This window comes from Megalopta genalis, chromosome 11 (assembly GCF_051020955.1).
Source record: "Megalopta genalis isolate 19385.01 chromosome 11, iyMegGena1_principal, whole genome shotgun sequence".
Lineage (NCBI taxonomy): Eukaryota > Metazoa > Arthropoda > Insecta > Hymenoptera > Halictidae > Megalopta > Megalopta genalis.
The window spans coordinates 14,586,043-14,730,221 of record NC_135023.1 but is presented as its reverse complement, the minus strand read 5'-3'; the positions used below and the strand labels follow the sequence as shown (position 1 = coordinate 14,730,221).

Here is a 144,179-nt window from a genome sequence, read left to right as displayed (position 1 = left end):
GAAGATGGCGTGCCGTGTACTCGAACATTTACATTTCCCATTCTTCCGTGTCCTCTGTATTACTTATAGTCCGGTTTCTAATTTGTTATCTTGTGTTTAAAGTATGCCGCGTTTTATCTTAATTTTTACAAGCTTCCTTCACTTTCTGCAACCTTTTCGTGCTGATCGTAGATTCAACGTGTACCGAATATAATCAGCAGACTGTGGATTTTGATGGATTTGTGACAAAAATGTGTAGATCGAATTGAAAATATTAAAAGCTTTTAAACAATTTTTAGATGCTAATGTATCATTGTGTTCGACACATCGAAGTTATTGGGAAAAGAAATAGATGTCTATATGTATAGTCTTGCAGTTAACGCAGACAATTTTATTTTTTATTAAAACCTGCGGTCTAGCGATCAGTATTGTTATAAAGATGAATCATGATTTGTAAAGTGATCTGTCACGGCTTTAAATATTTAAGAAAAATTGCTAGGCGTCGAGAAATGTTTGTCGTCTAATTTTCCATGGTTTGCGTTCGTTTTCGAGAATGTAATGCCACGTTTTAAAAGGACATTATTTTGTAAGAAGATCTGATTGTTAGCAGCGTTGTTAACTTAATAATAGTTCGTTTGGGACAAGCATCGAAGAGAATTAAAAAATGATGCAACGAATAAATTGAAAGAAATGAGAAAACTTGCCGAAGAAGCCACTGCGAACGCATAACGTGCTGTTAAATGATTCTTAAAATTTTAGTTACGCATCTCTGACCACTCTGGGTGAGTTTTCAGGATAAAGTTCACCGGAGAAGGCGTAAGTGTGGTAACTTCGGGAAATTGGATAAAAACTTTTTATTAGATATGAAAAGGAAACTTCTCCGAGCATGTTACTATTTTATGGAAGTTCAATTGCACTTTTCTTTCTCGGTACACAACACGCCCCGCGAAGGTAAGTCACTATTTTGAAAAATATTGTACTCGTTGTTTATTAATAAAGAATATTCCTACGAATTTAATTTGCACATTTTCTTGATTCGTGTAACAATGCTTTAAGACACTTACGTAAGCAAAATTGACGAAGAATTTCTTAATAACGATGGTAGAAGAGGAAACTTTTTCAATAAAGAGATCGAAGTATGGAGTATACAGGGTGTCCAGAAAGATTCCGGCCATTAAAATGGGAGATAAATTAATACAATCGATTTCTTCACAAATAAACAGTAGATAACAGCACCTATATCAAACAAAATATCAAAAACGATAAAACAATACGTATAAAGAAGATTAAATAAAATAATTAAATATTAATATTAATTTTCTGTTACTAAATTATAATAAAAATTATAAAAATGGTATTGTTATCTTTTACAGCTAATTTGCAAAATCCTTATTTATCTAAATTTTAAGGTTAATGAATTTACGCTGATTGCTCTCTGTTATAAAAAAAATAATGGCATCTTCAAATTCGAACGATAACTTGCAAAATAATTTTCATAATGCAGATCCAAGTAATAGATTTGGACTGTCAGAGTATCATGCTGTGAAAGTTCACGAATCTTAAACTCGCAACTTCCAGAATAAAAGGGAGTTAGCGATATCAATGAGCAGAATACAGTTATATAACCATAATTAGTGATTAAAATAATATCGTGGTATAAGTGTCTAATGAAATAAGTTCTAAATGGAGCATGAATTCAGCCTGCCACGAAGAAGATTCTCCGAACTGTAATTGCATGAGTCCCTGAGAAGAACTCCTTTAAAGCCGAATAGATTTAAAGCAAATTAGAAAACGTACCGCTTTCCAAGATGGAAATTCTTCCCTTCGTGTAATTCCTTTGCTCAAGTTTTCTGTTCTATCAACGTGTACACTCGGACGTCAAATATTGGTCTGATCTTTCTTCGTGTATTACAATTATTATGATAAATACTAGTTTCCGTTCTATTATCCAAGATTTGTCTACGTCTCTTGATACAATATATTTTAACGCATTGTATTTTTCTTCTTAATTTGATATTGCGCACTTATGTCCGAGAATCATTAACAATAAAATTTGAATTACAAATAAGTGACATAAAATATATATATATATATATATATATATATATATATATATATATATATTAATATTAATATTATTAATATTAATTTTTCAACATCGAATTATTTAATAATTCTATATAATAATATTGATATTTATTTTAATATTATGTTTATTTATAATATATATAATATATATATTGTATATATAAAAGCTATTAAATATTATATAAAATGTTATATGATACTAATATTCATATTTACTTTATGAATCATATTAATAATATCCACATTTTATTTTATTAATCATACCAATAACATTAGTATTATATTTAATTATTCACATTGATAATATTAACATTATTAGCATCATATAATATAATTTATTACTAGTACTTAATATAATATAATTTAATAAATAAATAATATTTTCAATATTAATTAACATAAAAATAAATACTAATATGAACGTTAAGATTATCAACAATATTATTAAAAAGAACTTTTAATTATCTAGTAGATAATTGACACGACACTGATACATTGCATCGATCATCGGTGACACAACACTAACGCGACATCTAAACAAAACCGACAAGAATACTGGCAAAATATTTGAAAACCCGGTGACGAGAACAACACAGTTTTCAAGAAATACTTGTTCCGAGCGTAGGGATAGTTATTCACGCGGGTAATTCTCGCATCCACGAAACGCCCACGACTCGTGCAGACTCGCACACACCCTACGACTTCGCACCCACATCGGTCTTGGCGCTCTAATTCGGTCCAGCCAGCAGTAGCAACATCAGTAGCCGTGGCAGTAGCAGTAGCAGTAGCAGTAGCAGTAGCAGTAGCAGCAGCGGTGCGAAGTTCTGGATCTCCCCGACCAACCCGTTCCACGTACCTTCTCACTTTTTAGCATCGACCCCGCCCGTTGGTTTCCCTCTTTCCTCAGTTTCCCTCTGTAACACTCTTCTTCCGGTGGCACCGGCAGCCGTCTCACTCCCCGGGCTCGCTTCATGCCCGTTGCACTTTGTCCTTGGAACCGGAACCCATCCCATTCTGGAGGTGGGCGGGGTGCACGCCCACAGATACGATAGCCTCCAGAAAGGCAGGGAGATGGGGAGGCAGACAGAGATAGAAAGCGATAGAGATGGAGATAAAGACAGATAGATGGATTGATAGATAGATGGACAGATAGATAGATAGAGATAGAGAGATAGAAATAGAGATATAGAGGATATGTAGGATGTAGAGGATATTGAGGATATAGCGGACATGGAGAATATCGAGGATATGGAGGATATAGAGGATGTAGAAAATATAGAGGATATAGAGGATATAGAGGATATAGAGACATAGAGACATAGAGGCACAGAGACATGGAGACATGGAAATATAGAGATATAGAGATATAGAGACATAGAGACATAGAGATATAGAAATATAGAGATATAGTGATATAGAAATAAAGAGATATAGAAATATAGAGATATAGAGATATAGAGACATAGAGATATAGAAATATAGAAATATAGAGATATAGAAATATAGAGATATAGAGATGTAGAGATATAGAGATGTAGAGATATAGAGATATAGAGATATAGAGATATAGAGATATAGAGATATAGAGATATAGAGATATAGAGATATAGAGATATAGAGATATAGTGATATAGAAATATAGAGATATAGAGATATAGAGATATAGAGATATAGAGATATAGAAATATAGAAATATAGAGACATAGTGATATAGAGACATAGAGATATAGAGATATAGAGATGTAGAGATATAGTGATATAGAGATATAGAGATATAGAAATGTAGAGACATAGTGATATGGAGACATAGAGACATAGAGATATAGAGATATAGAGATATAGTGATATAGAAATATAGAGATATAGAAATATAGAGATATAGAGATATAGAGATATAGAGATATAGAGATATAGAGATATAGAGATATAGAGATATAGAAATATAGAAATATAGAGACATAGTGATATAGAGACATAGAGATGTAGAGATGTAGAGATATAGTGATATAGAAATATAGAGATATAGAGATGTAGAGATATAGTGATATAGTAACATAGAAATATAGAGATATAGAGATAGAGTGGTAGATAGAAATACAAAGAGAGAGTGGTAGAGATGGATGGAGAGAGAGAGAGAGAGAGAGAGAGAGAGAGAGAGAGAGATTAACGTAAAGATAGACGGAAAGGTATAGAGACAGTGAGACAGGGAGACAAAGAGACATAGAGACAGAGAGACATAGAGACAGAGAGATGCGGAGATAGAGAGACAGAGACAGAGAGAGAGAAAGAGAGAGAGAGAAGGGAGCGTGTCTAGCCTGCATCGGGCACGTTCGCCGAATCCTTTCGACTTGTCGTATTAGGCGCCGAAAACGGGCTTCTGTGATTAAAGAAAATTATGGAGTACCGGCCAGAGGATAATTACAGGCGAGCGACGACTGTTGTGCGGGCCGAGAGCCCCGGGAACCGGGTCACAGGACATCGGCGAAGGACCAGACGCGAGGGTCCGACGCGCGCGGAGGAACCACAAAATTCTCCCGCCTCACGGTTAGCCACAGCAACATCCAGCACGTCCTCGACTGTCACCCAGAGGAGAAAGCTGAGCTCGTCGGGGAACGCTGTTTGGAAAACTTCGGCCGACATGCTGCCTCGGATAACACTGTTGCATCCTCCGAGAACATGGAACCACGGAGCGGTTCGCGGGCAACGAATAAGTCCGTTTAAACGCGATCCCTAGACACGGACGGGCGGATGACGGCTGCCGGCCCAGCTGGACTTTAAGGACTCGCGAAATCGGTGGCACATTTTTATCGGGGTCATTGCTAGGATAAGTGTATCAATCACTGTGCCCGTTAAAGTGACGTTCGGTGTTTCCGACAAATTAGTTTTTTCTTACTTATATAGCAATTCTTAAAACATTTCAGCTATATGTTGATGTTTCACGTTGAAATATCTTTAATTTAATAATGCTGTTTTTAAATGTAGATAAAATTATTGTGAGGACACAGTAATCGGGGGGAGTACAATAATTGACTCACTTAGCCTAACTATACAAGCATCAGAGAATGATCGATAGACTACGAACTTTATGTACTTCATGATAAAAGTTATCACGAGAAATAAAATAAAAATAAAACATTCTTCCTCAATTTATTCGAATTATTCAGGAAAAAGTACGTTTCTTGTTAACTTACATTTAATACAATTTATTCGATTTCGTTATGCATGAAGATCTGAAGTCGACAGGTTAAAGCATATTCTATGGTTCAGTGACAATAAAGTGTACTCTTCCTTTTGTTCTTTTCATATAGATACAGGAGTCGGAGATAGCTTTATATGTTCGTACTGGCGTTTTGTTTAAGAAATAAATTAATAATAAAATTCGCTTGAAATCGGCGGATGTTGTTGTGGGCTGTTAATATTTCAGGTTCGTGAAAATTGCAGTTTTTCAACCAAAAACATTTTTGCGTTTTTCAGTGGTTGTGACCTGACTATACGTCGACCGATTTCGATGAAATTTTCAGCATGCATGTAAATTATTCGAGGTTTACGAAACGCATTTTTAAATTTTCGCTGTAGGCTCAGTCCAAAAAGATGAAAAATGGTAATTTTTGAGTTCTCTTTTGTTATTCCAAGTGACAGCAAAATTAAAAACAAATATTTTGCCCTTATAGAGTAACTTCTAACTGTCCTTAGAGTCTCTCTAACACCTCTAAAAATTTTAAACCATTTAATTCAGCTTTAAAAATGCTATATCGTTCGAAAAAATTTCCGAATACTTTTTATGCCCACTGCATAATTGAATACAGAATCGATTGTACAATGTTGAAAGCAAATAGCTAACTACTAATTGCAAATTTAAGGGCAGAGGACTATTTACTAAATTATGTTCGCATCTTACGCATTACTCCACAGAATTCTGGTACATACCAAATCACGGGTCCGGAATTTGTGGCATCCTCTTATCCAATGAGCCAACGAAGATATCGTACACTCTGCACGTCGGAACACACAAAACGTTGCTGTCAAACTTCGCCTTAACTATTTCGGGCGTAGTTAATTAATAATAATTATTCGCATAATTTGTTTGTCCTTAGTATCTGCGAGAGCAACGAGAATCCTTTAGATTGTACTTTTTCTTGCATGTGCATTATGCGATTAATTAATTTACCATTCGAATTGCTGTGTCTAAATACCGTCAATTTGTTCTCCCGGTTATTTCTGCACCAAGTACATTGCAAGCATATGGAAAATTTGGACACATTATCATAATTGTACGGTAATTTTACGTTATTACCTTCATTATACGTTTGTACAGTTTTGTATGCGATAATTTGGATTGTATTTCATCTTGCGTATTATAGTCTTCGTTTTTATGTGCAATCAAGTTAATTAGTTAGTTACGCTGTTGAAAATTTATACATTCGACGGAAACATTCTTGAATACTACAGGGCACACTTTAATGCACCGAATCTGTATCGATCGAACGTATGCTGTAAACATCTGGGCACGAATTCTCGTTTTCGATTATTAAAATATACGAAATCATTCTAACCGAGCAACCTTTGTGTGTATTCTATCAAATCTACGTTGTTATCATTATTATTGTAAGAAACACAATTGTACTATAAATATGTTGTTGTACACTCAATGAAATATTGCTTTCGTTGGGAGAGAAATCTGAAAGGATTTTTAATTTTGGCACTATAAAATACAATGAATTATTAAATTATTAACGTTATACGACTTCTTTACAACATTATTCAGATTTGTAACAGTTTTATAGTTTGTTTAATATTGCATCGATGTACTCTATAATAATAGATAAATGTGTTACCGAAAACCGAGAAATTTTTTATTGAGGAAAATAAAAATATAAAGTATTACTTATAACTTTGAGTAGAGTGACTGAAATTATGAAAATTACAGAAACGAGATTATTTAATATAGCTTCTCAAAAACTTGGTGAGCAGATAAATTATTAATTATTAATTATTTAATAAATTACTTAATATTTAATGAAAACTAATACCATATGTATATATGTATATACCATTTTTGGAGTAGAACGAAGTTCTAATAATAAGAAATTATTTTGCAATTCATATGAATTATTCATTATCATCAGATTCTCTAAATATCAATGAAATTCTTTGTAGCGTCTTCGATGATCGATAAACGCTAAATACATGAACCCTGTGAACAAATCATTAAAAATACTATAATTATTATTTCATGCAAAGTGATAAGTAATTTCTCCTATGTTGTATCATAACAAGTTGTTTAACGTATCACGCGAACAATTAACGGCGAAGTACAAGTAAAAAGAGAATTCGAAATTGATCGAAAGGTAAAACGAAAACGCAGGGAAGTATGATTAATGTGGCGTAAATAATTTTTCGCTGTGAAGATTGATTAGGCCAGGAAAATTAGTTTGGGATTATCTAGCACAGGTGAAAAAGGTAAAAAATAATCCATCCCCGCGTTTGTGCAACTAAGCGACTGGTGGATCCGACTAATGAATGACTATTTAAAGTATCTTGACCACGCGTCTTTGCGTAATGGAAGTTTTCGGCTGGTCTAATTTTAATTTGATCCGTCCGGTACTGACGGTTCCGGATGCAAATTAATTGGTACGATGAGCATCGATTTGCTCCGAGATACGAAAGAGGGAAAGGCCGCGCGCTCAATGCATTTCCCGGAGAAATTTAAGCAGCGCCATTAAACCGGACGAAAATTTGGAAATGTAACCGGATAATTGAGATAGACGCGGCCTGACGGTGACATAATTACTGTCACTGCTCGATTTACCAGGATAATTTCGTGATACGTGCTCCGGCTCGGATAATTTCATAATGCCCAGCTCTCTGAATAACGCAAACCGGAAAAATGTAGATGAACCAGACAGTGATTAAAGAATGAGACGATAATGAGCCGTCATGAATTATTTAAATTACGCCGTCGCGTCTACGCGGTTTATACATATTGTCTAACTTTGTAAATAAGCGTCGAGCAAACAATTAATATTCGCTCGTTTAACAATAATGATATTTTTTAATCCTCGTTCTGCTCTTCGCATTCGTAAATGCTAATGAAACGATCAATTTTAATTTCATTTAATGTAATCTAATTTAGAGTTTATTTAGCATGAGACGTCCTATTAATTGTTCGACACGAAATTCAATAACAATAACCATTCAATTCAATTCAATAACAATAATAGTAATAGCAGAGGATAGTGGAATAATAATAGTGAAACCGAATACGAAAATGGAAACAATATCTTGAAAAACTTATATCTTTTCAATAAAGCATTTTCGGATATAAGTTTATACGAACATTTTTCATCTGGTTCCAACCTTTCTGGACACCCTGTTTATACCATTTCTATTGAGAACACTACTATTCCTACGGATTCGCATTAGGATTGATCAGTATTATTATTCGATTAATCAGGATTCTTACAGTTGTTGACGATCGGTAAATAAAAAAAAAACGAGCTGCAAAGCTCGAACAATCGTACATCCTCTTCCAAATTGTCCCGTATTTTGTCTACAATCTGAGCGTCGATTACGGAGAATTTATTGTAATTAGACCGAGTCGGTCCGGTGAAAACCGCTAAAAATAAAACTAATTGTGAATGATCGACGGCAGAGTCGCGTCGACGATCAACGTCACCGATGTATACGAAATCGAACGAAACGAAACGAAACGGTGTCAGCGATCGGGATGGTAGTTTGCGCGAGTGCGATTCTGTATGGAGATATACCAGGCCGAGCCGGAACTTTGCGAGTGCCCCCTTAAACCGGGAAATCGGACTACTTTGTCCATAATTTAGTTAAGAGCGTCATGCGTGTGACGTGCACGGTATAGAATAGATCGGAACAACCGAAGCGCGAATAGAACTGGCGTGCAGCCAACCTCCTGGTCCAGGATTCGTGTAAGTGACTTATTATCCGCCGTTTATATGTGCGCCCTCTATTAGAATACGGTGTGTAGAACCGGTCCTGCGGAGGCTCACGCCTAATTCTTCTTCGTAATGGCGCCTATCATTAAAGGTTGCGTGTAATTACGCTCATTCGTGACTGTATACGAGTCACTGTGTACCGTCTCTCACGCGGACTATTCTCTCTGTCACCTGGCGTTGCACGCCGCGCCTCGTTCAACGGTATGTCACTGTCCGTTTCACGGTGATCATGGATGCGGATTGATGCCCGCCGGCCGCGGACGCTGTTTTTCACCAGGAATGGACAAGATTTTATTTCCAGCGAGAAAGATGGTGATTTAAAGATGCACCGGAAATACCGCGGTAACGTCGCGCTCCCGTACGTTCGGAACGTTTTTTACACGGCGATCTATCTTGTGATTTTTGTTCGAACGATTATTAGTAGGAGGATTTGTCAGTAATTTTATACGCTTCGGGGACTTTTGAGACGGATTTTCTCGGTGTTTTCTCGATCACGGGACTTTCAGTGAAATAACCTTTTTTTCGCATCAATTTCAAGGGACATTACAAGTTCAGTGAGAGGCAAATGAAATGCTCTTCGTTTAATCGTTTTATAGCGAAACTGATGTGGTACTGATACTCGTGTTTGTTAGAGATACATAATATATCGCTAATAATATAAATAATATAAATGATAGAAATTATATAAATGATATAAATGATAGAAATGATAGAAATTATATAAATGATATAAATAATATAAATAATATAAATAATACATTATTAACAGTAATATAACTAATATATCGCTAATGATATAAACAATTTAAATAATGTATTTTTATAAATGATAGAAATGATAGAAATGATAGAAATAATATAAATAATATAAATAATATAAATAATATATTATTAACACAGTAATACAACTAATATATTGCTAATGATATAAACAATTTAAATAATGTATTTCTATAAATGATATAAATGATATAAATGATATAAATGATATAAATGATATAAATGATATAAATGATATAAATGATATAAATGATATAAATGATATAAATGATATAAATGATATAAATGATATAAATGATATAAATGATATAAATGATATAAATGATATAAATGATATAAATGTTATAAATGATATAAATGATATAAATGATATAAATGATATAAATAATATAAATAATATATTATTAACAGTAATATAACTAATATATCGCTAATGATGTAAACAATTTAAATAATGTATTTCTAGACTGAAGATTTTACGTATTTCCGACAAGCACGAGTAGGTGAAATTTGCACGATTGATTGGTTCCGTAGTTCTAACGTTAAATGTTATTACCATCATGAACAAAATTGACATTTTATTTTCATCAGAGATAACATCCTTGCTCCGATCTCTTCTATTGCTGTTTGTTCCAACAGCTTTAATATCAATTCGTGCGCCGTGTTTCAGTGAATACGATTCAGTAATGCATAATTTAATTTTGCTTGTACTGTAACGCAGTTACACAATGACGTTTATTACAAAGTTATCATTCGTTTAGGAATTTTATTGCGAACTTCATTATTTGTCTAATGTAAAATGTTAATTTTTATATGTTTCAGATAATTAAGACGAGAACAATTTCATTTTATGCAGCCTGTACATAGAAAATAAGATTCACGTATTTATCAGAGAAAAACATGTGATAACAAATTTGATTGGCTTGAAACAATCAAAGAAATCAAGGACGATACGAAGCACAATAACGAACATTTTTCGTATGGATTCTCGTACGAAGAAATTCTTATTCGAAGAAAATTTGATTCGGCTAAACATTGATCTAGATAAATTTTGATTCGATTGAATATCATCTCTTATCGGTCATCCGAATAAAATTGCGCCCAATACTGGACGGGACGATCATCCTAAAAAAATATTTTATTGATCACGACGCCAATATACAGCGAGCACATAGCAACTGTGCCGTACATCGAGTGCACAGTGATAGAACCGTGGAACTTTGCCTCCTTTAAATTTCAAATTTTTTCATCGTAAAAGGTTGACCAATTACCGAGTGGCGTTCCAGACAGCGAAACGAAAACAGGAAAACACAGTCACGGACCAAGGAGAACGCGTTGCAGTTACGGAACCATTACCGCAGCGAGCTCTATTGTATTGTTATACCTTTCCGTGTAATAAAGTCGAAAAACTTTCTAAAACTCGGCACATAGTGGCAGCGCCGCACAGGCCGCATCAAAAGTTCACGTGGCAAATAATGAAACATCCCGAGGTATTCTAAGCAGGTGACAGCGGGTTCACAAAACGCGACGATACACGAACCGTTCATCCCCAATAGAGCGGCAAGAAATGACAACAGGGGCGTATGGGGCGCGACTATGCGAAAGATTTCCTCTGGCCGCCAACAGAAACTTTTCCGGGACTTCCCGCGAACTTTCCGCGTTTCACTGTACGCGTAGACTGGCAAACTTTTTTACACGTCTACTTGCCATTCGTCCCCGCAACGAGTCTTTCCTTTTTTCTTATCGCTCGGACCTTTCCTCTGCCGTGCACCCCGAGTGTCTTAAAGGGAGGTATTCAGGCGAAAATCAACTACCGGTAATTTTCCACATTCGTAAATATGCAGCTTTTTTCATACGCTGGTCCGAGTCGCGTGCAAATTATTTTCCCAACCATCTTCTTTTTTCATGGTGAACAAATTTTTTTGTACGAATAAATTGTCGAATTGAGAAATCCATAACCAATTCTGTTCAGCATCGCGTGCAGAAGCAGCGGTGAAAAGTCCAGTTCGAAAACTTTATTATTGTTCGAGTTATTTCAATTTTTCTGATAGTTATTACAGATGGACGAAAATAAAAGTTTACTCGACGCTATCGAATAAACATCGAATGAAGTCATTTTAATCGAATATTTTATTCAAATAACGATCAAAATTCGTCATGAATCATTCTATCTGTTTATAATAATAGATAGATAATTCTTTATTCGGCTTTTATGAAATCGAGTTTATGAGAAAATATTGCTATAAATTACTCGAATGTACAGGGTGTCTCGATTTTTTCCGCAAAATTTTATCCACACTATTTTTGTCTTATTTTTACTTGTAGAATATGCTGGGGAAGTTATGCGAGAAAACACTGGGTCACCTTGTATATTCAAGAAGATCAGAAAATAAGTTTTATCAACTTCGATCGGAATAAATGATTTAATATTCGACTAATAGAGTCAAATACACCACTGAGAAACGATCGGAAAAGAGGAACCAAGTATCCGGCGTATTTTCTCCATAGCGTGCCACATTCCGTGCAGCCCAGGATATATACATATATACATATATTGGAACCATGGTTTTGTTTTAGCAAAATTTCTCACGTTCCCAGTTCTATGTAGACGCGTGAACCGCCGAGCGTGCATTAGAATGCGACGCAGATGCGACACGGACGCACCTCGTGCGAATTAGAAACGATTCCTTTTGGCAAAAATTTCGAACGCTCCCGCTGTTCGAACCAGGGTGAATCCTCTCGGCCGAATTTTACATGCGAATGAAACGGTGGCCGGAACAAAACGGCGGTTTCATGGCGGAAAGATTGAAAAGCGACGTTTGTGAACCGATCAACTGAAAAGAGGAAAAGTGGTCCACACAGGGTTCGCACACAAAAAAAAGAACTTTCAAGTTACAACTTCGCGATATCAGGAAAATGATCTTTGAAACGGGAAAAACTGCTCCCGTGCGAAGTTGGGCAAAAAATTAATCGACTATTGACTATTGAGATAGTATTGTTAATTGTTCGTTACAAATTAACGAACAAATATATAAATAAATAACCCGTAATATAATATATAAATAATAATAAACCCGTGCGAAGTTGGGCAAAAAATTAATCGACTATTGACTATTGAGATAGTATTGTTAATTGTTCGTTACAAATTAGCGAACAAATATATAAATAAATAACCCGTAATATAATATATAAATAATAATAAACCCGTGCGAAGTTGGGCAAAAAATTAATCGACTATTGACTATTGAGATAGTATTGTTAATTGTTCGTTACAAATTAACGAACAAATATATAAATAAATAACCCGTAATATAATATATAAATAATAATAAACCCGTGCGAAGTTGGGCAAAAAATTAATCGACTATTGACTATTGAGATAATATTGTTAATTGTTCGTTACAAATAAGCGAACAAATATATAAATAAATAACCCGTAATATAATATATAAATAATAATAAACCCGTGCGAAGTTGGGCAAAAAATTAATCGACTATTGACTATTGAGATAGTATTGTTAATTGTTCGTTACAAATTAACGAACAAATATAATGATTACAAAAATAGAATGAAATAATAAACATGATAAAGACAATTCTTAACGGATCAGAATATCCATTCAATATTATTCGATAATCAGCAATTATTAATTGTCCGTTTCAGTCGACAATTAATTTTATCGGTCGATTAATTCAATCGTCGACTTTTCGACGAATAATGCCTTTAACCGTTTTCATCAATCATTTAATCAAAGTGAACATTTCAATCGATTGCTGTATGAATTTCGTATTTCTATATGAAGAACTCTGCGTGTGTGAAAAGAAACGTGATTGATAAATAATTATAGGCACGAATTTTGATCAAAGATTTTCTTGAATTTTTTCAGTCGTGAATTTCTCTTAATGCAAATTAAATTAAATTTCTTCATGAAAATTATGCGATAATTTAAATAACGCTGGATCTATATAAATGTATGTAATAAATCAACAATGAATACATGTATTATTACGCAAAATAGTTACAAAAGGATCGATACATTTACATCTAAAGTGTAAGACTTTACATCTCGTAGTTAGAAAAAGATTCTTCCTCCTATAAGCAACTTTCGAGTTAACAGAATTCTTTGGAATAGTTATTGTGATTTATTGTGATCTATTGTGATCTATCGCGATAAGGTAAGAATTCTAGAAACTATTGAATTGTTGCGAAAGTAATTCCAGTTTTTCTTTGTAAGCTATCTATTTGGAAAACTGATATTAGTTTTGCAAAAACCGAATACATCGAGCACTACAACGTTTCAAAAACTGCATTTTAACTCTCAGTTATTTCGTGATATTGCGCTTTCATCTTCCAGAAATCAGGGCGAGCTTAAAGAAAACAATTAAAAAACGTGCTCGCCTTTAACAACTTTATAATCTCCGCAGGGAAGCCAGGGAAACTGTAGTTCTCTGTAATTGGTGTCACTGTGGAGGCTATCGCTGCCTCTGTTCAATGCATCGGTATTAACCGGGAATGCGTCTAGGCGATTACCGATATCGGAATTCTTTATTCGGCGCAACTCGGTTTACATTCGCTTCTGTTGAACCGAGGTTGACCTTATTCCTCGTCTCGCTCGTCTGCGGCGTATCGCAGTTTCCCGGCATTAATCTGTCAAAACGGGCGCATCACAGGAAATCGGATCCTCAATGTCAAGTATTCGAGGAGATCGGATAGAATAAACCAGCTGACGGCGAATAACCAACGATATTTATTCCGGTCGAGTATTTAAACGGCACTCGATCGAACTAAATAATTGCCGGATCAAACGTTAACGCGAATTGTCGAGGCTGTTGCCGCACGAACGAAACAACGATATCGATAGAAAATAACTGCGATACCGAAAGAGAAGAGCATTGTTGATCCCGCGAAATATTCGATGAGAAAATAGGGAAATCAAAATTTCTACTAAAATTTGGAATTTAAAGCTAGCGATACTAGTAATATCTCCCTAATTGACGCTCAGATTGTGCACAGAAATGGACAATTTGCGAAGAGGACATAACTATAAAGTATATATAAAATCGATAACTATAAGAACAAGCTGCAAGGCTCGAATATTTGTATCTCCTCTTCCTAAATTGTCCATTTTTGTTATACAATTTGAGCGTTAATTAGGGAGACTTTAACGTATATGTCGCTCACGATCTTAGATGTTAGCGCAACTAAAAACTAAAAAATATTTCAGTAAACATCAAATTGTCTCCTATATTTTACTAGTTACTCGATGGTATTTTGATTTTTCTCTACAAATAGTACAAGTTTCCATTAGATTGCATTAATAAATTTCTCCCTAATTGACGCTTAGATTGTGCACAGAAATGGACAATTTGCGAAGAGGACATAACTATAAAGTATATATAAAATCGATAACTATAAGAACAAGCTGCAAGGCTCGAATATTTGTATCTCCTCTTCCTAAATTGTCCATTTTTGTTATACAATTTGAGCGTTAATTAGGAAGACTTTAATGTACATGTCGCTCACGATCTTAGATGTTAGCGCAACTAAAAACTAAAAAATATTTCAGTAAACATCAAATTGTCTCTCATATTTTACTAGTTACTCGATGGTATTTTGATCTTTCTCTACAAATAGTACAAGTTTCCATTAGATTGCATTAATAAATTTCTCCCTAATTGACGCTCAGATTGTGCACAGAGATGGACAATTTGCGAAGAGGAAATAACTATAAAGTATATATAAAATCGATAACTATAAGAACAAGCTGCAAGGCTCGAATATTTGTATCTCCTCTTCCTAAATTGTCCATTTTTATTATATGATTTGAGCGTTAATTAGGAAGACTTCAATGTACATGTCGCTCACGATCTTAGATGTTAGCGCAACTAAAAACTAAAAAATATTTCAGTAAACATCAAATTGTCTCTCATATTTTACTAGTTACTCGATGGTATTTTGATCTTTCTCTACAAATAGTACAAGTTTCCATTAGATTGCATTAATAAATTTCTCCCTAATTGACGCTTAGATTGTGCACAGAAATGGACAATTTGCGAAAAGGACATAACTATAAAGTATATATAAAATCGATAACTATAAGAACAAGCTGCAAGGCTCGAATATTTGTATCTCCTCTTCCTAAATTGTCCATTTTTGTTATACGATTTGAGCGTTAATTAGGGAGACTTTAATGTACATGTCGCTCACGATCTTAGATGTTAGCGCAACTAAAAACTAAAAAATATTTCAGTAAACATCAAATTGTCTCTCATATTTTACTAGTTACTCGATGGTATTTTGATCTTTCTCTACAAATAGTACAAGTTTCCATTAGATTGCATTAATAAATTTCTCCCTAATTGACGCTCAGATTGTGCACAGAGATGGACAATTTGCGAAGAGGAAATAACTATAAAGTATATATAAAATCGATAACTATAAGAACAAGCTGCAAGGCTCGAATATTTGTATCTCCTCTTCCTAAATTGTCCATTTTTATTATATGATTTGAGCGTTAATTAGGAAGACTTCAATGTACATGTCGCTCACGATCTTAGATGTTAGCGCAACTAAAAACTAAAAAATATTTCAGTAAACATCAAATTGTCTCTCATATTTTACTAGTTACTCGATGGTATTTTGATCTTTCTCTACAAATAGTACAAGTTTCCATTAGATTGCATTAATAAATTTCTCCCTAATTGACGCTTAGATTGTGCACAGAAATGGACAATTTGCGAAAAGGACATAACTATAAAGTATATATAAAATCGATAACTATAAGAACAAGCTGCAAGGCTCGAATATTTGTATCTCCTCTTCCTAAATTGTCCATTTTTGTTATACGATTTGAGCGTTAATTAGGGAGACTTTAATGTACATGTCGCTCACGATCTTAGATGTTAGCGCAACTAAAAACTAAAAAATATTTCAGTAAACATCAAATTGTCTCTCATATTTTACTAGTTACTCGATGGTATTTTGATCTTTCTCTACAAATAGTACAAGTTTCCATTATATTGCATTAATAGATAATTTTTATGAAATATTAAATGTTCTTTTATTGCATACAAGAACATTTTTCTCTTCTTTTTACGGAAATACAGATGATTACTGCGGGGACGCAACTATGTTAATTAAATGTCTTTTACGTTAACAGATTGAAGTGTGACGATATTCTGTTGTTCAAGAGATTGAAATAAAATTGAAATGGATTTGTTTTATATCACAGACAAGATGTTCTTGTCGAGTGCTGTTTCCCGTCAAACCCATAAATCACAACCGACGGGATCACATGGAATTATGTACTTCCATATTTAATAAAGAATACGAGAGAAGCGTTTAAACGTTAAACAATGGACGTTGAAAATGGCATATCTAACGGTATTCGGAGACCATCGCATTGCGAAAATGAATTTCTTTCTCTGCAACTGTTTGCATGTTTTTGCTACTACTCGCGTACGTAACGTTCTTCTCGTTGCAAAAAACGAAGCTATTGCTTAGTTATGCGTGTATTGTTTACTGAGCAAATTTAGTGTTGAGATAATTCAGAGTTAAGTTAATTCATAGTAATGTTATATTTCACTTGTCTTGACGGGCCACTAATTTTTTAATTTACGATTATTAGATTACAAATGAGTACAAATTTTTACATTTATGACTTGTTTATTTAACATGTATATATTACTCGCGACAAATATTACAATAACACTCGTTAGCGATCAGAGTAAATGTCTAATCGTTATTTTTATAAATTAATATTTCGCGAAACTACATATTTAATATTAATACTTCGCGAAAATTTGAATTATAAAAATCGATTCAGCATAGCTTTTTGAAGAATGCATCATGATTATGTTATTAACCCGAGAAAGATAAACTACGTCGCAGAGGCGCCTGCGAAGACTGTTGATTTTTGTTAATTTTTCATAGAGGTCTAGTGATTTAAGTTTAAAATTACTTAAAATATAAAAAAATATAATATAAATGCATTTTATTTTTACAATAATGCCAAACCTTTAAAATGACTAGATTAACTTAAATAAATATCCATTGTTAGTATAAAATTGACGCCTTAGAAAAGCATGCGCCTCTGAAGCGTATGGTTATCTTTTACGTACGTTGTCATATGGTTATCTTTCTAGGGTTAACCAAATTTAGCCTGTTTATATTATGAATAAGGTATATTTAAAATTTAAGTTTCTAAAATTAATATTTTGCTGTGCAATTTTTATTCCACCGAATAAAATACTTTAATTTTATGGAAATTTCGAGATGTTTGTGCCGTGGCCGTCGATGTGTTAGCATTTCGGCATGTTTCGATTACGTTTTAATACATGCAATAGGTCAAAATTCTCGAAAATGTCACTTACGCCACTATGCGCAACGCAATAGTTAATCAAACGGACAGCAGGGAGTTTAGCTTAGCGACCGTGAAATTTCATAGAATTTCATAGAATCCGCAATCCGCCAAGGATAGGAGTCCCACTGCTCGACTATTTGTCTCCCGAATACTCGTCCGCGATCTTCGTCGACATTTATCCCGAGGAATATCGCAGCCGAGGTGAAGTATCGGCCGTCACATTTCTCGTATTGAACATCAATCGAACAAAGGAATCGCAGAAGTTCCGGTACGTTCTTCCGAAGTCGGGCTGAACATTCGTCCGTCCTGTCCCAAAACACTGAATCTCGAAGGTCATATTTAATAGAAAAATCATTTGGCTTTGGCGGCGTATATATCAGATTTTTATTTCCACTCTGTCCGTTTATGAATATTCCCCGAGTATTCGAATCACGTTCGGTCGAATTTGAAATCGGAATCCTCGATTTTTCGCGGAAAGTGTCGACATATTTTCTGTTTCTTTAAAAATAGAGCATGAGCAACTGATTTGTTTGTATTTTACGATCATTTTTAGTAAGCTATTAAATTCAATTCGCTGTGCATGCAGTTATATAACGCATGCATATTATAGTGCATTAAATTTACTATATTGACCTGCAAATCTAAGGGAAAAGTTGAAATATCTGTCGCTGAAATATTGCCGAACGTAAATGTGAAAATAAAGAAGTTTTATCAATTTCATTTGAAGTTAAATTAAACAGCATGAAATTAAACTTAAAATTAGCTATATATATTTTCAAGTAATGATTTACTACTCTCGATTTACAATGATTAAATTAGATTAACATTCATGGTTCGATTACTTTGACATCGTCAAATTAACTAATAATTCGTGTGATCGTATCATTTATAAAACAAGTATCTTTTAAGCAACGCAGTGTTTCGTTTCATTTGATTAATTCTGTCAAAATCGACGAAACGCGAATGATTGATTCGCTCATTTAATAAGCATGAAATCGAGCGAGTTTGGGGAAAAAATACGGAAAAAAGGAGAAATTCCGTTGTAACTGAACGCAAACTTCCGGTACATAAATATTGAGCAAGCACACTCTTCACCACCTGGCTTCGGCTCTATATACTTCTTATATCCCGAAACTTTCGCCGCCTTAAACACGAGTTTTGCATAACAGCAATGGAAGTTTCTTTATTTAAACATCATCGGCGTCCGTGGATTAAAATTTTTACTGAAACCTACTGCTGCTTCTCTCCCACTGCCACCCTTCAATAGGAGACAACGAGTGCCGGGCAAAATATTATATCATGTAGCGATGATAAACAGTATTTAATAAATAATCTATCTTATTACAAAAATCATACGTTTGTTGTATAATAATCGACGTTTATAAGATTTGTATTCTTTATCTTCAAATATTTTCAACCGAGTTATGTACACAAAAATAATTATTCTGAAAGAAAGAAGTAGATAAACGTTGTAATTTTTTGCATTTTATCATCTCTTTATTTGGTGCATCGGCAAGATTAAAATATTGCACATTATATTTCGAATTATCGAAACAGAAATAATTTTTGCAGAAATCTCATTTAAAACATTAATTCGTTCGAAATGGACAGCATTTAACGATTTAAATGATATTTGAAATATTCTTCTTTTGCATTTTACCAGAATTCTCTGGAAATTAGCTGCACATGAATGAACTGTTATTATTGAATCGAGAATTGAATCCGAAAAGTCTAGTAATAAAATCAATAATCTCCGATCTTTTGAATATCTATATCGAGCTCGTTTAATTTTCTGGAGAACTGGAGAAACCCGGTAAATGATGGTTTATACGGCGTCCACATTGCGAACAGAATGTTTTTAATCCCGTGAAAGTTTAAAGGGATTTAGAAGTAACAACCAGCAGAGTAAGGATTGAAAGTTTTTTTTCCGTAAACAGTACTTTTCGCCATTTATTTATTACCATGGAACTAGGTCAGTGAATTGAACACTTTTGTCACAGTGATTATGAAATGAAACAGAATGAAATCCCTTTCGATACAGGACAACAATATGGGCAGATGTAACGAATACAATGAAATTAAAAATGATTTACGTTCTGATTTTAATAATTGGTTTTTTTCGTTCCTGCATTGGTTCGTGTACGTTAACAAGCAAGCTCCATACGGAAATGGGAATTTTCAATGGAAAGTAATAACGCACGGGATAATTAACAATTTCAAATTTTCGTAAACATTTTTCCGTAAATTGTAGCACTTTTTATCGATTTTAATCAAACTTTGTAACGAGCAACACGATCGAGAATTCCGTAGAACAGTCGGCAAATGGAATATGCCGCATACACTGGCGACATACACAGATTGGTGTCGAATTCGAATATTTTGGCAGAATTGTAGACGCCATAGCTCGGTAGCAATTAAAACAACGTATTATAAAATCTGCGAATTTATCTTGCTACGTTCCGCGCAGTATCTTGCGTTCTATTTTTTTTCTCCATCGGCCGGTAACCGAGTCGATAATGCATAGCATTCTGGCAACCACCTAATCGCTCGTGGAAACGATCATTGAACGAGAGCTGCCAATAGCTTTTCCTACATAAACCACGTACAAATTTAAAAAGTTCGACAAATTTTTATTCTAACTTTTGGTACGATCTTTCACAATTTTTTCTATATTTAATTTATTTATTGTCGCATCTGCTTAACAGCAATTAACGACCACTTGTGGAATAAAATTTGTAGGATTACATGTAGTGTAATATACACAATAGTTTTGCTTTACATTTTTACATCATTTTCTTAATCTAGGTTTCTTAAGTTTCTGTATAATTTCGTTATAAACAATATGGTTCCTTCGAAGTATGACATTACTTTTGCTATTCGTTCGTAATTGTCCAAACATTTCTTGATGGTATTGGTCATTGTTACTTTTTTTCTGATATTATTGCACACTGGACATTCTATTAGGATATGCTTAATTGTAAACTCAGAGTCACAGTTGTTACAAATTGGTTTGTCTGTTTTAGAGAGTATGTAACTAATGGGTTATTTTAGTACGCCCAATTCTCAGTCGAGATAGTACAATTTGTTTCTTTCTTGTTAAATTTAAATAGCTCTCGTTGAAAGGTCATCCAGTTATTATTGGATTTATGACAGAAATCGTTGTATTGGAAGAATTGATTGTACACTGTAATATTGCTCGCAACTTACTGAAATCATTAACGAAGGAAATACATTTTTACAGAACTTCCGTTCTTAGTTCATTCGCGGTCTAGTTATTCAAAACCCCGGGACTCGATACCGCGGATAATTGTTGATATAAATTGTTAATATGAATCCTTTGAAATCGACGTGGTCCTCTTATCAATAATCACAAAAGTGAATGATGTGCGCGCAGTAAAGTGTACAGTAAAATTAAACGAAAAAATGAACGCGAGTAAATGCGTTTTCCAGAGCAGAACGCGAAAACGTTCTAATGCAGACGCGTGTTCGCGAAAAAACACGGTGGATAAATTTGGAAATCGACGATTTGGTTAAGAGCGAGCGAGCGAGCGAAACAAAACGAGGAGATTTTCAGACGGCGAAAAACTGGGACGAATTCGCGGGTCGAACGAGGTGTACCTAAAGTTCGTTTTCTTTTGTCAAATTACGTTATTTCACGGCTCGGTTCGCCCCGTCAGCCCCTGATACCGGTTACAATATCAAGTACTTACGGTTACAGAGTTAACTCGACTGGCGAGCGCGTAATTACTAACTGGAGTGGAGAATCCGCGTAATTTTCATCCGGCGAAAATTTCGCGGGGAATACGTACGCGCCATCCGTATAAGACGTTTTAACGAAGCACAAGATGTCGTCGTTCCTCACGGTCCTCTTAAGATTTACAGTCTGACTCTCCATTGCCCTGTTGACCTTGTCCTCCCCCTCCCCTCCTCTTTACCCGGAGAAGAAGGGATTTCTTTGCACGAAGAACAATGAACTGCGTTCTTCGGACTGCATTATTTAAACGATAATAATTTTGCAATGTATTAAATAACTGTTCAAAAGCTTCGAAATTGTTGGCCGTTTCTGGGAGATAATTATGTGAAAAAGATCCGCCGGTGAAATTTCACCATTTTCACTTTACATTGAAAATGATTCCATTCGTAATTTGATTTTTAAATGAATACACGAAATTACAGCGTAATTAGAGAGATACGGTTGTCGTGGAACGCGGAGCAGAATAAAAATGAATATTTGTCTGACAAATGTACGAAGGTTAATTAAGGATCCTCAAATTTGAGGAATTCTAATTCGATAATTATGATTAATTTGGGCAAAGCATAATATGTTTAAGAATGCATTATTTTGATAAGCATTTCTTCATCTTTTGTGTGGTTTTGGTTACATAACTATGAATTTTGACTATAAGTTTTTGAGGACAGGCAATTTACAGAAATTATTTTAATACAAAATTGCTGAATATGGCATTCTTAAAATATTATTGCAATTATAAATTCGAAGTTTAATTTATTGTGTTTCATAAAACTATACGTACAGTTACATACGCAATGTTTAAAACATTATATTTACATCATATGCATTAAAGGCATAACTAAACATTTAAACTAAATGCCAGAATATATATTTTGTTATAAATTTCGATTTCAAGTAACGTTTGTAAAACACCAGTATTCAACACATGCGTGTATAGCGTTTCTTTTGAAGATTTCAGATAATTAATTACCAATAATGAAATTATATATATATATATAACGTCTCACTATCTTAACATATGATTATCGTAATAAATTTACAATGTAAGCTGCCTATAAACAAAGGTAATTTTTAAGGTTCAATTTTAAGGTACGTGGTGTGTTCTCAAAAGTTTGCAAATTATGCAAAACTTTCTCGCAACAAACTGATAATTTTGTTCAAACCTGTGTTGGTTCTGATAATAAACGCAGACAATTTTGTCCACGTGGTGGCAAAAAAATTCGTGCGTTGCAGGAAACAGAATAAAATGATCCTGAATTTATGCGAGCGTGACGAAAAGCTGGAGTAAAATGAGCAAACAGGATCAAATAAAATTGGAACAGTGTTCAATAGAAGAAATAACATTTAAACCAGGAACATAATATTATACTTTAATTCATTAAAAAATTGGATCCTGCGAACAGTGCTAGTGCAAACTACAAACGAATGTTATAATGACAAATACTTTCTCAAATAAAATATGTCGCACTCAGAACGGCACATTGAAAACTTCAAAAACTGTTTCTGCTCCTGTAGAAACTCTCTTTCGATGATTCCTAATTAATTCTTGAATATTTCTTGAGATATTTAAATCCAGATTTGAGTGAATCGTAGTTAATCTCAAATTAAGTTAATAATTTCCTACCGCAACAATTTTAGTCGACACCTGTAAAAATGTTATATGATATTTCACTGATTCTGACTGTGAAAAATGCTCTCGCATTTGCAATTTATAGATCAGCCTACAGAACGTAGAACCGTAAAAAAACCGGAAAAGAAATTCGACATTTTCGACCGTCGAACCAGAAGATCCTTTAAGGAATTAATAGCCACGGAATGAGACTATCTTGACCCGCTGTCGTTGTAAATCAGTCGACGGAAATGCGAATTTGCATAAAGATTTACAGTCTATTCATTATTCTTTTTAACGACAAGCATTCCAATACTGGCGGCTTCTACGCGGCGCAGCGACCGTTCACCGGCATCCTTTCCCGATTTCCAGGTAACAAATGATTTCATTCACTCAATATGTTCCATTACAGAAACGATCGAAAGCGATTCGATAAAAGCCTTATGTAGACACAGAAAGTATTGGAACGCCTCATCGATAACCCGTCATGCAGCAAAATTATTGTTCGTCGCAGGAATTTGATACCGCGTTCCCTGAGACTGCGTTCCGACTGCGTTCAACTGCATCAAATAAAATAGTGCAATATTTTCGTAGCCTACCGGCTCGCAACGTCAATGCTGCAAGGATCCTTTCGCCGATTTCATTGCAATGGATAAATCAGAGAAATTTCCAAGAATTAACACTAATATCCAGTTTGAAAAGTAGTTAAAACTGTTCAGATTTCAGCGGAAAAATCCGAGGGTTTTCTGCCTTTTGTTCTGGGTTCGCAATTTTATAGACGGCAACCCTAATCAAAACGTATAACGATCATGGGAACCGGAAACACCGGCGAAAAGTCGCCGGGCTTTTTGTTCGCCTCCGTTCTGATATTCGAGTACATGCTCGTCGCCGTGCACGAAATAGGAATTCCATCAAACCCGTCGGATAATCGAGAATATTCGCATAGTTTTGCACGGGAACTCCGATAGGCGAATAACGTGGTTAAGGAGAGCGGAGCGGAGCACTAGCTGTCCGCAACATGTCTCTGCTTTCAAGCAACAAGATCGTTCGAAACTTTTCGCGCGTAACTTGCTATTATAATCGTCGTTATTCTCGATCGTGCTCTGTCCAAAGCGTCTCGCTGTTTACCATCAATTTTTCTCTTGTCACTTTATTATTCTTTATCATCGTCGCCGACCTCGGGCTTGTTTTATTCTTCTGGCTGACTGCGTGCAACGACTCGCATCGTATGCCAACTTGTTCCTGAATCGATTCGGTCTGAAACTGTTCGCGATACCTGCTCCGATGAGGATAATTGCGAACTGAATTTCGAGCAGTATGATTTTCAAGTAAAACAATATTTTATTTGCTCGCTGCAGTCACAGAGAAAATTATACACCGTGTACGAAAGCGTGTTTTATGGCTAAAACTATGCAGCTTTAAAATTTTCGTTAATTGGCAGCCTGAGTTGGTATTGAATACGTGGATAGAGTTTTTTAAAAGTTTTGTTAATCGGTCGGATTTATTTCTAGGAAATTAATGAGGAAACTCAACGAAATAGTTTAACATTAACTGTACGATGCTTTTCATTATGATTGCGAGTTAATAACAGTTCTCTCTCTCTCTCTCTCTCTCTCTCTCTCTCTGTATTTTCAATTCTTTTGACACTGGAATCGATGCACTTAAAGTTCTATAATAGATTTTTAATAGAAATTCATGTTGTAATTTCGCTGTTCATGTAAAATTGATTAAATCGTTTTGCAAATAAAGAACAGGACTTGCTCTGAAATGGGGATTTCAAAGCAGCAAAAAAGAAATAAGATAATGAGAGTACATCGTTGAGTAAAATTTACTTCAAATATTAACAAACGTTCTTCAGTTTTTTTTGTAAGAAACGAAATTATTTTTCGAACTATCTAATAGTTCATACATCAATGCTTGTCGTTTTGCAGTTCCCCGTATCACTAACAAACAGACTCCGCAAACAAGCAATACGAAAAAGTGAAAGTTCGTAGAGTAAAATGCACTAAACGAAACTGCATGTATCAGGTCACACACTTAAACAAACTGTTCAGAGAAAACGCACGGTTCGGAAAAATCATACGATTCGGAAAAAAAACAAAAGGTTCAGAGAGAACAAACGGAAAATGTCCGAGACACTCGGAGTGTTCGCACGAAATGATCGCGAACGCGGTACTCTGTTTTACCGTGAAAGTACTCTCAATATAGAGCATGTTATTAAAACGATGAAGCACCCCCGTATCCGCGCGTGTAACATGCGTTTTACATCGATGCAGTTCCCCGAATGAAGAGACATTTACTTTTTCGAAAGTGCGTTTCGAAATGGTGGCGCGAAGGAGCACGTAGCGAATGGTTTTGTTTGTATTAACCCCGGCGAATCGAACATTCGCGAATATTCGTGTAATTGGAGAGAAGAGGCAGCCGTACGGGAACAAATGTAGGTTAACTGGGAAAAATGAACCACGGCCAAACCACAATACGTGTAACTCGGCAGCGTCTGACCGTACGGGATCCTGTACTAACCAATAAGTTTTGTCAAGCATCGGCGACTTCTATGAGAAGTGTCGCGCCTCTTGTTCCAGAAAATTACAGAACGAAATTACAGTCTTCCGGAAACAATTGAAATATTTAGAAATAGAGCCTCGTTGAGACTCAAAATGAAGCCGAACATTATTTTTCCTAGTTCTATTTTTCCTTCTCTTTCCTTTCTCGTTTTCTTCTCGTTCGTCGAGGATTTCGGATTTTTATTTTATGCGAATACAAAGCGAAACTGTCAGCCAAATTGATCTTATTTTTTAAAAATTGATAGTATTTTTCAGTTGGTTTCAACGTAAGATAGAGATAAGTGATAAGAGATATGGGTGAGTTAAAGGTATGTGTTGAACGGATAAGGTATTAATACATGTGATAAAACAAATAAAATGGATAAAACGTTAATACACAATATAAAAGTATGTATAAAATGGATAAAATGTAATACACAATGTAAAAACGTATCTACGAAACAGATCAAATATTAATACGCAACATAAGATTAAGTATAAAATGTAAATTACTGAAAGAAATTGTTGACAAGTATTTCTTCCTTCAAAAAGAAACGTTCGAAAAATCGACGAAATTTGTGCCAAACTTTCCCAATCCTAATTTTGTGAACAGCAGGTTATTTTCAATTTCAGTTTGCACTTTTATGTATTACCTTCTACAACAGATTTGTATCTAAAATTATTTTTCACCCAAACCAACCAAGCTCCTGTCAATTTGAACAAACGTTTAACCTAACATTCTGTGATTATTCAAACACTTGTAACAAATTATTAAAAGACTAACTAACCAGAACTCCTCAGGTAAATACTTAGAAAGTACTTGCGTTCGCTAGGAAAGTTAAGGCCGTTCCGATTGTCTTAAATGGGACCGACGTGTACAATATATACAGCAATAAAGTCCGGCGACTGGAGTTATAATAGCGGTCCGAATAACAGAAACATTTTATTAGAAATATATTGTCCAATATAATCACTCTGCAGGCGTTTATGAGGTCGCTAACCTGCAAGAATGATGGAAAAGTCTGTGCAAGCGTTTCCCCTCGAACAGCTCATAATTCTCGCGTCACTCTCTCGGTTCTCATTCTTCGTTGGCTGGAAACATCGTCAAATCCTATTCTCCTTTATCGCGATCTTCTCTTCATGGAACAAGAGAAGACACTGCACATTCGATCCGCTGAATAAAGTAGACATGTAATACAGTAGCTGCTCGTTTCGTTGAAAACTGTGGAGAATATGCAGGTGTATTGTTATGGAAATTGATCTGCAATCTACAAGACAAAATCTTGTCGAATACGATTCGTTTCTTCTATTCCCGCATTCGACGTCCTCGATGTCTCAGTCCTTTGCACTCGAAGATATTTGCATCGAAGATCTCGATTTCTGTTCCATTTTCGTACGCGATATGGAACAATTAGTCGTGGCGACACTTGAATTTCCAACGATGTATTAAAAAACGAACTGCAGCGAGAAAATCGTTTCAAATCGAAGTATGGTAAATTTGATCAATGCCGCGGAGTCGCCATTCGAGTGCAATGGGTTTGACTATCTCTTGGTAATTGTGCGTAAAATTGAAACGCGGTTCGCTGTCTCGTTTATAAAAAGTTTCTATCGAGGAAGGAACAATTTACACAGTTATCGCTGACAGATCAATTAATGAACCGAATCGGAGCGCGGTATGTACAGAAAATCGCGTAATAATTACGCCGGTTCATTTGCCTGCCACTTGCTTTATTGGTTTTCAAAATGATTGAAGCAATCCGACGATTTTATTGCGCCATCGTGTACTGACTGCCAATGAAACTGACAATGAGAGCACGTTCGAAGAACTCTAATCGTGTGCCTCTTTAAACAGTGTGCTGTTGGGTCGTTCGGAAAATTGTTTCTTTTTTTCGCGAGAAAATGAAAGACAATTCCTTAACGTTTGAAATAAAACCAAAGAATTTTTTAACACTGTACCGACGCTTTTTGAAATCTTGCACTCGCAGAAGTCTTGTTTTTTATTGGCGAAACACTGAATCAAGTGCTTTTCGAACACCCTTTTTTCATATCTTTCATGGTTGAATTTACCAGGATTTAATCAGATAAATCGAATCTCTCCCAGTCGTGACAAAATGTCTGATTTCTGAAAACACAATCGATGCACCGAAACCGTCGACGATCGCGCTCGATGTATCTGCAAAAACGCATTATAAATGTTTTTACAATATCTATAAAACTGAAAGAGGTTACGTCGTAAACGACGATACAGCGTAACCAGGTAGACAAACATTTATGCGTAATAAAAATCCGACGTTTCACGTGCACGAGCCCAATACTAGCAGAACGCTTGGTCCATCAAGTATGGAGATTGAACGAGGACAGCTTGTCTGTGATGGACGTTTGATCTCCGATAGGCTGTTAGCCGGCGAACAACCGAATGAAATATACGCGATAAATACTGTTTCGAGGCGTCTGGATAATCCGGAATATTCGTATAGTTTTGCAGAAGAGGTGGCGGCGATAGGTGAATAAGGAGTGGTTTAGGCGAGGAGAGCAGAGGAGATCTGTCCGCAACACGTCTCTGCTCTCAAGTGGAGCGAGCTCGCCTCGAGGCATCCAAGTTTACTTACAACTTCACTGCCAACTTCTCAATATTCATCCCAATTATATACCGAACGTTGCGCGCAATTGCGACTGTATACAAGCGGCGCAACGCGCTGCTATCGCCACGGATGCATGTATGCACGTGCATATAAGCAGGTACTCAGTTGTCGTTCCGAGAAATGATCTCCACCCGTCTTGCCACCTCGTTACACCCGCAGATACAGTTCCCTATGTGCCGGGGATAAGTAGCATTCGAGGCTGTAATTCGTCGCGCGGCATTGTTGTCCCCGGAGTTTTCGGTGCGCACGTTCTTTTTTCTTCGTTGCATCCGATCGGACCTGCTGATAAAAAAATAACTCTTGTACGTCACTAACGGACTCCCGTTGGAAATGCAGTGAGCAACGATGATATTCAGACATCTTTTAAGCGTGGGGACATCAGCAATTTTTAGGATGAAATTCTGAAAATATGTGCTTTTACAGCATTTTTTGACGAATTCAAATATGTAGACATTAATTTTGTAAACAGAATTTCTACGTAAGGAAAAGAATTCTTTTTTCGAAATAATCGTCGGAAAATCTTTATCCTTAATCTTTCATTATTTTTGTGGAAAAATAAAGCTTTAGAGTCGAAATTTTTTTACAGTATATGTTCACGGTATTGAAAAAATAAGGCTATGTTTTTCACGCGCCGATGATCTTCTAAAAGAAAAAAGGTTACCCTCGTGCAGAAAATATATCTGCAAAATTAATTTCTACGAATTTTTGAATTTGTCGTAAGAAATGCTACAAGCAGGCATATTTTCAAAGTATTATCTTGAAGATTACTATCGTCCGAACCGTTTCGAAATGTGCAAAATAATAACGTTAGTAAATGAGAAGAGTAACGATTCAATTTGTGAATCCCAGCTGTATCATTGCGCTTGTCACGGGCGTGGACACGGGTCCGTGTCGACGAGACTTTGCTTCCTGAACGGTGTTCGCCGGTTGCGCCGATTAAACTTTTTGCGGTAAGGATTATTGGCTGAAGCTGCGCGGACCACTTGACACGAAACTTTCATTTGCACGAAAGCAGCGGCTCATTTGAATCTCAAATAAACTCGCGACATATTTATTGTCGCGGCGGGCCGAGACAGAACGAACTTGTTGCTTTCTGGCTAATATCATCTAGCTGGTAAACAAGTAGATTGGTGTAATAAGGGGTATCGAGTCGGGCCAGAAGTATCGTTTCGTTATTCTCGGTGCCACCGGTTCTCAGGAACCGCTAATCCAATAAAGTCGAAGACACAAACTTGAAACTGTATTATTGTTATCAAGTTATCAACCGTTTACTGCGAATTAGCAGGAATGAAATTTTCAGTCAGAAATCAGAAGCTATAATAGTTTCAAAAGAAACTACTAAATAACTGATTTTTAATTTTTAACAATTGTTCAATGTATTTTAAATTTTATTCTGATTATCTCTTGTTAATTATTATATTAGTATCAGTTTTGAACAATTCGTAATTTTGCGCTTAAAGTCCATTTTATTTGCTCGAGTACAAGAATCACTTGCGTTTATATTACTGCACAATATTAATATTTTCATTTAGAAGAGATTATCGAAGTGTTGTAATTAAATTGTTTGAAACAATTACTGTGATGATGTATGCATGGATTACGGCGCATAATTTTTCAAAATTCAGCACAGTTAATTTGATAATCATAAACGTTGCTTTCTGGCGCCATTCCATTAATTGTTCTTATTTGATTGCAGATTTTATATATTTATGAAAAAATGAGTGCATCGAATCTTAAACACTAGACAGATTAAGAGAATTGAAGAATGTTATATTATTTTCAAGTGAGTAAGATTGTTCAAGGAAGAAAGAAGTTTCTACCTGACAGCTGGTTGTTGCAGTTCGCAAAATACAATTTTTATTTCGCGTAAAGAACCGCAGTCCAGTTATTATCATTGTTTATTTATCGAAAGAAGCTTTTCACAATAATTGCCGACGGTTTTACGAATAGCGAGACACGCGTAAATATTGGATTAGATAATACGAAGCGGATATTTTCCGAGAACCTTTCCGGTATACATCGTTAAACCGGACGTGAAGGATTCGTTCCACGGGAAATGTTCGTTTTGATGCCGGGGAAACGTTCGCATAATCTGCCAACACATCCACCGGAATAGCGAAGAACGACTCTCATAAAACATCGAGTGCGAAATATAAAACTTTCCATTCGATTATGACCATTCATAAAGAGGCATCTTCGAGGAAGCAACAGCACCGCCTATCCCTTTGAAGCGCTTCAAATTAAATGCGTGACGTAAATCCGAATGCAATAAACGAAAATCCAACGACCACGCGATAGCGCGCTGTACCTGAATAATCAATTTTCTCATAAATTCGAAAACCTCGGGACGATTTACGAATGACGCGAATATATTTGAAAAATGTCTATCACGCGTGCCAACGTGGAAACGAATTTATTACCACCAATTCGAAAGTTTAATGAAAAAATAGATGTCCGAAGTGGGCCGAAATCAACGAAGCAAGAACTTGAAATTATGCCCGTATTAGCCGAATTAGTAACTTTAATCAAACATACCCCTTTCGTGCGCTGGTTTTGTGAAATAATCCAGGAAAAAAGGAACTTTAAAATTGTGAGCTTGCAAATTTCTTATCGACTTACCAATTTATAGCTCGCATTCTAAAATTCGATTTTTCTTTTCAACAAAAACCTTCGGCAAAATTTTTAACCTTCAATTTGATTCGCTCTCAATTTTCGTACGCGGTTTTATAAGAAAATGTTAAAATACAAGTTTCGATCGTTCACAAATTTGTTGCGATAAAACACTATTAATTTTAGTCGACATAGACGATCGCATTTAACAGATTTGCAGGTACGCGAATTCGCAGATTCGTACAGTATTAATTCCCAGCATCAAATGACGATATAAATTTTGACGTGAATTATCCATAAATCGAAATCGTCTACGCGATGGCAATAAAAATCTCGTCGCACAGATTTCGAATTGTTGAAACCTTCTGCAGCACAAGTGCGGTAGAAAAGATGCTGATACACGAAGAACACGTTGCGGTAATGTCACACATGATAAGAGTTATGCTCCGCCGGACGTTCCATCGACAAGATTAATTGCACTCCCGATAAAACCGTACAGAGAGGATAAAGTTGCTCATGAAATCGTTACCTGTTATTGACATACACGGTATCAGGACAACCCCCGGGGATCCGCCGCTACTCAGATAAATACGATTTACTCTTTATTCACTTTTAATTTACCTTCGCTGCTTTTCCGGCGAACGATATCCTGTAACGAAGTTCGACTACTTTATTAAACGTAGACGACTGACTGCTGCCTGCACGCTTGGTGACAGTTCGGTTGACAAAGGTTAACAAATTCCCAACGTTTACTACATAAAACGTCTGTCAAATATTTCGAACAGTTAAATCGTCCGTGCGTTGCAGCGTGGATTTTATTATTTGCATTTCCTTCTTTAAACAATTCCATGAATTTATATTTCACCGCAGTGAAATCACTTTTATTTTGGACGAATGTCTTCGGATTGTTTCGCGCGAATTTATTTTGTACAATCTTCAAAATTTTGTAGTATACACTACAAAAATCTATTAACATTACGTTAATAAATATTGACGTGGTACGTTATTTTTTTGTAAAATAATGATTCTCAATATAGAGAACATAGAAACAGAAAGTAATTTCAAAAATCAATTTATTTATTTATATGTATATATTTGAAATGAACGTGTCAGAAACAATACGATTAAATAAAGATTCTCGTTGATTAAATTCAACGTGCCCAATTGAACGTGTAAAACACTTATGCACATTCGTTTTGTTTTATCGGTACAACTTATTGCTAGTTTCAAACAATCAATTAATCGGTAATATTGGTTTCTACGTACCCTTGGAAAATTTGTCGCCGGAGAAGGGATTTTATACGTGCTTCAACACGTTTTGCCGAATATGGATTGCAAGTGGATAGCGAAAGTTCTGCTACAAGCGTCGAATGGTGCATTATTAGACGGCAGAGTCTCGAATACTGAACAGAATCGCTGATTTCACATAGCCCCCATTTATAGTTCGTGTAAAAGCCTGAGTAATTGTTATAGATCTAAAAGTTCCCGCGGAATACGATCAGAAGCACCGGCAAAATTATACCGATAATCCCGTTAAATCCTAATGGAGCCTTGCCACGTATCCCGGCGTCGAAAGACAACCGGATGGTGGCCATTTTTTTCCTTGTTTGCCTTTTCGTGCTCTCATTCTGCCGGGCTTTTATTTCGACCGCAGAACATTTTACGAAAAAGGAGGAATCTAAAAGTTGTAATTTTAATGTGGCTTCATAAACGCCAATACTTGTTAAATGGCACTTCGACAACCTCGCCATTTACAATATTTTTACTTTGCAAAAAGGAACAACGATTTTCATTTCACGGTACGCAGGAAACTTGGACAAAAAGTATTTGACACTAACCGTGCCGAGCGCTAAAGGTCATTGGCATTCGGTGTGTTATAAAAATTACGAGATCGAATTTACGTAGACTCTTTTGTCATTTTTTCATTTGTTGAATTTTTTACGATTTAAACATTAAGTTCTATCCTTTCATATTTCTTCATTATTCATCGAATCTGTACGATGTGATTAAAAGCTATTTTATGAAGACTTAACGTTACATTGATTTTACAGCATATCTTGAAAGGTAGTCGTGTAATATGCATAAAAATCTTTTTATATAGAAAGAAAGTTTACATTCTTCTCAACCGCTTAGAAATGATTTTGTTGTTGAATTAACGAACTTAGATAGGGTTCATTAAATTAATTTGCAAAGACAAAATATTTCATTAATTTAGTAAAAGAAATAGCTGGTGTATTTTGAAAATACTTCGTGCATATACGTTTAAATACAGCGGGAATTGTATTCAGGAGTGGAACCGAATTAAACGGCGAATATAATGCACAAAGTAAATAATACAGCGCAGTGGACATTTTCAATACATCTGAAATTCTGTTTATAAGGCTTAGAATCGTTTATCAGAATATTCGCGCAACGTCCGAAATACCTTCCTCATAGACGCATTATCCATTCCGTGCATAAATACACACAGAATAATCCATAGGTATACATATGTGTGCGTTTCGTACATTTTTGACCGTGATGAATAATTTTGCCGAACAATGTTTCAGTGACAAAACTATTTCCGCGTTCCGAATTGATTTATAATCCATTTATCTAAATGACTTTTTCAATATCATAGCACAGATTATTTCAAAGCAATTTCCCTAGCTACCAAAATGTTTAATCGTGTATTTTTAATCTGCGTCCTAATCAGTTAATTTTGATATACCGATTAAATAATATAGATCTCAATCGAGCCTTTGAGCATAATATTTTCATTTAACTCTTAACTGACTGGATAATTTACAATGCAGTCTAATCGCTTTTTTTAGGCAGTCACATTTTGAGATTTTATTCCAAACAAAAGATTCAAGTTATAATTTTATATAACTTATTATATAATTTTTTAAAGATTCGAGTTATCATTTTCTTAGTCATTCGCGCCGCGAAAAGCCTCGGAAAAGCTCAAGTCGTTTGGTCCAATTTTATAAAAGTTACTTTGTTTTTCAGAGTACACGAATAATTCTCGGTGCAAGATTACATAAGGATCTCGCATCGATTGAGATTAATGAAAAAGCTAAATGAAACTGCGATTAAGAGAAACTTAAATCCACGAAAATCAAGAGAAGTCAATATTTATTACAATTAAGAGAAACCTTCGTTCACGGCGGAGTAGCAACTTCGTGGACTTTCCCCGAAAGTTCCGTGTCTCCTTAGCAGTTCCGAGGAATCGTTATATCCAGCTGCGAGCTTATAGCTTTCCAAAACATGGATTTATGACGCATCGATGGTCATTCAAGATTATACCAAATCGGCTCTACTCCGCACGTTTGCTTGCCAAATGTTGGCCACCGGTATTTCGAATGCGCTTTCCTTAAAATTACAAATCCTTGATTGTACAGTAAATCCGTCAATAACATCGAATCCTATCGCAAGCAAAGACACTGCGATTTCATTTGTACTAAATTTAATTATATTGTTATTTGCTTAAAAATATTCCTAGCTATGGGAACACTGTACTTGATTATGGGTCGAGCAAACTAACGAGCGGTCGTTGCCCAGTTCCGCTCATTGGCTCGGCCACCTCGCGCCAGCCGAGCTCGCCTCTCATTGGTCAGTGTTTTTCATTAATAATTCGTAAACGAAGCCGCGGATCGCATTTTCGCTAAGAAAAAAATTACTTCGAGTGACCTCAAGAATCGCCCCTTACGGGACATTAACATAATTATGGGACACCCTGTATATTTGTGAATGTACTTGGGGTAATGACGATTTAATCAGAACGTTGTACGAAACCGTTGTCCATGGCAGTTCCTAAAAATGTCAAAAGACTCAAAGCGATGCTTGCTACATTTAATCTCTCCTTTTCCGAGTTTGCCATGTCGATCAAACGGCTCCGATTGCACCTACATAATTTATGTGGTCGCCGATTCCACGATGAATGAGATACGGCGACTATGAAAATCGTCACCGAAATAACCGAGAGTAACGAGCACGTCAATCGTTCCCCGTATCCAAGTGTTTCTATTCCAGTTCCGGCACTTATATTTCTTGCAGTTGCATACTGCATTACGAATGCGGGATTCTATTCTAGTTTGCTAAAATAGTCAGCGGTACGCGTATAGGTCACCGTTAAATATCATAGCGTTAAAGGAGACACATAATCGGCTTCCTAATCCGATTAATCTTGGCGTCTGAAGTTTCCAACGCAATCGGTGTTGGCTCCGAGACGCGACCGCTATTACCGCATTCGTTACAGATTACAAGGTATCGGTCTCTTATAACACCGATAATTAACACCTGCATGATCGTGTGCTATCAGGATAACATCGGGTAAGCACGTAAGTACGCGTTTAAATGCCTAAACTCAAGGAGGCTGAACATCTCAGGCTAAATCGTTTACCGAAACGGTAAATCTCTTGATGAGACACTGACTCGTCACAGAAAATTATACTTAAACCACATATCGCTCGAAAACCATGTTAATAGGCCGTGGATTTTGTTCAAAATTCGAGAAAGTAACATGAAATAAATAAATCGATAAACCACGAAAAAACGCTTTATATTCTATGATTTTTATTCGATACAATTATTTTTCATATGAATTCCAGTGCGAATGAATTATTATACAAATAACATCTTATTTGAATGAATTCTTATTCGAATACAATTTTTTATTTGAAGGCATTTTTATTCGAATAAAATCTTATTTGAATGAATTCTTATTCGAATACAATTTTATTTGTATGAATCCTTATTCGAATAAAATCTTATTTGAAAGAATTCTTATTCGAATACAATTTTATTTGTATGAATCCTTATTCGAATAAAATCTTATTTGAAAGAATTCTTATTCGAATAAAATCTTATTTGAATGAATTCTTATTCGAATAGAATTTTATTTGTATGAATTCTTATTCAAATAAAATCTTATTTGAATGAATTCTTATTCGAATACAATTTTATTTGTATGAATCCTTATTCGAATAAAATCTCATTTGAATAAATTCTTATTCGAATACAATCTTATCTGAATGCATTCTTATTCGAACAAAATTATAAATTCTTCCTTGAATAAAATCTTATTCGAATGAATCCTTATTCGATTAAAATCTTATTTCACACAGTGAATTCTTACTCGAATAAAATCTTATTTGAATGAATCCTTATTTGAATGAATTCTTATTCGAATAGAATCTTATTCGATCGAATATTTATTCAACGGTGCCGAATAAAACTTTATTCGAATAAATTTTCATGTACATAAATTTTTTATTCGACAGCGTCGAATGAAATGTTATCCGTCGGTCTTCATCTTTTATCCGTCATCCGACGAAAATTTCGCCCAGCTCTGGTTCGGGACGTGACACTAAGGATGGTACCGCGACCGTGAAGCACTGCTGCTAAAGCAGAACGAAAACAAATGAAAAACAATATCCTCCTGGGTCCCTCAGACCCAGCCCGTGCACCGGAGGGTTAAAATATCGTCGAATCGCGGTGTCGATAGATTCTCGATAGACCAGCGCGATTTGATAGCCCCGAGAAGGGACGATGCGGCACGTTGGCCCCGGGAGTAGCCGTCAAACTTTTTACTGGCGTTTATAAAAGTATGCACGGCGGCCGTGGCGGCAGCTATGAAAAAAAGTAACCGAGAAGAAAGTGGCGCCGTTTATTACACCGGTGCATTCTACTAATCCTCGAGAAGGAAAAAAGCGTCGGCGGCGGCGTCGCGCCGCGCCGCGCAGCGTCGCTTCGACGGTGGCAGCGTGCGCGCACGCGGACGATACCCTTTGAGAGTGTTCCCCGTCTTCCGCGTCGAGAGGTGTGCTGTAAAACCGCATTGATAATATAAAGATCGTTTGAAAAGCTGAGCACGTCTTCTGATGTAATGTATGCAGGGGAACTGAGTAAAACAAAACAGTTCCACTGAAATTGAATACAAATTTCCCGTAACACGTTCTACCCGGGCCTCTGCCCGGCTCTACCTTTCCCTCTCTTCGCCAACCCCGCGCAATCCGTCCTCTTTTCTCCAGCCACTTTTTCCCGTCGTCCTCATCTTCCCACCCGCGGAACGAAAACGGTGGTCTCGCCGCGCCAGAAATACGCCGTGACTTGCCCGCTTTCTCTCCCCCCCTTCCCCTCCCTCGCTACGTCGTTCCACGGGATATACGAAAAATTATGCCGGCGGTAATGACTATAAAAATGAGCAGGATACCGGGGATCGTATTTTAAAGTGTCAGTTAGAGACCGGGGAATTGAAATCTCGATAATTTCGGGGCTCGCAGACGCCGCCGTCGTACGCTACGGTTTCACGAAATTATTTTATGATGAACCACTCGATTATCGAGATAGTGGAGATACATATCTCCCTTTACCGCTGGTCCAGAAACGGAACCATTGAATACTGCAAGGATCATACTTTCGGGGCACCGCTCACGGCGCCGTCACCGTTACCGCTCGACCGAACCGAAATAGTGCGTGTGGTTGTAATTTTAACGTGGCTAGGATGTTGCGGATTTGGCACCGACCGAAATAAGCAGTTTGCGCGACAGAATCAAATATTTATTACTATTGAAATTTCGCGAAAGAGAAGTCACCGTATCACTGTTGATCACCATCGAATTGTCCTCGTAGTAATTACGCGACGTATTCCTTTTTACTACTTTTACCCTTTTACTACTTTTTACTATGCTATAGGTGCTATAGGGTGCTTCAGGATTAAACCGACGAACTTCAGCAAAACGAACCGAGTTCAACGAACCGACAAACTATTGAAACGATTCAGGGTTGTCGTGTGTATTATTGAAGAAAATTGTTGTAATTATTACTAAAGATAATTGTAATTAATAGATATGTTCCTCAATCTAAGCCTGATCTAACTCTGATCTAATCCTGATCCAAGCTTCCACTTGCAGAAAAGCATTAAAGAAGTGGCCGATTGTCATTGTACGTCTGTCATTTCAATACACGCTTGTGCTCTCTAGATAGTAATATTATTAATAACTAATTTTTCTAATTGATTAATAACTAAGTTTACTGTTTGATTGTTATTAACAAGCTCTGCCATTGAAACGTGCAATGCTTGTCTGTAATTTGCATTGAAATTAAACCATTTAATCAAATTTAATTGTTGGATTGCACCGATCGTGTTGTAACATTACCAAATAATTATATGAATAAATATTGTTTTCTTGACAATTCAAGTACACATACATACATACACGCATGTACATATATACACACACGCATTTAGCATGACGATTGAATCATAGACAAACGATGAACGCGTTGTTGCTGAGAAACCAGCATACGAGAACGCTTTGAACAATGACACGCAAACAAATTCGTAATCCCCAATAGCCCGGGTAGTCTCGGGGAAGTTTGTTTCGAAAGCAGCCGGTAATAAACCGACTAGAAACTTGGAAGTTTTCACCATAATTTAATGACGCGTCCCCGTTATGGATGACAGCGCGCTGTCAGGGCTGAGCACGGCGATATTTTGTAAAAATAAATAGCGATGACGATGTTAGTTTCTCTTAAGTTATCATTTCCGAAGGTGGCTAGGGACGAACGCGCACGCCGCCAACTTTATTCTATCTTCGAAATTAGTTCAGCCGTCTTGGCACGTCTTTGTCGGGCTGCCGGTGATAAAGTTTAGTATGCTAATTCGCAGAACAGCTGCGCAGCTTCTCCAACCCGAGCAAAATACCAAAATTATTGAATTTAAATTGCTGTAATTAAAATGTCTTACGCTCGCTGACAAATTCCCGGATTCTTGGTATTAAATGCCGACCGCTTGCTGCCTGACGCCTGACGTCTGTCGCCTCTCGCCGCGCCGGGTAGACGAGCCAGTTACTGTGGGGTAGACCAATCATCGCTGCGCCTTTCGTTCGTTTTTGGGCATACATTAAATTCTCCATAATTATCCTTCAGCTTGTAAAAGAAAATGGACAATCTGGGAAGAGGGGATACGATTATTCGAGTCTCGAGGCTCATTTTTATAGTTGCCGATCGTCGACAATTATAAAAACGAGACGCAAGCTGAATCGTATCTCCTCTTCCCAAATTGTTCATTTTTGTGCGCGATCTGAGCACGAATTAGGGAGAAATTACTGTATTCCGTACGAATGTTATCAAAATCATGATGCATAAGAAGCAATTTTGATAGCGAAGCTAGCTCCAATCTAACCCTAACCGAACTCCTGGAACACGTCGTGTCGGTCATTGAATCTCATCGGACCAATAATTAATTCTGTGAATTCGAATTCCTACGATCGCACGACTTGCGTCAAAGCACAATTACACTTCTGTTCGCATCCGTAGTGCAAGGAGCGAGGTTCCCAAGGTTTTTCTTTGAAAACTGAGGGAGAATTAGGGAGAATTTACTGTAATTCGCTTTATATTTATCGAACGAGATGTATCACATTCTATTTTCTCCTATTTTCTTTATTTGTGTATAAAAAATAATATAACATGCTTGAAAACGAGCCAAAGGCACAGAAATTGGTCAGTCGCAGTAACCGGCACCCCTGTCCAATGCGTGCACGATAAGAAAGAACGCAGGAAACTTTTTATTACGTCGAGTCCATAAATAACATCCGATTGTTGATCTGACATTTATATATTTTTTGTTTCCTTTTTATTTATCTTTCCCGTCTTTTGATTTTATTTATTTTGAACCCTTGTCTATTTAATGAAAGCAAAAACTCGTTTGCCCAGGTTATACACGAACAACAGATTCTACCTAGTTTCAACGGAAGTTATTTACGACTTGACCCAATAATTGACGTCTCTTCCGCTGGCGAAACATCCGGCATGTTCCTCAACGTTCTTTATCGTCGACCGAAGAACCAGAAGGAAAATGTTGATTTAAATGTCGCGTCTCTGGGAATAGGCATTCTCAAAGGGAGTTATAACTAGAATTGCGAACAACACCTTTACATTTTCCACGCGGAAACGGTAATCGTTCCTTAGCTTGTTATGGTTCGCTTTTCCAGCGACGATGAAAGCTGCAATTTCCAACTTCGTTGATGCCGCGAATGTGCTCTGTGGCAGAAGTAAGCTGTTTGTTTTAATCTTTTCAGGACTCGCCCGGTACAATACGCTTCTAGTTAAATGGAACAGAGACTGTCTTCAAGTACATCTTCATCTTCAGTTTCATTTCTTCGCTGTGTGTCAGCAGTTGGTTGATGATAGTCAGTTGTGACTGGATTAATACGAAATTGTTTGAGAAGTAAAATCGTTTAGATGGTTGTAGCTAATGACGGACCACTCTGCATATGAAATTGTTACAAAGTGTATCCTAATATCGTGTACATACGTGTGTGCTATTATTAAAAATCTCCTGACAATGTGGCGCAAGTCTGACTTGTTATATTGCAAAGGATTTCTGATACATGAAATTTAATATCCGAGAAATTATTAGAAAAATTATCAGAAAAACTGCCAGAAAAATTATCCGAAAAATTATCAGAAATGTTATAAAGAAATATTATCAGAAATATTATCAGAAATATTATCAGAAATATTATCCGAAAAATTATCAGAAATATTATAAAGAAATATTATATATATATCAGAAATATTATCAGAAATATTATCAGAAATATTATCAGAAATATTATCAGAAATATTATCAGAAATATTATCAGAGATATTATCAGAGATATTATCAGAGATATTATCAGAAATATTATCAGAAATATTATCAGAGATATTATCAGAAATATTATCAGAGATATTATCAGAAATATTATCAGAAATATTTTCAGAAATATTATCAGAAATATTATCAGAAACATTATCAGAAATATTATCAGAACAATGACGAGAAAAACTATCAAAAATAATCAGAAGAATTACCAGAAAATTATTAGAAAAACTATGAAAAAGGTAATCGAAGAATTTACCAAAATGTTTCGTTGTCCGAACAGTTTAGCCCGCCGATTAGTTCGAACACGAACGGTCTAGCCCGTAATTCGAACCTCGCGAACGAATCGGTTTCGCAAGTCGAAGTGCCATCTCCGTCCGATCCGTCCGACTGGTAGCGATCAATAATCAACGAAAAGTTCCCCGGCGTTCATCGAATGGAAACGGATATCGTCGGGCGCATTTATAACGAAGTAACGTTAAGTAGCGGTAATTCCATGACAATGGAAACGGACCGCGTCATTTCGGAATCGAATCCATCATGGCATTGAATCGGCCAGCAATATCTCATCGCTCCGATCATTAAAATCTTGTCGTTTCTTATCGCGACGTGGCCTGCGGACGCGCGCAAAGCCCCCGGTTCTCCCATGAACTGTAATCGACGTTATTGTTTCCCTTCCGACCAGGAAAATGATAATGTCCGTTGATCCCGCGTTAATGGCCTATAATGACCGTCTCAATTAGAGGCTGACCAATTAAGATCAGACGACGTTTAAATTCACTTAAGCGCAGCGCTGGGGTTCTGCGACGCCGCGCCACCATCGAGGCGTACCGTCCATAAGTTAACGCTCCATCTGTTCGGCGGGAGCTTTTCAGCTTTCATAGAGGAATGAATAGGGCAAGCCTGGCAGTCGGCCAGACAGCAAGTAACTTATTATATCTGGCATTAAATTATTATAGAGCTCGGTCGACAATGGGTATGGTGGAGTGCATAGGAAACGATTAAACTGAATGACAGATCTAGACTGCTCCATTCGTAATCCGCCGTTTGCCCGCGTTATATGCGCGCTAACCGCCCCCGCGTCCTCGTGTGTGCACGTGCGGATGAACGCTGCCCCGGAATTATTGGTACCTCTGGCCCGTCGCGTCCTCGCGCGGGCAGACCCACGCCAAACGCGGCGAAAAACATTTCACGTCCGACAGCATCTATGTCTAACTTATTTCTTTATTTCGTATACTTCGAGTGCATATCTAGATTATTTTTTAGTCTCCCTTGATGCTGTGCCACTTAAGCAATTGCTATTTTATCATGCTGTTATTTTAATTCCGTTGCCTTTTAAATACCAAATTTTACATTTTATTTCTTAAATACTTGTAATCCACTGAGATCCTTAAAATTTTGTGAACATAGATATTCTAGTTGATAAATAGTAGTATATAAAAATTAGGTAACGATTGTAGACAATATTATTCTGTGTGCATTATTTTTTTTTTAAATAATTAGTAAATTCACAGAATCATGTTTTTAAGACGATTTAATTAATGGTATTATAATGTAACGATATATTATATTTTATATATTATAACAATATATTATATTTTAAATATTATGACATATATCATGGCAATATGTTATAACTTATATTATAACAATACATGTAACATATATTATAATAATACTTAATAAGTACTTATAAGTAATACATAAGTAATATTATATTATTATATAAATATAATTATTATAGAATTATAAAGTATATAAGTAATTATATACTTAATAATAAAATACTTAATAATTATTTAATCTAATGAGGAACTTGATCATGCTTCATCTAGTTTTGCATCGTCATCCTCAACGTCATCCTCAACATCATCGTCATCGTCGTCGTCCATTTTGTGTTTCTCTTCCAAAGTTGAAAGGAACATTTCTATTGTGTCCTTTCAATATGGCACAGATTTTGAATTCGTCTCTTTTCTTAGACTTGATATTGATATTAAAATATTCGTCAAATAATATTGAATGAACATCAACTAATATTAGAAATATTAGTAAGTATGTCTAAATTCGTTAAAATTTCCTTCACCGGAAGCATATTTTTGTCAAATGACTTTTAACCGTGTCCGGCGTGCGATTGCCCCATAGTACATCGGCCCGCCGCGCCACTCACAGACGATTTTTCGTCTCTGTTGAAAATTTCAACAGCCCCCGGGGCCCTCCAACTTTTTCTTTCCTCCTCGATTCCAGAAATTCGATATTTTTGGGGCCGTCTGTTGTTTCCTCGCCGATGCTCGATGCTTTGTAATCGACGGAACGAACCGATTGTTCGTGACACGTTTACCGTCAACAACGTTCCGCGTTCATCCCTTTTTCGTTGGTATCGATGCAGATCGAATTTGTTGGTTAAATGCTTGATAAAGTCAGTTCGAACGGGAAACGCGTAGCGACTTTGTGCACGGTTTTCGTGGAACGTTCTTGTAAACACGCCTGGCATGTTGTTCCACAATGATTTGACGAAATAGTGACTGTTGTTACTAGATCGCGGATCTTTATGGAAATCCTCACTTTTATGTGTCATTTTACAAAATTTAGAATTGTACAAAAGTTTTCTTCGTCGACTAAAAAATTTCTCAGTGCAAAAAATGAAAATTGCTGTTAATTTGTTCGTTTTCTTGCATTTCAAAAATCTGAACATACCATAAACATTCGCAGTGAAATTATTACATGTTAAATTTGAAAATGGAGAGTTTCGGGACAGCGATTTTTATTGTACGACGAAATAATGTAAGAATAGGGACCATGTTCTTTTGAAACAATTAAAGTTCTTAACGTAAGAAGACAATGTTCATTTATTTTCTTCTTCTTGAGAATCATGCATAAACGTTTCTATATAAATTATTTTATACTCATAACGATCCACGGTCTAATTATTCGCATTATAGTTTATTAGATGTAACAAATAGACTGCGGATTTGATTAATTTATCATAAAAATGAAAAGATCAAATGCAAAATTAAAAAGACGATAGAATAATTTAAGGATATTGCTAGATTATATTCTCAGCTTATTACGATTGTTAAAACAAAAAAGATATTTTCATCTAACTTAAATTGCTTACAATTAATTTATATAATTTTTATTTTGCACAAAGATCTGCAGTAATGACAAATAAATGATACATTCTGGATGCTTAACTTTCTGAATTATAAATCAGTCACTTTTGAAAGCATGCAACGGTACTTCATCGTTCACCCAATGTTTCTGTCTTGTTCCCTAATTTCTTTTATTCTTGCTCAAGTAACCTTTTATACTTGAATACTATTAAGAGCTGACGAGAAGTCGCCCGTAAACAATGGGAGTACGTTCGCCCCAGGCGCCTTCTTGTCAGCTCTGCACTACACTTGAAGTACGAGTACATAATTCTTGTACAAGGAGAACTTATCTCATTCTAATACTTTGCTTCATCTTCTTCAAGCGAATACCTCTCTTATAAGCTACATCCTGTTGTATTCTATTACTATTCTACTCAGTTGAACGAGTGAATTGTTCCATATCGATCGAGGACTTTTTCGATTCTATTTGCGTTAACGAATATTAATAATTTCGTTTCCATCTGTCCGTATATTTTATTAACTCCAGTATTTCGAATGAAACGTTTCTTTCGATACGAGTTTGAACTGTTTAAAATCACAAAGTGTATGTACATTTTGTTCCTCACTGATTTATTTGGAATATATGCATTATAAAGAATATAGTAAGAAAATGTATAGAATTCAACAGTCATTATTAGACCGCGAATTTTAAGCACTTTTTGCAAAAATCAGTATGTCGAACGCATAGGAAAAACATTTCAGAAATTACGAGACGTTGTTGTAATATTTCCAACTCGAGAAAATTTATAAGAACAGAAATCAACGTGTACGCAGACAATATATTGTGCAATGCGTGGAGACAATTTCTCTTTTACATAAAAATCCGCAGTCTAGCCATTATATTTTTGACATGCTAAATGCACGGACGAAGAAGGAAAATTTTCTTCAACGTACAGTTCTTTCACATTTGTCAGCAAAATCGTAAATCTGGTTAATGATCATAGATTTGAATTCTGCCCGAGGCAGGTATTTTCACAGCGGATGGTTTATGAACATTATGGTAATATTCCTGTCTTCGTTGGGAACAAACTGCTTTTCGAAAGTTGTAACTAATAGGGAAATAAATAATAATGCAAAATATTGTTCGTTGCAGATGATGCAGAATTTAGCAACACTATTTTCTAGTCGTTATTTACTGTAGCATCGATTACAACACCGCAGAGTAAACATATACGCTTCGACTACGGTGAAAAGTGACCAGTTTGTGTACAGCGTACCATATTTTCTTGCTGCACAATGAGAGAATGAGCGAAGCTGCGCGTCGACTTATTTTTAACGAAGCGATTAAATCGGATGACTATTTCCAGGAAACTGAAACCTCGGAGGCAGCCGTTTTTAACTGTCGATGTTGTAACCTGCAAAACAGCAGTGTAACATTACAGTGACAATTATCTATTTTGTTCAGAATTCGGTCAGCGAACATGTCCTTTGACGAAATGTACCTTTGGCTCTCCACTTTATACGAATCTCGACCGAAGGTAGTCAGCAAAGGCATAGGCAACTGAAAATTTCAATTCCGTTTTTCGACCGAACGACGACGTGTTGAAAGAACATTGAAAACAGACCCGTGTTAGAAACAAAGCAATTTCGTAATTCCGCTGGCAAAGCGAGGTCGTAAAAATTGTTTGAAATAAAGTAAGAGAACGTTTCGCGAATGCTTCAATTAATATGTATAATCCTGATTCATTTCGGTTGTGCAGGTAGTTTATGGGAGACTTTGAACGCGAGTGAATGAACATTTCCTCGAGTTACAGTAATATTATATTTTAATGTAACATAATGATGGCGTAATTCATTTAAGCGCACCTTTATAATGGCAACGAACGCCGCGCAGCGCCGGCCAGTCGTTTTGCTGCATGGTAATGTACGACCACATACAGCTGGTATAACAAAACGTACGATAATGGAGAGCACGGTTGAGATGTTCTCTCACACCCGCCACAGCATTCAGACATAGCTTCTACTCGGTTAGATTTGTAAATTAGAAAAAGATTTCGCAAGAACGTTGCGGCGCTCCGAGAGCCAAATGAAGCGATGCAAATTGATCCCGTGATAAATTGGTGGTCTGCGAACGTTGCAAAATTTAACAATCCCATGAACTCGATTAATTCAGATAGCTATAGACGTACATATTATTGCAGTGACGATTTCGAAAAATTCCAAAGTACAGAGTAAGTTCTCCATAATTCGCGATTGTGCACAAAAATGGACAATTTGGGAAGTGGAGAATTCGAGATTATTTGAGCCCTGCGGCTCGTTTTTATAGTTACGGATTGTCAACGACTATGCAAAATGAGCCGCAAGGCTCGAATAATCGTATCTCCTCTTCCCAAATTGTCCATTTTTGTACATAATCGCGAATTAGGGAGGATTTACTGTAATGAGTACACCCGCGGTAATAGCTTTTACCCTAACTACAGTTAACGTTAAAATTGTTTTCTTTAATTAGCGATCTTTGCACGATATTGATTTATTGTTTCGTGGCTTTATCTTTGTTGAAATAAACGCATGTTCAAATGTGGTGCTCCGCTGGCGTAGACGATCGGCGAAAGGATCGAGAAATAATTCATTAAAGCTGTATACAAGATTGCAATTTGTGACAAGATTTACATATCCGAGGAGATAGAGAATATTTTACGAAATTTATATACAGAGAAAACATCGAAATTATGTGGAGTGTATCTGCACGGAAACTCGCTTATGCGATAGGTGGCTGTCAGAAAACTATTTCATTTTACTTCTCTGCCTTGACATCGCATCGTTTCACACAGCTCGTCCGAATAGACGTCACCTTATTCTACTGCTCTGAGTCAATATAACTGCCATTCTACGTCTGTGCATCACTTTAATTTTTCATCGTGCATATATCTTGCTATGAATTCGTTAAACGCGCCGGTCCGAGGACTGACCTAATCTCTGCTCGTAAATGCCCATGCTGCATCTAATAGACGAGAGCGTCCTGATTTTATTTTTAATATTTCGCGGAAATTATTTCGGATTATTGAGTTGTTAATATTAACAATAATAATAATATTAATGAAGCTATTAATGGATATTTGCATGACTGTATGTAATGTTATGTTTTTGAGAGAACGTGTCAGCGATCAGATGTTAATAAATACCGAGACACTTATATATCTTAAAAAGTACAAAAATTACGAAAGAAAATGTTTCGAAAATATTTATAATGAAAAATTAACGAATAAAACACTGTATGAAACATATAGAAGAATCGATTGAGTTTCGAGGAGTGTAACGACATAGTTCGAACTACGTCGTGCGATATCTATAGAAAATGTAATTAATGGTTTTTCACATTGCGTATCGTCGAATATTTGCAAAATATTCGTAACAAGAACTACGGCATGAAACCAAAGGCATGAAAAAACAATGAAATTGTGGGAAACATGAGAATTTGTTTATGGCGCAGTTAAAATAAAATATCTGCGCGTTGTGGAATTTCAATTTCAGTGACGCGTGAAGAGAACATAAGATTGCAACTCTGACATAAACGTGTACAAAGTGCTGCATTAATAGACAGGGGAGTTAATGTTAATTACGAATCTATAAAATTAAACTTGAGCTTCAACTTGACGCGACAACGCAATTTAACTGTGCCGGGCATACGTTTGAATTTGCGGTCAGTTAACACTACGATTAATACGTACAGTATAATCGCACTTACAGATAATGATCATTAGATATTACAGTGACTATTAATGAATATGCTTCACGCGTCATAAATTTATATGGTATTGCCATAAATCGGACTACTATTGGCTCCGGCTTGAGAATACATTTAGTGGACATGCGATCACGTTGGCCACGTGTTCATACGAAGCCGCCGCAAGCGTAAAACCGCAATCGATGAGATTATGACAGAGCATATTAAAACAATGGTGATACGTACGACCGCGTACGAACCTTCTGATTTTAATCTTCATTTCATTACGAACATCGAGCGTAGAAGACATGCTTACGCGAAGATAATGACTATGAAAATAATTCATTCAGCTGAAGAATTTAACATTGTAAATATTTCTTATTCGTATGAAGTAAAAAGAATATATTCATGAATAAAAAATGTTAAAAATTGTGAACTTTAATTATCGCTGATATTGTTGAATTATTTCAATGAGTACTATCCCAGATTTCCTTCATTCATTTCATTCTTAGGAGAGAGAGAGGACAAGTGAGAATTTCATTGCAGAAAATTTCAGTGATACTTTCAAATAATTAAATTGTAATAATTAAATTCCTGTCCTTTTCGTTAAATTACAAGATTCTGCATCCACGATGAATGAAACGCTGTTGTTTCAGTATCTGTCCTCAATGAAATTGACCGAGCCCAGACTATGCCTCGAACAATGTTAATTTATATATTAGTTCGTGGATAAGTTTTGTGTTTCTAATTTATTTGATCCGATGAGTAATCAATGATAATAATACATTTATTGTGAACAGGATAGCTGATCTTTGTCGGCGAACCTAACGAAACCTTGTGCATACGATATTCAATCACGGATTAGAAAGGAAAGGTACACTTTCCGAAACTTTATCAATATTCGTAAAAGAAATTCAGCACTAACAATTCAGTAAATGTAATCATCAGATTAGAACATTCAAAAATTGTATAATAAAATTCTTTTGAAATAAGCAACATTTCTAAAAATAGGTAGTTCTTTACTATTCCAGAACTCGAGAATTTCTGTTCGTTTCACAAACATTTTGCTACGAAGGGAGAGACAAAAATATCTGATGATATCGGCACTTTCGATTTAATTCATATCTACGTCAAAGTAAACGTGCAATCTTAATTTGTAGCGACGTCGTCTAAAACCGTAGCTGCATTCCTCTGATTAAATTTCTCAAATTAATTTGCTGGAAAAGATAGAACATGAAGCGTAAATACACATTTGACAACGACGCCACTTCCATTTAACGAACGTTGATCAAACGTAGAAACACCAAAAAATATATTTCGCGTGCAGCTGCAAAACGAATCTTTTTATATTATCTTTCACGATCATTTACATTATATTGTGATCAGATCATCTATAACTAGTATTCAACCGATTCTAAAAGATCTTGTTGCAAAATGCACAAAGAAGAGCGGAAGTTTCATAGATATTAGTTCAGATCCCGTTCCGTATACAAATGTAACACTTTCGATCATACTTCACGCAACGATATTAAACGACAATGTCGGATTAAACTTTCGTTTATCTTCAAAACAACATTTTCTCGAGCAACATTGATCTAGTAGAAAATTATGGTACCGAAGTTCACCAAAATCCGACACAACGAATGGTGGTGACATCCGATAGCGATCGCGAATAATCTCCTCGAGGAGTGCAGCATGATCGGAAACGCTGCAATCACTATCATAGACGAGCTATCGTACGATTTGAAATATCGACATTATACCTCGTCTGTGATGTAACATCGAATAGCGATGAGAGTCTGCTTCTATGCTTCGTCTGTGCTGAACATTTTCTGCGATACCAACGAATGTTCACGAGTTAATGACCGACGACTGAAAAGGCTGCATTGCAGACGAGGTATAGGCGTAGACCTGATACCCAATGTATTGTCATAGAGGAGACATCAGGGTAGATTGAACATCGTATAGGGTTCCGTGTCAGAAATGTTCTGAAATACCGACAACGCTAAAAGCCAGAGGTTTTCTTGCGCCCTCTGCTGTAATAGAACAGTCAGCCACAGAATTACTGAATTACAGCTACAGAACTGCAGCACAGAAATTTCGTTTCTATTTTACAGTGTTGTCTGATCTAAAGATACAATGCATAATGTTGCACCGTGAGCTCAAGGATTTCCAGCTCGACGAATCATCGAGGCGAAGTATGCAGCACCAAATTCAGAAGAGATTGCACAACAGATATCATATCTGTAATTATAAGAAAATATTATATTATTATTATCGATTCCTATAAATTTTTCAAAGACATTGCTTCCACAAAAATTCAATCTTTTACATTTCTGTTCATTGCATTAGCGTCGCGTCCACACAAAATCGCGTTGCAGTAGCTTGCCCTTCGACATTTCAGACGCCCATGCCGCAGCTGCAACCATCGGCCTCGGGTCCCAACAACAACTCAGATGGGCACATCGCGATTTTTTGCATCGTAGCGTCTCGAAACGAATTATCGCGACATTTGTCTCTTCTGAATGGATTTGAAAGTTAGCGTTTCGTCGAACACGATCGCGTTTGCTAGTTAACAAACGGCCCTCACGGCCCCACCCGTGAGCGAGCACCTGAGGGACCTCCGATCGGAGGAATAACAATTTTAACAATTTTCGAACGAAATAAATTCACACACTTTTACAATACACACTATTTTACAATATAAAGTTTGCAGCTATTTGCTCGGTATCATCCTCGACCCAGAAATTCATTGCAATTCGCAAAATTTTCTGAACCGAGGATGATACCGATTGCCCGGGTCTCACCGCGAGGAGGTTGCTGCTTTAGAGACCCGAAAGGGAGTCAGAACGAAGCCGGAATTCGCTATGGCTCCCTTTCTTACAACGACGACTTATAAACTAATACGCTCGCTAGCTAGCTGTCACACATTCCCACACACTTACTCGTTCGCATATGTCAAGTACTATTGCGGACCAAGTGGATCAAAGAAGAAGTCTCTGATCCACGGGGACCAAAATGAATCAGTGCAGAAGGCAGTGATTCTTTCAAAGTGAGAAACAACTGCGTGTCAGAACAGAAGGCACTGACTCGAGGGTGACGCGACGCGTACAATGCTCGCACAAATCAGGAGCCTCGCAGATCTCGATGCTCGCCGTTTTCACATGAGGAATAATGATCCAAAGTTGGATCATCCTACGAGTCGGATCGCCCTGCGCCCCGCCCCCAAAAGAGAGCTAAGGACGTCTTACATTGCGAATACGCGAAGCGAGAGCCTCCCCAGCAGGAGGGTCCGCGTTCGAATCACCATGCCGCATGGTCACTCGTCGAACAACGAGACGTGTCCGGACTTACCCAAGAGTTTGCGCAAGCAAGGCCACCACAGCTTTCTGCTGTGGCGGAGTCAAAAACGAGACGCGAAAAAGTAATGCTAAGGCAATACTACTGGACATATGCGAAATTAGCGACTCGGGTATCTCGGGGACGCTACCCCCCGTGCCCCCCACGGGCGCTCTCGTGGGTCGGGGGCCCCTGAGGGAACTTAACCCCTTGCCATACTATTCTCTTTAAATTTATGATGACTAGAAATTTCTCGATTGTAAGTATTTCTCAGAAGGAGAAGAAAATTTCTAATTATTGTGAGACTACGTTTCATTGAACAAGTAAATATTGTACTGAAAAGAAGAGAGATTTAGGCAAAAATGAAACAATAAATTAATGTTCATTCTTAAGAAAAATCTTTGTTCAAAGCTAGACCCGTTAAAGTAAGGCAAGAGGTTAAGAATCTTAAACTAAGTCACACACTTATTAACTAACTCGCACGCACTTATTAACTAAGATGCATCCCTCGGCGGATGAAAATCCCACGGCGGATGATAATCCCACGGCGGATGATAATCCCACGGCGGATGATAATATCTGTAATGAACCTAAAAAGATTGAATTCTAGTTAGTATGAATACAAAATAGGTGACAAGTTGAATTAGGAAACCTAAGACCAGCACACGAGTGCCAAACTAACCAGCACACGAGTGCCAAGCTAACCAGCACACGAGTGCCAAACTAACCCGCACACGAGTGCAAATTTTGTGAATATGGAGAAAACGAAATTCAGCAAACATAAATGAAGAAACCTAACAACCTACAAGCGCCTCGGGTACCTCGGGGACGCTACCCCCCGTACTCACTTGCGGGCCCCTCGCGCAAGCGAGCCCCTGAGGGACCTCCGATCGGAGGAATTACAATTTCTACAATTTTCGAACGAAACATTATTCAGACTTATACAATAAATACTTTGTTACAATACAAAGTTTGCAGCTATTTGCTCGGTATCATCCTCGATCCAGAAATTCATTGCAATTCTCAATATTTCCTGAACCGAGGATGATACCGATTGCCCGGGTCTCACCGCGAGGAGGTTGCTGCTTTAGAGACCCGAAAGGGAGTCAGAACGAAGCCGGAATTCGCTATGGCTCCCTTTCTTACAACGACGACTTATAAACTAATACGCTCGCTAGCTAGCTGTCACACATTCCCACACACTTACTCGTTCGCATATGTCAAGTACTATTGCGGACCAAGTGGATCAAAGAAGAAGTCTCTGATCCACGGGGACCAAAATGAATCAGTGCAGAAGGCAGTGATTCTTTCAAAGTGAGAAACAACTGCGAGTCAGTGCAGAAGGCACTGTGTCGAGGGTGACGCGACGCGTACAATGCTCGCACAAGTTCGGTGCCTCGCAAATCGCGATGACCGGCGTGATCACATGAGGAGTGATGATCCAAAGTTGTATCCTCCCACATTGGGAGTGAGTGGCCATTTCTCGCCCTGCGACCTAAAACTAACTTAGGCCGCCTTACCCGTCTGAATCGGCACTAGGTGGGGGACTACACAGGTAAACCTGTGTGACCATTTCTCACCCAACGCCCCGCCCCCAAAGAGAGCTAAGGACGGATTACTGGCCGAACAGCGACCAGGAGAGAGCCCTCCCAGAAGGAGGATCCGCGTTCGAATCACTACGCCGCATGATCACTCGTCGAACATCGAGATGTGTCCGGACTTACCCAAGAGTTTGTGCAAGCAAGGCCACCACAGCTTTCTGCTGTGGCGGAGTCAAAAACGAAACGCGAAAAAGTAAAAGTAAGGCAATAATACTGGACATATGTGAAGTTAGCGACTCGGGTATCTCGGGGACGCTACCCCCCGTGCCCCCCACAGGCGCTCCCGTGGGTCGGAGGCCCCTGAGCAATCTTAACCCCTTGCCGTACCATTCTCTTTAAATTTATGATGACTAGAAATTTCCCGGCTGTAATTATTTCTCAGAAGGAGAAAAAAATTTTATTTTATTGTGAGATTACACTTCCTTGAACGAGCAAAAAAGAATAAAAAGAGAGAATTAAATAATGTTCATTCTTAAGAAAAATCTTTCTTCAAAGCGAGACCCGTTAAAGTACGGCAAGAAGTTAAGAATCTTAAACTAAGCCGCACACACACATATCAACTAACTCGCACGCACTTAATGACTAAGACGAATCCCTCGGCGGATGATAATCCCACGACGGATGATAATCCCACGGCGGATGAAAATCCCACGGCGGATGATAATATCTGTAATAAACCTGAAACCATTGAATTCATGTTAGTCAGAATATAAGTCGAAATAGAAAACCTAAGACCAGCACACGAGTGCCAAGCTAACCAGCACACGAGTGCCAAGCTAACCAGCACACGAGTGCCACACTAACCAGCACACGAGTGCCAAACTAACCCGCACACGAGTGCAAATTTTGTGAATATGGAGAAAACGAAATTCAGCAAACATAAATTAAGAAACCTAGCAACCTACAAGCGCCTCGGGTACCTCGGGGACGCTACCCCCCGTACTCGCCCACGGGCCCCTCCCGCAAGCGAGCCCCTGAGGGACCTCCGATCGGAGGAATTACAATTTCAACACTTTTCGAACGAAACATTATTCAGAGTTCTGACTTATAATATAAATTCACACACTTTTACAATACATACTTCGTTACAATACAAAGTTTGCAGCTATTTGCTCGGTATCATCCTCGATCCAGAAATTCATTGCAATTCTCAATATTTCCTGAACCGAGGATGATACCGATTGCCCGGGTCTCACCGCGAGGAGGTTGCTGCTTAAGAGACCCGAAAGAGAGTCAGAACGAAGCCGGAATTCGCTATGGCTCCCTTTCTAACAACGACGACTTATAAACTAACACACACGCTCGCCAGCTAGCTAGCACACACCCACACACTCACTCGTTCGCATATGTTAAGTACTATTGCGGACCAAGTGGATCAAAGAAGAAGTCTCTGATCCACGGGGACCAAAATGAATCAGAGCAGAAGGCTCTGATTCTTCGAAACTAAGAAACAAGGGCGAGTCAGTGCAGAAGACACTGACTCGAGGGTGACGCGACGCGTACAATGCTCGCACAAATCAGGAGCCTCGCAGATCTCGATGCTCGCCGTTTTCACATGAGGAATAATGATCCAAAGTTGGATCATCCTACAATGAGTCGGATCGCCCTGCGCCCCGCCCCCAAAAGAGAGCTAAGGACGTCTTACATTGCGAATACGCGAAGCGAGAGCCTCCCCAGCAGGAGGGTCCGCGTTCGAATCACCATGCCGCATGGTCACTCGTCGAACAACGAGACGTGTCCGGACTTACCCAAGAGTTTGCGCAAGCAAGGCCACCACAGCTTTCTGCTGTGGCGGAGTCAAAAACGAGACGCGAAAAAGTAATGCTAAGGCAATACTACTGGACATATGCGAAATTAGCGACTCGGGTACCTCGGGGACGCTACCCCCCGTACCCCCCACGGGCGCTCCCGTGGGTCGGAGGCCCCTGAGGGAACTTAACCCCTTGCCATACTATTCTCTTTAAATTTATGATGACTAGAAATTTTTCTCGATTGTAATTATTTCTCAGAAGGAGAAAAAATTTGAGTTTACTGTGAGACTACACTTCTTGAACAATTAAATATTGTGGTGAAAAGAAGAGAAATTTAGATAAAGTTGTAAGAGCAAAATAATATTCATTCTAAAGAGAAATCTTTATTAAAAGCTGGACCCGTTACAGTATGGCAAGAGGTTAAGAATCTTAAACTAACTCACATACACTTATTAACTAACTCGCACGCACTTAACAACTAAGTCGCACGCACTTATTAGTTAAGACGTATCCCACGACGGATGATAATCCCACGGCGGATGATAATATCTGTAATAAACCTGAAAAGATTGAATTAAAGTTAGTCTGAATTCAAGTCAAAATAGAAAACCTAAGACCAGCACAGGGGTGCCAAGCTAACCCGCACACGAGTGCAATTTTTGCGAAAATTATAGAAACTAAGACGCATCCCACGGCGGATGATAATATCTGTAATGAACCTGAAATAAATGAATTCTAGTTAGTGTGAATACAAAATAGGTGACAAGTTGAATTAGGAAACCTAAGACCAGCACACGAGTGCCACGCTAACCAGCACATGAGTGCCAAGCTAACCAGCACACGAGTGCCAAACTAACCAGCACACGAGTGCCAAACTAACCAGCACACGAGTGCATTTTTTGAGAAAATGGACGCAACGAAATCTAAGAAACTTAAATTAAGAACCCTAACAACCTACAAGCGCCTCGGGTACCTCGGGGACGCTACCCCCCGTACTCGCTCACGGGCCCCACCCGCAAGCGAGCCCCTGAGGGACCTCCAATCGGAGGAATACCAATTTCAACAATTTTCGAACGAAACATTATTTCGAGCACTGATTGGAATTATAAATCCACACACTTTTACAATACACACTATTTTACAATATAAAGTTTGCAGCTATTTGCTCGGTATCATCCTCGACCCAGAAATTCATTGCAATTCGCAAGACTTTCTGAACCGAGGATGATACCGATTGCCCGGGTCTCACCGCGAGGAGGTTGCTGCTTTAGAGACCCGAAAGGAAGTCAGAACGAAGCCGGAATTCGCTATGGCTCCCTTTCTAACAACGACGACTTATAAACTAATACGCTCGCTAGCTAGCTATCACACATTCCCACACACTCACTCGTTCGCATATGTCAAGTACTATCGCGGACCAAAATGGATCAAAGAAGAAGTCTCCGATCCACGGGGACCAAAATGAATCAGTGCAGAAGGCAGTGATTCTTTCAAAGTAAGAAACAAGTGCGAGTCAGTGCAGAAGGCACTGGGTCGAGGGTGACGCGACGCGTACAATGCTTGCACAAGACCGGAGCCTCGCAAATCTTGATGTCCGGCGCGATCACATGAGGAGTGATGATCCAAAATCGGATCCTCCCACACATTGGGTGGCCATTTCTCGCCCTGCGACCTAAAACTAAGTTAGGCCGCCTTACCCGTCTGAATCGGCACTAGGCGAGAGCCTACACAGGTAAACCTGTGTGACCATTTCTCGCCCAACACCCCGCCCCTCATAGGAGCTAAGGGCGGATTACTGGCCGAACAGCGACCAGGGAAGAGCCCTCACGCCTCATGATCACTCGCCGAACATCGAGAAGTGTTCGAACTTACCCAAGAGATTGCGCAAGCAAGGCCGCCACAGCAGAAGGCTGTATCGGTGACAAATACGAAACGCGAAAAAGTAAAGCTAAGGCAATAATACTCGACATATACGAAACTAGCGACTCGGGTACCTCGGGGACGCTACCCCCCGTGCCCCCCACGGGCGCTCCCGTGGGTCGAAGGCCCCTGAGGGAACTTAACCCCTTGCCGTACCATTCTCTTTAAATTTATGATGACTAGAAATTTCCCGATTGTAAGTATTTCTCAGAAGGAGAAGAAAATTTCTAATTATTGTGAGACTACGTTTCATTGAACAAGTAAATATTATACTGAAAAGAAGAGAGATTTAGGCAAAAATGAAACAATAAATTAATGTTCATTCTTAAGAAAAATCTTTGTTCAAAGCTAGACCCGTTAAAGTACGGCAAGAAGTTAAGAATCTTAAACTAAGCCACACACACACATATCAACTAACTCGCACGCACTTAATAACTAAGACGAATCCCTCGGCGGATGATAATCCCACGGCGGATGAAAATCCCACGGCGGATGATAATATCTGTAATGAACCTGAAAAGATTGAATTCTAGTTAGTATGAATACAAAATAGGTGACAAGTCAAATTAGGAAACCTAAGACCAGCACACGAGTGCCAAGCTAACCCGCACACGAGTGCAATTTTTGGGAAAATGAAGGAAACTAAGACGCATCCCACGGCGGATGATAATATCTGTAAGGAACCTGAAATAATTGATTTCAAATTAGTCTGAACGAAGTGAGTGACGAGGTGAAATAGGAAACCTAAGACCAGCACACGAGTGCCACACTGACCAGCACACGAGTGCCAAACTAACCCGCACACGAGTGCAATTTTTGAGAGAATGGAGGAAACAAAATTTAACAAACTTAAATTAAGAACCCTAACAACCTACAAGCGCCTCGGGTACCTCGGCGACGGTACCCCCCGTACTCACTTGCGGGCCCCACCCGCAAGCGAGCCCCTGAGGGACCTCCTATCGGAGGAATAACACTAAATTAAAACGCATCCCACGACGGATGATAATCCCAAGGCGGATGATAATCTCTGTAATGTACCTAAAATGATTGAAAATGGTTAGTCTGAATACAAAAAGGGTGACAGGATAAAATAGAAAACCTAAAACCAGCACAGGAGTGCCAAGTTAACCCACAGACGAATGCAATTTGTGTGAAAATAATTGGAAACGAAATCTAACAAACTTACATTAAGAACACTGCTTGACTAAGACGCAGGCAATTATGAACTAAGACGCGCGCAATTATTAATTAAGACTCATCTTTCGGCCGATGTTTCTCCCTCGCGGATGATAATCTCGACAGAAGGAGCTCGAAGACTTGGACATAAGTAACGTGCGTCGCGATTTTGCGCCAACTGCTGCGACTTGTAAATTCTCGGATCGCAAAAATGAATTCCTACTGCCCGCAGTGGTTTTGCGGGCATTTGCACCACGTGCTCGGACCTGGCCTAAAAAAGTCCGAAGGTAGGAATAAAATATTCTCGCTCCCTGTGGTGACGATCTTCCACTGCTTTGCAAAGATATTGTCTGCGAATATAAGAATTACGATTTGATTTTGGATGCCAGAGAGGAAATCAAAGTGAAAGTGGCAAAGAAACGTGGACTCATTTTTCGCGCGACGCTAATCCACGAGAATTAGATGTCGATATTAATTCGTGTTAATTCGTCTGAATATTAATCCGATGTTAATTCGTCAGATCCGAAAGCGAAAACTCCCGTGAACTTTGATTTGTTTTCACGCAACTCTAAAGGAAATCGTCGACGATTGCGAGACTATGCTGCGATCCTTGGAACGGCTACTCGCAGTGCGGCATTTATTTCGCGACTCTAACACAACGCGTTGGCAATTTTCGCAACTCCAACACAACGCGATGGCAATTTTCGCAAGTCCAACACAACGCGTTGGCAATTTTCGCAACTCCAACACAACACGTTGGCAATTTTTCGCGACGCTAACACAACGCGTTGTTAATATCGTCTCGCAACTCTAAGAAAAATCGCGAATGCCTGGCACTGCGAATCGTTGCAGCTGCGGCATGGGCTCTGAAAGACGAACGAAGCTATTGCAACGCGATTATTCTCGCAACGCTAACTTCGAAACTAATTCGAAGACAAAACGCGATCATTCATTTCGCAACGCTAGGATGGAAAAATCGCGATGTGCCCAACCCAGCTGATCGTTGGGACCTCGGTCCATTGTTGCAACTTCGGAATGGGCGCCTGGAAAGACGAACGAAACTACTGGCAACGCGATTATTTCGACGCTACGCTAATGCATCGAACAGAAATCCGACAGATTTAACTTTACTTTCTGGAAAGAACGAGTTTGTGAACTTCGAAAAATCCGATAGAATTGCAAAGATGAAACGCGATTAAGTTCGTAACGCTATATTCAAAGCTATTGTGCTTGATAATTTCAAGAAAAATCGCGTCTATTTTATTCGCAACGCTATGATTTCTGTTCAGAATTAATTATAGCAACGCGTGATCAATTCGCAACGTTATGGCAAATCGCGGATGTGCCCATCCGAGCTGTTGTTGGGGCGGCGAGGCCCTTCGTTGCAGCTGCAGCATGGGCGCCTGAAAAGTCGAAGGTAAACTATTGCAACGCGATTATGCCGTCGCGACGCTAATTCAATGAACAGAGATGCAAAAGCGAGTGGACTTAAATGATCTTCGAAATTTTCTCACTTTGACGCTTTTTACATGTCAAATCAAATGAAATCGCGATTATTTCATTCGCGACGCTATACTTTGAATAATTAATTTCACTGCTAATGATAATCGCGTTGGTTATTCGCGACGCTAATTTTGATCTCTGTTGAAAATAAAGCGAAACAACGCGAGATTATTTCGCAACGCTATTGCAAGTCGCGGATGTGCCCATCTGTGCTGATCGTTGGGGCGGCAAAGCCTGCCCAAATACTACTACTACTACTATTACAAGAACTACTGTTACTATAGCAGCGAGTACAGTGACCAATTAACAATACATATACATAATAATAAACATGATAATATACACAATAATTTTTGTCTTACAATAGTATTAACCTGAAAAAAAAAGAATCTGAAAATAAAGAACCTGAAAATCCTAGCAAAAATGGGGTTATTAGTTTCGAATTATTCTTCAAAATTAATCTGTTTCGATGACTACGCGTGAATTTAATTGCTCGAGAAGTAACGGCAATAGCAATGGCAAAAAGGTAATGAAAGTAACAATGACAGGCAGTATTAGCAAGGGCAACGGCAATTGAATGCAAACGGAAAACTCGAATTATTGACAAGAAAACATCCTAACTAGATATACAATAGAATTCGTAACAAGTATGTGGTCACTGTACTCGAAAAATTGAGAAAACTACTGGTAAAACAAGAGCATGTGACTTACATTTCGATGCGATGTTGGTTCTGGAATTTGTAGTAGGAAGAAGTAAACGGAAGTAGCAGCGGAGTAGCAATAGCAGCAGCAAAAGAAGACAGCAGTAGGAGAGTGGAAGCAACACCAAGAAGTGCCCAAGTTCCATAACACACATTTAAGATTTGCATCGAAACATTTGGAATTTCGCCTTGAATCTCATCTTCTAAGAGCTTTCTTGAAACACGTCTGATTCCACCATTAGTCAAGTCCCGACTAATTGTGCTTTGACATTGAGCCGAGCGAGCACGAAGGGTACACCCCCCTCCCCCCCCCCCAATGACTTTGACGATCGACATTATTGGAAGAGCTGTCTTGAAACACGTCTGATTCCACCATTAGTCAAGTCCCGACTGATTGAGCTTTGACATTCAGCCGAGCGAGCACGAAGGGTACACCCCCCCCCCCCAATCCCAATGACTTTGACGATCGACATTATTGGAAGAGCTGTCTTGAAACACGTCTGATTCCACCATTAGTCAAGTCCCGACTGATTGAGCTTTGACATTCAGCCGAGCGAGCACGAAGGGTACACTCCCCCCCCCCCCCACCCCAATGACTTTGACGATCGACATTATTGGAAGAGCTGTCTTGAAACACGTCTGATTCCACCATTAGTCAAGTCCCGACAGATTGAGCTTTGACATTCAGCCGAGCGAGCACGAAGGGTACACCCCCCCCCCCCCAATGACTTTGACGATCGACATTATTGGAAGAGCTGTCTTGAAACACGTCTGATCCCACCATTAGTCAAGTCCTGACTAATTGAGCTTTGACTTGGAGCCGAGCGAGCACGAAGGGTACACCCCCCCCCCCCCCCCCAGTGACATTGACGATCGACGATCGCGCGATCGACGGCGATCGATAATATTGATAATTGCGATTATTTCCAATTATTTAATGTTCGCGATAATTTATTTTGCAATAATGCTATCCGGTGCCCGATAAATTATTTCATCATTTAAATTGTTCATGAAAAATACCAACGAGGTTTAATTAACAAGAGACTCGCATAAATCTATCGAATTGTTCAAGTTATTATATCGAATTGCTTTTGTTAATTAATTTACTATTTCTCGCTTGTTAATTAATAAAAATTGATTCATTTAAATATCTATTATAATTATATTATATTAATATATAGTATTATAATCATATTAAATATTATATCTTAATTCTTAACAATTTAATTTATTATAATTTCGCGCAATAATTTTCCTTTAAAATTGTATTATACCTTAATTCTTAACAATTTAATTGATTATAACTACGCGCACTAGTTTCCTTGAAAATTATATTATATCTGAATTCTTAACAATTTTATTTATTATAATTACATTATTGGAAGAGCTGTCTTGAAACACGTCTGATTCCACCATTAGTCAAGTCCCGACTAATTGAGCTTTGACTTTGAGCCGAGCGAGCACGAAGGGTACACCCCCCCCCCCCAATGACATTGACGATCGACGATCGCGCGATCGACGGCGATCGATAATATCGATAACTGCGATTATTTCCATTTATTTAACATTTGCGATAATTGATTTTGCAATAATGCTATCCGTTGCCCGAAAAATTATTTTATCGCTTGAATTGTTCATGAAAAGTACCAACAAAATTAATTAATTTATTATTTTTGGCTTCTTAATATTTATAACACTTCCGTTTGTGTGCTCTCGCTACTTTGCCATTTAATTTCTTAATGGAAATAACTGATATAGAATCAGAAATGTGGAATAATGTTTGAAGTATAAATATTTCGTGGAATTGTTTCGAGTTTTCTTGATAAATTGTACGCTTGTTGGTACTTAATATTTACGAGATATTCGTTTTGCCAATGAAACTATTAAGCGTTCATGTGGCTATTTCGTCTTATCATTTCTTAATTTATTAGTTTTAGTTTTATTTCTTTTACTAATAATATCTACTAATACTCTCTCATATGCTTTACAATCTAATTTCGAGACATTATTTCGGTAAGTCGCCTTTCTTGCAAACACATTACGAAGTTTGTGAAGGTTCCAGCTCCAGATTTGAAAGAGTCGTTTTAATATACACGCCGTAAGAATTTCCATATTCCATATCATACATTGTCGCGTAATACGAATAAGTTATACAGAATGCTCTCATCACTAACAAGCTCAAACGTCTTAAATATCGGTAACGATGTGCGCGACACAAGAATGGCAATGGGATTTCTGAAGCCTCATTTTTAAGTAACAGAAGTCTACTCCTATACCTCATCTGTGCTGTAAATATCAGTTATAATATTTTAGTTATGAGTTGTGTTCTTGTAAATAACTGGTGCGTGCGGTGTAATTACTAACTTTATTTGATAAGTTGCGTAGAATCACTTTCGGGTAGCGTGACGTCGTAGCAAGAGAGATATGAGGAGTATCAGAGGTATGAGAGGTATAAGAGGTATGAGAGCGAGCGTCTCACTGCTGCTCTTTTTATATTATCCTGTTTGCCCCCGGCAAGGGCTCTGGACACCCCCTGATTGGTTGACCCGCGAATGGGTTTTCCCAATCAGCGTTGTCCATCTCCTTCTCACCGCGTTGTCCCTTACGCCCTGAGCGCGTCCTGTTTTGGGACCGCGTGGTGATCGGAGTGGGTGCGTTTTTTTATGATGTAACGGCCTGGGTTTTCCTCAGGGCTGTTGCGCTCGGATTTCCGGCGTTCGGGTCCGTTTTGCGTGCCCTTCGGAATTCCCGCTTATTTATGACGGTCTCGTTGACTATCGAGAATCAGGTAAAAAAGAAACTCTACTGGCTTATTGCCATCCGGACAGGAAACAGCTTACTCAAAGATAGCCTTTTCGAAGGAGAGTCATAAATATGCTAGTCGTTTGCACGAGAAACAAATCTTTTCTTATGCGCGCCGACTGGCCGCTGCAATATCAATATTTGCGAATTGTTTCTATTGTAAACAAAAAAATATAACCATATATGTATGGTTGAATTGAGAGTTCAAAATTTGAAATATATTTGTATCTATAAATAAGATATTATCTATACCTTGTCTATGGTTATATAAACTACGTTATCATCCATATTTTACTGGCTGAGGTCAGACTTACCTAAGCTCGGTAAAGTAGTATAAGAACGAATTGTCAGACAAGTAGAGTACAAATTGTTTGTAGTCAGGCACACCGAATAGAAATTCTTTGTGGTCTGACAAGAAGAATTAACTGTGGTCTGACAAGGAGAATTGTCTGTGCTCAGACATGGGGAATTGTCTATGGTCAGGCAAGTACAGTAGAATTGTTCGTGGTCAGACAAGCAGAACAGTTTTAGAATAGAAATTGTTTGTGATCAGTCTAGTAGAATAGGAATTGTCAGACAGGCAATGTATAAAGCGTCTCTGGTTGGAAAAGTAGAATAGTCTGTAGTCAGACAACTGTTATAAAAATTGTTTGACAATAGGAATCGTCTGTGATCGATAGAAGAAGAACAAAACTAGAGTAACTTCCAATTCATCAAATCGGATAGGAACGATTAATAATCATGGTAGTAGGATAGCAAAGTGTCTATGATCAAACAAGTAGTATGTATAAGGATAATAATCAGAATATCCAAACGTGAATCCACATGTCTAATGGTTCGAGTTATCTTGTGATTCAAAATACATGTATAATTGATCTTCAGACCATATAATTCTAATGATCTACGACTGATAAAGTAGTTAGAGACGACGAGTGGTCATGATTAGGTTAGACAAAAAGAATACGACCATTCTGCGATAAAACTGGAAACCTTCTACTATATTCGTTCTTTTAGATTTCTTCAATTGCACGGAAATAAAGAGGAAAGGAGTCATTGAAATCAGCATCGTTCATTTCGGAGAAACTTTATTGTACAAATTGTAAAGTCGGGACAAGCTTATCACCATCGAATACATAAACAATAAACTTCAATCGTACGCTAATGAACATGGATTATTTTTATAAACAATGCCAACGTTACGACAAACGTTTGATTTCTCTCTAGTCCGAGGCCGAATATTCTTATATTCATTACATGAATCCGTTTCCATCGAACCCCGTCGAGCAAAAGTTAACTCACGTTCGAAGACTACCACGAACACCTGGCATCGTAACATTATCATTATAATTTTGAGCGTTACAAATATATATATATATATATACGTATAATACAAAACAAACTTTCTCGTCGCATATAGTCCACGGTAAATTCCATCGCAGTAATCGCAATTATTTACAGGTGATCTCCGCAGAATCCAATTGAATACCATCGGTTCCGTGGTCTCAATATTATCAGTCATAAAAACGATCGATAGTTCTATGGAAAATTAATCTCCTCCCATACGGTATAAGTACCAAACCGGTGAAAAACAATGTGAGAGAAACGCTTCGAACAACATCTCCTCGTCATTAAATTGTTCAAATGGAATCCAAGAGTTTTCGGAATTCATGCTTAAAAATGGAGCCCCAAAAATGGCACTCGACGCGGTTACCATTATACATATATATATTGTCACAAAAGATGCTTCCTCTCGCACATGACGCATGGCTGTCAGAGTAAAAAATTCGTAACAATATTCAACAGGAGAGTAAAAGTATGATCAACACGATCCATTCTCAGTTCGAAATTTAGTAACGAAGATATCCAGCCTCCTCTATGTACACAGCGTTTAATCGGAGTTTCCATGAAACGTCCGAGCTTACTGTTAGATTGACTGACGATTAATCGACGAACATCGCAACTTTCATTTGTCTTTGGCCGGCGAGCCAGCCGAGAAACGTTTGACCGGCGAACCCTCAGTGGAAAATTGACTACGGTAAAAAACCTTATCGACTAATTATCTCCTGTTAAAAATTCTCATTCGTAACATCGGTAGCTTTCTCATGCTCTCTGTACACAGAATACGATAAAACTTCGTTTAACCAGTTTTCGACTATGAACACATTCATGATACAGTTATACAATAGATCGTTAAACCCTAGACTTCGAAATCATTGGCAATTCCTTCTTCTTTCTTAATTGGACGCTTCCCTCGCTTAATCGAATGATCCGTTTGACGCGCCAGCTTATCCTGAGAGTAACGATTAATACAGTGCCGGTTACGAACGGGACAACTCGACGCTCAACAACGGTGCAGTCTTCGAGAAAAGTTCATGCTCATTTTAATCTGAATCCTATAGACACCATACTCGCGACTGAAAGTCCTCGGTGTTTCATTTCGTGGAGATCTTGTTATACATGAAAAACGATGCCGCATTGGCTGCGATCTTCTCGATCCCCGTAGAATTAAGATTAAAATGTTAAACACACAATTATATCTACACTAAATACAACAGTGTTTTACGCGATTACAGATTCATCGATTCGCAGTCTCGATTTGTTTGCAGTCTGTGGCAGTCTTTCGGTGCACTAGCAACGAACGTTTACAAACGACTGTGGAAGTTATTGTTGCGTCGACATTTAATGCATATCTTTGCACTGGAATGATCACTCAGATAGCCGTAGAAAATCTGTGTTACACCTGAAAACAGTTTTCACGTTACCAAATTTGTTTCTATTTAAGGATTGCACGCGTAAAACGCGAAAAAAGTAGACTGCGGATTTTTATGCAGTTATAATGAAATCGAGCAGAAACTAGAAATGTTTAATCTATGCCCGTTTGTTACAGAGTTCGGCAAAATTTTATTCGGACGACGGATAAAAGATAAAGACTACAACGAATAAAATTTTACTCGACACTGTCGAGTCAATTTTCAAGCGAATAAGAATTTATTCGTAGAGGAGAATTCATAGGGAAAATAATTGATTTGAATAAAAATAATAGAATATAAAGCGTTTTATCATAGCTCATCGATTTACTTCTTCCTTATTCCTTTTCGAATTATTCGTATAAAGAGTTATTCAAATAGAGAATCATTCGAATAAATAGATCGAATAATTTTCGACGAATAATGAATTATTCCAACAAAATATTCGACTAAAAGAAATTCAATCGGATAATTATCGTAGAGAAATATTTACCCGAAACAATCCGAACGAGATGCCCGACTCTGGTTTGTTTCACGATGAAGGCAAATTTTATTCCGCATATAAATTCACAGTTTAATAATACAAATGTTCCAGATCACAGATGTAACGATCGGCCTTTCAAATAAACACGGCTCTTCGAGTGCAAAGTTAGAACTCCTCAAAATCCCTTTAATTTCACAATGATTGAATAATTCAATCGAGTACCTTCTACGAACACTCTTTTCATTTTTCGTCCGCGAGATACGCATTGATCCTCGTCCATCGAAAGGACGGATCACTTCGATAAATCGATCTACGATCGAGGCTGGCAGTGGCGAGACGCATTCCCCCATGTTCGTCACTCGAGAAACGTCTCGTCGGTAGAGAATATTCGTCGTGAAATCGATGGAAGGTTGCTACACCCGTCGAACGATATCGCTGCACTTCGCACTATACTGTTCTCACGTGGTAATTGCAGTGTCTCTGTCACTTGCGGCGCCGATTTCTCGAGGAACGGAGCTGTCTGCCGCGGAACAGTTTTCTCGGGGACAGCGATAGGATGGTTATTAAAATTGAGATTCGATAATCCGACGATCGATCCCCGCTGGCTCCGCTTCAAAAGCATCTCCGCCTTTGCGTTTGTGCGGGCCCGCGATGAAATATTTGCGATCGCGTGGGCAAGGTCTCATTAAAAAGCGAGTCGATCTGTTTAATCGCCGGCTATATCGTGGTCCTCCTCGGTCTCCGCCTCGTCCTCTTCGTCGCTTTCGACGCTTTGCACCAGCCGCGCGTATCTGTGCAAGAAATCGAGAAGTATTCATTTTTAGTCCATCGGCCGACAACCTTCAATAACGACGCTCCATCGCGCCGATCCGCGCCGCGATCGATCGCCGCGCGCTGAAAGGGGTTTTATTAGTAACGAAATAAAACGGGTACGCGTCGAAAATGCCTGTCGAAACGTCTTCATTCTCAGAAAATTCATTTTAGAGATTCATTTCGACGACGTGATTACGAAGTTCGTTTCTTTTGCGCTACGTCCGATCGTCTCGACGAGTTATCGATTTCTATACGATTTTAATACCGCGCGCTTGTAAATTTGGAAAGGATCTGTTAACTGTGACTTGTGGGTTTCAAGTAAAAATCGTGTATTAAAAAAATGTTATACGACAATCTGAGTATAAAGTTCGTTCGTTTTGTGACAACGAGTTTTTAAGTTTTATTCGATTATGTCTCTGTGCGCTTATAAATTTATTCAGAACGAATAAATTCTATTAAGGGTTCGCGGATAATAAAATCTTCCATCTGCATTTCATTATGCCAGAAACCAAATATCTTTAAGCCATTTACAAATGAATAAAATTCAAGCGAAATTCGTTAATATATTAATGATGTATTAAGAAGATATTTTACTACAACGTGATTATGAAGTTCATCCATTTTGTACTACGCTGGGTCCTCTTAACGACTAATAATCAACATTTTTGTTACTTCATGTTAAAAAGATATTGTACTACATTAGTTTCTCTTAATGACTTGTAAAACTTCTATTTAACTGCAACGTCTAGTTGCACTCGAAGTTAAAAGTTTCAGTATATTAATAATATATAAACATTATTAAATGACATAGTTATGAAATTGTTCCGTTACGCTCTACCAAACTGCGGATGTTTATACAAAATAAATATTGTCTGCATCAATAGCAGGAAATAGGAACCCAGTAGCAATTTTATATTCTTCTTTTAATATCGTTTTAATAGATTAAAAATAATTCATTGACGTTTTAAAATGCATTTAATTTTTACACCATTTTAAGTTATAATTTTGTTATTGCCAATATTGCCACACAAATGCATAAAATCTGCAGTCTAGTTATTATCGTAGTTTATTTATAAACTTAGTCATAAAGAATCTATTATCTGTAACTTTTCAAGTTTCTGAACAATAGTTATTAACAGTGTATGAAAGAAATATTGCACAGCGACATGATGATGAAGTTTATCCGCGAACAGACTCGATTTATGAATTATAATACCTAGCTATGCTGAATATTGTCACTGGCCTCTGCTTCTTTAATTTATCTAGGAAACGGGCTATTGTTCCTTCCATTAATTGTCTTCGACTAACTAACTGGGGGCTCATTTCCCCGCAGGAGGATCCTAAATTAGTTTCATTATTTCACTACCCTAATTAGTTTCTCGAAGACCACGCAAGCCCCGACGAAGTCAAGCAGTTTGAAGTTGTCTGTTTCTATTAGAAGCAGCCTGATGTGTATTTGTTGGCATAACGACCATGCTATCGAAGCCCTTAAACAACAACGCGAATTACACGAAACAATTACGCGAGCACACTTTCGTGCTTGCAGAACGAACCACGTACGAGCAGTGAATATTGAACTTCACGGGGTTTCTACTGAGCGTCTCGTTCATAAGTTTAACTTTAATCACGTCGAGTACACAGTTAGATCACGTGTTTATATTAATTATGGATCAGCCCGAAGCTAGACCATGTTCCTCGGACTGTTAAACGATTTTTCAAGTTTTTTGCCATTGGAAAAATTTAATTAATAGATTAATCTAATGTTTGCACGGTCTCGAATCTTACGAAACGTTATAGGGAGACACGTATCGCCGTGTTCCGTGATTATTTTAATAAGATAATTAAACAGAAACCGAATGAGGGTAAACGTCCGTTATGCTGAAATAATTCAAAATATTCTAACGAAAGAAAACAATAATTTACTGCGTAAATCATTGATAAAACAAAAAAATTAGAGCTTTTAATAAAATGTTTCTATTTAAGGATAAGTGGCTTGTAAATTTTTTAATTTCTCTCCCTTTAAATTTTATCACGTTGATTGCCAAATAGCCTTTTCTTATACAGATTTAGAAATTTGTTTACAGGATGGTATGTCGGGACGAATAAATTGTAGTAAGAGTTGTAGAGTGATAAATGATGGAGGAAATAATTCTCAGAAAACATTTCAGTCTTTTAAGTTTCCATTTTACTAAGAAAATTGCTTAGATTTTCTGAAATAGTTTCGGACGATGGTCCGGCAATCAACGTGTTAAATGTTCCATACCTGACGGTATATCAGACAGGAGTCGTTTTCCTGAGCGTGTCGAAAGCCCATTCGCTACCCCTAACTGGGGGTGGTGGGGGCAGAGGTCCATCGAGATCGAAAGTCACGAATTCATGCTGAACACTTGGGCTATAGTCTTCTTCTTCTTCCTGCAGTACGTCGGCCGTTGTACTGACCTAAAATTTCAGTTAAAAACCATAAATGAAAGTGATCGTGAATTTACCGAAATCTGGATAATTTGTGAGTGTCAATTTTCAACAAGTTCTTTAGCTGATTCAAGGAAAATTCTAACCAAAATAATGCTAGAATAATACAAACAATTTGCTGATTGTTTTCTTCGGTTGGGAATCGAAAAGTCTTATTCGATCTTAATAAATGAAATGTTATTAAATTTTATTCTGTTGAAATTTTTTTCATTTTCCATTTATTGAATTAACTAAAATTAATGATAGTATATTCAAATATTTTTCTCATAGCTGACTTACCGTTTGAGTGGTGAGGTCCCTAGGAAACTGTCTCGAATAATCATGATAGTCCAAATTCGGGGGTGGTGGAAAGAATTCGTCGAAGTCGACGTGATCCACCGAATCCCTGCCGAAGAAATATCTTTTCTGATGCCTCTCGCAGAGAAACCCACTGTGACCAATGGTCGAGTGATTTGCATGATGCACGTGGTGATTGTCTAAATGATACACTCCCTGGAAAACAGATATTACTAGATGAAAGAACAGTTCAATATTAAAACAAAATTATTCATTTCACAATTCACATTGAAATTCTAAACTACAATTAAATGCAATTCACTAATCCGTTTATCCAATTAATTAAAAACATACTGTGTTATAAAAATGCTGATATCTAGACAATATCAAAGTTATTGTTCTTGATAATAGTAAATTCAGGCGAAAGAAAATGGACGAGCCCTCATCTGCATAATCAGCAGCATCACACACTATAAAATTTGCTTATTCAATATTAATTTACTCAAAGTTCATTGACGATAAGATGCTTACGTGCGAGTTTCTCTAATGATTTATTTTAATCCTTCCGAATAAGAAGTGTGCGAGAAATTTCTTGTCATTCGAATAATTAACTCTTCGATTACAGATCACCTGTTCATTTTCGAGATGCGAAGACTCTAGATCAATCATGTATTCTTCAGACACAAATGTACGCAATTAAAAAGCTGATACACTGTCAAATTCAATTTCTACATTAAGTTTTTACGAAGCTGCACGTGAGAGAACGAAATTCTTCTAACGCATAATACTTTATTTCCACCCTTTCTCAAAGAAAAGATCATTAATTTGATCGAAAATTCATCACAAAGAGTTGGATGAAAATAAAAGAATTGATAGCTACTACAAAATCAATGAAAATCAATTTTCACATAATTGAATGCGAGAGAAAAGAATTCTTTTATTGCATTCAATTTTGTTCGCAGCGTTTCTCAAATATGAAAACATTAAGCTGCACAAAAATATATCAGTCAGAGATGTAGAGAAATAAAAGAATCTTTATCTTATTAAAAATCCAATTATCACAGAGTTGCACATGAGAGGAAAACATTTTTCTGAAGTGTTTCAAATTATTTGCAGCCATTCTCAAATAAGAAAAAAATTAAATTGATAAACAGTTTATCAGACAGAGATATATACAAATAAAAGAATCGCTCTACCTTGTTAAAAATTCGTCAAAATTAAACGAAAGAAAATTCTCTGATCCATTCTGTTTAGCGTGGAACCAACGACTGAATTTTCTAGGTATGCTTGAATGCACCAGCAACATTTCTCAAAGATCAAGCTGTTCTGCCTTTCGGACAGAAAAATTCTGTTGCGAATTCAGAGTTCGTTTCCGATTCTTCTCGATCCCGGAGCAGCGCGACAAAATCGAGTATATACGTATAGTCCCTCGAGTTCGAGCATCACGGGTTTGAGAGTATCAAAGTATCAAAGTGTCAAAGTCCATCTCAAAGCGAACCGATGCTTTAAATCCTTGGGATGCGCGGTGAAAACCACCTGGGGACGAGAAGTCAAGAGTGTCACTTGTTTCGGAGTGCGATGGCATTGCGCGAATGAGATCCCGAGTGCTTGGAGACCGAGAGCTAACACTCGTTTCTACTTCGCGTTTCGTTTTCATCCGGTGTCTGTTTACCAGTTAAATGCAATTTAAGTCTAGTTGCTTGATGGTAATTCGCCAGACTACGGGAATTTACTTAACGTTGGCCAACGCGTGCTGCGACGCTAGCTCGAAAACATGTATGCAGACGAGGGCTTCCCGGTAAAAAGTTAATTAAACAGACCGGGGAACTTGGACAGAATAATCTTCCCGTTTCTTGTTCCTTTCCTCCAAGAGCTATTGAATAATTATTTTCAAAATTCCACGCGGACCTTCTCGGTCCATGAATCGCATTGCTTCCGGGCAAGCGATCCAGTTCATTTCGAAACATTTTTTTAAGTATATATTAAATTAATGATTATTCAACGATCTTCTGAAAATGCAGACGAATATTTGTAGTTTCTTTCATTTTTGTACAATATTTTACGATTTTACAGTGATGCATTGCGTTTCTGTATTTTTAGACAAATTTCTATTTTTTTCAAGTAGTTTTAAGAACATTTTTCGTGTAACATTTTATTGACGATCTTTTAAAATACAAGACTTGTTGTATTTACTTTAATTTAGATAGGTAATTTCTGTTCATACACTGAATTTATATAATGATTTATTGTATTCGTTATTATTAGTGGATCTTTATCTAAATTTCTATTTTTATTATATATTTTATATATATTTTTATATATTTTTTAATATATATTTTATTATATATTTTATTATATATTTTCATTATATATTTTTATTATATATTTCTATTTTTATATATATATATATATATATATATATATATATATATATATATATATATATACATTAGCATTCATTTCGTGAAAGGAATATTTTTTATGCAGTATTATATTGCAGATGTTTTAAAGTGAAAGACGAATTTTATATTTTCTTTCATTTAGGTATTTTCTATCTTTAGAATGAATTTATATATAAAAAGTGGATCGTTAGTAGATCACTATGTAAATTACCATGTTCGTAGGTTGTTTTATGGGCGGTAGCATTAATTTCACTGCTAGGAATACTTTTCATGCAATATTATATTGTAGATTTTTTGTAACGAACTCGTATAAAAATGTAGTACATTCATCATTATCATTGCATCTGTATGCAAATTTATATTTCCAGAATAAGAGAAACAAAAGATTTTACACATAAGAGCAGTTTCTGCCTAATAAACTGAAAGTCTTATTAACTTTCGTCGTTATACTAATTTTTTTATACTATACAAATCTGTAAACACCAAAAATGCATAGAAACTTGCATCCTATCATTACTAGAACGCTTGCATAAAGAATATATGTATCGCTCTATCGTTATCCCACGTAATTTATCGAACGTAACCTGATATTCCGACTTTTTGCGACATGCGCTTATGGTTTGTGTTTATATTTAATTGCTCGGAAGTCCGTTGAAGCATATCTCGATGGTAAATGAATTTTAAGGAGCGTAATTGCCGCGGTATATTGCGTGTAACACTCGGGAATGACAGAAGTTGCGGCAAGATGCTCGGAGGTCCGTAAACTTTCGAAATGTAAAGGTAAACTTCACGTTCAAATTTGCACTTCGTACGCGGGAGACTTAACCACCTGGATACTCGACTAAGCCAGAAGTTTATTTACATAGGGGTTTTATTTTAGCCCTGGGAAACCCCAGATTGCGCCAGAAATTTTTCGCGGGGCAACTTATCTCCCTCGAAACTTTCCGGAATCCCGGGGATCCGCGAAGGCGTCGCTCTGACGAGCCCCGGCGAATTATTAAAAAGAAAAGATAAATCTCTTAGGCGAAAGTTCTCCGAATACAAATGAAAAGTTCGCGAGCGGAAAAGTTTCAAATTATCGGTGTATATTTCAGCACGTTTGCCCCCGTAACTAGAAGAAATATTCGTCCCCACTTAACCCTCGTGCTCCACTCGGATCACTCGCGTATTAATATTTCGCGAACGTTTGTCCGCCGAGGCCGACGCGAGATACATCTACGGCTGACCTAATTGCTTCAATTTGTACACTTTGATTGAGAAGCTTAATCGACGATGTATTATTATATATTATGTATTATTCTATTATGTATTATTGTATTATGTATTATTATATATTATGTATTATTGTATTATGTATTATTATATATTATGTATTATTGTATTATGTATTATTATATATTATGTATTATTGTATTATGTATTATTGTATTATGTATTATTATATATTATGTATCATTATATATTTCACTCGCAAATATTCGAACGACTCCAACAAATATTCTATATTATTTGCAATAACTCTTTAGGACGATTTTGGCAGTAAAATAAAAATTATGGTTCTTAGAAAAGGATGAAACAGTGATATAATTGCAATAAAGTATAATTCCAGCATAAACATAAAATAAATGCCCTCGTTGTTTAAAGAAATAATCGACGTAGATTATGTGCAAATTAATAACGCCGTTTAAATGGATATTAATAATTCTCCGATTATAAATTATTGTATCGTTGATCAATATGCGAGAAGACTAATTTGACTGTTTATCTTGATTTTTCTGGTAAATTATAGGTGGTATTAAAAAATGTGGTAAAAGTGAAAGAGTTAAATGATTCACCTTTTATATATGATTCTTTACTACCTTTTGTTTTACATTTGTTTAATTTAAACGTTGAATAAGAAAGAGTTTTTACTATTGTCATCATTATCGCAATGTCTAAATAACTTCAAATAATTGAAAAAGTTTATCAGCTTTTCAGGGAGACAGCAAGGAAACAATACTTTCTGTCAGCAATTTCAAGAATTAATTCACGAATTTAAGATTTCTGTAACGCAACAAGTGGAAGGATCATTATTAGAACGGTAAAAAAACTTTTTATGTTTAATTTAAATGTTATTCAAGTAGTCAGTATCCTGAAGGGTGTTGTTTTTTCTCTCGTAGTTTTCAAGGTCATCAAAGTTTCTCTTTGAAATAACTACATACATTTTTGTGTTGTATCCTGTAAACAATTTAAGAATTTTCTAACGCTACGAACGTGAGGATCATTATTTAAAAAAAAATACGTAAACGTCCTCGCAGCTTTGAACGTAAAATAACATTTTCAGTGAAACATTCAGAAGTTCAGAACAATGTCTGGTAAAAGTTCGCTCGGCCAGTTTGTCACCGTTGAATGAAATTCCGGTCGGCAAGAATTCGGTTCCGCCGCCGGAGATTATTGCAGTTTCGCCGCTTTGATACTCCGCCAAATAAAGGCTAACGATTTCCAATTCGCATAATGGTCATTCTTAAGCGGATGTTAATTCTGTCCAAGTTCCGACCTGCGAGGAGGGGCCGGCGATCCGCGGAAGCCGTGGAAAAGAAGCTAATACTACCAACCCCGTAATTTTTCCTCCTGGAATCCCGTCGTACCAGTTCTCTCTGGTGCCAAGAAATATACAAGAATATGGCGTAAGTGCCAGCGACCTCGGTCGTGATGAAGCCACTCACGTACAGCAAAAATGAGAATCCGTACCTGTAGGTAAAGGGTGGTCCCTGAAATCGCAAGATTGCTACGAAGATATTCATTCGTACAAGCACGATACAGATAAGATGTAATCCGCGCCACCGAAGAAAATATTAAATTCAGAAATTCCGTTTTCACATTTTGATCGCGTCCTCCGACTACACCGGAATTGCGCAACGTTACGAGAAATCAATATTTAAATTTATCGTTTGGCCGAAAGCAATCTGTCAAGTCCCGCGAAAAATTTTTCGCACGATCAATCGTCGCAGATTTTTCCAAAACAGAAAAATAGAGTGTGGACTTCTGTTCGAAATAAAAATGTTCTGCATCGGTTACATGAAACTGCAGATCGCATATTAATAGACTGGAAATGACACGTTGCTATTCTTCAATTTATCTAATCCTTTCATTGCTTTAAATTTCGATTTTTCACACAAATGCATCAAATTCACAGTATGATTATATGTAATTTCATACTATTTTTGAATGTATATTACATTTTAATGTTCATCGAGTTTTTATAGTTTCTTTAAACTAGCACATTCTACTTTTGAAATAACCAGTGATAAGCTACAAATTTATTTTCTCTTTTAACAATATTGAAACGTTCAAAATGACGAAATGGCAATCTTAAATTGATCCAACGATTTTGCCGTTTTGTACTTCGTCTATTAATTTTCATCAGAACTGCACGAAGCTCGCAGTCTACTAATTTATTAATGCACTCAATTCTTTGATAATTATACTTCTCGTTATTTATATAAAATTTAACTGTGCCAATATTAAATTTGCGAAATGCATCAGTATATTTGATCCTGTATCATGGCTGCGATTCGAATGGAATTATTAACGCCTGGATAAAATCGACAAATTAAGCAAATTTGTGATATCGCGAAGCTTTTCGTGGGACTCGGCAAATTAACAAAAGTAGGGAAACGTCTTGATAGGCACATTTGACTGACCTGAAACGACGACCTTGGTCTAAGTTTACTACCAACTTCAGCTTTGAACACAGATATGTACATCACCATTCCCACCAGCATTAACAAACCTGAAAGGGAAACCGATTTAATAACCCGAGCCTTATCTCTCTGCCACAGTTCCAGCGACAATTTCACGGCGACTGACCAATATAATAACAATCGATTGGCCAACCGTAATGCGATTGTTTAAACTTTAATCCTCCCGTTTTTCCATAGCCGTTCTGCAGTGCCGCGATTGGATGTGACCGGTGCGAAAGCTATACGACTTCGTGAAATACGAATTTTTCACCATTCCCGACAATTGAAAAATTAAATCGGACGAATCTACACTCGGGACAGTATTACCGGATGTTTGTGGTATTAAAACTTTCGGAGCTGCGTCGGCATAAAATTTTCATTACACACCGTCGACAAATCGTAAACTGTGGACTTAAAATTTAATCCGAACACGTAATTCCTCGGTAATTGTTTCACTGTTTCTATTCATTGCGTAAACCTGCCATTATCTCGATTTACTTCTTTTGTTTTGTAAGTTACATTTCTATAATCTTTATGCAAACTCGTAGTTTCGTACAGAACCTTCCAAACTATAAATAGGATTTCTTTTCATAGAAGGAAATATTGTATGCGATAACAATGTTATCAAAATATTTCTTTTTCAATTGGTTATTAAATGTCGCCATCAAAACCACTTTAGATAAGAATATCAATCATTCTGAAAAGTGCATAAAGCCCACAGTCTACCCGCGTCATAAATATATCGACCGAAAGAGACTTAAAAAACGCTTCTCACGCTGCTCTCTCGGCGAAAGTAAATAATTAATTACCGCCAAAGACAGTTCAGGGATCAAATAAAAGCCACGAGGCTCGATATCGCCGGTGAATTGCGGCGGCACACTGTCCGCGAAATATGAAATCGTGGAAGTTCCGATGAGTTCGAAATGAAATTACGCATTAAGCTGTTTGCGACAACAAATGAGTTTCCATCGTCGTCGCGGCAAGATAAACTGAATTATCCGGAGCAAGCCGAGGCTCTAAATGAAACTTGTTAAGTCCTTAATAGCTTCTTTAAAGTAACCAGCGCGAGCGCGGGCGGGCGGCTCGCTCGAAGTTTCGCAAACGATTCATTCGGCTTTCTTTTTACGGTGGTTGCGTCGGCAACACAAATTTCATCCCGATCGTTTGCTGGAATCACGGAGAGGCCGGCTACCGTGAATCTTTCCCGAAGCCGAGGGAACCAAGGCTTCTTTTGCCATATAGGCGTACGCAAAGCACACCGTATATAACGCGGCCCGGTGCGGTTTATTACTCACCGGAAACTATGAAGACCACGCCGGCGACAAAGACGCAGAGTCTGTGTCTCGGGTGAGTAACGTGGGCAGTGAAGTAACAAACTTCGGCCACCACCAGCAGCGATGTTGCAGCGAAGAAGAACATCGCCGACTTGGTAACTGCATCTGCGTAAAAAATATAGGTATGAGAGCCCCGGGGAATGGGAAAACTTTCGCTCGGGATTCCTCCTTTTTTTCCCCACCGGCTTTTGTTTCCCGGCTTTGCTGCGGGGTCGTTATTTATGGAAATATAGGGACGACGACGAAACGCGACGTGACAATAGTTCCCGCATCTAATAGGCACGGTAGCGGGGTAAAAGATTAACGCGGAAAGGAGGAAAGAGGCTCGATGAAACGCACCGTGATTGCGAATCTACGAAACGACGTCCCGCGCAATCCGTTCCGATCCATCAGAAGGGATGCGATTGATACCATTATTTTGAAATACATCCCGCGACAATCGGCCCGATTGCGAGCATTGCGTCGCACACGTATTGCTGAACTGTTCTAAGTTCCCGTTTGAAACGCCCGTTTCGCAATAGGGAATCGCGAACGTTAACTGTTCCATAAATCGGGACAATGAAAATATTGAAGTGCACAATATGTTCGCGGTATGATCTTGCTTCGAAACACTCGTACTCGAATAAGCATACTTTTGCACAACTGATTGTTGGACAACGGTAATTGTCTGTGTGAATTTATATAACACAACGTTCAAAAATGTCGGTAAAATTTTTGCATCCACTTTCATAAGCTCTGTCTAGTTTTTATTGCATTATTTGTGCCACCGTTTCGAGTAGGGGTGACAATTCAGCGGTGTTTCATAATAGGGTAAATTACAAGATAAGTTACACATTGGTCAGTTACAGAGACTTTTCTAATCGCAGTGAGTCAATTTATGTGCATAAAATTGTATTGAAAAAGTTCGGTATCTTTAATTTAATAACGTCGCTTTTAAATATATAAGTATGATTATTGGCCGTGATGATCACGCTTCGAAACACTCGTACTCGAATAAGCATACTTTTGCACAACTGATTGTTGGACAACAGTAAGTGTCTGTGTGAATTTATATAACACAACGTTCAAAAATGTCGGTAAAATTTTTGCATCCACTTTCATAAGCTCTGTCTAGTTTTTATTGCATTATTTGTGCCACCGTTTCGAGTAGGGGTGACAATTCAGCGGTGTTTCATAATAGGGTAAATTACAAGATAAGTTACACATTGGTCAGTTACGGAGACTTTTCTAATCGCAGTGAGTCAATTTATGTGCATAAAATTGTATTGCAAAAGTTCGGTATCTTTAATTTAATAACGTCGCTTTTAAATATATAAGTATGATTATTGTCCGTGATGATCTTGCTTCGAAACACTCGTACTCGAATAAGCATACTTTTGCACAACTGATTGTTGGACAACGGTAATTGTCTGTGTGAATTTATATAACACAACGTTCAAAAATGTCGGTAGAATTTTTGCATCCACTTTCATGAGCTCTGTCTAGTTTTTATTGCATTATTTGTGCCACCGTTTCGAGTAGGGGTGACAATTCAGCGGCGTTTCATAATAGGGTAAATTACAAGATAAGTTACACATTGGTCAGTTACAGAGACTTTTCTAATCGCAGTGAGTCAATTTATGTGCATAAAATTGTATTCAAAAAGGTCGGTATCTTTAATTTAATAACATCGCTTTTAAATATATAAGTATAATATTATATTATTGGCCGTGCAGAGAAACCAGCTGCAAGCACGGTAATTGGCGCACTCGCTCTAGGTACTTTTCTCTTATATTCAAACAGAAATGTTCTGTAACTCTGTGTCATTTGGATTCTCCTTTCGGTCGACCGAACATGCAGGCAGAATGATGAGTCGTCGGCGAGAGGAGTGGGCGACAAAGGGGGAGGTAGAAATCGCGGATAGACAAATTGTCGGATCCAGTTTATCATGGTAGGTATATTCTCTCGGCTGAAAGCATTTTCCCGCCGAATATTTTACGGGCGTGTCACACTCCAGTTCAGCGCCAGGCAGAGGACACCTAATCAACCCCCTTCAAAGGCACACGTTTCTCATTCCACCTGTCTCCGCGGCGCGTTTTTCATGGTACTCACATGGTATTGCCATGGTTGAATCGCTCGGGTCCGGACTGTACTCCTCGTTTGGAAAATAGTCGATACTCGAGCACTCGTACTCCATGCGGGAACCTGCGGAAAACAAAAGGAAAGTGATTCGCTGGTACCTATCGGCGTCGTCGTGATATGCGCATTTCTGAAACACACGCTGATCGGAAAGCCGACCGATAGCCGAGCAGATTCGTCCCTGTTTTTTTTTCAGCAGCACGATCTCGGTTCGATTTATCACTGACCCGACAGACCAACAATGCGGCAAAATTCGAGAATTTTTGACAATAATCGAAATGCTCGGCGAACAGAGAATTGAAATAAACATTTATCGCAAAAATCACACGTTTGTTTTCAGAACGGCGTATTATCATTGTTTTTTCTTCGCGCAGGACGATTTGTCAAAATGACGGCTCACTAATTTTTTAATTTACGGTCATCCAAATTGTAGAGATACATTTATGTGTCGATATATGTGTTACTAACTGCAAATGTTACAATAAAATTCGTTAAAAAGTGAGAGTAAATGTTCGATCCTTACTTTTATAAATCAATGTAGAATCAGAACGTTAGTTTCACAACTGCGTTTCATATTTGGTTCTACATCGAAGGAAAAAAATGCTAGACTGCACATCATCGACTGGGAGGTTCGTGAAGATCAAGATTTATTATTTCAGGGAACATAGATCAAATGTAACGACGAAAAGATTTATGTGCCTTAAAATTGTCACAGAATACGTATGAAAAATGACGAAAAGTTTCGTCGACGTTTCATGCTGTAAAAAAATTGCCGAAAATCATCCGTTTTTTAGACACCCAACGCACGAATTCGTTCACGCATTTGCTGTGAAAGATTCTCAAAGATTTTACAGAATTAAAATTCGTGTTGACTCCAAAGAAAGAACTTGCCAGAATCCTAGAATTCTAGAGTAATAAACTGCGAGGCAACTCTGTTTATGCTCACCGTACAATCGAATGGAAACAGAAACAGTTCCGAAGAGTGGTTACAGAGGAGACGTTAAATGAATTTGGATTCAGAAGGGGGGGAATGGACTTTAATTCGTATGTACCAAACTAGTAAATTGTCCAAGCTTTTCCTCGCTGTCGCCGAACCGTACTACCTTTTTCATTTCACGCTCGCGGGCCCGACTTTAATTGAAACGGATCTAGCAAAGAGAAGATGAGTCTGCGACTTGGGAGTTCCGGGCTCTTTCGACGGCGGTTATTAAACTCGCGTACCCACCCCCGAACCGTTCGGTCTTATACGATTTGATTTAACAGGATCGATACCATTCTCACGGGTATCTTACGATTGCTCGTCCAAGCCGCTAAACCATCAAACGCGTCGATCGTTGTTTTAACGATCGCAGGAAAGTCGATTCCGTGGAGACGCTACGCGAGACGACGCAAGGAACGCGCTTTCAGCGAGTAGATTCTTCTACAGCTGGCATAAAAATTAACCTTTTCTGTATTCGGTAAAACGAATATAATTATATTATATATATACATATATATAATTTATATTATTACATTAATTATATATTATTAATTTATATATATATATATTATTTATTAGATTATTATTATTATTTATTTAGATTATTATATTATATATATAATATAATAATTATATTATCTGCAACAAACAAAAAATCTTCATGGACACTAATAATTACGTTTCAATTTCGAACATTTCCGAATTTGTAACATTACAATCAATTATCGATATTGAAGTAATTTTAAGCATTGAGAACGTGCACCATACATAGAAATTGTTACAATTTATAAAAGAGACGAACAACAAGCTGTTTTTTAATTATTACAGCCTTCTGATTACGATCTCCTATATAATACACGATTAAATTAGCAATTAATTAAATATATCACTGTTTTGGTAAAAAAAACATTTATCCTGGAATTAATTGAATTTTATGGAGGCGATATCATATTTCGAATGAAATTAAATAAAAAGATCCAATCTCGCGTATCCGTATATCAGATTTCTCGCCGGCTATTCCATGTTTCGAATTTCACAAAGTTAAACATATAATATTACGTTTTTACAAATAAAAAACATACGCGTATTTTTGTAAATACGTTACTGGCAGGTAATATTTGTTTTTACGTATGCTGATTTGCTTGGGGAACTGGTGTTTCGTAAATGAAATTCGATCGAAGTGGCATTCAATTAAGGTGGAGAATTTGTGTAACTAAATAATAAATCGATTTAAAGTGAAATCCAATTATGGAAGAAAATTGACCTCGAACTAAATTATACATTGAATCGAAATAGCATCTCATTAAGGGGGGAAGAAGATTTACCTGTGAACTCTGTTGACAGTAAAACGTATATATTTTCAGAATAAGTGGTAATATTGATTACTATAATGAATATGCAATAACGAAAGCATGTTTCTGCATTCGTTTCACGTTTGACTGTACGAAGCAGTTGTTTAAAAAGCTTCATGATAATTCTTTGTTCGTTTGGATTCAAACAAATATTTCCTAATGTGTGTGTGAAAACATTTGTTCACAAATTAACTGAACTTCTTCATAAATAAACTGAACACAAAATAAATGTACAAATGAATTAGAGAAACTTTAATTGTATGTTTGATCAGCAATAACTTCGAATAATGAACAAAATGGTAAAAATAAAATGAATTTCTATTACATGTTTAACTCTGGAAATTTATTTAAAACATTTGTAGGCTACGTAAACTTCTGCGTGCGAACGCAACAAATTTTAATGAGGCGGGTGCAAAAATATTTCTCATTAACTCTTCCCCCCTGGGATTCAAACGTGCCTCTGTCACTTTTAAACTGCGACGGCGCGAAGGTCCTAAAATAAAGTGCAGCCAGCGAGGCGTTAAATAAGCGTGGAGCTGTTTGAAAAAATTGGGTTTGTTAATTGTAATCTCGGAAGAAAAATCTAGAAATTTTCGATGCTCTCGTCCCCGAGTGCTAGCGATATTTCAACATTTACAGAGTCGACTACACGCAAAGTTCTAGTATTTTACTCGAAATTTGATAACATAATTCGTGCATAGTTCCCGCAGCTACGTGCACCAGGTGAAGTCTATCATTATGGTGCAACAGGATCGGCGCTCTACGGTGCATCAAAGCTGATTGCAATTCGGGTATCTTGTAATTTCCGTGCATTCTCTATATTTCACCGCAGTACAGTCGTTCCACAAAGTCAACGTTAGCATTTATTAATGTATTTGTAAATAAACGAAATTCGGTTATCGGTAGTTCGACATTTTGCGGATACCGCCGTGATAAAATGCAACATTCCGATCGGCTATCTCTCTTTTTTATCGAATCACTAGCACGGACCAATCACCGGAATCTGAACCCAATAAAAATCGACGCACCAAATGACTTTTTCATCAACTCGTCTACTCTGATCTATTACTCGCAGCCGAATCAACCAAATGAAAAAGAGAACCTCAAATAATTCTTTTGATTCTATAGTATCGACGCTCCGGTTGGGCCATGGTTTTTGGAACACCATGCGTGTCTAACACGTGTATTTCGATTTGCCGAACTTGACAGAGTGCGGAAATGGATTTCCTGCGATACGCTGCATTTTCTTGTCGAACATTTTACAAAACGTTGCAGTTATATCTCACACCAGTTATCTTGAATTGATATTTGCTGTTTCGAAAAAAATCCTTTTCCTGGCGAACGGTTTTTGGCATTTTTTCATACATTCTTTCCGCGCACGAAAAGTCGTCTAATTTCGAATTACTCTCTTTCAGTGAGCGAGACGTCTGGGCTCTGAATAAATGAATGAAATGAAATAACTAATTTTATCTTCATCGAATAAGACATATTAAATATTTTTGCTCAAAAACAAACAAAATAAAAGAATAAAAAGATTGAATACTTCTTATTCGATAAATATACAGTTAATTACGCCCGAGAACAAGCCGAAGGCACAGAAATTGATTGCCTCGGCATAATCGACTCCGCTATTTTATACGAAATTACTGAGGTTCTGGCGTGGCAGTAAAGGTGTTAAGCCATAAAAAATTGCGTTATAAGAAGCGCGGAGAACGGTAAATTTCGATCAGCTAGGATCGCTGTCCGACCGGCTGCAAGACGATCAGGAAGACGGAGGATTCGCTTGCTCGGTCGATCGTGAATTTTCGATCGGGCGACGAATAGATCGCGAAGGTGATGGACGGCGACCATCAAACGCGTTTCTCAAAATGATTCGCAAAAGGCGACGCGGCGGCAGGTTTCAGAGGGGTGCGAGAACCAGGGGGCACCGTGGTTCGACGAACGGGGAACGGGGAATTGGGTTGGCAGGCGTGGAACAGTCATTTCCGGTTCGTGCCGGAAGTTGGCCGTATTGCCTCCCTTCGACAGTCGGGAATCAATATTCCAGGTTCGTTGTCGGTGTGCCCACTGGCAGAAGCATAACAGAAATAATAACTTGCAGGCCGGTGTGCGGGCCGCGGTGCAACGATCCACTGCGGGGCCACTGTTGAACCGTGACCAGAGAACCGGATGTGTACGACCCCCTGGCAGCTTCCCATTTCACCGATCCCGCGTTTCCTTGAGACGCGAACCCGATATTAAGATTTACCAGCTCGAGATCCGTAAACATATTTTGCTAAAAACTCCCGAAGAAGCATCGACATCCGTGCCAGAGTTCGGCAAGTTTTATTCGAAATAATACATAACAAATTATAAATTCAGTTCATATTTCAATCGCAAGTAATTATTGAGTTTTTCATTCGATTTGGATATTACTTAAATAATCTATTTATATTATTTCTTATTTGCTAATAAAGTGTTACCTTTTAATTGGAGTTTAGGGAAAGACAGGTGACAGATCATTTTGATTTCTCTTTCGTTTGTTGTTTGTACGTTAGTTTTACAAATAAAATGTTATTTCGGCGACAACAAATTTAGATAAATTGAGACAAATATTATATATTTCCGCTTGTTGTTATTGAAGAACTTGCGGCCTTTCTTCGTGATTATTTCCTGCTTGAATGTTATGCTGAGGTATTATTCCGAGATTGATCTTCTCGTTCGCTACAGTTATTAAACATTCATGCACTGGCCAAAAGGAATTGATTTTTTTCTCGCGTTCGAACCAGCACGCGACGAAAACTTCTCGTGTCTTCCGGATTTCGAGTTTAACAGGGCTCCGGCGGATGAATAATGCAACGGCCAAGAAAATGTGGTTAAAGAAACGAAAATCTAGAGCAAAAGTTGCTCCTTTGGAAACTGGGGCTCGCTGCCGGCGCAAAGTGCATGGAGATTACAAAATGTAGCCACGTTCGCTTGATCCAAAAAGTTGGAGTTGGTCGAATGTTGGAAAATCAAATGGAAGAGAAAATCCGGAACCAGTCGCCACGAATGATCTGCTAGTTCTAATGTTATACATTGGATTTGAAAGACGTGTTTCGATTTTGAACGGTGACGTTAAGTGAACGTGATTCTTCCAAGCGATATTGTAACCATGATTTTCTTCCCATTTCTATTAATCAACTAAAAGACTACTCATGTGAAATTAGAACAAATATACTGTACAGAATTTATTGATTTAAACATCTTCTCGCATTTTAAAAATCTGCATAAGATGATCATTAGGTATAATTATCCAACGCCTGGATAATTAGAAGAAAAAAGGAAACGTTATAAAAAAAGAATCAAATATGAAAAATTAAAAGAACTTCAAGATGGAATATAATACATATGGAAAATACGAAACCTTTAGTAGTGAATTCAGACTTCAACTGTAAACTATTAAATGTTTCACTTTGTATCGCCGGATATTCTTCAAATATTCAAGCGAAATACTATAAATAAATCATAACAGCGTAAGCATCATTTGGTATAATTATTCAGTGAGCTGAAATATACAGCTACAATGTAATTATGAACGGCAATGAGCATCTAAAGACGGAATTACTGTTATCGGCATAATCATCTGCTAGAAAATTCACAAGGTCGCCTTTAATGTTTGTGAATTCAAAATGTGTTCGGGCCCGTGTGTATTGGCTCGAGCGTGCAACTTTACGAGGATACTTTTTTGCCAGCAGCAGTAAGGAGCCACGGTAATGAAGAATTAAAGTTGCTCGCTTGAGAGTTCCATTCTGCCAACTCGTGAATTTCTCTTGGGTATCGTATTTCTTAATTTCCTCGCAGTATAATTACGAAGTCTATTATTCAAACAACTCACGGCTCTGCGGATAAAACGATTTAATGAATACATAGAAATCGCGATTAAAGTTTAATTAATCCACCGGTAGAATTACTTTGATTTGACATAATTTTTCAGCGGATTTTACCCGAGGACGGTGGAAAACGTTGATCCTTGTCACCGTGTCATCTATTTACTTTCAACGCAGTCAGTATTTCTGCGATCATGTTTCAAAACGTGTAATAAATTAATACCATTTAGAATTGATTTTATGGTTCATTTATCTGTGTAAGTTCGTTCAGTTGTCAGTGTTACTTACTGAGGAAACGTAAATTGTTTAACTTTATTCCATAATCAGTTACCGTATTTAATGTAATTTTGAAAGTCTGCAACAAATAGATTTGCAATGAGGTTAGAATTTTATATAATTTAAATTTTATACAATTAATTGTAGTCGATATGTCTCAAGAATTTTATGAACTGCATCAATTGTAAAATTTCATTTTCTATAGAATCACTGGTTTGTGTTCAATTTTCAAAGCTGAACAGAAATAAATTCTAATGAAGTTGAAACTTCATTACAACTAACACTTTTTAGAATTATTTTTATTAGATGTTCAAGGTATGGAACCGCATCGTTGCAAAATTTCACTTCGTATGCAACCACTGCTTCGTGTTCAATATTTAAGGACTGCAACAATTAAATTGTAAAGAAGACAAGAGTTTGTACAATTAAAACTTTATATAATTATTTGTGATACATTTAATGTTTAATTTCTCGTTTAATCGCTGCTTCGTGTTAAATTTTTGAAGGCTGCAACGAATGTTCATATAATTCAAATATACAACAATTTGCCTTACATGTCCAAGAAATTTATGAACTGTGCATCAATAGTAATAAACTTAACCGTATTAAACATTGATATCAACGAACCAGAGAATTCTCAGCTAAAAACATCACACGAGACGATTAAGAAACCACATTCCTCTGAAACAGAGATGAACTTTAAATTGCTCGTACTTCACGCTTAATCCTTGGCAACTTTGAAACTAATAGAAATCGAAATAATTCAACCGTTTACACAAGCGGAGCAGTAAAGGTGACATCAACAGGAAAAGTTCAGCATATCCGATAAGGGTTCAGTTTTCCACGTGACACGACGACACGCGGAGAAAAATCTCGGTCTAACCAAGAGACCAAGGACCATTTTCCGGAAGCAAGAAAACTTTTTCAATCTAACAGTATAATTCCCGGGGATATCGTAAGCATTTTAATTAAAACAATTGTCTTCCCGAGAACGGCGAGGGAAGAAGTTCGGTCGCCATTTCGATTTCGAGATGATCGTTTTCAAGAAAGAACGGTAAACCGCCGTGCAGCGATCACGTGAGTCTTTTCGTCGATAGAATTGAGAAGGCGAGGAATATCGGTATTTTTCAACACAATATAATTAATTTATACGCTGTTAATGTGAACAACTTTTCAAACTTAAATACTTAAAACTAGATTAAATACTCCAAAATACATTAGCCAATTTATACAAAACCAACATTAAAATTTATTATTACATATCATTTTTAAATATTGTTGTTAAATATTATTTCTTATTAAATATTCCACGATTCATATGTAAAACGTTTAACTTCACTTCACAGAATTATGTAAAACGTACAATATCTTGGATCTAAAGATCTGAAAAGATTTCAAGAACATTTGTACGCTTTGTCAAAATTATTAAAGAAGAAAAGACATCTTCATCTGGCTAATTACGTGTCTTATAATCGAGTTACACAATTTTTATTTTGAACGAAAGTCCGCAGTGCAGTTGTCACTTTGCCGGAAAGAGAATTGTTCGACGTAACGAACTTAAAAAATTGGCTTTCGTCGGCAGAAAGACGCTCCCCAGATCACAGTGCGCGATGAGCGCCGGCTGCAGGTGTGGTTTACAACCGGAATAGGATCATCGAATTTACAACTGCGATAGGGCGGGTTAGTTGGACGGTGCCGTTCTCCCCAGCGCGACATTATTTAACATCAGCGTGGATAATTGGTACAAACGGGTCGTGCTACCTGGACGCGGCACCAAGACACTGTTTCTGGCACGATTACACTATTAAACGGCCGGAAACATTTGTCACGGCGTGCAAGCAAGTTTTAGCGTCGCCGGCCCGGCATTTATCTGCGGTCCTCGAATTCGATAACGGCGATATCCGATTTAACTTCGCCGAGGTTCCAAGTCGCGTTCCAATGGGGCTATCTGCTGAACAGGAAATTTTACCAGCGCGCCAAAGCCGCGATAAAGTCGGTAAATTGTCAGAAGAAAATTTTCTCCCCGACTAGGCTACGTGATACTCGTTCGTTTCGCCGGCGAGTAATGGCGGGCATTCCGCGTCCGAAACGGCTCCGGGGAAAGTTCAAACGGAATAACAGAAACAAATGAGGCGAATTTAGATAACGTATCGCGTAATCAGTGGGCTCTCCAACTTTTTCAGGCGGGAACGTTTTAATAGTGTGCCGACTTGACGGCGATGTAAAGTTTCCGTCCGGGTTTTTGACTGTTAAAGTTTCACTTTTGTCTCGATTATGTTCTTCGATCGACGGCTCAGAAGCTAATCAGTGTGAACTCATCAACGTTAAAAGTGTGATAAGGATTTTCCAAATTAACTGAGAAATATAGCGGTCTCACTAATAATATAAATCACAATTTTGATTATAATTAAATACAAAGGAAATAGTTAATGTTTCATGATTTCATTTGATTTCTTTTATCTTTATTTTTTTTGTAATTTTTGGTTCATTTATGGTCGGCCAATGCTTTGAAATTTGTATTCTCAGGAAATTCGTTGACGTTAATATTGCTGGAGAAATAGTTTAACTTAAACAAGATAACATTCAAGTAAACATTCAAACGAAGGAAGTCTCACTTCCATCTTGTGTGTGTGTGTGTTGTGATTATTTATCCATCTTTATATTATCTATTTTTTATTTATCTATTTTATCTATCTTTATATTATCTATTTTTTATTTATCTATTTTATCTATCTTTATATTATCTATTTTTTATTTATCTATTTATCCATCTTTATCCATCTTGATTGTTACATATTATATTATGCATTACAATTGACGAACCTGTTTGAGATTGATATTTTTGAGTTGTTTAATGAAATTCTGAAAATAGTGTTGAGACCTTTTGGTACAAGAGTTTCGCAGCGAGTTGTGAAACTGTGATTCTTTATTAAAAAAGTCTCCGTAACTTTTAAAGTTTCACTTCCACTTCCACTTCTAATTCGGATAATTTACTCCGAGTAATTTACTCGAACAATCGATGCCATCATCGTAAAGGGAAATAATGTAACTACCGGAGAAATAGGTCTAATATCTTTTTCGCTGAGTACTTTAATGAAAGTATCGATTTATATGCGTTAATTGCATGAAGGACAGCGTCAAGACTTTTTTAATATAAAAGCTTTGCAACAAGTTGCGAAATTAAGCACTGTAAGGTGAGAGTGGGATCTAGGATGATCGAAATTTATGGAGGTAAATGGATCGTAAATTCATCGAGACAGTTTCAAGAGAGAAAGCAACATTTTTCACGATAACAAAATTCGAAACTTCTCACTTTAAAGAACTGAAATTAACCGAGGCATTATAAATCTCAATTCTCGCGACTTTTCTCTCTTGCTTCTCGTTTCTTTCTGCAAAGAAAATTAAGATAGCAAGAACAAAACGTCAAGAAAATAAATTCTGCAGAAGAAACATGAAATTCTTTTCCTAAAGATGTTGTTACTTCCTTTCTCTGTCCATGTCGAATCCGATTTTGTGCCGGATTTAATAAACAGAAACATTATTTGGTAACAACGTGAATCCCTTTTCTATTTTAACAACAATTAATAATAATACATTTTCAGAATCACTGATAACAATGAAAATTTCTGTTTAACTTGAAATGTTCCAACAAAACTGTGATTTATCCAGTACCGACACGTTGTATATCGTTTCTCCTAGATTTCGACACGATGATTTAAACTCCGGTCGTAAAATTGATCTATCACTTCTGGATTCTGAAGAGAGATCGATTTATGCGAAAAAAACTAATGAAATCGTGATTTCGCGAAACTGTCATTATTTTGGCCACTGTATTTATAGAAGTATCGATCTTATTCTTAACTATACTTGGTATTCTTACCATCTTACTAACGATACTTATACTTTACTATACAATACTTTTCTATTCTTAAAAGTACTGTTTTTTCGCGGAAGCACTTATAAGGGGTTCGAACCTGCCTCGTAGATGTTTGAGTATGTTTGAAAATACAGTAAATTTTCCCCAATTTTCCTTCAGCTTGTAGATAAAAAAGGACAATTTGGAAAGAGGAGATACGATTATTCGAGCCTCGCGGCTCATTTTTACAGTTTCCGATTGTCAACAATTATAAAAACAAGGTTCAATATTCAAATAATCGTATCTCTTCTTCCAAAATTGTTCATTTTTATTTACAAGCTGAAGGAAAATTAGGGAGGATTTGTATCTAATTTTTATTTTTTATATTTATATAATTTATATTTATAAATTTAAATTTAATTTATATTTAATTATATTATATTTTATAATATATCGTTTGGCCTCCGAATTGACTTCGAATCGTGTCATGAGGCCTCCGAATTGCCTTCGAATCGTGTCATGTGACCCTGGAATTGCCTTCGAATCGTGTCATATGGCCTCCGAATTGCCTTCGAATCGTGTCATATGGCCTCCGAATTGCCTTCGAATCGTGGCAGAAAATTAGAAAATAAAAAAGTTAAATCATCGTTTATATTCTAGCATTACTATGCATTCATACTAATGTACACCGACATACTGACCGCTGCCTTTTTTGCCAACTACCCCAAGCATAAAAACGAGCCGCGAGGCTCGATAAATCGCGACTTGGTGTTCTCAGATCTGCCGGTTTCAATTCCGACCTCCGAACATTTCTGGGAGAAATTACTGTATCTATTCCCACCTTTAGTCGAGTGGCTTTAGACCGCCATGACCGCGGCAAGCATCACAAGTCGTAGCCGTCTCCGATGCGATCGGGGTCTGTCGGGCTCGTCAGCAAATTGACCGTTAATCGAAACTGCGGCGCGGAAAAGCGGCATCGGTCCGCGCCAATGGGACGCCGGCTTTTACACGCAATTTAGCCGCGGCCAGCCTCTTCGTTCCTATTCCATCCCGCGAAATTTGAGTCCCTTCGGCCGCGATAAGAAGTTATCCGGTAGTTGAATGAGGACGAGGAGGCTCTCTCCCATCGACGGCTGATGCTTTTCCTCCTTTTTTCCTGATCCGTCGGCTTCGCCGGAGGGCATCGTTGCTGGTAGGCGTGGAACGAGCCGAGACCGAAGCGATGAAGGCGGCTGAAGGAGAGACCGGTTTCCGGTACCCTCGGTAACGAGTCATTTCCGACCCAGTTTGCTCGTCCCCGTCAGACCTGGTCCCATCCCGGTGGCGTCATTCCCATCCAAAGTACCTGGACCGGAATCGCAGAACGCTTCGCGAATATTACCAGTTAAATGCTTCCTGCCCTCGTCTCGGCCGGAGGGAAAATCTTGACTGCTGTCGAGCGAACAAGAGGCGGGCGTGCAATGTTTGCTACCTCGAATCCGTAATCGTTCCTGTTTGGAGGCTGCGAGCAACGTTCTACCACGATGCCGATGCGCTGCCGCATCCGCGATTATCGCGCACGAACGCCCGCGAATTCTCATTTTGGTTAACACGTGACTGTCACGCACTTCTTATGTTGTGATGCACTTCTTATGGTGCACTCGAGGGGGCCACTGTGTAATTTCCATTATTATTAGCGTATAAGGGTAGATTATTCAATACCATGATGAAATCAAATTATAATCTTATCAACAGTGTGTGTGTGTGTGTTTTTTTTTGTGACCACAAAGTGCACATGCAAAGAGAGGTCCTCAGAAGTGATTTTGCACTGTGGTAGAACTCGTAAAACTGAATCTAATGATACGCGGTTTTAGGTGAACACGACTTATAGTTTCTGAGATATTTAACACTTTCACTGCCGCGTCATTCGTATGCGAATGACGAAATTCTTTAAAATTTAGTTGATCTTGAAATGACTGATCCATAGAAATTCCTTAATTTTATTAAGATTCGCAAGAGGTAAGAATGTTGAAATAGTAATCGATGTCATGTAACTTTGCTTTGCAAGATTAATTACATTGATTGAAATACTTTAATTCTATGAAATTTTCAGATGTTTTCGGCGTGTTCGTCAATGTGTTAATATTGAAGTTGTTAGTAACAAAATTGCGATTTATACATTACCATGTACAGTTGAATTCTTTCTTATGACACGTTGTATCAGGTCATGAAGTATGAAGTGTTATAGTAAAATTATAAAGTATGCATTTCATACTTAATGATCTAACGCATCATTTCCCGTAGATTTTGACAAGCTGGTTTCAAATCCGATCGCACAATTTCCTACCACTTGAGGACTTTGTAAACAAATCAGCGGGTTATCAAATGATGTAACAATATCTGTATGATCTACTAATGCCTTCATACTTTTGCATTTGATCTGTTCATTTCCGTGATAAATGGATAAAATCTAGAATCCATTAATTACAGTTCAACCATTTCGCAAGGTCTGTTTACTGCGCCATCGTGTGACAACTATCGTCTCCGTAACTTCAGAAAGATCCTCTGCTCTGATTGCAATATTTCGCTTACAGTATTTTAATACGTTGCTCTGCACAAAATGCATTTAGCGCATCCTCGTTTCACGATGGCGAAGCATGATACTGAAGCATAGAGAAAGGCTCTTCGTTCTCCGACAGAAAGATCCTGAAATGCTCGCAATCAGCCGGCAAAGGTATTTCTGAATGGTCCCAAAGAACTCCCCCGACGTCCACATTCAATCAGATTCCGAAGATATTCCTCGCAGAAATATTTCACGGTAATCGTCGAGTACGAAGAACAAACGTTCCCCCGGAGCTGATAACTCAAGGATGAGACACCATCCTAACGATTCAAACAAATCGATCATTTTTTGTTTCGAGCATATTAGCGACGAAAGGTAAAGCTTAAAAAATCTTGCTTTATCGGAGAGAAAAGTTATCTTAAAACTTCCTTTACGTTTTTCTCCTATATTTCCCCGGCATAATATCTCCGGAACTATGCATCCGATTTACTTGAAATTGTATGGAGATATTCTGCATAAAGTATTCTATAAGTAATGTAGCGTACGATTTCTTTTATATATCAGTTATTTAATTTTTTAGAAGCATTCAAAGTTGACCTTTTCGAGATAAAGATCTTCTTTTAATAAAGAGCTTCTCTTTTTAAACGAGGACATTTCTACGATTGTCAAAATTTTCACATTCTAAACACATTTAGTGTTTAATATTACCCTTACGCTGTTTTATATTAGTTTTTGTAAAATAAGGATAAGACATTTGTTCTGATTTTTAACGAGTGTTATTTCAGTACTTGCCGCAAGTAACACATACATTAAACAAATAACTCATAAATGTATCTTTACAATCTTGATAATCGTAAATTAAAAAAGTAGCGGATTTCATCGTTTCGACGAGTTCCGTAAAACCAGTGTTAAAGTTACAATGTCGAAAAGTATAAAGTAGTTCTTCAAGTCTATCAACGTTCTTCTTATTTTGTCTTCCGTGCTGCCATTTTTCCCGCGCATGCATAAAGTCTAGTAATTACCTACAAAAAGAATTCCCAAACTACATTTCTCGACGCCTCAGGGCGGTGTCCTCCGTTTAATCGTCGCCGATAGTTGCTGCGTCGAAATTTAAATTCCCCTCTTCGAGGGCGACATCGTAATGAATTGTAAGCTCGAACGGAGTAAGTCCGGCACAATGCCCGGAATAAATATTTTGTAATGGTGTGGGGCGGTCCATTACACTGTCAAAGGAGTGAAAATTGCGGGACACGAATATCTCCTCGGTATCACAACTCGGCTTAGACATTAATATTCAGGGCTCGAGGCACGTAGAGCTACGTGTCCGGCAATGCGGCAAAGGCTGCTTGGAAGCCCGCGCCGCGACGCGGCCCGGCGTCGCGGCCGTATAAGTTAGGCGGAAAATAAAAGGATCCGGAATTTTCATGCATGAAGAATGATCGCAATTATACGACCGCGAAATTAAAACCGGCAGAAAAATACACGTAGCCGTTGCCTCGTCGTTCTCGCGGCCGAAGTGCCGGGGACCCCTTCGAACGGATAAAAATTCGCGAGATTGCTCTCTTTTTCGCTAGTCGACCCCGTATTTTCCCTTCGCGCGTTGTTGACCGTGCGCAATCCAAACAGCCAGAATTTCTTTCATCCCCTCCCAGTATAAATATTATTGCGCTTGCTCGGGACTCCAGCGAATGCGAGTCAACACACAGTGTTTCAACCGTCCGCTCTTAATTACACCGAAGGACCCCACTGGCGTTTTACATTTTCTTCGATGGCATTATAAAATTGCCCGGAACTGTGACGCGGGAAATAACGATGTAATTTGAATGCGTTAAGGGCCCCGACGGGGAACGACTCCTTTACTTTTCTGTTTATTTTCGTTCGTTCTGGCGCCGTCGACGATCGAATTCGACGGAAAATATTTCTCGCGATCGAGCGAAGTGGTCTGCCGCGGAATCTTTTAACCCTTTCGCTACGGCGGTTCAGTCCGCCGTAGCGCCCCTCCTGAACGGAACCACCCGCCGAAATTGTGCACATTGCGCGTGGATAGTGTATTTGGGAAGAAAAGGGATTTTTCTTTAAAACAATATAGTTATAATTTCTGCATAAGGTATAAAGTTATTTAATAGGTAAAAAAAGTTTCATTAACAATGGAAAAAGTGAAGAAATAATATATAATATACAGTAATAAAATAAAACATAATATTCATAATACAAAACATAATACATAATAATTAGTCCTAAAGTTAGTACTTTCGATTTTCTATCCCTTTATGACATGTAACACAATAATAATGGGAAATGCAGGTAGAACAAATATAACTTGAATGGTGTGTCGTTTATTTCGGACTGTCGTTTGTCTGTTTCGTCAAAAGATTCACGCAATAGTAACAAGAGGCGGTGCAGTCCAAAAATTAGGTCGCGATTTTACCAGCATGTCGGATATATCCGGCGTTCGTCCCCAGAGGGCGATCATGTGGATGTCGGATATATCCGGCGTTCGGCTCCGCGAGTGTTTATATGGATGACGGATATATCCGTCGTTCGGAGCGAAAGGGTTAATACGTCAATTATCCTTCGCACGTTGGCACGGCGGCCGAAATTCGTGTAAACGCGTTTCGAATTGAAAGGATTTTGGGGCTAAAGATTCGAAATTCAAGTAAGATCAACGTAACAATAACGTAAACATATGTTCAGCGGTTTGTATTATACAAACACGGTTTTATTTTCCGCGCGAAAATCGTTCAAACGCGCGTAACACAAAAATGGTATGAAATTGAAAAAAGGTAACATTATATAAAAATGACAAACTTAATATTTTGTGTGACCTCTGTTGTTTTGAATTAAAGCAAAAATTCGATTCGGTATTGAATGTATAAGCTTATTAATTGCTGTGTCAGGATTTCTTCTCAGATACGTTTAATTTGTTCTTTCAAACTATCAATTGTTTGAAATTGACGATCATTGACATATATACATCTGACGATTATACCCCATAAATTTTCTATGGGGTGCATAACAGGTCTACACGCAGACCATTCCATTAGGGGATTGTCCCGTGATTTAATCCATTCGTGAAAATGTTTGGAAACATGGACCACTTTTTTGTCCTGTTTGAATAAAAATTCCTGTTCCCCAATTACGTCATCTAAAATTCGATATAATCACGTAATTCATAAAATTCATTTTATTACAAATGAAACGGCGCTGTGTAAAAATTTATTGCAGGCATCTCTTATTTACTGACGGTAGCTTTTTCAATCGCTGCAGATGCTGCGAAGAAGCCGGATATTTGATTAATTTTTCCAAATAGAGCCGAGATGTTTAGATCCGATGTGAAAAAGGCTGAAACAACGCCGTCCTTGTGTATCTTTCCTGGTTCCATCGGTAAAAAAGCAAGACACATTTCCGTCGAGTGCGATACACATTCTCGAACATGTGGACGTGTTTTGTTTGCGGCAATTAACGCAGTTCAAATAGAGCTTTATTTGAACGATGCCAGTGCTGTTACGCGCCAACGGCGCGCTATTGCACGGAGCGCCAGGAGGAGCAATATGCAGCAACAAGTTCTCAAGTTAATTGGGTGCAGAAGTCGAAATTAGGGTAACGAACAGCGTCGCTCAAGGAGCGGAGGAGTAACGGACGGGACGAGGCTCGAATGGACGATTGTATAGAAACAGCCGGATCGATTCTGGCATTAAACGTGACGCAAAACTATCCCGAAGATTTCCACGCCGATTCCCCGGGGATCGTGGACGCCCGGTGAATAAAATTTCCAAGGGCGGCTCTTGAGCGGTGCATTTTTCATTTCGACAACTCGAGATATCGTCTTCCATTTCACAGCTCCAACTACTTTGCATAGCCGTCGCTGAACTTTTCCCGAATACTTAACCGACAGGACTTATGGCATATCCCCAGAGTAACGTTACAGCCGGAGTTTAGCGCGTGCAACTCCTATGGCTGAACACGACCGTCTGTTTCCGGTGGCCTTTGAACTTCCCTAGACCCGCGAAACCGTAACTCCGGGTACTTACTTAACGCTACCGAAAATTGCAGTTCCCCGGGAAAGCTCCGACTCTCGTGGATCACCATTTTCCGGGGAATTTGATTTTCTTTGTCAGAGCAACTGTTCGCCGACACTCCGCGAGCGTTTTCGTCTGATTTTCGTAATATTTGATGCACCCGCCGATGCACATTCGATTTTGCGATGACAAAATTGACTCTTTGCGCTACGATTTATTTCATAAGTGAGTTGATTGGCACTTCTTCCTTCTTAATAATTTCACCGATAGAACGAGACAATGTTCGAGGCATTCTGTGTAAAAACAACTTAATCCAGGTTAGAGATGTGGAAGCGAAAAAACGCTTTACTTATTGATTTGAAATGAACGACGTAATCGAAACGAATGAAGTTTCCTAATGTAATCAAACATCAAACATATGTACGTGTAATAATCCTGTATTTGCTAAATAAACCACCTGGACTAAAGCATTAACAAATAAATAAATGTATCAACAAGTAAATAACCAAATATTGTTATCACTTGACAATAAGTTACCATTAGAATGCAATCATTTGAAATAGTCACACCCGTTAAATATCAGAAAATGCAGAATGTTGTTTTGCGATTATTTTGTTCAGAAATGAAACATTTATGTATGTACTGTTAATGAATCGTTAACACGTTCCCTGCCGAGCTTTTTTTACTCGAATCTTCACACTTTCATATTTTACTAAAACTTGATGTATTACGTGCAATTATTAATTCTCGTACACATAACAACGTAACAAAAACTTATCAACGCCCATTCTTGCGGTGGAAATTGATTCTTCGGTTCTAAATTTCTTGTAAACAATTTGTTCAGTTCACTAAGTAAACATGCAAGCGTGTACCATCGATGGTACACGTGGCACGGAACGTGTTAATTCTTGTATGATTTCAAATGAAATTGCAAATAAAATTGTTTTATCTTTACCAATCGCTATATTCGCTTTATTATTGTTTCATTGTTTAGTCTTTTTTGCTGTAGTTTAGTGGAGTGTGTGCAGTAAAGTATTGCGTACAGTAACGTCAGGAGAGGTCCTCTGGACATTGAGAGAATGTTTGTTAGCAGGCGGAAAAGTTTATAGTAGGTGACACCCTGGGGAGGGAGAGATCAAAAGTTAGTTGCTGCGTGGAGGCACCGGGGATGTTTGAAAGCTGAACGAACCGTCCAACGATTGCTTCGTCGTTCAAGATCTTGAAGACGGGAAATATTGCGGATGTGTGTGTTCCTTAATTAACTGACGATTCAATTTACTCTCCAGATTAATTCAATACCGAGGGTGAAAGCAGTGAATAAAAGTTTTTGGTACAAAATCATCGCGATGAATGTGAAGATAAGAAGTTTTTCTGATAACCGGATAATCGACCTTTATGCATATGAATTGCATGCTATGGTATCAAGTGAAGTGGTATGAAAATGAATGAACTATATTCGCATCGAGACAGCAAAAAATGTGTAAAATCTAGCAGTAACTTGAGTTATGGTCTCACATGTCGAACTTATAATCACTGACACACATTTGTACATTTGTGAAGATTTTAACACTCGGAGTCCGTTTTGACCCAGAGTATAAATATTGCTATTTAACTAATTTATTATAATTTTATATAAATTTATTTTTAATTTAAAAATTAATTCACATTTATAGTTTTAAAATCTATTAGAATTGCATTTTATTTATAATTAAAAGTTATAATTTTATGTAAATTTATCTATAATTTCAAAATTATAATTTCATAATTAATATTAGTCAATTATAGTATTAACTATTATAATAAGTATTAATAATAATTAATTGTAATATTTTCACATGTTTCATTAAGATCTATAGAACAACTAACGTAACCAGGAAGAGTACATCGAAAAAATATGTAAATCAAAATTGATATAAATGAAGTTGAAATTACAAATGATACTAAACATACTCGATTATATTTCTGTAAAAATGACTCGCCGTTTGTATATTTAATATTGAAAGAAAAATGATAGAACTCTTATACTTTTGCAATATTTATTCAAGCTTGCGAAAAATTGTGGTCAATCTGCAGTTCATTGTTTACGACGGGCGAGGCGAATAGCCTTTCCTGTTGATTTAATCTTTCGCTTATTTACTTTTTCACGTGATTACTCGAAGCCGCGGTAAAACGATCGCTGCGCGGCCATGCATTTCGTAGAATCAATTCAGCTTGCAAATAAACACAATGCAGTTGTTGCACCGATATTTACTGAACTGGAACGTCAACTTATCATGAGCTTACAATATAATACCGTTTTCAACGAATTGCACCGCCATAGGCGAAACAAGTTGCTTTCATACCGATTTCCATTTAACACTGGATTCGAATAAGCGCGATGACAGAGTACAATAATGTTCGTTTAATTATCAGCAATAATTATTCGGTTAATTTGCAAATAGATATATCGTTCCCGGGTACCCAAAGCCGATTAAAAATCGACAGAAAGGCGATTGCTGTTCATCGACCATTGGAAAAATTAATAGCTATTAGGCTGAGAACGAACCGTTAATTAGAGCAGTTAACATCCTTTTAAGGTGCCTTCAAAGAGCCGGTTATATAAGAGAGAGAGTTCCCTTTAGCTTCACGTATTAACGGAAACTTTTCAGACGGTTGCAGAGCTTCCTATCTGATCAGAAGCAAATTACTACTTATCCTCGGTGAACCCGTTTTCTATTAAAATTAATTTTGACGACCTCGATACTGTCAAACAACTGTGAAATCTATGTATAATCTACAGTGCACGACAGGCAACTTTTGACCGGCTTAAATAATTCTACGTAATACATCCCTAATATAAGATAATTAGTATTCAATAACTGTCGATAAATAACGCGTTAATAATTAATCCCTAATATAAGATAGCAATATCAGCTTTGCCAATATGAAATAATTATAATTGTAAATACACTTAGTTATTCTCTCTTAGTTATTCACCGAACATCACTTTTATTGTATAACAAGTAAAATAAACTGAAAGAACTGCAATATGTTTCCGAGGCTGTCGAATAGAACAAATTAAGGAAGATGTGTCAATTACTGTGCTCTGTTAGCAGCCTTCAGGAGTTTTCGCTTCTAACTTTAGTAATTTATATGACATTTCTTAAGGACTTGAAAGATAATATTAAAATTTCTTTTGTCGACATACATTTTTCCATGGCTACAAGAAGCAGTTACTGTGCTCCCTTTCTGAATACTGTGCTCGAGCTACTCTGCTGTCTCCCTGAATGCTGCGCTCCCTCCCTGAATATTGTACTTCAGTAACCGTGCACAATAAAAATTTAATGCTTAACATACTTTCATAAATGTTACATTCCCTAAGAAAAATGTAATATAAAAGAGTTCACAGTAGAGATGACTGCTTTAACAAAATTTCATATTCACACACATTTTTCCTCTTCAAACATATGACAGAGGTGATCCGAGATTTGAGGATTTCAAAATTCAAATGGAATTCGTTGAGCAGGGCAAGACTTTAAATTTTAAATGAAAAGACATGTTTCCGATAAACGGGCGAATATCATTATCACATCATATAAACTTCGTTATAATTAAATTTTCTACAGAAATCGATTATAATTGATTTCGAGTCGAATAGATTGTGTAATTTCCAGGGATTCTGTTTCGATGAACACAGCGGAAGCCCGGCGCGAGCTGTGCTGTTCGCAAAGTGGTGGGTCGTTTTGGTCAATGAGCAGCAACGAGTACACGTGCGGTCATGGCTTTTACTCTTTGACACGGTCGCCGTTCCGGGGCAAAAAGCTCCAACGACGACGTCGAATTAGATTTCCTTAAATACGATTTCGCCGGGCGGAGTGCTCCCGTGCACTTCTGTCCAAGATCCCAAACAATCTTCCGGTCCAGCCGCGCGCGTCAGTTCCCTGTGAGTTTTTCAATTTCCGTTATTGTTTCCGCTGCCCGGTGTGTCCATTTCGATATTACATATCGAACGCGAATGAACGCGGCATGAGCGGTCCAAGGTTGTTACAAGATCGCCGGTTCCCGAGAAGTGCTTGGTAATGCTCTTTCGTCGCATCGAAGTTAAAAACGCTTCGGCAGGGATGGAGCATATCCTGGAAAGCAAGCATGCTTGTTATGTGCGCCAGTTCTGGAATGGACAACGCAATCTTCCTCGCTGCAACTTATTCGATTCTATTGGATTCTGTTGAGAATTTTTATTTACCCGGTACCGGAACCGTGTTCTTGCTGGATCTCGACCGGTATCATTTTAACGCGTTATTTATCGACAGTTATTGAATACTTTTAAAACGATTTACAGATGGAGGAAATTTTTGTGACGGCAACGGAGTATTTCATTTTGGAGCAAATTACCTCGAATGATACCAGTTAAAGGAAAACTGTCCAATTAACTTTTCTGATGTAGCACGATAAAATTATATGATATGAAACTTAATGATCGTGATTTAAGCTACAGCTATAAAAGAAATAAGTACTTCCAAATAATTTTCTCGACGATTGAAAGACTGCTTAACGTAATAATAAAATAAAAACGTTGATGCAAACGTTGTGAATTTTCATTTTAAACAACCATAGTACAGAGAACAGAATTTGGGGAGATTCGGAGATTGCTTCTGGTGAAAATAAAATAAAACTGTTGATGCTTTTGGTTGAAGCAGATTTTGTTTTAGCATTTTTGTTGGCTGTTTTAAAGGTATGAATTTCGTGAAGTCGTGCCCGATGAACGATCAGAAAAGGAAACACTCGTCCGAGTTTCAGAGTCGAGTGCCCGATGCTTCCGAAATAATTAGCAAAGAGGGCAAACGTTGGAAAAATTCATTCCCGCGATAAGCAAATTGAGGGGTGGTTATTTTAAATTTGCATGGCGATTTTTATTCAGCATTCATTTCGGACGAGGACAAGCTGGTTCCAGTGATCGCAGTTTGAAGATCATCTTTTCGGATGGAACGATGAAACAATTTGCGAAAGCACGAACAACGAAACCACTAAATTATGCGCGTTCGTAACGAGAATGAGTGAGTTAAACGTATTATACTTGAAGAATAATAGCTGCACAAATAAGTTTTCAAAATGAGATTGTCTTCGATATTTATTAACTGGAGATTGCGTTTTCCGATTTGAAACCCTTGCGACCATCCAATCTCAAGATGGACCATTTGAGCCGTTACTGGAAAGGTTTAACCATGAACATCTGGGGTCTAGACCATGGTACTTCCCATGTAGACCAGCCATTTTTCTTCGCAACTAAGTTAGTAGCCAGTCGTAAGATTTACAGTGTTTTACTACTCACCGTCAAGTTAAGGATTCCTTATGAATTTTTTATGTACTCCACCCTAGAACCCAAGAAGATGAGGTCTACGTGTTCACGTACGTACGCAGCGATTCATCTAAGCATGCCACCTAAATTACTTGTGAATTATTTGTGGAATGGTACGAACAAAAATTGTCTATATTTTATCAAGAGATCGCGGAATATAATTATTATTTTTCCAGTTTCTGCTTTTATCGAAATATAAAGATCACTTCGATTCTCTTATCTTCGTTTTAATCAGCATCCAGCGCTTTCTTCTACTAAATTAATACGGCGTATAACGACGAAATAGTCCTAGAACTTTAAATAAACAAGTTCAAGTTCAAGTTCTGCTAAATTAAATTTTATTTATCACAATTAAAATGCGCAACTGACCTTCGCGCCCGGATAAATGATAATGTATTACTTTTATTCAAACCACACGTTTCCAGAACAAATAGTTTATAAGTAATTTTAGGTGATACGACGCGTACCCAATTATTAACCAATCGAGGAGAAAAGTTGATGGACTCTTGACTGCATTCACGAAACCAGGTCAGACAAATTACAACACTCTAGACCAACCATGGCCACAGAGATTGCCTTGTAGGAAACTGCACTAGCGCCGTTGAAAGCAATGCAGCCACACCTACTCATAAAGAGTACTCCGGTCAGATAGAGCAAGGTAGACAGTATCTGCAGTCGGACTTGCAAAATCGGAAGTACTTCCTGCGCGGCTGCAATCGCCATAGTTTAACTTGGTTTATTCGAAAGCGGTGTCCTCGAGAACAACCCGCAGTGCTCTCTGCGCAAGGAGCACTTGTCCAGCTCGAGATACAAGCTCCTTCAGCAAAGACTTTTATTCTTATTCAAGACTTTTATTCTTCTTATTCAACCAATTGGTCATTGTGTTCGGAAAAATAAAATTAGACTGCTGGTCTTGTGAAAGATAAGAAGATAGCAAAGTTCGCCTATGAACATTTTCACGCTTTTTCGTCTCGTTCACGAATAAACTACGGAATAATCATAATTTTCAATACCACGCAGCGGCTGTTAATTAGTAAAATTAAGAAGCTCAAGTACCCGCGTCTTCGGAGGCGCGAAACAATTATACCTTTCCAATAAAAGCCAATCGATACGTGAAAAACGACCGATAGGCGTCCAAACAAACAAAATAGGCAGCTCAATTTCTCTAGATCGACACCTTCAATTAGACAGAAATTAAAAGACGATACACCGAGCCGCTGGGTGTTTCGCAAATAACAGGGTCTGGATCGTTACTTTGAGCCGGAAATGGCGGGGGTGCTCGTCGCAGGTGTAATTGGATACGCGGGGGAGTATCGGTTGCACAGTCTCCAAAGCCTGCGGAAGTTCGACGAAGTGCTCGTGACAAAACACCTCGGAAATATTCAAATGATCCGAGGATCGGGGGGGATTCGAAGTTTGGAACTCTGAAACCCTGAGTGAAAACTACTTACTTATTGCCACGCAGACCCTCCACAGGCCGCTGTAGGTAACTTTGCTGTCGGGCTCCACGGAAGTGTTCGACGAAGTTTTCGGCAGCTTCTCCTCCGTCAGAAGCCACTCCCCGGTGCTGATGGCGACGGTGACGACTACCAACGACAGCATCGCGGACAGACCGGACGCGATACCGAGACCACCACCGCCGGCGTTGCTGGCGTCGCTGCCAACGACCACACTGCCTCCGGACGCACCACTAACTACACCCCCAGCACCAGCACTCGAGGAACCGGCACCGCCAAGGCCTTCGCAGCACCAGCAGCAACAAGACATCACCACGAGCCGCCCTCTTGTCATGGGGGCATCCCAGCAACAGCAACCGGTTTACCACTGCAACGTTGTCGGTCTGCTCCTGTTCAAAGTTAAGACGATCACCTGCGTTCGGGATTCGTCCCTGCTACTGGAGACCAGGATGTCTCCAAGATGGATGATCAGTTCTTCAGACTTTCGAGTCTTTAGACTTCTTAGTCTTCGGACTTTTTAGCCTTTTCTCCTTTTAGTTTTTAGACCTCTTAGCCTTTGGATCTTTTAGCTTCTGGACCTCGTTGTCTTCGCACTGTTTGGTCTTCGGACCTTGGTTCTTGAACTGTTTGGTCTTTGGACTTTTCAGCCTTTGCTTTCTATTTTACGCTATTGTGAATACTGAGATACTTGTAAGCCATCGTATGATTCAAGCGATAGAAAAACAGTACAAAAGAGTACTTGGTGCAGCAGAAAAGATTTACTTCCTGACTCTTCTGACCTTTGGTCGCATCCTCTATCCTGATGCTCAGAGTCAAGTTATTACCTATTCTCTCTTCTGTTCCTATGTCGACTCCTCTATCTCGATGCTCGGAGTTAACTTATTACTTGACGACTCTATTTCTTGGTCATATCCTCTATCCTGACGCTCGGAGTCGAGCAATTACTTGTTGATTCTTTTGTTTCTTGGTCAAATCCTCTATCCTCAAGCGATCGCGCTTGACTTCTAAATGAAATCCTTATTGCGCCGGCTGAAGTATCCTATACCATTCAGAAAAGACGATCGGATATGGACATAAAGATCGCAGCTGTGAGCTTTGAGAATGGATGGCGGCGCAGGTTTCCAGTATTGCCTTCAGCAGTTCTCGGCCCTGGAGATTAATAATTTGGTCGGTACTTCTGGCGGCGGCAAGACGAATGCCCTCTTGTTCCCAGTTTCTTGCGTCGTTATTTCGCGAGTTATGGTCGAAAGTTCGCGGAAGAGAGGGGGGATGGGGAGAGGTAACGAAGACCGGTTGGTACTGGCCGTTAGCACTTTTCATCGATAATGCAGAGGCAGTAGCGGCAACAACTTATTTTTCCAGGATGAACCAGCCGGAATGCTTCTATCCTCGTTTTCTTTATTTGAGGAGATACGCAGGAACTTGATCCGTAAAGCCCCGCCGTGAGCGGTCTAAGCCCTGCTGTTGATAAAGGATAGGCTGCCGGGCTCGACACCGCTGAATGGTTGATGAAGGATTTGGGAAGTTGGGATATCTTAAGCGCGGCCGGGTCGAGTCGCTCGATTGGCTCCCGTCGCGGGAACGTTTCGGAGACTGTAATTGATCGATGAAACTGCTGACAACCGGTTCCCGCGTATCTCGACCCCCGGGGGGGCCCCTGTGAAAGCGAAGTTTCGTTGCGATGCGAACTCAGTCAACGATCTGGCAGCCGACCGGCTAACTTCTGTTATTTTCGTACGGCGGAGCCGTTGGTCTCTAACTTTCGACTAGCAACCAAGCCAACACTTTCTTCGGAATTAGGAAAGTTCACGGGTGCCGGCGCGCGCGCGAGTCTAACGATGAATGATCAGATCACCGTCGTCTCACGGTCTCAAGCGTGCCAGCCAGGCCACGGGACATGCTCCATTTATTATGAACACATCGGCCGTGTCGTCGGTAGGTTTTGCTCGGCGGCGTGCTCAATCAACGATCGCGACGCCTCCAAGTTCATAGCTTCGCAGCCAGAAGTTCGCAAGGTGGCGCAGCCCACTTCCAGAAACTCTGCAACAGAAAGTGTCAATCCGGTTAGGATTTATGAGGTGCGCGGGTCCTGCTGTTCGGCGAAATGTTTCCCGGACTCAAGATGCTCCGCCGAGTTTCATGAATCTTCCGCGACGCGAACCGTTCCGCATAAATTGCCGGCGAAAATCGAGCTTTAGTCGATTTACGTTTGCGTTGACGCGAATATACCTGGCTGCTTTCGCGGATTAAACGGATACGAGATCGCGGGGACGGGAAATAAATTGACATCAATTGTGCGAACCTCGCGGCGGCGTCATTCGGTTAGCCGAATTCTTCGACGACTTGGCGGAACAAAAGGATGTCACGGTGTGAAACGAGGAAACTGTCAGTCGATTGTGTTCTGTGTTTCCGGATCGGGACTTTATAATCTTGTGTTTTGATCTGGTAAATTTTTGATCGAGATACATGGAGCCAAAGTCGCGACTGATTTTCTTCTGATGTCGAGAAAACCGAGTTTGAAATTGAGATGCGTTACAAATGTTTATGTACAATTTCTATGAACATGAGTGACGTTTCTAAATATTATATATACCTTAGCTTCTAAATATAATATATACCTTAACTGGTACGATGATTTCCACGAAAGTGATTGGTACACTGGGGTTATGATAGATCCGAAATAAAAAGTATTGAAAAACGTAATCTAATTCTAGCTAGTAGCTCTGTTGATATTTTATTATCTGAATTAGTGTATAAAATAATAAGAACACGAAAAATTATATTTCTGCTGCAGAGAAATGAGGTAGAAATATCATAGAGGATCTGTTATTTCTGTTCTTAATACAAACATTGAGAAACGTCGCTTACAACCTCGTCTGAATTAATATTGACGTAACATCAATTTTTATGCAATTAACTCAAATACATTGTAGTTCATAGAATAGTGAAAATGTAAGAGTTCTCCGTTTTATTAGCACTAACATGAGAAGTTTCTGAAACGTGATAACATAAGCAAGGAAAGCTAACAGCAACACGTTTTCATGCATCGAAAATTTGTTAGTTCTGTAAACGCGTCGAACGTAAACACCATAACGAAATATTGCGAAAAGATTTTGATTTGATGGTTACGCATATAAACGAAGTAAATACCACGTACATATATATATATATATATATACATCGTTCGAAATGTGTACTATTCGGATGATAGAGCACTGCGATGCTTCTGAAACAGAGGCGTCACTTTCATTTCGAAGGAAAAAATAATTGCTATACTTTGAAGTAATTGTTTTTAGAGACAGTTATATAAAGTATAAAAATAACAAAGTGTATTGAAAATGAGTACTGATTATAAAAAATGCCAAATAAGTCATTGTGACTGTTTTTGGTAGTTCTAGTTTTAAGATATATTTTGAAGATCGAGTTAATTAATCCAGTACTTCCCTTTTAATCGGGCAAGCTAGTTGAATAGATATTTCTCCATGGAGAGAAAATGCCATCGAAGCTCGAAATTACAGCTCAATCGAGTAAGTAACTTCAAAAGTGTAACGAATGTTTACTCAAGACCTTACAGAGATGTGTTTAAAGGGTTAAGCTGAAGGATTCAGCAAAAAGATTCGATCGCGAAGGCAACTCAGACCGCCCGGCAGTCGAAAAAGCATGACGCGGAACATCAAAAGTCACCGCCGCGAAGACTGCAGCAAAATAAAACCGAAGAACTGCATCAGAAGTGAAAAAAGATGGCAGAAGGTCTGAAGCAGGTGCAGCAAAAATCCGCGACAGATCCCTCAGGATAGTCAAGTGTCAAAGCCTCGTTGGATTATCATGCCCTCTTGAGTCAGTCGACTCGGCAGCGTTGAAGAATCCTCTAGAAGGCATATTCTAGCATCTGAGCAAGGGGCGAGATAGAAGAGCGAAAGAAGAAGAAGAAGAAGAAAAAAAGAAGAAACGAACGATCGACGACGGAGTGAAAGAGAAAAGGTGGAAAAAGAAGGACACAGATCAGCCAAAGCACCTTACGTCCTCACGCATTTTGTTAATCCCTTAATCGTAATTGAATCGACGTTTCGGTCTTGCCGGGGCCGCGAACAGAAATTGAACTTTTAATCCGGCGCCGGTATAAATTCCATGGGGTTGCTATTAGCGTAATCCGTGAACTCGCCACGGGGTGAGCCCTCCCAAAGGCCCTTCGGGTCGCGACTTTTTATCAGGCGTTGCCCGCCCCCTCTTAACCCGGCCTCTTATCCCGTGAGGATTATCGAAGCCCAGACTGCCGTGGGCGGGTCTCCTTCGATTCAACTGCGGCAGAAGTCGATCGAGACAAAAGGAAAGACCGCGGCATTGACGTACGCTGAAACCTAACATCGAGGATCCCCCGGCAGGTATTTCCCTCGGAATCTACGGAGCTCTAGGAGGGCCGCGCTCCCTGCCTTTCCCTCGAATTTTTCTCAGCAACTTGCCAACACAATCTCCGCATTCCTCTCGAATCGAAACGTGCACCGTTCCGGTTCAAAATTGCTGTTCGACCGTTCCAAATGAGCCGCATTTCGATGCGACTCTAGAGCTTGCGTTCGAAATTCAGAATCTTCGCGCCACTGCTCTGAAAATAGTCGGTCTTTGCCAATTTTTTTTTAGCGAGATTATTGGCAATGTGGCAATGAACTTTTTAGGAGTGTTAGACACAAGCTTCAGCTGCAAGAAAATATTTTGCTACTACTTCGAAATTGCTGTTGGACTGTGTCAAATGAGACGACGTTCGACGTCGACGTCGGAGTGAAGATTCTCGCGTAACTGTTTTGAAAATAGGCGAACTTTGGTAATTTTTTTAAATCAAACCATTGGCAATATGTGAATGAACTTTTTGGGGTGTTTAAGTGCGGGGTTGAACTACAAGAAAATCTTTTTCTTAGTTGAATACTGTTCGAGTTAGGAGAAATTTCACAATTGATGTAAGGCTATTCAAAACATGCTGATGTTAGAGGCAGGGTTGATTCTCTTGAGACAGCTTTGGGAGTAAGTGTTCTTTGTGAATTTTTTTGAAGAAGGCTACTGCCAATATGGAAATGAACCTTCTTGAGACATGTAGGTACATCTTTGAACTACAAGAAAATCTTTTTTGTTACATTACTATATAGAGTAAAATGAATAATTCACTCAAAGTTCGATAACTCTAAGTTTGTAACGACTTTCAAAATACGAAGTATCGAACAATTTCTAACATTAAAAAAAGAATAACCTGATTTTATCAGAAACATTCACTTTATATAATTAAGATCAAATCATATAAATCAAAAACAATATTAACATTACTGAAATAGTAACTGATCGAGTGTATAACACTAAATTATTCCTACCGCTTCACAATCGAGCTCCGAAGCCCCGAAAAATCTTAACAATTCGAGATTGCTTAACGAAGCTAATCAGATGCGTTCTCTTCGCGCGGAATGAACGCATTTATCCGCTTGATATGTAGATTAATTAACCCTGAACGGCCGCAGCTCGCAGCTCGAAAACACTGAGCATAACTTCCGCCGTGAAGCAGCGTTCCCGAACTTCTCGTGACACGAGCGTATCTAAACGCGTCTTATCTTCCGCCAGAATTTTAATTGTCTCCGCTCTCGCCGTGCCTCGCCGGCATTCTCATTTATTATTATCACGCTGTTTCAATTCCTCCGGACACGTTTTTAATGCCATCCCGCGTGCAGCAGGCGGCCGCGTTTAATCGAGACAAAAGCGTAGCGAGCGCATCTGTTTCTAGACGAGTTTTATCTGCGGCGTAACGCATCGACGACTAAATTTGGCTGTTTAGATGGAGAACGCTGCTCGTAATTTCGTTTCGAAATTATTTGCACCCAGATGCAGCTTCTGGTACACGCAGCGCCGGCGCGACGCCGGATGTTCACTGGGTGCGAATGCAGGTTGCGGTTTCGCCGGAACAAGAACTTCTGCAGTGGTCGCACGGTTACGCGACATGTGACTTTGGTTTCGACTTATGGAGTGGATGCTTGGCAGTCGAGAGGCACTCCCTCTCTCTCTCTCTCCCTCTTTCTCTCTCTCTCTCCCTCCTGGTCTCTTTGGCGAGTTAGGAGAGTCGTCGCTCGTGAAACTTGATTGTAAAGTTCAAGCGACAAGATATCGACAAATGCATTTCCGCTTCTACGTGTCGATCTCTGTCCCGGTCTCTTGAGCCTTGTGATGCTCTCCACGTAACGCGGCTTCATTATCGCTCGCTCGCTTTAATCGTTCGCGCAACAGTAATCGCGCGATGCTCGGGTATAGTCAAGTTTTGCAATATCTTTCCGCGAATTTAACATTTAAAGCTAAGGAAGCATGAGCGCCGGGTTGATTGGAAATTATTGTCGGCTGGGTTTGTGGGTGGGATCGCTTTTAAGGATTCTTGCGTGGTGAATGGTGCTCCAGTGGAGAGTGTATGGGGAAATTGCCGATAATGGCGTGAAGAGGGTGCAATTATTAGCTTTGGAACGCTGGAAGGATTACGTGAACGACGTTACGTTTTATGCGTACGCGAACGTTTCGTAATAGTTGCAGTGTACGTGGAGAGTTCAGGATTTGTGGATCGATATCGAAAGAAACTTATATCGATAGAAAAATGAAAATTCAGAAGTAGAGGAGTGGAGCTGGTTTCTGTGGGGTGACCGATTGCCGTGGCTTCAGTTTGTTTTCGGGCATAATTAACTTTATATTTATCAAATAAGACATATTAAATTTTTTTATTCTTTCACTTTGTCTATTTTTTGATAAAAAGAATTAATATCCCCCTTATTTATATTAAATGTAAAATTAATTATGACCGGAAATAAATTAAAGGCACAATAATTGGTCACACCACAGTAACCGGTTCGACTACCCTAGAGTAATGTATTTGAAAGGGAAACGGATAAAGAATTTTGGGGAAAATTTATTAACATTTTAGGGAGTTAGAATTATAGTGGCAGATCCTAGTCACAGATCCTACATTGTGAGGAAGAAGAATTATTATTTACTAGCACGTGTATTGTATATATATATATATATATATATACTTACCAAACTTATTGTTAAGATAATTTAGAGTTCAGTTAATTTATAGCAGCTTTATAATTTGTTTAAGATATTGCCTTTTTAACATTTTAACTTCTTTAAGATATTGCCTTTTTAACATTTTAACTTCTTTAAGATATTGCCTTTTTAACATTGCCTATTTAACATACTTTAACATATATGCATGCCAATATGTTAAAAAGACAAGTGAAACAAATTATAAAGTTGCTATAAATTAACTGAACTCTAAATTTGGTAAGTAAACAATTTTTTAACCATTAGGGTGGTGCCTCCCCTTAAGTTTCCAAATCGTATATTAACAAATAAGTTCTTAAATACCAAAATTTATGAACCAAACATTTGACGACTGTGTTCAAATATTTACGACTAATAATTATTGCACGATTTATCCAGCAGTGAGATGGTAAGGCGTGATCAATACACGGATAAATGAGAAAGCTCTTAATATTGACAATGTTCAATTTAGCGCCGGCACACTGGAATGCGTGAAACATTAATTGAGCTGTTATCATATTGGATGGGGTAGCGAGGGTTGCCTACGCAGCTCAACAGGTGATTAAAATATTAACGCGACTTCGCCGTTCATCTACTCCCGGAAAAAAATATTACTAGTTGACCTGATTCGACCAATTTGTTCGACTCTTGTAAAAGATTGCGACGCGGCTAGCAACGATTGTTACACACGTGTAGCACAAAGTGATTTACTCCGCAGTGAAAATGAAAACCTCCGTTCCCAAATTAATTTCTGAGCTGGTAGAAACTTATCCCACTGACTCCCATCAGCTCCGTGATTAACGACGCAATTGCATGGCCTGTAAGAACAATTTTAATAATTACCAACAGTTTTAAATAGGTTATCTAATAGTTATAGTTAGATTGTGGATTTGTATGCAAAATAAAAATGTCCTTATTGAATTGTAAGGATCAAAAAATTAGTGACCCGTCACTTTGACTGGTCCCGTAAACCTATTGTTAATAATTTCGATAAATTAAGGAAAATGTAAGAATATTGTTTAGTATTTCATTTGATCAAATACAATATTAATGTATAAAATGGGCATTTTAGCAAATGCTGAAACGAAACGAAGGAAATACTTTGGATAGGGTTAAATATAGGGCAGTGAATAAATAATAAATTATGCATTATAAAGACGCCACAATATTTTACGTTTTGCGGTGGGAGGACGACAATGTTTACAAGAAAATATGATGTTACGCGCCGCGGCAAATAACAGAGCAAAGTTTGAAACGTGTAATCTTACGCATACAATATTAAAGGCTTTAACGTGCTCGCGTCACGTTTCAGTGGTTTATTTTGTTTACGTGTTTCTACGGTAAAAGGGAGGATACGACCGCGTATCCCACGCGCACAATCCCATACGAAAGAAAAACCCAACAGAGAATTTCCTGGTGGAGGCACGTAGGTTTTCGTCGGGAGCGAACTATCAAAAATATATTGACAACTGCGAATAGTTCTACCCCCGATTTATGAAACGTCAGCGTCATTTATCTTTCCAGAAACACGCGCGCGCGAGCGCGGTCTGAGCCAGACTTGTCAGACGATTGCTGGGTCACTCTGACCCGTGACAGAATTTTCATTGTCTCCCGGCTTCAAGAAAAATGTGCGATCGAAATTGCGTATGTGTCATCCTTTTAAATAAAAAGATCGATTTTGTTGCAGCTATAATGGGGTGAAGAATGATTCTCAGACACTTTTTTCGTAATAAACTAGTTCAGATGTCACTGTAAAACTTTCCAGGCTTATGTATTCGTATTCAAACTGTGCTTACGAATTTTTGCAAAGTATTATTTTTGAAAGTGTTAGAATTGTATACTTGGAAATCTGGCGAGAAGAGTAGCATGTGTCGTAAATTCAACTACGAATCCTTTGCGCTCGTGCGACGACCTTGAGGGCGCCAATAAAAATTAGTATGCCACGATTCGAAATAATTTTGACAATATGTAATTATATAATAATTATAATATGTACAATAATTAATATATAATAATAATTGTACAATAGAGAACGAATATTAATAAAAAAAGTGTTTCTTCAACCGTCCAGTTGTTCCAGTGAATAATGACCACGTTTCTGGAAATAACAATGAACTAAAATTCCGGAACGCAGCTCAAGTATGTAGAAAGAACTCTGCAAAGTTTCACGATAATACGTTGCCTGGTTCGTCTGCAAAAAATTCCCCAAAACCAGTCTCGCGTTAGCAGCTCGCAGAATCAAGCATTAATGAAAAGGGTGTTTCTTCAGCCGTTCAGCTTTCTCCGTGAATAATTACCGCGATACAGAAAATAACAATGAACAAAAATTCCGGGACGCGGATTAAATATGTACAAACAAGTCTACAAAGTTTCGCAATAATACGTTGTCTGGTTCGTCTGCAAAAAAAAATTCCGCGAACCCGGCGTTGGCCCCTTAAAGCCGACCACTGTTCGCGAGTCAAACAAACAATGCCTGTTGTCTTCGTTAAATTATCGCGTTCGAACAACTGGCGGGGCGCGGAGGGGAAAAAAGGTATACGCAAACCCCGGTAAACTTTGGAAACTGAAATAAACGGCGTCCTCGAATGGTTATATAAGATCTTTGAAAACAGTGGCTCAATCTTCCCCGAAGTATCCGCTGTTACAATTTGCCGGAACTTTTAAAAAAGTTCCATTCGAGCTCTCCCCGAGCATTCTATACGAGTTTCGTGCAACCTACTTCGCGAAGAACATTTGGCCACACGGTAAGAAACTCCCTGTACCGTAATGCATCATGGGAATGATTCAACTTCTTAATCTGAAGCGTTTGAGATGCAAACGCGGCTTCTTCGCTCTCGTCACGTAGTTTAAAGCGGCGTTTCCCTCTTTCCCCGGACTTCTTTCCCGCCGTGGAATCCGTCGAAAGTTCGAAATTGGCCGGCGTTCACAGAGAAGAAATCAACTCCGTTCTAATGCTTCCATTTGCAAACACTTTGATACCCGCGGCTTTTTTTCTTGTTGCGCCGTGACGGGAGAGCTCGCAGCCAGGAGCGCAACTGTCTTTGACTATTTAAGGAGCTTATGCCCGCGAATGCAGTTGCGAGAACGGACTGTCATTTTTGCGACAGAGCAAGTTTCAGTGACGAGATACGTTCACTTCGAGAAACGTGAAAACACGCGGGGATCAAAATTGTTGTGCAACTGTTCAATAGCTTCGGAGCGTGGAATTTCTTCAACCCTCCGCAGTCATGCTTCTTGTGCATAATACGTATGTTATACAATTTTCAAACAATTGTCACTTAAAAACTAGCAGTACTATCGAGACCCAAAAATTTGAAAACACCACTTGAACATCTTGGAACATCGCTTCATTTGTTAGGAAACGATATCTCGCTTGCAAGTATCTTGATTTAATTGTTAATTTCATTTTGTAATTGTTTAATTATTAATCGTTTAATTGTTCATTTCTGCGTCATTTTGGCCCAGTTTGACAGCTGAGGATTAAACGATGTTCACAGATAAAAGAAAGTTTTTCAAATATAGAGTAGTGACCAATTATTATGCATTGGTTTGTTTTCGGGCATAATTCACTTTATATTTATGGAATAAAACGTATGTGTTTAATCGAAAATAAACAAAACAGATGAATACAAAAATGTAATGTTATTAAGTATCGTTTGATGAGGTCGGTGCACGAAGCAATCGTCGACGAAGTTGTCAAAGTTGTTTCATGGTTGCGTGCCGTGCACGTGGGTTAAATGGATAATTCGGAAACATTTCTAAATAAACTTTCCGATGCTTTCGTGGAACTTTCATTCCAGCGATTGTAAGAGATCTGTCGCACGAGAACACTTTTTAAACAAATTTCTCCTCCTCATAAGAATTTCTTGAAAACACGAATTCTCGTCGGGACGAAGCAGAGCTGCTTATTTCGATGGCTGGTTGATTTAGTGGTTCCGCTGAATCCATGGATATTAATCCACGGTTTTTTTTTCAGCGATTTACCGTCTGAGTGTAAATAGTAATTAATAGGGAGTTTATTTACCAGGTAGTAAATTAGGAATGAGGAGCATTTTCCTGGCAGCAGCTTGATGACCCACTTTGCGCCAGAAACTGGTTCGAATCGATCGGCGGCGGTTTGCAGAAAAACTTCGTTAAGTACGGATAATGAAGCAACGATGGAGCGGAACTGCGCCGAGCGTAAGGAGAAACTCGCTCGCTCGCTCGCTGGCTCGCGGGGTGTGCGGTTAAAGAACAAGTAATGGCGCGAACGGTATCGCTCCAATCACGCGATTCGAGCCTAATTGCTATCGGTTTTCACATTACTCATTATCGTTACCGAAACAAGACCGACGTTCCCTGAAAAATTGCTTTAACCAGGACCATTTCGTGCAAGTAGCATAACATCTCCGCCGAGTGCCGGGAAATTATTTCGATTCGAATGCGCCGTGCAGCGTCGGAATTTAATTTATTTAATCGACGGAGAGAAATTTCTCAATTACAAATGGAATTATAATTATACGCGACGGGATCTTCACGATAACGTGGTAAAACAAAAAGATGAGAGAGTAAAATAAGCGAAAACAGAGTTTGGTATTATACAAACAAAATTTTGTTCGAAAAATATTTCGAATCAATTCTATGAATAAAATGTTATTTGTATAACATTTCGAATAAATTCTAGGAATAATACTTTCTTCGAAAAATATTTCGAATCAATTGTTCGAATAAAATCTTATTGCTATAATATTACGAATAAATTCTTGGAATGATATTTTATTCGAAAAATAGTTCGAATCAAATCAAAATAGAATTTTATTGGTATAATATTTCGGATAAATTGTTCGAATACAATTTTGCGATTTATAAGCCAAATTAATAATACTGCTACTACGTTGAGAGAACGAAAATGTAGTGTTGTTCGCGTGGATTTCCGAAAGATTTTTCGAAAACTGGCAGGCGAGAAACGATGAGGAAAGCGAGTTTTAAAACGCGGGCGAATTTCAAGTGTTTCTAGTTTGCTGGATTAATGGGAATTCTTTGAACCGGTGCACGATATAGTGTAACTGCGGCAAATGCAATTGCTCGCGTGATCTTGCACTGGAATCTGCAATTTAATACGTGTATAATTTGCTTGTGAATGAATAAAGAAGAGAAAGAACGCGATAAAAGAAGAAAAAGCTTGTTTGTTGTTTAGAGATAATCCGGCTTGAGGGTAAAATCTGGAATTTACTGATGCAATAATTGGTTTATCAAACCACTCTAAAATAAGGAAGAAACTGCAAACTGAGATAAGTCGATGTTCAACTCGCCAGGTATTTACAGTAACTAACGTGTTTTGGTTGATAAAAAAGGCAAGATTGCATTTATTTAGACGTTCTTTTCATCATAACATATGCTAGAATGAAAAAATGTATACGATCATTTCCTATCATAACAAACAATTTGAAACTGATTATATTGACAGGCACTAAATATGAAATTCGCAATACAACAATCGTTTCTCTATTAGCCCGGAGAAAAATAAAAAGATTAACACGTTAAAAAATGAGACGTTTATCTTTCCAAATCCTTGGAAAAATTCCAAAACAAAAATCGCATTTAAAGCTGGTGTATATTAATGCTAAAGTGAAATTCACAATTCAACATTGATTTCATTATCGGTTTATATACCGAACAAGCAGATAAACGTGTTAAAAGATGATCATTAATCTTTGTAGATACTTGGAAAAATTCCGAGGTAAATGTCGTGAGAAACGCGGCGAGTTTGAAAAAGGCGAGTTGAATTTTGAGGTGTTTACCGTGATAATGAGAGTTCTTTGAACGCGAGCGCGACGTGGTAATACCGCGAAGTTCAGAAAACGTGTACACTTGTCCGCCGGGGAAGACGAAAATCTTGCGCAGCAATTAAAAGTATACACGCAGGCAGCCTTCTGTTTGAGGCTGAATTAACTCGAGTTACTTGAAACGCGCGGCTGTTCCTTATTCCGCCGGAATTAAATTGCGATCTCGTGTTGCCCGAGCATTTTTGGCGCGTTTTAATGAATTTGTGCACGGTTACGCTTGTTCGACGATACTTTTAGGATGTTTAGAGCAAGAACTGTTCCAGAATAGAACGAGAATCAAGCCAACAATGCGGGAACCCGACGAAATATTATTGGTTAATCTCTGAATAGTAACAACAACGGCAGAATTATTAGTAGACCGCGGATATTTCTGCAAAATAAAAATTGTCGCTGTTCATTGCAAGAAACGTAAGTCACGTAAAAAAAGTTTCATACCTTCTAATAATTTTAATAAATGGTATGTACTATAAAAAAAAAAATATATATATATATATTCCCAAATTCCTCTGGCGCCTTTACAGTTTCCTTTTCAATCCAATCATTTTCGTCAAAACTGCATAAAATCCGCAGTCTAGTTATTAGCGACGGAGTCTAGAAGAAAAAAAAACTTTGATGCTAAATATCTGAGAACATATTGATCGTCTGTTCTCAAAAGAGGACACCATTTGAAACTGTATCATTGCGTAAAGGCTGATCGAAAGATCAGTGTTACACCTGGAGACCTCTCGTTGTTAGTCGAGTTGTACGTCTCGGCAAATATCACTGCTAGACAAAAAATTTTCATTGTAAGAGCATATGACAAGTTGATGGTCGGGAACGGGAGCAACGAGCTTCGTTATGCATAGATAACGAAAAGGGAACGCACGAATAATAATCTAACATGTTAATCCTTCCGACGATGTTCAATATCTGTGGAAAACGACTTGGTTAACAAAGGCGGTGTAATTACACCGTGCTGATAGCGATTGGCTGCCTCGTTAGCGACCTGGGGTCATAACTTTCGAGCTTTGCGAATGTGAAAAAGTTCTGTCAGGTAAATTCTGAAATTAAATAGCTGAGATCGTACCGTGGCATCACATTAATTAAAAGTATTAACACCAAAACTTTCACTTTATCAATTTAATTCGCTAATAAAGTGTCATCAATGACTTGTTACCAATCATCAATCAGTTAGGCTTGTAAACGATCATTTATTCTAAGTAAATGATTCAAAACGTGATCGTATTTCACAGGTGATTTCGACTTTCTACCATACCTCCGAATTTCATAAAAAATTAACGCAACCGACGCCGATAGCTTTAATCGGTTCGAAATGTGCAGTACTTTAATTCAATAAAAAAGTGATCAAATAAAAATAAACAACACGCTTTTGTACATATTCTGGCTACCTCCGCTCGGTTTTAATTTTTCGATAAATCTCTCGATATTTAAGAAAATATGTCGGCGGCGGCCATCTTTTGATGCGACGCTTGTTTCAGAAATAATCTCGTGACAGGCGTCATGCTGCCGAATATTACAAATTACTCCACAATAGAGTAAAATTTGGCACTTTGAAGACCGCTTGGAAATAAATTCGACTTTTAGGAAACACGATTCACCACCCCCGAACTGATCACTACGATACCAAAGCGTCGAAACGACATCTTCGGGACCCTCGCAAGTCGCTCGAAATGCGTACACGTACATGGATCTCTTCTACGTCTGTGTAGTAACACTGTATTGGATTGCCTCGGCGTTAATTATAAATGCATTCGAGTGGGAATGCGAAATAAACGAGAGCAGGCAATACATAGAAATCGAAAATTATAAATACCGTAATGGATTCATGGTTTCGCCGGTACACAAAAAATGAATGACGGACTCCGCCCTTTCGGTGATCCCGAAATGATTACAGAATCGATGATTCGGTTCGGTTCCGATCAGGTGGAGAAGTTTCAGCGGATGGTAAGGACGAACAATGGAGAGAGAACGGATCAAAGCGTCGGCGAGAAGGTTCGAAGACAAATTTATGTCGATGGCTTTCATCGGAGCATGATAGTTTGACTTCGTGCTTAATGTCTATTCCCTGCTTTGCTGCAGTATTAATGGGGCCGCGTTCGGTAAATTTCTGCGGATAGATAATTGTGCGCAAGACAGTGACTGAATTGAACAATGCGTCGCTGAAACGAAGATTTAATGAAATGATTTCAACGAAACCGAGGGGGGAACAGTAATGTTCAATGAAATATTCTGTTGGTTGCTCAAAGAAAATTGCAGTTTTAATGGAGCGTCGTAAACGCACGCGTTCCAGTCATTCGAATGCAAAATTTAAAGCTTGGATTCCGCGGATAATCAACGAGACAACTCGATTGTTACGGAATAAAGTCTTTAAAGAAACGTTCAGGGGAAACTGTACGCTCGAACGCGACAGTTTCGACCCTCCTGCAATAGCGAGATTTCTACTTCCCCTGCGAATGTGTATCCGGATCAATAAAACCTGGCCGTTTATTCTCAAGCATGTGCTATTTGTTAAGTAAATTTGTTTGCAAGCTTCGTGAAATTTATTTATGAAACACGTGCAATTCATTCACGAGTCCATGAGATTTGTTTACGAGTACATGAAATTCATTTACGAGTTCGTGGAATTTGTTTACTAGACGCAGGAAATTTATTTAGCAAACAAGTGTAAAATACGTTTCAATATACAGTGACTTGCGATAATATTGACAACAAAGAGTGCAATGGAATTGATTTGTTCGCAGTATGCGTCAATGTTTATAGCGGTTTGGAAGAGTACATATTTCGATTTTAATCGTCATTATTAGCATTTGCTGCAAACGAAAGTTATTATTCTGGACGTTCAAGTATATTTCCGTGGCAATTTATTCCATCAAATTGATTCAAATTATCAAAAGATGAACAATTACACGCGTCAAATAATTAAATAGTGAATCTTTCGTCGGAATCAAAATCTTCCACTTCAATTTATACTGTAAACAGCCAAATAAAATTTCGAACTCTACAGTTTCAAATTCCACACTTTTGTCAGAAACACGTAAAATCTCGAGTGCACCGGTGATAATTTTAATAGTAGTGTAAAAAGTTTTATGTAAATTTCCGACGAACATTTTCGCGAACGTAGTTCGCCGAGAAGGGTTGGGAGGAGGAGGGAGTACGTGATTTCGCGAAACACGGACCCACGATGTGTGTGTGTGTGTCAGCAGTATTCGAATAATATTCCAATCTGGACAGAACGCAACATTTGTCTATCGATTCCGCATAAACTACGTTCCCCGCCTGCAAGAGCACGCAATTAAAATGTAATTTCCTGTACTACACTTTGAAACTTTTCACCGTATGGAAAAGTTCTAACGGCGGACGGATTTTACATCCATTAAAACTCACCTCGTATCCTCTCCTCCGATTTTTTTCCCAGCTTTCTCTTTTCGCATTTCTTTTTTTTCGGATCCGACGCCGCCCGGCCTTTTTATACCATAATATGTCGTACGATATTTCGTATTTCGTGTTCTGGCGGTGCCTGGCGTCATATCCCTACCGCCTGCGCGCTGGCTTTTAATTAATCGGATTATAAGTAGCGTCAGCGAAATTGATTTTTGCTAAAGGAAGCTGAAAGCACCCGTCCTTTCCCAAGTGAGAGGCCATTGACTGGCTGCCTGCCTCTCGCCACTCTTTTATGGACTGTTACAAAGACTAAAAGCGGCTCAATCTCACCTTTTCAGCCCTTTTCGGCAGATATCTTTGATTAAATCAATAAACTGCGACCGGAGACGAAACGAAGCAGAAATAGTTTGTCGGCGGTTATTATGCCTCGCCTCTTGGCCATCCCAGCCATCCACGAAGATTCGATTTGCTAATATTAATTATCGTACACGTTAACCGATTATTAATTTGACATCGAGCAAATATTTTTACAGGCAATTATCGAGCGTACAAAAATTCTGCTAAAATTTGATTAGCTTCTCTAATGGATTCCGTGAACGGGAAATAAAATTGTGTTTTCCTATTAACTCTAACGGCGGCATACGTGCGAAATAGGTGTCCGTATTTTTCATACGTTCATGCGAAAATAACGTTATTAGTTTAATAACATTAACATTACGACATCAAATTTATATTATTATCAATTATGTACATATTTTATTATTATTTATATATATTATAAAAATTATATTATATTGTTATATTTAAGCTACAATTTATTATTTCACTGAGTTTCAGTGAGTGCATCAATGAGCAACTGAACAAATTTTTAAATTGCAGGAAATCTCCCACACAGCTTAGAAAATGATTGCATTGTCGTCTTTCATTTAAGCTGTGAAGGTCACACAAACTCGAATAATAAATAATTAATAAGTCAAATTTTTAGTGGAAAAATACAGATACTCTAAAAGTTAAAAATTTTGCATATCTTTCGAAACTGTGCCATATAATACAATGTTTTAAAGCTTATTATATGAAAGGATATAGTACCATAAAATTACAGAATAAGATACGCATTTATTAATTAGAAATAAGAAAAGTTCACTTTCCTCCAATTAAATGAAAAAGTTAGTTATGAATAATTTACCAGGGACTTTCGTAGATCTCCAAATAAATAAGAATTTCGCCTTTTCATAACCGCTGAGCAGAGAGAGAGAGAGAGAGAGCGATGTAACATTTCTCGGTAAATTAAATGGTATCCGGATCGAGTGGAACGTGATGGAAAACTCCTTTCGATATCTGTAATTTCGTCTGAATAAGCATTACCACCAATCCCATTCGAAACGGTCTATGATATTAAAGCATTCCCGAGGCCCCATTCGGTATCGTAATATTTCTTTCGGGGTCGTTTAATTGACAAAGCTCCGTTTTTACGCCATTCTGCCTCGGCTTGGCCGGGTACTTTGCGTTTTCCTATCCCTTGCTCTCTCGTCTTTCTCCTTCTAATGAAAAATATCGGTGGTATACGGCACGATGCCAGACTTTTACTTCGTGGCCGATCGTTTCGTGCAGCTGAGCTACAGCGTGGCCCCTCCAATATTTTAAAGACGCTTTTCAATATCGTCAAATGAACATCAGTACTATCGTTTCGGGATCGTGCAATCTAAGGAACCAATCACATTCCGTTCCCTATATACACTGATATACGAAATCCTTTTCGCATAGGGAATTACACATACGAAATTCTAAAATACCAGTCCCCGTCGAAATTTTACCAAATCTACTCGTGTCGACCTGCAACCGGTTCTCTTGCCCCAAAAAATGAAATGATAAAACCTAATACAAAGTAATCGATACGGAAAACGTAATTCTCTCGGTCTTTCAATTTTTCACATTTTTCGTTCCTTTTACTCTATTTCTTATTTCTGATTTTGTGCTAGCTCGTCAGGAAGCAATTTGCAGTTGTTGATTTTCGTATTTTATCGACTGAACAATTTCATGACCACTGCGTTATCCTCAATGTACAACTGTACACGAATCATTTTATATTCAACTGAAAGAGCCATTTTTTCAGAAGATAAAGTAATTTTCCAATTCACTGAGACACTTAGGATGCAGCGATTAATAACCATAAGCGGTGTCCATGATTTGATGAGTCTTTGAACATTTTTTACACCAAAGTTACTGAATCTTGTTATTTGAAAATTGGCAGTTATTATGTAACATAATGAATAAAAAGGTCTGAAACAAGGTTTATCGTTGACGAACGTTGCCCTAGATTTAAGTAAATGTGATCTACCACGACAACAAAAAACGAATACCCCTCCCTTTAACAACTTTATGTATGTACTGTTAATGAATCGTTAACACGTTCCGTGCCGAGCTTTTTTTACTCGAATCTTCACACTTTGATATTTTACTAAAACTTGATGTATTACGTGCAATTATTAATTCTCGTACACATAACAACGTAACAAAAACTTATCAACGCCCATTCTTGCGGTGGAAATTGATTCTTCGGTTCTAAATTTCTTGTAAACAATTTGTTCAGTTCACTAAGTAAACATGCAAGCGTGTACCATCGATGGTACACGTGGCACGGAACGTGTTAAAAAAATGTTACATACCACTAAATGTTTCATAAGAGAATGTTACACTAAAAAATGCGCCATTCAATTTAAGAGAAAGATATCTTCATTTTATTTCAAATTAAGCTTACAGCACATTATTCGCACCCAGTACCAAGAATAATCTGTATTGTTAACATTTTATAAGAATAACATTCGAAGAGGAAAATGTCGTGTTTGGCTACTTTTCTCCGATGTGCATACGAGGGGATTTTCGTGGCCTCGCATTTTTCGAGCGGTTTTGTATTCAAGTGATATTTTCGGTCGTCGAAAGATTCTGCGGGCGACCCGGCAGGCGTTGAGGTCAACCCCCGAGGGTCGCCGTGTCCCCACCATTTATAATCATGTGTGTCCCCTCACGGGGAATTTCCGCGAGAGAGGAAAGGTCGGAAATTTATCGAGATACCGGTAAGACAGGTAAATGACCTGAGCAAACTATCTCACCGTGGAAAGTTATTTAAAAATTGTGTAAGGTAAAAGTACCTATTATGGAACACCGCTCAATTGTGACCCATCGTGAAACAACAGCACGAACAATGCAAGAAAAAATACAGAAAGCGTATGAAAATGGATGGAAAAATTCCACCCATATTTTTAAACATTCTTCTCTACAAATTCATTCAGGCGATCGACGTAACAATCAGCCGACGATGTAACAGTATTCTTAAAACACTTAGTGACCTAAGAGAAACGTCGATCTATCTAATAAAATAAAATAAATCTATCTAATAAATATATCTAATAAAATCAATGATGGTCTTACACCTCTTAAAAAGCGTTCCGTAACAGGTACTTTTACCTTACCATCTTTTGAGATCCCTCACAGGTGAACGGAGCCTGTGGAATAATTGTCCCGACGAGGCAACATTGCCATGAATTATTCCGAGTGTTTTTTGTTGCCAGGTATTCCGTGTCGCCGCTATTTTCATTGTTATCGTGTAATTGAATTTCGACCGAAGACGGTCCCCGTAAAAAGCGACCGCAAACGAATTCGATAATCCCGTTGCACGTCCATTCCAGAAAGAGTCGACTACAGTGGATGTTTTCTCAGCTCACTATTTCACTGTCCGCGACTGCGACAATTTTGTCGCAAGATGCGTGCAGAGGAAACCGTAGACGGATAGCGCGCGACTTTTCCGCGCGCACAGAAACGAAATCATCCGTCCCACTATTTTTATTCCCGTGGCAAGCCCGGTTTTTGTTACTCTGCGAGCAACACGGGATGACGGAACGTTAGTCGAAGAGCGCGAAATATATCACGAATGGATTTCTTCTGCGTTTTGATGCCCCTGATGCAGCCGTTCGACAAAAATCGTCGAACGCGTCGAGAGATCTGTCTCGATAGGTCACGCCGATAAAAGAAGACAGAGTGCGCTTGCCTTGATGTAACAAATAGCATCGCGTACTATAATCGAACTGCGAATCGGTTACAATACGTAGGTACAGTATAGCCTCGATTATCCGGTCTAGACAAAATGAAAAATATGGAAAAATAATGAAAATAGAACAGATATTTAATTATGATGTTAAATTATACTTCTATAGAATTTTATAGTAAATCATTTTGAATATGAGTTATCTTAGACTAAGTTTATGCATAATCTCTTCGATTATGAACAAAATATTTTTGCTACATTGTAGCTAGAAATGGAATCGGGTAAAAAACATCGGTATGTAACTTTAAATTTATACCGAGTTACAGAGAATCACTATAGTTTCGTACAAAATAATTGTACCACAATAAACTTAGATTCATTTGATCAGATAGCTGTTTCTGACGAGCATACTCGTCATAATATAAAATATTGTCATTTCTTCATGACGAGTATACTCCTCGAAAACAGCAAACTGATTATAAAGAATATATACTTCGATATTCTTCATTAAATTACATATTTTATAAATGTGTTGCATTTAGACAAAAAATGAAGGAAATCGAACATACACGGCAACCTACATAACTAATTTGCAACACGACTTTGGTTATGGTTGTAACATTTAATCTATTATCAATCAAAGTATTGATCAAAAAATGTAAATACTTTAGTTTTCTTGTTAACCAAAATTGAACTGTTTCGTATTAAATTATTTTATTAAAAATATGTTTGTACAGTACAATTAGACCTCTCATTCATAACCCTCATTTGTTTACAAAATTTTCTACCAGTACAATACGCGTGAAAAGTTGATCATACTACTTGCTCGGGAACGCTAAAACTTGAAACCACCCTGGAAACATTGAACAAATTTCGAGTGACCGAAACTCTACCACAGAATTGACGATTGAAACTTCCTCTTTGCAACGACACTCAAAAATTTGTTGTACTTTGTTAAAAAAATATTCAACGGATTTTTAAAATACTGAATGGCATTTGTAAAAACGCAGAGAAATTGTATCGACCGGCGCGCTTCAAAAATCGAGACACTTCCAGTTAAATTTGTATTCCCCGATGCGGCGGTTGTCAAAGGTCGTCAGCATTCAAGTAGCTCGTTTGGTCGTCGAAAGGTTCACGAGTTCGAGGCTGGCTTCTAAGGGCCGACAGTCTCCGCGCTGATAATCATGCCACCGCACGTACGGAGTTCTGCGCGAGAGCAAAGAAACGAAAAACTTCCTGAATAGTCCAGCTTCGAGGACTTTCCCCGAACAGTGGTGCAACAACTGCAACTTCCGCGGCGGTTAACTAGCGCAATTACATACAACTGCGTTTTTGCACTTTTTCGCACAATGAAAACCGGTTCTGCAAGTTATTTTCGGACGCTGCACTTTTGCGTTTTTCGGATGCTGCAAAACGTCGCCGCGTTGATTCAGATATTAAATAGTGTGCCTGCGCATTTATTCAGATATTGCAAAGTGTTCCTGCATTTATTCAGATATTCCAATGTATCTTTTGTATACTTTCGGATACTGCAAAGAATTCATGCATTTATTCAGATACCACGAGGCATTTTTGCATTCTTCCATATATTCCAAATTATCTTTTGCATTCTTCCAAATATTTCAAAGCATTTCTGTGTTTATTCAGATACTGCAAAGCGTTTCTGCATTTATTCAGATACTGCAAAGCATGTTTGCATGTTTCCAGACACTGATAGAGGCGAGAACGAGTTACGAGAAAGATCAAAGAGCATCAATAAATTCTTTGCAATTAGATTCTGGACCTTTATGCATAACGAAACTATTGCGAAAAGCATAAGTTACTCAGAATTTTCTTTCTTGCTTTAGTAATATTAGTAGGTCGAAAGTAATGTATCGATACTTTTCAATTGATCCACCATCGCTTTAAAATTACAACTTCCAATTTTCACAAACGCAGAAAATGCACGATGTCTATTATTTCCTACATTATTCCGTCGAATTTATATTACAGTGAGAAATTTTTAAATTTCACCATTGGAATTCCAATATCGATGCGCGATAGGTATTCGAAGCACCATACATTGCACGAGTTAATTCGACTCTGAATTGTTGTTATAGAAGCATCTAAAATTGCCATGAATAAAAATCGGGATCTAAATAAAGATTCGCGGTTTGCGCGCAATTTATCGCACAAATTTCAAACAGTATATGAATACTGTATACAAACGTGATGGTAGACCGAATATTTCTCGAATACCACAAATCCAAACGAATACGTAATTGTGAACCGTACAAGCTTCATTGGATTCGAAAACATGTTTCATTTTCTAATCTTATCGCACAAATTTCAAACAGTATATGAATACTGTATACAAAGGTGATGGTAGACCGAATATTTCTCGAATACCACAAATCCAAACGAATACGTAGTCGTGAACCGTACAAGCTTCATTGGATTCGAAAACATGTTTCATTTTCTAATCTTATCGCACAAATTTCAAACAGTATATGAATACTGTATACAAAGGTGATGGTAGACCGAATATTTCTCGAATACCACAAATCCAAACGAATACGTAGTCGTGAACCGTACAAGCTTCATTGGATTCGAAAACATGTTTCATTTTCTAACGAAAGCTTCTACAACACAGTAATCGAACAGTAATCTTCGCAATCCTATGAAAACGGGTTTAACACGTTGACTGCCGCGTCACCCGTATTCGGGTGACAGCAAAAGTTCTCATCAGACCACGTCACCTGTAATTCGGGTGACGCTGATTTGACTACTTACAAAGGATTTCCGAAAATATTTCGACAAATATTCTACAGGAGGTAATGAAACGATTGAATTCTTATAAAAATGCTTTATTGAAAAAATTATTCGCAGTGTATAACTTTGAAACATTCTCTGCAAAGTTGAGGTTGATCAGGACAGCTTGGACAAAAAGTTGTTGGTTTTTTCAGATTTGCTCGTGCCTCTGATCGGTCCATTTCGTATCTTTTATTTGAGCTTTTATTTGAACTGTATCTTCCTCGGTATCATCAACATTTCTTTCTTCTTCCATGACCAATTCTCGTAAAATCCCGTCAATAGTATCTTCATAACATTCATTATCGCTAAGATTGTATTTATCAGTATCCGAATCAGAATCTGACGATGTAATTCTATTTATGTTTCTCCTTCCAGGCAATCCGATCTCTTTTCATTGTTGAAAAAAATAAGGGCAGAGATTTTAAGTTATACCATTCGGTACTCGGCAAAGATTCCAACTGTTCATGCAGGAACAGAAACAGACACGAATTAACAACGCACGCTTCCTATAGCGGCACGGGTGGCCTGTAGAAGATTTTGTTGTAAATACGCGTGGCAGTCAACGTGTTAAACATAGTTCTCCAGTTCTGGAATGACACATGTGAAGATATTTGTGCGTCCCGGTGTAAAAGCGTTAAAATCCGCGGGATTCGCAACAACAGCGAGGCAAGTTCTCGGAGGTGCCGGGGTTCTGAAAGTGTCCGCTGAAATCACGGGGCATCGTCAGGAACAATCATGTAGGTAGTCTTTTTCAGAGCGGCACGGGAAGGGGTCAGAAAGGCCCGATGCTCCGCTGGTAAGACGACGAAGAAACAGAGGAACAGTCGAGGTTCTGTTCATGGGTCATGAATTGTAAAGCGTCGCTGTTTATATTCAGACATTCGAGCCCGTGGCCACGGCGCTTCGTGCCAGCTTCCGGAAAGCGATATAAAGAGGAAAGCGAAGCGACGACGTTAAAAAGGATCACCGAGCCCTGCTCAAGAGGGATCTGGCATTTTAATAAATTGAAATTCAACTGCGAAACGAAGGCGGAGAGTGTTCCGCGCGCGGCGAAAGGGCGGCGTCGCACAGAAATTCCCGGATATATAGATTAAAATGCCCTCATTCTGCTCGATTTGCTTAGAAACGAAAGAAGGGCCCGAGCGAGAATGATCCGCCGCGGTTCCGAATCTTATCTTCGCCGAACCGAGATCCGACAGCCTCCATTCAACCTCCATTTTATAGTCCGCGTCGTCGTCGCGCTATTTTTCCATGGGAAATAATGTTTTCTTTGTGAAACGCCTTTCTGAATCACTGGACCTGTGGAACACTCGATAAACATTTCGAAATTATGCCGGGCTTGTTTGTACGGGCAGATAGGTTAGTTCGAATGAATTACCTACATGGTAATTCTTGAACGATATCAAACTTTTCATTACACGTGACATGGTTTTCTCCACACTTTTAACGATTTAAAAGATCATCTTGTTTCATAGAAGAAATGAATATATTAAACTCATTGAAAATTTTAATAAAATCTTTTTCACAATTGTAAGTCTGACACAGATGTATCACATTTGTGGCATAATCGCACTATTAGTCAACGGTGTCGGCAATGTAAGAACAACTGTACACAATAATGTTCAAGTACGATATTCAAGATGAATATTGTTCGACTACTTCGCATTTCTACTCTGCAGTAGCAATGAATATCAACCTGGAAATCGTTCCCAATTAGTCTTCAAAGACATATTTCCGCTGCAGCCTTTGCAACGAACGCACTCGAATGTAATATCGAATAATACCAGCAGTCATTAAAGAGAAAATGTGCGCCTTGAAAACGAAGAATGCCTGCAGACAATATCAAAAAGTTTGAAGTGGAATCGACGCGGGACCATTTAGAAGTAGAAGAAGTACGTTCGATATTCGCGAGAAACGTACGAACACTTTGAAATTTTAATTCGTTGGAATTTTTCAACGTTCGCAAAATTTCGGTTTCTAACGGTGTAAAGGATTTACGAACATTTCAATATTCACGCGCACACCGTAGTTTGGCATTCGTAAATTTTATCTTGCGAAATTTCACGGCGATGCAACAATGCGGGGAATTTATGAACATTTCCAACTATTTCGTACGCTCGACCGTGCACGTGTCAGAAGGTTGATGAATATTTTGTTACTATTTCAGCGTTTATTTAAGACTTCGCTTTGCAAACAAACGTTAACAGGCCCTGGTGAAAGAGACCGACGAGCAAAACGACAGCTTTTCAGGGCAGGTCTGGAAAAACAACCGGTTTTTGTGTTTCCCATCCGTAGCGAATGAATTTGGTCAATAATTTTAGCAATTTTCAGAGTACTCCGGACGTACTACATTGTGCGCGCATAATAAACGCGGAGTGGACTAAATTAGAAGTATAGCCTGCATATTAAAAGAGCCGCGATATGCAAAGTATGTCGCCGGGTGTATACATGTTAAACACGTCGTAGAATGTACAGGCTCATAGAATGATGTTCGCGTTAAGTATCGCAGCGTGGAAAATTGTTCACGTGGAACGTTGCCGGGAGAATACTACCCACGTAGAAAAATGCTGAGCATATTTCACGGCTGCTGCAATATTTATCTCGCGCGAAGATTTTTTCCTAGAATTTTCGCGATGTTCTCTATGGCCCGGCGACAACACGGGAGAAATAACGACATCGGCTTTATTTCAGCTGCGCCGAATACGTGAGCCCGCGCAAACGAAGGGGAAACGAAGCTACCAATCAACCGTTTAAACACAAATTGGACGTTCGGATTAACATTTCAGACAGCCGCCGTGCAAAAAAAGGAACCCGACAACGAACCAGTAATTATTAAACCGCGAGTGTTTATGCGAGCTTGAAATTCCAATGAACCAATTTACAGAAGCTGCGATCAAAGAGAAAATTGTATTTAAGGGGACACACTCGAGTATAAATAAACGAAACAAATCGGTCATTCGGCTTTTAACTACCTATTTGTTAACATTGACTCCGCGCTATACAAATACAACCTTTCGTAAATAAAACTCGCGCTTTCGCAACTGAAATTCACCCTTTCACCGAAATTCGCCATTTCGCGAATTAAGTTCGCCTACCGCGTTTCCACTGACTATTAATTTTTTATTGCTCTGAAAAATTAAACGTCATTCTATGTAAGTGACAATGAGCTTAAAATAATTTAGCAGCGGATATCCCTTCATCTGCACGAACAGTAGATATAAAAGAATGATTAATACAATACCATAGAATACAATAGAAACTTCAATTGTGCCATAAATCACGTTATATTTGTATTACTCCGTTCTCGAGCCACTGATAGAATGAATATGTTTTGCAAAAGAATGAATTTGGTCTGAAGAAAGGTGAATATGGCTTGCAAAAATATTAATTGCCTATTATTCTTTAGAACGAATCAAATATTTCCGAAAAATCTGAAATAAAATATCTATTTACCATTTGTCATTTATATATAAAATACGATTTAACCCAGCTTCGTATATCGGTCGAAAATAATGTAAAACATTTCTTAATTTTCGTACGATGGAACACTTTCGTGCACCGTGAAAATTGCACCTAGGAACAGTTGAAATTCAGAGTTCATTATTAGCAACAAACGTTCACGGCCGAAGAAAGACAGGGCGGATTCGACCGACGATTCAGCATTGTATGGCCAGGAAGATGGCGACGGCAGTTAATTAATTCCAACGTCCGCGGAGCATGGCAATGTCAATGTTTGGGATTTTCGTGAGGGCCGCTGTGCAAATTCGTGCGGCATATGAAAGGAATAATTACGTTTCCGTGGCGCGATTCAACCGGGAGGATCGGTTCACGGGCTGCCGTCAACGGCTAAGGAACTACAATAAGCAATTAGAAATGAAACATAAATCGGGAAGAACAGGGAAGAGCGTGCTGATTGTGTCGGCGGTCCGGCAGAAGCTACAACTTCGCGCCCGGCGAACTTAAATTAGTTTTGCGCGATATGGGGGCTGGGCTTAACCTCCGTGGATAACTGCAGTGACCAAAGCAAACCCGAATACCCGGCACCCGGCCTGCGCGCAATATCAAAGTTTTACTTTTCGTCGCGCGCGTTTTAATTAACATTCAACAAATAATATGCGCGCGCCGAGAGCGAGCAAGCAAGCAAGCGATTGTTTCGCTTTTTAAATTATTCGAATTACCGGCTCGACCAGTTATTAGCAGCATCGACGTGAATACTGACGATGCTATGCATTCGAAACCACGCGGCTCTCTCATTGTCACCGGGAATGACGCCGCGATTTTCGGGAAACGCGGGAACCAACTTTGCACTTCATTATTTCGAAAAATCGCGGTAGTTTACGGCGAAACAAAGCACGATTGTTGTAACCGATGAATCGCGCTGCAAGTGAAAAGCGAGGAGTACAAAAATTCATTTCGCCATTCAATTTTAGAAAGAAATTCACTATGTTCGAACGAAATTCAACAGCCTTTGTGTCAATCCATTTCACCGTACGCAGTTTTCACGTCGCCGATGTGAAGTTCCGTCGAATTCGCAACTTTTGTTCGATTCAAACAATTTAGAAAGAAGACAAAGTGAAATACTGCACAGCTGCTCATATCGTGATTACATTATTAGCAATTTATTAAATAAAGACGATATATAATTTATTCCGTATCGTCGTATGGCAGTTTTCGAAAATTAACGAATTACTCAAATAACTAATTGCTGGACTGCGGATTTTTATAGAAAATAATCATTTTCCAAGACGACTGTAAGAAACAGATATTAAATAAAGATAATTCTTTTAACACTCGAACAGTAAAATAGCTCAGTTCGCTTAGAATAATTATTATAGTTCTATATTTGTTCAACGTATCTTTTAAAGATGATGACACGTTAGTTTTTCAATAAATCTTAATAGAACATGTGAAAATTTAGATTAATTGTCTGAAACTAGATAGTCAAATCACGATATTTTTACTTGGTGTCCAAAAGGACCCGAGCCTACATATAACAATATTATTAGATTCTTCTTATGTTTCCACAGTTTTATATTTCAGCTACTTATTTTTTCCATAAATGCATACAATTTATTAATTACTAGAAACCACTACCGGAGAAAAAAGTTCGTTTAATTGACGGTAAATAGTATTTCAATGAGAACTTTATACCTTCAAAATCAATATTACATTTTCCACACAAAGATCCACATTCCAATGATTTACACGTTCAGCGCCGAATACCAGCTCCAAAAATTCCCACAATATCAAAGCCGTTTAATTAATAATAAAATCTGAAACTAGGAAGTTACAATCTACCATAGAAAATATACAATATATAATATTTAATATTAATTCTTAATATTCTTATATGATATTTAATATATAATATAATATATAATATAATAAATAATAGTTTAATATAAGAAAAAATAGTTTAACTCTCTTGAATTAAAGAGACATTGGTAACATTTAGTTTGTTCAATATATCGCGATAAAAACGAATTTCGAATCAAAGCGGTACTCGACGTGTTTCGAAACGTAAAATTATGCGAAACCTGTCTCACCAATTACACAAAACTGCAGCTGAATTAACGTCTTGGTTGAAAAACGTCGAATGCAAGGCGAAAAAGGTACTTCCACGCGAGTGTGTCACAGAGATGTAATCTCCAGTGTACATCATTAAGCGATGAATAACGGCGACTCTAAAAACCCGGCCAAAACGCCCGGATATTCCGCAGCTCGCCGCTATTTGTTTCAGCGATTGTCTAATACCGTTAAACGAGTAACACGTTCCCTGGAAGTTCACTAATTGCTGCACAATTTTTTCCCTGGGGTTGTGCAGACGTGTGAAAGAAGTGGCTGCTACGGGCACCCTCATGAGCACAATGGTGTCGGTGGTAAGTCGGTGGCAAAGCTACGCTCCGGCGAGACACTATCAAGAGCCCCGAACTTTTTCTGCAATTAATAGCGCCGCAAGAAAATTCCTACGGGGCAAGAAGTGTTCGAAGAGTTTTTTTTCTCCGGCCGGTCGTTCAGTTTATTAGCGGGAGAAGGGGAGGGGCATTGTCACGAATTAAAATCGCGCGATGGACCCGTCGCGCGAACACAAGCGAAGTTCTACGGTCTCGTGCCGGAATTCTTGCTAATCAAAACCCTAACTCTGGGACTCCGGGGAAACGTCTCGAAGCAAACTGCACGCGGATTTCACGCCGATAAATAATAGCGTTGATTACCCGAGGACGATCCGGCACGAAGAAGTTCCGAGACGCCGGATTCGACGTGCAGAAATTTACCTTCGAATTCGCGAGGATCGAAGAATCCCCTTTGCGAGAGGAACCGTGCGAAGACGCGACGGATTCCTCGACGAATCCTCGTTACACTCGATTTTTCCTCGCGTCTTTGGCTGTCAAGTATCTATCGACTCACTCTCGTCGAAATTGCGCGAGCAAATCGAGGCTCCGCGCGGGACTTTCATCGCGATGTTACGGCGAACGTTAGGGTTTTGTTGGCAACGAAGTGCGTGAACCGAGGGAAAGAAGGTGGAGTTTGGTTTAGCCTCGTCACTTCTAACCTTTTAACTCTTTGGGACACGGCGGGATTCAAAATGTCCCATCTTTTCGATGCACGGAAATGCATGGTGGGACATTTTTAATCTCACCTCGAATATCTCCATCTGGCACGGTGAGACTATCTGAGTTCCACCCTATAACAACAAATTGAATTGAATTATTACTAATTTTTTTATGTTATCATATTATACGATTCCTTTGTTAATAAAAATATGCTAATTTTGTTTCATTTAAAACGTAATAAAATTTCTGTGCAACATGGGTCTATTTTATTTCCTGAAATCTTGTACCCTAAAGAGTTAACCGAATATGACGAAATATTTCGTATGACTCAAGACTGGAAGGCTGCCATTATCAAACTATGATTCCCAGAAAATGGCCAGAAATGTCACGGTGAGAAAGTCCCCGTTCTTGTACACCGAAACAACAAGGAAGCAAAATTTCCATCGCTGGAAAAGGTACTTACGAAGCGCAGGTTACGTTATTTATCTATCGATGGCATTAAAAGTTTGCTTCTTCGAGCATGACACGGAAGCGTTTTCGCTTTGTTTCGTTTTTCCCAGATCGTTATCGGCGCGTTACGTTGCGCGACGCGGCCGAACACTTTTCTAGGATTGTCAACCGCGGCGATAGCGAAACGTCAGGGGGCAATAAATTTTATTCCGGGCCGCCGCCGATCTAATTTCGTGGGTGCAAATAACTTTCCGACGACAAATGGAATAATGAGAGCCGCGGTCGCCGATTTTCCTAGGCTAAAAGCACGGTTGACTTTCTGCTCGCCATTTGCGTTAACACCTACTCGCACACATGCCCGCCGCGGTCGCGCGATCCTATGTACGTGCATCTACACGCAATTTGCCGGCTCGTGGAAATGTTTCAAACTAATATCGCGTTAGGTCGCAATCCGCGAGAGCAGACGGATGAAGTAATTTGCTTCTTCTGCGGCGTTTTTTCGACGGTTACACTTTCAACGTTTGCGACGAAGTTAAATGAACGAGCGCTTGTCCGTTTGTTTAACACACAGGAGTTACGGTGCACTAAAAGCAGCTGTATTATATTAGTTTGCAAAAAACATTCACTTTGATTTTTAACGAGCGTTACTGTAATATTAGCCGGAAGTAATGCGTATATTGAATAAAACAAAAAATTAAGAAATTAGTGAAACGTCATTTTGACAGGTTTCGTAAATCTAGTGTGAACACTCGAACGGCCAGGTCCGGATCCATTTGGACCCAGATTATAGATATCGTTATTTGATCGCATCTAGTTTCCGACAATTAATTTATATTTCCGCATGTTTCGTTAAAATTTGTAATAAAATTGGTGTGCTTAGGAGTGCATTAAAAAAATTGATAAATAAAATTATAAATAATGCTAGTTATACTAAGATCTCTTTCACGCGATGACACATGTACATATGTATGCAATAGAAGTATCGTTATAGTACTTGCATTACAAGATGCACACATTCATTTGGTCCAATTTTTAAAAAGCTGTGCTGCCTTAAACGGTGCTGCAACGCTTTCGTGAGCAACTGTTGATTATTTATTCTTCGATTAAAAATATCTTTCCGCATTATTTCATATTTTTGAAATATTATATATTTGGATATTACATAAAAGACGCAATAAAAAAGAGCAATTAGGAAACATTCCACTCATCCCATAAATAGCATTGAAAGGTATCGTTTCATGTATTTTTCGAAAAACTGTCAACTGACAATGCTGCGAGCCTGTTACAGTTTTAAATAATAAAAAGAAATAAAAAAGACTGTACATATCAATCATTACATTTCTCCATGCATTCTCCCTTTCCGTTCCGAAATCATAGACTTATCACCGAACCGCGTCGTCCGAATGTTAAATAATTATTCGCGATACACGCTCGCGCGAAATCGCACGCTTCAGTGTTTCATCCGCCAATTTCATTCGTAAAGTGCATATCGCGGAGGCGGAATTTCGCGAGGTTCACGAGATCGGTATAGCGATACAAGAATCGTCGTGTGAACGCTATCTCCCGACGAGTAGCTCTCCTGATTAAAATCGTGCTACTTATATCATCGTTAGCGAAGTTTAATACGGAAACGCCGGGGATGCACCGGCGCCTGCATATTTTCATCGCGCCTCTGTCTTATAGAGAATACTTTCGTAGATTCTTCGCCACGTGCCGGAATTTCATTGGTTCTACATTAACGAACGAAGTTAATTCAATTCGGATCGCGTTGTGTTGCTCGAACGTCTACTACGGTTTCGCCTACGTTCCACTTCCGACCGTCACGGTTTATTAAAATTTGCCGTCTCCTCCTTCGAATTTTCCTTTAGCCACCGTAAAACGAGCCACGCACGATAAATCTGAACCCGTTTTTCCCGGCGGTTAGATCTTGCGCACTGCAGTGGCAATTAAATGTCTCCGAAGTGCGGGAAGCGCGGAGACAAAATGGGAGGTGTTATTGCCGATGAATCGCTCCAGGAAAATGGAAATCATCGCGCGGACGGCCGGCCGTTTCTCTCGATCGGGCAGATTACATCGGGAGTTTCGCCATTGAAAATGCGACCGTGCGGATGCTCCGTCACCTTCGCTTCATTTCTACCAGTTCGAACGGCGAACAAACGCACCGAGCGGTAAACAGTATTTATTTCCGCGAGATCCGTTCCCCCTTCGATTTAAATACGCTGAAAGATCGCGTCGCGCGAAGAATCGCGGCACTTGGGGGAAAGTCGTGCTGCACACTTTAACGAGGGGAACATCGCGGAGTGCCGGGAACACGGGATTTAATGCAAACTTTCGAATAAAAACGCTGTAAAAAAGGCTGGCGACCGAGCGAAATGAGAATTTTACAATTTCAAAAGCACGATCGCGAACGTTACAACGCCCCCCTCGAAATCTCGTATATTTTTAAACGAACGGGAGACTGCAAATATATATCTAGCGAGCCGCCGTGTCGCGTTCCACGGTTACATCCGTCACGGCATAATGTTTCACTTCCAATAAGTTGTTCCGACAAATGAAAGCTTTCACGATCCTATTCATTCGGGTTCCGGTTAACACTCTGCTCGGACGGTCCGACGAAACGGTGTTAAATAAACCTTCGCGATGTACAGGCGCCTCGAACAAATAATTTAGCACACGTTTTTACGCGAACTTGCGTACATTCTCGAAGTTCTAACGCGAAAGCCGCTTCGTTATACGAATCATTCGAACGACTAGAACGACGTATAATTTATTATGCAAATCGGCAGGGATTTATTTTAACGACTGTTCGCCGTCGAGCATGCCGGCGTAAATGAGAAGCGGTTCACGCGATACTGCAGCATTCCATGAAACTCGGTACACAAAAGAAAACTTCTTAACAAGCTCTGAACCCTCATCGATCAAGATTGTATAATAGTATCGAAGGAACGGGATGAATGCATCTTCGTCGTTCCAGAGATTGAATTCTCCGGAAGAGTCGGAGCCCTCGTTTAAACGAGCCCGAAGATTATTAATTTTGACAGACGGTTCGGAAACGAACTCCATCGCGGCACAATGACAAAAAGGTGGAGCTGTCATTCGGCGTGGAAAAAAAGAGAGAGAGAGAGAGAACGGAGAGCGGCGGAAGGAACCACCTGTGAGTGACATGGAAAACCGAACTTCAACAATTGGCAAGTTTCGAAAGCCGGACTCCGTCCGGTAATACCCATCGAAATACCTCGACGAAAATCCATTTGCAGTATATCATGGGGCTCACATATCACGCGAAAATTATCGACATCGGTGGGAGGGGGAGGGGGTTGGGGGGTGCTTGATTTATTGGGACTTTAACGGCGACCGGCAGCAGCAGGAACTTGCCGCGAGGGGTGATTCAAGAAAAAGCACGCAGACTGCGTGAAGCCGGTGTCTACAAAAACCGATTCGAAATCCCGAGATTCGTTAGGGCCCAATGAAATACGATCAAACGATAGATCGCATGCTGTACGAGCGCAGAGTAACAGAACCGCAAAGACAAAAGTTCAACGTAAAGCGGAACATCGCCCCAGGACCGCGTAAAAGACAATAAAATTCCTCAGACAAACGAATACACAGTGGACGACGAATATATGTGGACACCCTCTCAAACGGTATAACCGTTTTAAAACGACTAAATGGCTTCAACTTTTTTGTTTCAATGTTAAAGGGACTCGTTTACTGTAGCGTGACTAAAATACTTTTTTAAAATTTTGCTAGTTGTTGGAATGACAACGAAAAATGAAACCTCGAGTTTCCTAACTTTCTTGTCCGAGTATGTGACAAAAATTTAAAAACTTCGTTTTGTTACATCTCGGTAACTCATGTTCGTGCTGAAAAATCCATCGAAATCGGTTAACGCAGAGTCGAGTTACAAGCGTCGAAAAATGTTTAAAACTGCAGATTTCTGATGGTTATCGGTCGGAAGCGTCAAAAATCGGGACAAAACTGCGATCTTCGCGATCTTTAATTGTTCGTAACCCATGACAACGTGAACCGATTTCGATGAAATTTTCGGCATGCAAACAAATTACCGGGATCTACAGAACGCATTTTTTTAAATTTTCGTTATAGACTCAAATAGGAAAGTTAAAAATACGTGAGTTTTTTAACTTCTTTCTGTCATTCCAAGTAGTATGCAAAATTAAAAGCAAACATTTTAGTCATTGTCTAGTAGACTGGTCCTTCTAGCTTCTAAAAAAGTTCAAGTCATTTAGTCCAGTTTTAGGAAGAAGTGTTTACGCGACTTATATCAATGACCGAGTCTGCAATAAAATCTCTAATAAAATTAGCGCATCTGTTGCTTTCTTTCCATCCGTTCGCTACAACATAATATCGTTTTTTTCAAAGAAAAGTTACTGAAAAGATGTGACCTAATGAATATAAATGTAAATCTGGTGAAAAATAATTTTTTAATAAATAAATAACTTTTGTTTTAGGTGATTTATGAACCGGCTCCGCTCTTCTTAAATCATTAATCATCCTACGGTTAAAGGGTGTCCGCATATGTTTACCCCCTATTGTATACGACAAATTATAGTTTTCCGATTCAAATCCGTCGCTAAATAGCTCCGTTGTCAACGCGACGTCGAAGAGGCCGCGGAAAAAGGAGATAATAAAACCACTTGGGATCCTTCAGAACAGAGTTTCGAGCCTAAACATTCGGCGCAAGGTGTTGTTTGTTCCGCGGCTGAGTCAAGACGATAACCCCGGTGGCGAAACAAGTGGAGTAGAATCGATGTAATTCGAGTGATCCTGTGCACACAGCGAGACAAACGTCGCGGATACAGGGGTTCGCTAGAAGGAAGAGGAAAACGGTAGGTAAAGATCAACAGGGCCGCGGAGGATTGAAGATTCGTTGACTGGCAAAGGCAGTGTTCTTCAAACATACCTGAAGTCTCTCGACGGGCCTTGTAACGCTGTCCCCGGTGTTCCTTCCTCAGGAAACAATCCTCTCGGCGAGGAGCGGTGCGACGGTCTGTCTCGCGCGCGCACCTACGATCATCCCCTTTCTTTCACCCCGTACGCTCTCTCGGCACCCTCCACGATCACTGACTGCAGCAGAGTCCACACGGCGCTGCGACACTCGCAGTACCGCGCTTCCTCGATCGTTAACGCGAACTCGTGCACCGAGAAGCAACACTGAATGCTCGGCCGAGAAGAAACCAGGGGTGGCACACACCCCCACCCGTCGCCACCCTAGAACCTCCGAAGGCGAAGAGGAGCGTCGTCGGCGCCGGCTTCCGCTGCAACTTCGGTTTCAACTTCGGCTTCGGTGTCGGCTTCGTTCCCGCGAGGAACGGACGTGCACCTGCCTGGAGGAAGCTACAAATTCGACTACCGGTCGACGCCCGTCGGCCGCGCAGCACCCTCTCGAAAGCGCGGCGAGACGCGCGCGCATTCACGCGGGAGAAACGCACCGATGCGATGCCAGGACGAGGATAAAGGGCCGAGCAACGGCCGCCGAAAGCGGACGCCTGCTTGGCTACCAAAGTGGACCGGACTCGATGGCCCGGAATAAGCAAGCAGGATTTTCGAAGAAACGATTGCTGAACGCTTAAGGCAGTCGCGCCCGAACGTGATTTATTTAAGAATCCTTTGAAATTATGCTAGTATGGTAATGCAAGTTTCATCTGCCTCTTGTTCATATTTTAAGGAATTTCACCGTCTCAAATTCGAGATGTATAATCGCCTTGATGGCGGGTCAGTAAATTTTTAATTTACGATTGTTCAGATTGCGAAGATACGTTCATGAGTTATTTATTCAATGTGTGTGTTACTTACTTATTCTTAGTTTTGTAAACTAGTATAAAACTAATGTTAACATATTATTCCTGTAGGCCTCGCTGATTTGACATTTTCAGCTGTATCTTCTTAACTTGTAAAAATTCATGCAACGAAGGGTTGAAGATTCAAACTTCGACGGCGATTATTTCGAATTTCAGATGGGGAATTTCGCTAAAATTTAACAAATTTTAACGTACCAAATTTTAACTAAGACATAGATGACGCTTATATTAACCCTCAGCCTGTTAACCCTTGGGTCACATTTAATCTCTGAAGTATGTTACGCTCACTGAACGCAGTTCCTATCAGCGTAGAAGCGAACAGGGAAATGCTTTCTTAAAAACGTACGGTTACGTGTACATGTTATGAAAATGGCGAACGAAGAATAATTTCCCTTTAGATACATGATAATTATGCATTTGTAAGAAAAATGAGCGTATGAAACATGGGACCATGAAAACAGTCGAAGATCTTTAAAATACTGTTATACTATTTACAACTTGCTAAATTTATTAACAGAGGAAACATATTTTTATTCGACCTCAATTCATTGTAACCGAAATAGACCGTTTGCATGAAGATCCGGTGTCTAATAATAATAAATAGTTTTAATAGAAACACTATTTTCAAAGTATAGCTTAGCGCGGGTCCAAAAATACCCAGGGTTAGCCTCCTGCGTTCTGACGGAGACTCGACGCACCAAGCGTTGTCATATTAGCAAGATTTCAAAAAATGTCTAAACAAATCACTTTGGGTGCAGCTACCTTAATGCAGGATGATGCGCGAGATAGTCGCAGAGACTGGTACGCGATGATAGGGGTCGAGGATGCAGGCTCTAAGAATGAGATCAAAGGGTCGCGGGACAGGGGGTGGAAAAATCGGGTAGGAGGAAATTATTTCATGCGGATCGATTATGTCCTGCCGAGCGGTGCGCTTAGGGTAGCGATGGAGTCGTCGAGCGTTGCCGGTCGTTCCTTGAAGGAGAGATCGCGAGAGAATGGTGAAACGGTCGTTCATAGCTTTTATGCATTCATGCGAGTATACGGGACACGATACACGCAGTGGGCTCTGAAATATGGAATACATTGGATGGAAGAATGCTGATGGAGGGAGCGTGCAGTGTGCAAATGTGAAACTGAAAGGAAACAACGGGAAAAGATGTATATTAGAAGCATGCGTAAGCATGTGGGTGTAGAAGGGGTTCGGCGGGGGTGGTAGGGAAATGACTCCAGTGCGCGTGACTGTGAGACTAACCACTACCAAACGCTCATCCAGCGAAGCCGTCTCTGCGAAAGTTCCCCCTCACAACCCCCTGTCCATCCCGCCCCGGCTCGTTCCCTACCATCCGAGGTTTCCATCCCCGGTGTCGAACCACCGAAGACCTTTGCGCAGTCTCCAGATCGAACATCCTGCCATTGAAAGCACGAAAAGCCCACGTCGTCGTCGTCGTCGTCGTCGTCGTCGTGCCAACCGACGCGGGCCTTCCACAGGGATGAAACGTTCTGACACGTGAGAGTTTGACGGAACTCCTCGCCGATGAGATTCCTCGGCAGACGTGACTGCGGCAACGTGCGGGATAGTTTGCCAATGGAGTGGACACTCCGCTGAAAGTTTCACGGGAACCGTTTCCGATCTGCCCGGAATCGTTACCCGTACCTGGCCTTTTTATGGTAACTGCGGAACATTCCGAGCCGGTCAAAATATTTGTCGGGAAATATCTCGGGCTATCGGCGGAAATTTCGAGCGAACGTTCTCCAATTTCTCCTTCGCGCAGTTATTTTTTTCACCTTGTTCGGTAGCGGACGAAAGATTGACCCTCTGATCTCGAGTGATGACGCTAGGTCACCGTTGAACATTGAAATATCATGATTCGCAATAACGTTTACATTGTTAAACCTGCTTGCATTTAACCCTCGTACTGCGGTTGCCCGGGTCATTTGGACCCAGAACGTTCAAATCGTTCATTTAATTACTCAATTTTCGGAAATTATATGTCATATTAGGAAGAACAGAGGGGCTAATGAGTCAGCAGAAAGTACCTTCAAAGATATGTTTTGAAAAATTATTGAATATAGATCAGAATTAGGATGTGAACGAGACGAAAACCATGATATAGATTGAGATTATTGGGAAGGAAGAAATGTCTGCGGCGCTGAGGATAAATAATTGCGAGTGCAACTTCATCTTAAGTTTAATTTAACTTTATTTTAAAATTCTTCTAAATCGGAAGAGAATATTTTGATTCCTTTGTTGCCAAAATCTAGGGAAGAAAGTAAATGAAGGCATACAAGAAACAAAAACTGTCTGCATTAATTGGAGAAATTATTGACAACGAAGAAGTGCTAACGTAGCTCTGAAAGAAGTCGTAAATTGCAGGGGGTTAAGACAGAAATTAATGTTTACGTAGCTATTTTACAAAAAAGTCAATTCATCAATACTTAAATATTAACCTCTTGCGCTCTTAACACTAGATCTACCATGCTAGTCATTTTAACCGGTTTCACATTTGTTATTCAAGACACTGTTACAAGAAACGATTGAATAGATTTCTTATAATTTTCTTAATATACATTGAAATAAAAATGGAGACGTGTCTAAATAAATTCAGTGTTATCATTCTCATAAAACAACGTATGTCGGTCAGTTTTAGTGCTCGGTAGGTTTAGTGTTAAAGGCCAGGCGTACTGTTCACTAATTGACTAGTAATGTGTAGGGCGCAGGAGGTTAATTAACTCTTTCCTCTACGATTGTTCTTTCCCAGTGACAGCGAGTGGAACTTCTTTGTCATTCATAATTTGTTACATGGAAAAGGAAATTGATGTCTATTGTATAAATTTTCCAATGGTTAAATATCAACTCCTTGCACCATAATCCAGTCTAGCTACAAACATTCTGAACATAATCTGCTACGTATACACGTTGTTCACTTTGTTTAAATAGTAGAACTAAATTAAATTTCTCTCAGGTCGATATTTAGCAATTGATATACGGACATGAAGATCACAAATATAATGTATTTTTTATATTATTCACATAGATCATAAATTTATTAACAACAGAGAAGTACTATTTGACTTAGCTGTGAAAGGAATCATAGTACAAGAAATTAAATGGAATAAATACGTGTCTAGATTATTCTGCTTTTGAAATCTTCATCGGACACCTGCAGTCTTAACACGATATTTTAAAGACCCAAGTTGTTTCTCATAGTTAAATTGACATAGGTAATGATGAGGATTCCATTAATTTAATTAGAGTTCACATCCAAAGTGAATCGAGATAAGTTTGACGTAGGATTGCTTACATCATTTACAATCAATAGCGGAACATGCTATTTATTCGGTACGTGCGGGAACTGTGTCGGATTAACTCTAGAGAGAGAGAGAGAGAGAGAGAGAGAGAGAGACGAGAGTTAATTCTTAAACTATGTACGTACAATGTCAATAGGTAGTTGAATGTTCGGTATTACTTTGCTTGAATAATCAACAAACATTCCGCACTGTACAGCTGTGTATATCAGATTCTATCAAGTTTGAAGATTCTGGCTATTCACCCTCTTGGGAACTCCATTAAATTGCGCTTTTCAAGTTTAATGTAACCGAGTTACTAGTCACGAACTTCACCACTGAAATTTTCTTGTCAACTATTAACAAAGGCGTAGAATAAATTACTCCGGAATATGCTAATTAAGAAACCTTGTCTACACAACGCGTTAGAATATCAAAATCTGATTAATGGACTGCAGATTTTTCACGCTTACGTACACTTTTGTAAAATTTACCGTAAAAACCGTAGAAATTATTGTAATATTAATATTGCGTAATGTTCACTGTAGAAACAGTACATTTTTCAGTAAAACATGCTTCGTAATATTAACTGTAAAACAGACTGTAAGTATCGAAACAATAAAAATTTCAGTGGCTTTTTACTATCAATATATTATTTACAGTAACATTCAATATATTATTTGCAAAGCTCCGCAATATGCTCATTAGTAATCGGTGAAGAAATAATAGATCCTGAAATATTACAGCGTTACGTAAACTAGAGAAGATTCGATATCGAACAGAACTGCAAAGAATATTAACGAAGAATGCGAAGCGATACAAAATTAATTCAAACCAACATTGTTGGAAGCTTCAGCAAAATGCAACGAATTACATGCAGCCTTGTGTTTCACATTATTCCTCGAACGATCAATACAGTTTCATCTATATGGATTCAGTTACGGTGAAAACATTACAAGACAGTATAAACTCCGGAATTTGTCACTGGAAATTGCTTAATTGCAAAGATTTTTTAGTCCAAAAAAATGATACGAAACGAGTTATTCAAACGACGTTTAAATGATATTTTCACACACATATATTTGCGAGCAAACCGAATGGCAGAAAATCATTTCACGTTTGCGATAAACAACGCCTGACCTGTTGCATAATTTGCATGAATCTAACAGATAGGAATTCTTTGAGCAATCTTTTCTACTGCACTTGAATGAGATATATCGGAACAGATAGCACGGCCTGTAGATGACACGTACAGAAAACTACGTTATTGAGGCACGTAATAGAATGAACTGTATAGTAGATTATACGTAGTAAGTGCGTTTAATAGCGCACTCGTGATCCTTCTATAATGTAAGATTCATCACGTTGATAAAAATAAGGTGAATTAAGTCGAGTAAAATAAGATTAATTAATTCGAGTAAAACACGATTAATTAAGTTGGGTAAAACAAGATTAATTTTTTAATTCGAGTAAAACACGTTTAATTAACTCGAATAAAACAAGATTAATTAGGTTGATGAAAATAACATCAATTGAGTCAACAAAAATAAGATCAAGTCGATGAAAATGAACATCTCAAGCAAAAATAAAAATGTATCTTGCGAGCACGATTATCTACAATAGTTCTTCATGAAAAAATAATTTGATGTTTCTGTCATTCAACATCATAAATAGAATGACATCATGAATTTGCAATGCCGTGCTCCATGATTCAACGCGTACTTTGGATTTCTGATTGTGATTAATCACCAGTTAATTATTTTCTTTATTATCGGAACGTCGACGACAGGAAAATACAGGCAAATTTTGGGCAGCTCCGAAGTATTTGTTAAAAGTACATTCCAGAATGAATCCCATTTGATATGAAATTAATTAACCTCCGACGATGCAATATTATTTCATTATTTTACGATATTCGAGCCGAGATAATGACGGATGAAATGATGCAGAGCTATTAAATTATAATTTCCCTTGCTCCATAATTTTTAATCCACCGTATACATAAATATGTATACATAGGATTATCATTGTTCGATTATAGCGATAAATAACTTAATGGGAAGATAAAATATTAAACAGATTTTGTCGGAGATAGAGATGCGTTAACTACCGAAAGAGCGAGCGAAGATTTTGAAATGCAAGTTGTAGATTCTAAGTACCCGAACGAGTTCTCGAACTATTAAAAATTCGACGGCTTTTAAAACTTCGAAGTTGCCGACGATAACTTCTAGGGCTTTTTAGAAGATCATTAGGAATTTAAAATGGCGATTATCGCGTAGGATTTTTTAAAGACCGTATGCATGCGAAGAGGACAAAAAGAAGCTTGAATTGGAAAAAATGTCTATGCTGAAAACCCTTTTTAAAATCCCCTTTTCGAA

General features: G+C 38.4%; 1 protein-coding gene and 1 long non-coding RNA gene across 4 annotated transcripts; both read right to left on the bottom strand.

Moving 5' to 3' along the window:
* Nucleotides 1-49,836: 49,836 nt before the first annotated feature.
* LOC117219153 (uncharacterized) lies at nucleotides 49,837-50,574 on the bottom strand. The gene is made up of 2 exons (XR_004489952.2): nucleotides 50,107-50,574; nucleotides 49,837-50,018 (listed from the first exon to the last, which is right to left on the bottom strand). It is a non-coding gene; the product is annotated as an uncharacterized LOC117219153 (long non-coding RNA).
* Nucleotides 50,575-63,635: 13,061 nt separating this feature from the next.
* On the bottom strand, nucleotides 63,636-138,037 carry Stg-1 (stargazin related protein STG-1). 3 transcript variants are annotated; one of them, XR_013034377.1, is made up of 10 exons: nucleotides 137,619-138,037; nucleotides 102,591-104,636; nucleotides 78,906-78,998; nucleotides 76,776-76,919; nucleotides 75,442-75,530; nucleotides 74,353-74,508; nucleotides 69,360-69,572; nucleotides 68,875-69,050; nucleotides 65,808-66,589; nucleotides 63,636-65,307 (listed from the first exon to the last, which is right to left on the bottom strand). XR_013034377.1 is itself a non-coding variant. In XM_076525101.1 (9 exons), the coding sequence occupies exons 2-8, from the start codon at nucleotides 102,928-102,930 to the stop codon at nucleotides 68,886-68,888; spliced, it is 1,200 nt and encodes a 399-aa protein (XP_076381216.1). In that variant the 5' UTR covers nucleotides 102,931-104,636; nucleotides 137,619-138,037; the 3' UTR covers nucleotides 63,636-66,589; nucleotides 68,875-68,885. The 3 variants fall into 3 exon arrangements, 2 of the variants coding, with proteins under 2 accessions (XP_076381216.1, XP_033323955.2); XM_076525101.1 differs by having other exon boundaries at nucleotides 63,636-66,589; XM_033468064.2 differs by lacking the exons at nucleotides 63,636-65,307; nucleotides 65,808-66,589 and having other exon boundaries at nucleotides 68,913-69,050; nucleotides 74,353-74,488.
* Nucleotides 138,038-144,179: the final 6,142 nt, after the last annotated feature.

Excerpts from the sequence above, each read along its gene's own strand:
- Stg-1 (XM_076525101.1), bottom strand. The coding sequence starts at position 102,930 with ATGACAAGAGGGCGGCTCGTGGTGATGTCTTGTTGCTGCTGGTGCTGC. Across the intron at positions 76,920-78,905 it reads TTCAACCATGGCAATACCAT|ATGCAGTTACCAAGTCGGCG; the intron begins GTGAGTACCATG and ends TTTTTTACGCAG. Across the intron at positions 74,509-75,441 it reads GACCAAGGTCGTCGTTTCAG|GGACCACCCTTTACCTACAG; the intron begins GTCAGTCAAATG and ends TTGCGATTTCAG.